The following is a 144,179-nucleotide window of genomic DNA, read 5'->3' on the forward strand; positions in this document are numbered from 1 at the left end:
AACTGTGTGTTCTCTTGCACTAACATTGTACTCCTTCCCTGAAAAATCAGGTTAACAGAACTGAGCAACATTGTGAGCAGAGGATTGTTATATATGTGTAGACGACAGGGTATATATACTGATGAATACTGATGACAAGGACTTCATCATCAGTCTATGTGATGCAAATGGGTTGTACAAAAGGCTCAATCGTTAGGATGCCTGCATAAAATCCTTTAAACTACCAGTTACTCTCTGGAATAAATTTGTCCCAAGGTATGCTTATTCCTCATATGGTCAGGTGTGAAACAGGGAGAATGGCTTTTCTGCGTCTGTGAGCATAAACACATTTTCAGGGCAGGGCAACAGGAAAAAATAGGTAGAGCTGTGCTAACAGCTAAAACAAACTTCTGATCCAATCCTTTTCACAGTAGAGAAATAACTGCAGATAAATTCTGCACCAATGTGGACATGAGAAAAGATCCCCTCAAAACTATCTTTTTTAGCCCACATTAGATTTAATTTTTCATCTTTGAACTCATTGCAATAACAAAGCACTTCAGAAAAGCAAACAAACAAAGTTTAAGTCAACCCCTCTGCACCTCAACCCAAGAAAAGCACTGCTGTTGTTTTCTTTGGATTTTGCTGTTGTTTTGCTGTTGTTTTCTTTTGAAACTGAAAAATGTGAGGGAGTACGCTACCAGTTGAGTAATAAGCAAGCGATCCACAATGCTTTGCAAGACTCAAAGCAAGATAACAGGATAAGAAGCCCTCTACAAAGCGATAATGGATACATTGTTCATGATAATACCAGCGATAACAGCAAGTTGCATTTTACAATAATGTATCGTCTTGTACAGATGATAGCGTTTGAACTCCTCTGTGCTCTTCTTTCTTGCTTTGAAAAATGAACAGTAAACAATAATGAGTGCTTCTGCCTAACATCTTGATTCTCTGTTTGAAAGATGCCACTTTCAGGTAAAGAAAGCTTCAAAAGCCTGCCATTATCAAATGAAATAAAATCAGTATGCGTTGAGATGTTTGTACTTGTTGGATTTGTAGCAGCATTAGTGCACACACACACACACACGCACACAAAATAAATAAATAAACAAAACTAAAGCTATCTGATATAATTTGTTTCTTGCTTTGGATGCAATTCTATGTTGAAGCACACTTCAACGTCAAGCCTTCTTATTCTTTACATTTTACTGTGGCTGATATGATGTATAGAGGCAAAGGAAAATACAGACCAGATCTTACTGTCATTAATCACTCATCTAAAAGAGCAGCCCATAGCTGTAGACTGCAGTTGGAGCCATGATCTCATTACAGGCTCAATGCCTGGATGAGGGCAACTCCAAGGCAAACTGCAGATCATAGAATCATAGAATCATAGAATATCCTGAGTTGGAAGGGACCCTTAAGGATCATCAAGTCCAACTCTTGACACCGCACAGGTCTACCCAAAAGTTCAGACCATGTGACTAAGTGCACAGTCCGATCTCTTCTTAAATTCAGACAGGCTCGGTGCAGTGACCACTTCCCTGGGGAGCCTGTTCCAGTGTGCAACCACCCTCTCTGTGAAGAACCCCCTCCTGATGTCAAGCCTAAATTTCCCCTGCCTCAGCTTAACCCCGTTCCCGCGGGTCCTGTCACTAGTGTTAATGGAGAAATGATGTGTGAGGAGGTCGAGCGGATGCCATAGCTGCGACTCAGCTGGCACTCCTGCCTTGACATGAGAATGGAATGGCCTTGCCATTAGGACGGAAGGTATGGATTAAAATGCTGAAGATGGTAGTTTTTAGTAACTGAAGTAATTAACTGAAAAAAAATAAATGGAATATTCCAGAAGCCTGTGCAGGTATATTAAGTTGCTCACAGCTGGAAGAGGCTGGATAGTGCAATAGGCTAACAGGAAATTAAATGTAGTACTTCCAAGAATATGTAACACCTGTCTTCTGTTACCCTCTGTTCCACATGGAACTGATACCCCTGGTCTACGATGTTTAAATGAGTCAAAACAGAAAAGCAGAAGCACCAGCTAGCTAAATAGAAAATGTCAGTAAGTGCTATGGAGAGGAAAGTCTAAACTCTGCCCCTCAAAGGGCTGACCCCCACAACAGCTGGCAAGCAGTCAGCAAAGGCCCTTCGCATTCTTCCTATGCCTCAGAGAAGGCATGAATTTCAATATTTTCCTGCACTAGTAGTTCACTCCATTTCATAGTAGTTCACCAGAAGCAATCCTCATTAGCTGCTCAGATGGTGACAACTGCAGTTCTGAATCTTTTTTTTTTTTTTTTTTTTTTTTTTTTTTTTCCCTCCCTTAATGATACAGGGAGCTTCTCTCTTTAAAAGCAAACTGTTAGGGCATGCTGTGAGCAGTTGTTACAGGATTTGGCTCTTAGCTCAAGCTCTGATTTATTTCATGAGAGAATATAAAGTCTTACTTCCAATTTCTTTTTCATAGATTTTTTTTTTTTAAGTTAACAGAAAACATGCCAATTAATTTAGGGTAGGTTTAATTTTATCCAAGAAAGAAGGATTTAATGGTGAATTAATAGAGAAGGTTATAAAAATAAATTGCTTTTTATTTATAGCTCTTTTAATACCTGGATATGGTAGGGTAAGCTCCTTCATTCACCTATTTATTACATTATTATTTTTTATTATGATGATTTATTTTGTGTTTATTAAATGTTAATGATGGGAATTCTTCTCATACATCTGTCTCTAAATATTAGTCAGTGCTGGACCTGCAGACAGTCAAAATTAAAGAAAATAAGATGGTTGTTTTCAGATGTTTAAAACTGTGAAGGTGATTTTTTTTTCCCACTTTGGTGCTAACTGAAAAAGATTACCTTCATTTTTTCCAGGAATTTAACCTAAATTTTGCTATGGAATGAAACACCAATGAAATTAATGTCTGTGAAATTTCAGAGGCTTTTGAGGGTAGAAGAAAAAGTGTACAATGAAATGTTAATATGTAGTGATATTCTAATTATTCCCATGGGCTTAAAATTGTGAGGGAGACGACAAAGATATAATAAGTAGATAGAGCAGGTTTTGTGTATTGTTCTTTTGAACGTATTTTTCAGGACAGCTCTCTTGGTATTAGCACTAGCTCCTTCCTGGTAAGATTTAAAAAAAAAGCAACTAACTTCAGTACACTGAAATTATTACATGAACAGGACTTGGCATTCTTTAACTTTGGAAACAACTACTTTGATGTTCTAGATGTTCTCTGAATGCAAAGTCTCCATGAAAGTGTGTTAGCCCTTGAATCTGTGACTAGTAATGAGTTTTAGCTTTACTCTACCTCAATTCATGAACACTCCTGTATTACAATTTTGTATCAAAATGAATAAAGAAACCTCTTTTTCTTTTAGATTTTTTTTCATGCTATCTTTTCATCTGTGAGTACTGAACAACCGTGGACACATATATATAATTGGTTAATACAATTGCACTATTATCTGTATTTTTCTGTTCAAATTCAGTGAACTTTCTACAAAGGTTAGCTGATTCATATATGCAATTTATTATTTCATGGTAAAGAAGCATTTTAAATACAAAGAAAAAATAAAATACATTATGCAAACATGCACTTAAAAATTATCAGCAGCTAAAGATAAATCTGAATTTTGCATTCATAACTTTTTCAGGAACAGTTCAGAAAGCCATGAATATAGTAGTCAAAGGCTATATCTCTATGGACGTTCATAGAGATATGTTGTTTTCATGCATGTTGGTCTACATGCATGAGAACTCCACACCGAAAGTTACCTATCTCACTCTATGGCACATTTTTTTTCAACTAATCGCAATAACAATAGCAATAACAATAATAACAACTAGATTCTTGGAAGAGAAAAATATTTTACAAATATGTAATCCTCATCGTTATTTTCTTCATTTGTATCCAATGCTCACACAATCACAAATAAATATAAATTGACCAAAATAATTGATTTCCGTTATTGGGTAAAACAAGTTATAGCTAAGGAAACTTTCTAATGAACTTCCCAATAAAGTTTTATTTTAAAACGCACAGTTCCATCATAAGCATATAAATATTGTCAATGTCCCTTATACAGAGTAAGGTTTCTTCTCTCATTTTAAAAACCATCAGAAGTGTTGTCCCACAGATAGGAGCAGATTGAAAAAGTTTCTTGATACAAAGTATGTAGAATACATTGCCTTGCATTAAAAATCTCAAATGTTTCCCATTATGTCAAATGTAATTTCCTTCTCCAACTCCTAGGAGGTTTTGAAGGAGATTGATTCCTATAAATTTTACAGGCATATCAAGCTACCTTTTCTCAACAAAATAACTTTTTTTATTTGACTTCTGAGCTGCAACTCACAGCAACTTTTATCTTTCATGTAGTCTGTTTCTCTTAAAGTTTCAGTACAAGACATTAGGACACATTTAATCACATTTAATCAAGAGACTTGCTTTTTAATGAAGTAAGTCAAAAAAAACAAACAAACAACAACGACAAAAAAAAATATAGCATTTTACTACTATAACTTAGAATGTCAGTGGATTTAGTACTCACAGAAATAAAACTGAATTTCAGCAAATCTGTCAGTGCACACTACCACACAGTGCAATCATTGTTGAAGGTATCCATGTCACTGTATGTGATTCATCGCTGAGACACACAGTAGGAGGCTAACAGTCATAAATGTCTTCTCAGGGTCTTTTGATGCAGTTGTGAAGAATGACTGAGTTGGAAACATTGACTTCTCTCATTTTCATTTAGTAAACCGAGACAACATGTGAACAGAGGCTACACAGATTAAATAAAATGTATTGACTGACAGTGTCATTAGCCACCAGCATTGCACGTATGGAGTTGGAGAATCTATTTCTGCTTGGAAAAATGCAAAGTTTTATAGAAAAAATATGTAAATCAATGGAGTTAGAGTACTGTTGCACTGACAAATTGACTCAAGAAAGTTTGACTTTCATAGCTCTGTGTAACAACAGGAAAGTATTTTTGACCACTGTGGGATTTCTACCTTCACATATTTGTAGCAATATTGTCTGATCATTATACAGATCTGATGAAAACATGCAAGACAGGAAGTGAAAATAATATCTTAGTTTTGGTTTAGTTTTTGTTGTTGTTGCTGTTGCTGTTATAGTTTATTTTCCATTCTGAATCTTTTTATATCATTATTGCTTTTTTTTTTTTTTTTCCTTGAGAATGTATTCTTCTAAATAAATATTCTGTTTCTTTTCATTCAGTAACAGCCAATTGCTTACTGTTTTCTGGAGGTTAGAATTAGATATTTTCCTCTTCACCAAAATAATTATTAAAAAAAGCTTTGTTCTAGGGGGGGGGGAAAAATAAAAAAAAGTTTTCCTTTCCTTTGCTGTTTAGAGCACTGACGAACAAAAGCAACCAGCAGATTTGGAATTACATTGGTAAATATTTGTCAGCTAACACAAAAAGTAGGAAGCACCAGTAGCACTCTTTCTTATTTCATGTGTGTTTACAGTATGTGGTGTCCCAGCTTGCTTCCACAGGAGGGACTTGAGAAGAATCGTGTGTATCTAATGCTGACCATCATCATCAAGAAGTGCTGTCTGTCAGATTACATGACAAACACTGCCAAAAGTGAAGTGGTTCTGAGTTCTGGAGTGGAACAAGGTGGGTGTCTCACGTGCTTGTGGTGCTAGCACATGGCACAATGAGGGTGTGCTCTCAGTGTGTGATGCTGGCCTGCACCGAGCTGGACCAGCTAGAGAGTAGATCAGGTGCCTGGGGCCCAGAGGAGGGTGTCCCTAGAACTGGGACATGTGGAGGCCTGGGGTGCTCAAGAGGCCCAGACTGCTGAAGGCAGAGCAGGAGGCCCCTCAGCCCCATTACAGGGGTATGTGACTGTGTGACTTGCTGGACAAGAAACAGCTCTCCAAATGTCACCGGCACTGTGCCTGTGACTCAGACTTTTGGAATCAATCTTTGACTCATCTATGGTACTTTGACTCATCTGTAGTACTATTACTGAAATGGAACTTTATTTTCCAATGAAATGGAAATTACTGAAATAGGGAACTTTACATTTCAGATTTGAATCAACATGACAACATTTTAAATGGTGGGTAATGTCATCTTTCAGTATTCCATTTTATAAAGTGATTTCCATCTGTTTATGAAGATTTATGTAGTAATGGGGAAACTCTTGAATTAGATCAAGCCTCTCTAGGAAGAATTGGATTCAGGTAAATCAAAATGGAATATTTTAAAAGATTATGGGGAATTGAAAAATAAAGGGTGGTGGAAACGTGACAGATCACACTGATCTGTGCGGTCTCTGGCCTTGAAGACATTCATGACCCAACTGGATAAAGCCCTGAGCAACCTGCGCCCCAGAGCTGATGCTCAGGGTGCCGTGAGGCTGGTGGCTCCCATGGGCAGGCAGTGGTGGTGTCTCCCCATGGGGTCTCTCATGGCAGGGCTTCCCAACCAAGGCCTGTCCCACCACCCCAGCAAGGAGCAGGACAGCCAGGGTCACTGGTATAACCTCTGCCCCAAACCTGGCAATGGCTGAGCCTAGGCCAGACTGGGCCCACAGTTGGGCCTAGCTCAGGAGGGCCTAAGTCCGGGCAGGACAGATCTGTGGGGAGCTGCAGCCCAGCCCTGCTATGGCCTCACTGGGGTGGGGGCTGGCAGCCCAGGGGACAGACATGAGGCAGGGAAGGGCAGGGGAGGGGAGGCCCTAGAAGATCAGGTCAGGGACAGTCAGGACTGTGATGAGATTCAGGACCCAAACAATGACCCTGCCTTGAGCAGGAGATTGGACTATAGATATTTTAATTTGAACTATTTTAGGATTCTGTGACCTTGGGAATCTCAGTTGCATTAACAGTAACAATTAGTATAGCCAGTGTTTTTTTTGTTCTTGTTTTGTTTTGTTTTCCACAAAAAAAGCTGAAAGAATTATTTGTCCAAATACTCACAATCGTTTTTTAGTTAGTGGTGTGTACTCCGTTCATTAAGTTGGCTTTGGTATGAGAGAATGGAAGTCAATAAAAAGTGACGATTATTATAAAAATGTTTATGGGCTTCTCAGAAATTACTGTTCAATAAATCTGACTCTTTCTAAATCTAAAGCTAACTGAAAATATATATTTGACAATGGTCAGAAATAGAATACTTGGAAATATGAGCAGCTGCTCTTGTGAATGGATATTTGAGAATATCTGTAATACTATTTCATTTCACAGAGAAACAAAAGAAAAGCAGCAATACAAGAGATGCTAATACATTCTGAATCATTAAAGAAAATCCACAACCTATTATACCTGATTCATTTTCACTGGTTAAAACACAAAGTAACTTCAGTTGTTTAAAGTGCTTTCGATTTACACTGTCAGATATAGTAACTGGATTGGGAAAGCTATTGGATTTTGCATATAAATTTTTATTACATTATCTGCCTGATGCTCTAATGAGATGAAAGAAAGTTAGAATAATAACCTTCTGTAAAAAGAAAATAAAGTCATTTTCTTCATTTTTTTTTTTTTTTTTTTTTTTTTATCAATTATAGGCTTTAGATATTTGGTTTAGTCAATGTAATGTCTTCACGTGTTACTGGAAAAGAGGAAATTAAGTCTATTATTTGCTAATACTTGAGGTTTTATTTTCTCTCTTTCTCTCTCTCTCTTTTTTTTTTTGGGGGGGGGGGGAGGGGGAGGAGGAGTATAATCTCTGCCTTAAGGCACTTGACTAAAGTTTGGATATGTTCACAAAAAATGTTTAGTAAGGTTAAATACAAAATATAACCTTGCTGTTTTAGCGGATTTTAGGTGCTATAATGATTTCAGTCAGTAGCATGGGCACACTTTGAATGCACAATATTATTTAATTGTCCAGGGAAGAAGCCGGTGGTGATAGGTGTGAAAATGGAAGCTTTCTCTGGAAGAAGTGGGAAAACAGTGGTGACTGTGGAGTAAATTTCTAGAGGCTCAATGGTAAGTAACTGCATTATCAAGTTGATTTACATGTTGTACACTTACAATTACTTTTATAAGGAAGTCTGTGAGGTGAACTGACAGGAGAAAACATTTATTTGCTTCTCAAATATTTTTGCTTCCTAAAAGCATTTCTGATTCTCTTTGAGTTGCTTATCCACTAGGAATGTTTGTGACTAATAATGGCTTTTTGACACTCTGTACAAGAAGTGCACATGACCTCTTTTATGTTTTTAGGTTTCCATTAAACATGCATCCAGTCCCAGCTCTTTATCAAGCAAACAAACAAAAGATGATCTTTTTAAAATGTGTGGCCAGCAGGGCTAGGGAAGTGATTGTCCCCGTGAACTCGGCTCTGGTGAGGCCACACCTCAAGTACTGTGTTCAGTTTTGGGCCCCTCACTACAAGAAGGACATCAAGGTGCTCGAGTGAGTCCAGAGAAGGGCAACAAAGCTGGTGAGGGGTCTGGAGAACAAGTCTTACAAGGAGCAGCTGAGGGAGCTGGGATTGTTCAGCCTGGAAAAGAGAAGGCTCAGGGGCGACCTTATCGCACTCTACAGGTACCTTCTTAAAGGAGGCTGTAGTGAGGTGGGATCTATTCTCCCATGTGCCTGGTGACGAGGTAATGGGCTAAAGTTGTGTCAGGGGTGTTTTAGGTTGGATATTAGGAAGAACTTCTTTACTGAGAGGGTCGTTAGGCATTGGAATAGGCTGTCCAGGGAAGTGGTGGAGTCACCATCCCTGGAGGTCTTTAAAAGATGTTTAGATATAGAGCTTAGTGATATGGCTTAGTGGAGGACTTGTTAGTGTTAGGTCAGAGTTTGGACTCGATGATCTTGAGGTCTCTTCCAACCTAGACAATTCTGTGATTCTGTGATTCCCAAGTCCCTCTTATGCTGGAAGTTAAGTTTTCCTAGGAAGCATAGATATGAATTCCAGTTTCTCCCAGAACACTGAACCAGGGTATTGCTCTTAGTGATCCTTCAGATAAAAGGATAAAAAAGGCAAGCTTCTTGTACCACTGCCATCATACACAGACACAGAATAATTTGTATTCAGCTAAATTCTGATTAATAATCTTATGAATTAATTTCAGGCTCCAGTTCCTAAGTAGTAGTTGTTATACTTGTAATACAAGTTGTTATACTTGTAATACCAAGTAGTACTCAGTAGCCTGATTCTGATGATAAACTCTGAAGATGAATTGTTTAAAGGCACCAAAAATATCTGCCTTATTTAAGTTGAAGGCACCTAAGCATGTAACAGGGTTTAATCTAAGAAGATATTTGCAGGACTACCCTCTAATGCATAACAGGCTGTTTAAATGTAAGACAAACAATGGGGAGCAAAAACTTGGTGTTACCTTAATTAGTAGGCTGCTCAAATTCTCAAAAAAGCTGTTTTGTATTTTTGTGTGTTTGTTTGTTTGTTTTTCATTTAATCCAGCATCAAGTGGAGATTATCTACGTGTTTTGTTCAAAGGAAAAATGATATTAAATAACCACCAGTACTAATTCCTGTATCATGCAGTTTCCTTAAGGGTCTCCAATCCAAACTGAATGTCTCCACTTCCTTCCACACACCCTCAATTAATTTATTATGTCTGACAGGACAACAGTTGGGAGTAATATGGCTGTGAGGCATAAATTAATATTTAATATCTACTAAAGAGAAGATATTACCTTTGTAATATCACTGAATTTTACAAATGTAAGTCAAAAGAGGGTAAAGATTCTTCACAGCACTAAATGAGGTTCCATTCACATGATAGAACTTACTAATATACTTTCCAAATGGAAAACTAAGCAAACATGCACTTTAGAAGTTGACTGAGTCACACTGTTCCAAGCACTAACTCTTACTACTGGCAGGACAGACTGCACTTGTATTCCGGAATCCCTCAGAGAGTCTCAGTGCTGTGTGAACAGGACAATTTATTCTTTTTTTTTTTTTAATATATTTGTCCAAAATACAGAATATGGAGAGATGCTGCATTCATGTACAACACAATACTACAAATAACAAGTGTGTCTACATAGCTTATTATTTCTTTATTAACCTACCTTACCCCTCCCCCCTTCTGCCTGCCTCTGGTTTCCCGTGTTTTTTCCTCTACAAACCACCTCAATCCCTCCCTTTCTGCACCTTCACTACATCTTCTAACAATTCCACAGCTAGTCCTGTGCAGTCCCAGTATCTCTTCCTTTCTCCCCAGTGGGAGCCCTGTATACCAGACAATGTCCTTGGGCTGTGGGGCAACCTTCTTGGGCTGTGGGGAGAACCTCCTTGCTGATGTTGGGGCACCTGGCCTGTGGGCCTGTGGCTCCTCTGTGGTGGTGGCTCCTGTCTCTAGACTAGGATAATGGGTTTCCCCCCACAATCACAGCTTTGTCGTCCTTCAGGGCTGTGGCAACAAGCCTTTCTGCTCCCCATGAGACAAGACTCTGGTAACAGAGTTTAAGTGACTCAGCTTCAGAGTGCAGAGGTCTGCAGCAGCACCTGGAAATGGTGGCATGAAACCTCCTTTTTTTTTCACTCTTCCAAATTTAGAAAATTCCAAGTATATGTGAACCTGTGCAGGTCTCATATAGGACTCTGTCTTATAACAGATTTGATATTTTTTTATCTTTTATAAATGAAGTTAGATAACAAGTATGTAAGTATATGCCTTATCCTTTATATGCAGTTTTCTTAAATAAGTTAAAAAATGAATTACAGCTTTGCAAATGTAATATTCTTGTTCTGTCTTGACAATGATTTTCTGAGCTCCATCAAATGCAACAGGTGAGACTGCATTTCCCAAAGTAAATCAGGATCTTATATTTGAGAAACCCCTCTGGGACATAAGAGAATGCTCCTTGAAATATTAACATTATTTTTTTTCTCTATTTACATTTGGTCATTTCTATTCAAATTGATGTTTTAATCTTGGCCTAGATACGTCACTCTTCTCAGATGCAGTAATGGACAAATTTAAGCACCTGTTATTGAATGCAAGTTCAACAAATCATCAGACACTTCAGTCTTCCTGCTGCCAGACTTAGGTCATCACGTATCTATTCAGCTCTACTGCCCACAAACAAGGCTTCCATAGTCTGCTATCACTGATAGTCTGTGTCACTGAGACACAATTATGCAACTTTGCCTCATGATGGGATACTTTGTTTCCACTAAAATTATGACGCAGTTATCCTGCATTCATTTTATTTTCCTTGCACAAGAAAAAGAAAAACAAAATCCAGAGTCTCCAAACCCTACAGGAGTTTGACTGAATGCTGAGAACTCTGTGGTAGAAGTTCCATAGGAATAAACTGAGAAGAAAATGATTTACTAGGAAAACAAAAACAATTAATCAAACAGACAAACAAACAAACAAACAAACCCTGAAAAAAAAAAAAAAAGTTCTTAAGTTTGAGACTGATTCAAAGACATAGTATTTGACTCCTGTATTATTTTAGTGTTTTTTGTTTGTTTGTTTGTTTTAATATTCCTGGTTCAGTTAATATTTTTTATTGATAATCAGGAGGAAAAAATAATTACCATTATCCTCCTTCCACCTCTGAGACATTATAGTAAAGAGCAGCACATCCTTGCAGGGGTGGGAAGATGAAGTCCAAAAATAAAGACAGAAAAAAGAGATAGGCAATCATAGCAATGACTGGGAGAGAAGGCAATATATAATATCTACAAACTGGAAAAGATTGAAATAGTCACACGGATTTCAGTCATTTCTTTAGTGACAAAGAGAGTACATATGGCGCCAACCAGTTTTGTTTTCCTTTGTCTTTCCTACCAAGGCTGACCCAGCCTCACACTTAGTAATTACACATCTTTTATCACACACACACACACACAAAAAAAAAAAAAAAAAAGTACATCTTTAACGTGTGATTTGATGAGACAGTTAGGCAGACTAGTTTCAAAACACACAGGGTGTAGCAGTTCTCATTTGGTGACCCTTGGATACCTGTGCTAATGGCTTTGTCTCGATTATCAATGTCAATTGTCAATTGCAAGTACTTTCATTACATATATATGTGTGTGTGTGTTAGGAACTTGATAAACTTTCCTAGCCTACCTGGAATACATGGACTGACATACCATTTTTATCTTCTGTTGCTGAGCTTAAAAATCAAAGCTGAGTCAGTGAACTGGTGTGTCAGTCCAGGCCTAAATGCTCCTAAATGTGATCATTCTATCTGACACTGTGAACAGCAATTTTCTTTGTAAACAGCATGTTTAATTTAGACTGGACCAACATAATTGACAGAAAATGTTTGTATTTTTCTCTTATTACATAAAGGTGATGAATGAATCCTAGCTTGATTTTTTTTTTTTGGAATGTTTTTAATTTATATGTATAGAATCAAATGGAGTAGTCATTGTTCTTCAGTACTGTTATTCCTGTCTTGTCTTGGATTTTAGAATTATTTGTAATAAGGTAATAAGGTAACTTCACCAGTAAAGTTGTGGGGAATAGTAAACTTTCAAAGAAAATGTAAGGCTTGCACTTTAATATTTCGAGAAGAATAAGTCAGCATAGCATATCATAACATACTCTCAGGCATCTGAATTTTCATATTGAAATAGTACAAGCCAAGAAAATAACTAAGAGATAAAACATGATAATTTTCAAAATATACAGAACCTATGTGAAGGCTCTTGCATCATTTCCTCTGTTTTCCACTACTGTTGTAGGGGAAAAGGCACCCAGACCAGACTCTTCTGGTCCTGGTGATCACTGTACTGAGAAATCCTTGATGACAGTGAGAGTGAAAATAGCTTTGAAACAGACTGGTCTAATTAAAAAAAAAAAAAAAAAAAAAAAAAAAGTTTTACTTTTTAATTTGAAAATAGCTCTTTTTATCTGAAAATAGCTCTTTTTATTTGAAAATAGTTATTTTCTTCCAGGATTTTTTCACTTTGGTGAGGTGTTTGTTTATTGTTGTTGTTGATGATGTTGAGTTTCTGGTATATTTTTTTCAGTGGAATCTGAACAGTGAAGAAAAATGAAACTTTACAAAGATAGAATGAGTGTGGAAGAAGGAGAGGAAGAGGGAGAGGAAGAGGAAGAATGGACACTCAGTTTGCAGATGAGACAGATGTCTCTACACGTAATTAATCTCACCTCACTTAGAGATATGAGGACAGCAAAAATCCCCTTTATTAATAGGATTAATGACCAGAAGGAGAAAAGTGGCTTATGTGTGAAACGAATTAAGTATCAAATACTAGCAGTTCAGAGAGAGAACTCTCTGAACAGAGCAGTTCAGAGAATAATAGTGGTTATTTTCCAATAGTACAAAACTAGTTCAATAGCACAAGACATACATTAAAAATATTAGGTTTATTGTGAGTACACAGTCAGATTTATCATGTAGCTAGTGTATTTCTACTGAAAACGCTGTATTTGCTCTCATGGAGAGCAAGAGCTCCTGGGTTTTGTTGTTGTTGTTTATTTTTTTTTTTGTATTTTCATGTTTTTCTTGTGGTTTTTTTTTTTGTTGTTTGTTTGTTTGTTTGTTTGCTTGGATTGCCTTGTACCATGACTAAAAATATACCTTCATCAAACCCCATTGATTCTAGATAGAACTGCTCTTCTCTTTGTTTCCTTATTGAGTGCAATTATTGTGTAGGAAACAGACAAACAAAACTTATTTTTAAAAAAGAAATATACTGTCTTTGTGCTCTTTAAAACTAATGTAATTGTTCTAATTCACATCAGACAACAGTCTTAAAGACAGCATTATTTAATCAAGTGTTAAGGATATGATTTTATCTAAATCTATTTTTTCTGTAACACATGCTTTTCAGTCTGTTTTCAATCAGTTTTACAATTTAAACTTGTGACACATCAAATCCTCTTGTTTTTCCCTGAAATATTATTTATGACAAATTCACATCTCTTAGCACCAGGCTTGAAATGCTTTAGATGATATATGACTTACATAGTGAGATTTTCAAATGAACAAATATCAGATGACATATCTCTTTTCTATACTAGTCAAATCTCATTTAATTCTAAGAGTGTACTTTTATTTTTAAAGCTATTTCCTTTATTCTGCCAAAAAATTATTTTTCCCTTGCATACAACTATGTAGAAGGAATAATCCAAACATTTTTGTGGAAAAGTGTATGCTACTGAGGCTCAAGGAAACTTGTTACAAGATAGCTATGATGGAAATATTCTCCATAACGCTACTGGAATAAAAGAATCAGAGATGGAGGATCACTGACTTAGCACAGGTTTTCACTGCAATGCGCTGTGCAGCACGCTGGGAGATCAGGTGAACAGAAACATGCTGAAAGGTCAGAAATTTGTAGATGGGCATAAACTTTAAAATTCTCAGATGACTGCATAAAGTGTTGTTCCAGCACATTAACATAGTCTTTGATGAGATTTAAATATGATTGTTTTGGAGTGGGTACATCTTGTACTTGGGTGTGCCTTGTCAAATTATTTTAAAAGATGTAGAGTCTAGATATCTTACAGGAAGACTTGAAACACTCTTTTTAGGCTTAAACCTAACTTTTTATTCACTTCATTTCAATTCAAAGCTTAAGAGTCTTGAAGTCTGAGAAGTCCAAGGATGCCTTTCATTTCTTTTGTTAAAGTACGGATTTCATGAACAGAGCAGCAAGTATGCTTTTTGACTTTACACAACTACGATTACCAGGATGTTTTAGGGACATTCTTTTAATCTTCTGAGAAGATTCACCTGATAACTCAGATTATAAGGATAGATCTCATTTAATGATCAGTGCAAGCAGACTAAATTTGTTATACTTTCAAATATACCCCCCTGGCTTTTTTTTTTTTTTTTTAATATAATCTTCCTAACAGAAGAGCATAAGGAGCTGAAATATAAAATAGACAGTTAATTATGTATATAGAAAAACTGCCTGAATGAAATGAGGATTGTTCCCTGTGAGCAGGAAAGCTTTAAAAGTTGAAATATGAAACGTTTTATTTTTAATAATTAATATTTTAAAATTGAAATGAATCAAATGGAAATTCAGCTGAAAGTTACCTAGAGAGTTCTGCAGGAAGCATATACTCAGTACAGTGGATTCCTATGGACCTTTACACATACTTGCTAGAGAAAATGAAAGTGAAGTGATATAAAAGCTGTATTAAACAATGGAATTTTTAATTTAATTGATTGGGATTTTTAACACTGACAGAAAACTTGCCTGATCTTTTCTATATACCAATTTTCATTAAATGTAAAATGCAAATTAAGCAAATGAGTTGTCTTTTTTTTTTTTTTTTTTTTTGGAGGGGGGTGCAAGGGAGAGGAAGGGGAGAATATTTACAAGATATTGAATACCAAGTAAAATGTGTAAATAAATGTGATAAAACACCTTTTATAAATGTATATGTGTTTCTTTCTGTTTACAGACATATGTAATTGAAATATGTGTGTATATATACATGTATTACCTCTCTCTCTCTTTCCCCCCTGGGTCTTCATAGGTATTTAGAAATTCAGTTGTAAATCCAGTGTTAAGTTAGAATGTGTATCAGAATGGACATGTCCTATCCTAAAACACAACTGTAAAAGTGCTTCAACTAGCTTCCTAGAGGTTTGTTTCAGCTGTTTTGTAATGTAAAAGAAATAATATTTAAATAAAGAGTAGCATTCAAAATTACATCAAAATTAGTAGCATACAAAATTACAAATCAGCAGATAGAAACTCGACATTGCAGCTGAGGGTTGGGCTTTCATGTAATGCAACTGAAGGCAGTGAATGTGATTTTCATCAGTTTACAGTGGGTTTCATAAACCCACTTGTTAACTGAAGACACCACTACACTTTGAACTTCATATATCAGACCATAACTAACAACCAAACATATCTTACCTTTGTGGTTTGCATCTGTTGTTTCCTTGCCTTTGCACTGTTGAAATTAAGGCTTTGGAGAACAGCTTATTTCCTTTTCCTGAGAAGATGCTGTATTGTTATTGTAGAGTCCCAACAGGCAATTCATCTATGACAGTCTCATAGACATATGTAAGTTGGTAAAACTGAAGCAGTAGCAGAATGTGACAACAGAAGACCTCCTCATTCTCTCTTCCTCTCTTATAGCCTTATGAATGAAGAGTCAGACTCTGTTTTGAAGGGCTGTTCATCAATCCATTGCTGCCTGAAAGGACTCCCCACACACACCTTCTTCAAAGTTTCTCACCTTTGTACAGGAAATTTTTGCTTTCAGATGGGTAGAAACAGCTTTAGAGATAAATTTATTTGGTGATGTAGCCAGGCATAAGGACATACAGAGATGAAGTGAAAGATCTCTTAGTATAGTAAGTGATCCGTTTCTTCACCTTTAACATTGCGTAAGTGAAAGGGCTTCTGTTTTTTGTTTGTTTGTTTGTTTGTGTTGTGGTGTTTGTTTTTTTTTTAATTTTTTCTGTTTTAACATAAGTCTCTAAAAGTCTGCCATGAAAATCCCAATTGCTACAATATGCACACGTCACAACCCGTCATGCAGCACCAAAACTGTATTGCTGTGAAATTATTCCTATTCAGCAACTCTTATGTATATTTTCAGGTGGATTGCACTTTGAGACACAGAGGTGGATTGGGAAAGCCTCTGTGAAAGGAAACAGTGAGAGAAGAGCTAACCCAGCTACTATGTTTCATGGTAGATGCTATTGACATGTCACTGGGAAGGGTGAGTCTTACCCCTTCTGACCCTGACTGGGAATTCTGAGATACAATACTTTAATTTGTGAAATGGGGGGAAAGATGTAGTGGGAAAAGAAAACTTTATACCAGCCTTGCAACATTTGATCTTATCTTCAACTGTTGGTAACAAAAAGAAGCTGTGTCTCATCACAGCAGCTTTGAATGTTCAAGGGAATAGGCAGCTGTATGAACATTCCCTTGCTCCACATCCTCTAAGCTATGCAAGGCTGTATAGTGTTATCCAGTCAATACAATTTACGGGCAACCAGCAGATGCGTGTTTTCATAGTAAAAAAAAAAAAAAAAAAAAAAAAAAGGAAAAAGGGGTGACTGTAAGCAAGGTAAGTTATGTTTTCATGCAGACTAGATACTGTTTCTCAGGTACTTGGCTTACATTTTCAGTTTTGTCTCCTATGATAATAAGCTTGACAGAAATAACAAACTGAGCAGAGAAACAGTTGTCTTTAATTTAATATGTGACTGTGAGTGTTCTGAACTATGAAGTTATTCCTAGCTTAGAGGTGTTAGAAAGTGAGTAGCTGTTCTGGTATTCTTTCTTCAAGGATGTTAGCAGCCTCATGCTGAGAACATATTGTCTGCAATTCTGTAGCACGGAAAGTGGTTCTTCAGCTGCTACAAAGGTGACAAAGAAAACAGTATGTGTTTTGAGAACATAAAAATATCAGTAATCACTGATATTACACCTTGAATTCATAGGTCTCTCTCTCTCTCTCGGGCCCCCCTCTCCCCCCCCCCCCCCCCGAGGTCTTTAGACATCATTTCTTGTATGCTTAGAAATGTAGGATAATAGTCCAGAAAATCACTAGTACACTAGGAAACTTCCTAAAATAATCCACTGGACAGATACAAATCAACTTCCAGTTATCTTATATTTTAATCTTCATTTTATTTATTCTGTGGTTCTATTTTAAAGATAAACTTTCTAAATATACAAGTTTTTCCAGAAAGCGTGTATGGACTTTCGAGAGAAATGATATAGGAGTGGAGGAAAGACTCCTGGGTGTGCAAATTCTGATTCTTCTTAAATTCGGTCATTTTTTTCATATTCCTTTCACCCACCCATCATGGGATAGCTAATGATTTTCACAGCCACATGTGATTGGTCAAAAGAATTATTCCCAAATGTATTCTTCCATACAGTGACTGAAAATTTCTTGGCAGAGATGAAATTATCTTAAGGACAGGTTGCGTGAAGTGAAAAAATCTATTCAGAAAGCTTTTTGATTCCTTCCAAGTGAAGAACTTAAGGTCTTTGGCAAAAAAGAGAATTCCCCATATTTAAAAACCTGGTGTTTCTTCTGGTGGAATATATTCATGCACACTGAATTTCATGACTAACAGAGAGAGAACCCTCTCACCACCACCACCACGCCTCAAACTGTTTAACCTATAAACTTTGTGTTTGTCCTTTGAGATGGTTTGGGGCAAATAGAGGAAGAATTTGGACTGTGTTTAAAACACATAACTTTCACTAACATAACTTTCAATGAGCTGAGCCACTGAACTGAGCAACTTGCAGACCTGATGTAAGGCATTGGTTAGTTATTTTGTATTTTTTGTATTGTGGATGCTTAGCTATAAGCTGGAGAAAGTGGGGGGAAAAAAAAGAAAAAAGAAAAAAAAAAAAAAAAGAGAGAGACAAGCGGCAAGCTATTTTCACCTCAGGCTCTCCAGGTAGCTGTCTGATCTGCACTTGGAGGAAAGTGAGAGAAACATTATCATGGAGGCCTCTCAGTGACTTCCTTTGGTAAACAGAAAACTCATTGCTAAGACTGATGACACAGATGTGGGAATAAGTTATTAACTGATATACAAAATGGAGTTGTAAATAGTTCCAAGGTGTTTCATGCTTGTTGATGATGCCCTTCAACACATGCAGAACTTCAAGCAGTCTGCTGGCTGCAAACTTGTGTTAATTTCAAATTCTTGAAGGCTATTAAGCATGTCACACTTTTGAAAGCCTGTGACTATAAACTTCTGTCAAAAGCCCACTTGCAACCCTCTACCAGCTGCACTGAATCTCCAGGTTGCTGCTGCTGCTTTTGTTAAAGCAGAGTTTAGGAATGAGTTTTTAGTATCTTTTCACTTGATCCCTGAATTGAGATCATTTAGTGAGATCATTTAGGCATTTGAGATCATTTAGGCAGTATTTCACATTTTCTTTTTGCATACTTTTTATATACAGATCTAGATCTGAGGATGGGAAGAGAAATATCTAGTTGTGTGAGGTAGTCATTTTCAATCAACTCAAGTTCTGAGTTTGATACAAAAAATCTAGTGTCCATGTAAATACAAAATGTCTGACTGTGAATTTTATTAATATCCAAAAATTAAAACTTTTGTTTGCAGTGTACATCAACCAGGTAAAAGAAAGAGATCATCAATACAATCTATTTTTTTTCATCTTTCAGAAGTGATGCATAGTGTATCTTTCTAAAACAATGCATTTCCTACAATATTACCCAAACACAATTCCATAGGATTTTTCTGGGTCTAGAGTAACAGAAAGTTCTTTCACTGGTGCTGTTTCACTTTGCATAAAATATTCACTGTTGAAAGACTTATAATCCAGGTGCTAGAGTCCATCCATGTGAAATGGAAGAAAAGATTACCAGTCACAGTGGCAGTAAAAATTACGTAGAGCAGAGAACAGCAATTCACTCACTAATCCTCAATTTTTTTTGGAAGAGGGAATCATGAGTACCTTCACAGAATGTACAGGCAGAAGAACTGAATCTGTCTGTATGAATGAATAATATGATCATGAATGAAACCTGTTGTTTCATAAATAGTATCCAAATCTTCCTTTATTTCCATTCAAAAGGTCCAAAAAGTCATTGAGAACATGTGTTTTGTAATTAAGGCAAAGAAACACTTTTTCCGGGAAAAATAAAAAAAAAAGTTCAACCTAAATCATTTTTTTCTCAATTATTCAGTTCAGTGATTGAACTGAATAATTGCACTGCCTAAATGCTACTCATTTATCATTCAGACCAAAATGGAATTGCAGTTATTAATCAAAGTATATTATGATGGTTGGCAAAATGAATCACTGTTCCTCCAAAATAAACTTTTTGTCAGTAAAAAAAGATATATGTATGACACTAAAAATTTTGCCATTTCTTTTGATGCCTAGCTATGGCTTTAGGGTTTAAAAGGACCGTTTCTGAAAATGTTTGTTTTGTGCAAAGTATGAGCACATAAAAGTTAATTATTTCTTTTACTGTTTGGTTTAAACTTATTTTAATAGCCATAAGACCTGACTGGGAGTATGTATTGTTGGTATAGAAGGCACCAAACTTTTCTAGTATCACAGTAAATTGGCAACAGTTTTATACAGAAAATGGACTCCCAGCTATTGCTTGATTTTCTATAATTGAACAATTTACAGGGAGGAAATTATATACATACATATATATATAATTACATTCAGATTAAAAAAGAAAACAAAAAGAAAAAAAGAAATAATAATAAAAAAAAAAAACAGACATTGAAAGAAAGAAACTTCATATATTTTGTAAGAAAACAAAGCCTTGCAAAATACTGATAGATTCTGTTGAATATAAGTCAACAATATGCTGTGGTGGCTGAAAAAAACAACTATATCCTGAAGTGCATCAAGCACGACGCTGCTAGCCAGTCAAGAGAAGGGATTGTCCCACTCAGCTCTAAACTGGTGTGACCTCACCTTGAGTACTGTGTGCAGTTTTGGGAGCCAAAGGACATAAAAAGTGTCCAAATGACACTGTGCAGAACCAGAAGTTGAACTTGATGATCCTCATGGCTCCTCTCGAAGGGAGCCATACCGTACCAAGATGGGGATGCTAATACCACTTGAAAGTATTCAAATTAAAATTGAAAAAATCAAAGCAATAGCATCTTTATTATAATATAAATATATTGCAGTGTATTAGAATGGCTTTTATGAAAGCTGAACAATATGTCCTCCAGTCATGCTTTTTTTTTTTTTTTTTTTTTTTTTTTCCCTTTATGGAGACATTGCCATTCCCAAGAATTTTCTGAGAGATTTTTATCACATATGGTATGACACTTCTTAATTTTCCAAGATGTTGGAAAAACAACAACATTTTTTCTTACAGTTTTTATTTAGGTGTTTGTGCTTTTGTTTCTGTTGCTGCTTCATTTTGTTTAGCTTTGATTTTCTTTTTAAATAAAATCAATGTCTAGCAGCTAAAATGTATCACTTTACTTGATGGGTATTTGTTTCAGCATGGCTAGTGTGGAAAAGTCAGGAGGAGAAGAGTACATGAAAGAGGAAAAACTACTTGGTTACCCTCCAGGTCAATTTACATATTAAAGCTCTAAACAGATGATAAAGAAAAAAAAATACAGACTGAGGTCTCCATCTATCTTGCCACTGAACTATCAAAATACAAAGGCTCAGAAACAAGTACATTTGGTTAAGTGTCTATTGGTCATTGTCTACTAATCAGAAATATATTTTAGTCAAGCACCTGGATTCCTTGAGGCAACATAGGTTCAGCCATAGAAGTGATAGCAACAATGTCTTTGATCAAGCTTAAATATTATATTGACATGGAAAACAAATGGGAAAGAGCAGTATTGGACTACATTCATTCTGCCATTTCTTTTACCACTCTGTATCTTCAATTTTACTTTTAGTCTTTGTTTGGTCTATGTCTCAAAATTGATTATTTATGAATATTACACATATTGAAATATGTAAATATTATAAGAGGCTAGAATCTAAACAAGATCTAAATATAGTTTAGCTGAATCAACATTTCCATATCAAGAGAATTATTGATAACATTATTTTAAAATTTGTTTTGCAGTTATTAGAAATCTAAAAATAAAGGCCATTTGCTTTCATATTATTTATTTATTTATTTATTTTGTATTCAGTAATTCAACTTTCTTTAAAAATTTGGCACATTTGTTTGCTACTAGCTTATTTTTCTTCCGTGTAGAAGGTTCATAAACTGTATGTAAAGGATATTAATCAATATCTCTAATTTTAAATACCCAATCACATTCTATAAATAGACACTAATTTAACTGGGGCAAGCAACCATAACATTAAGCCAATAGACAAATACATAAGACCTTAAACACTTAGAGAGATGAGAAGGAATAGAGTTTTCTATATCCAGCATTTCAAGCCAAATTCCTCTGAATTCAAGGACAAATTCCTCTTCTATATGAAAATGACTGTCAGTGATACATTAATGATATTGCATGTACATGGAATATAGAAAAACATCCCAACCAGACTAGTGGGTGTCCAGACATTTTTTGAGTAATGTACAAGATTCAGTTGTAATTACAGAGGAGGTAGGGACAGCAAAGGGCTGGTAGCATCCTTCCTATACAGGAAAATTTTTAGTTCTGTTTCTGTATGCAAGTGTAAGTGATTTTGAGATCTTAGCTAAATCTGAATAGTGACTCTATGAATATCTGCACATTTTAAAACAGCAACAAAATTACTACTAAAGAATTAAATAATTAAAAAAAAAAAAAAAAAAAAGGTCTTACATCTTCTCAGAAACTTTACATGGAAATTTTATTTTAATTTCTCTCTCTCTTTTTTTTTTTTTTTTTTTTTTTTTTTTTTTAATTCTTATCATACACATTTTTTCCTTGTACTTTTCCATAAATATATATGGACAAACTGGACATTAGACACTAGTACAGGCCTGGAATAAAGGTTTATGAGCAAGAATGCATTTAAGTACAATTTAATGCAGTGCATAAGCATTTTACAGGGTTAATATACATTATGAACAATGAATTTTGTCAGATCAAAAATGCATTTGGCATGTAGAAAGAGAATGTTATGATCCACCCAGATGTCTTTGGAACATAAATAGCACCTCTAGCTAATAAATGATTGTCAAAACAAAACAAAAATAAAAGCCTAGCCAATATATTCAAGTAAAAACCATACAGTATTGCAAAATACAAAAAAGGAAGAAAAAAAATTGTTAGTCAACAACAATGGCTACTGCATGTTGAATTATTGCATAGCAATACCAAGTTCTATTGGTAGACTGTAGACACGGTGAACTTTCCAGGTAAGTGGTAAGCGGAAAATACACCTATGTCACACTTAAGGAAGGGTATTCATTTAAGTGCTTTATGTACCACTCTGAAAATTTTCTCAAAAAAAGCCTTAAGGTAGAATGTTTTAAGAGTCAGAGACAAATGTAGACATTTCACTGACTTGCCTATTTGCAGACAAAATAAAAACAAAATGTGGAAAAGATACAAAAAATTGTCATTTTTTTATAGCCTCGTGTTCTGGAGAGTTTCCCATAATAATTTTATGGGAGTATTGTTTGCAGGGCCTTCAGTATCCTCATTTTCCATAGTTTTTACAAGAGTATCATGTCCATCAATTTTTCATATGATCTTGTCCTACATACTATAGTAGAAGAAAAATCAGTCTATATTTTACAGTCTATTCAGAGATCAAGTAGATAATACTTCCACAGCAAAACCAACCAACCAACCTCTCTACAATGGAGGATTTCTGCTGTCTAACAACAATGATAATTCTCGATTATTTTAAGCCAGGTGAATCATTATTGAAATATCAGTGTTATGGAATATTTCAGTTTTCTGAATGAATTTCTAATATAAATGAAACCACCAGAAACTGAGAAATAATAAAATATACTCTTGTAGAAAACATTTAAAATTTTCTGTCATTTGCTGCAGTCTTTTATCTGTTTACAAATACATTTATCAGGCACAGTATGCAACGTACTCTAAAACATTATATATATTTTATATATACACAAATATATATAATATATATAAATTAGAGTTGTATATATAGGGGAATACATATATACACACATACACATGTGTGTGTCTATATTCCCATATATATTTATTAATATGTACATTCCAAAAGACACAAACTACTTGCTCTGGAAAGAAGAATGGGGGGCAAAAAAAGGGAAGAAAAAAAAAAAACAAAAACAACAACTGTTGAAGGAAGGCTTGATTGGAAGGAAATAGATAATTTCCTTAGGGGCTGAACAGATTAGATCCGATATATATTCAAATATATCCCCTATATTTATAATCTACATTCAGAATGTTTTTTGTTTTGTTTTTGTTTATTTACAGACTATTAAAACAATACATATTGTGCGTTAACTTAGGGACTGAGTCATTAGGAATATTATGCAGGGATAGCTAAATTTGCCAGTTGCAACAAATCTTGCATTTGCTGTTTTATATCTGACATTCCTGAGATTTGATATGGAGAAAATAAGGCTGAAGCCTCCACTGAAGCCAGATCATTTCCCATGTTTCATAAAGTTCTTTCACTTTGATAGTTTGTTTATATTGGCTTCAGTGGACTCTGTACTAGGTCCTAGAAGGCAAGAATGGTTTGCAGACTAAAAAGAGTATCTTTGAAGAAACAATCATCTCTGGTTTTGTAAAGATGATATGAACAACAATCATTTTTCCTTGGCCCCAGTGCAATATTTTGTGATCATCTTCCCCAACTACCCCACAAAGGGAAAGAAAGTTAAAATTCTGTATGAATTCCAAATCAAATAATTTTATTTATTTATTTTTAGGGGTGACGAAGAATGTGAAATATTCTGTAATACTTTTTAGAAATGTGTGCAGGTATTAATCATGTAATGTTTCCATTTAGTTGATTCCATTAATTCAGAAACTGGGGAAAAAGAAAAAAAAAAGGCAACATCATCTCACAGAAAGGGCTTTGGATACTTAAATGATACTTTTTACACTTCATTTTTTTTTCTTTTAATGACACTTTTTACACCAGTTCCGTACTGTAAAAACTATACCAGTATGGCTTAAGTCTTCATACTTACTAAAACCTATTCCAATTGATTTAAAGAATTTGGTCATTTGGTTAACGCACTGCCTTAGAATATAATAGAATATAACTGTAAGCCAAAAATATTGGGGAGACTTTATAATATTCTGTATGTTTTACCACTATGCTTTTGTTAGCTGTATTCTTCCAGGGTCATGCAAGTCGCCAAACTGTAATTGAGAGGTAGATGACAGAGAAAAAAATGATTGCAAAATAATAACATGCAATTTATGTTGAAATTATATAGCAATACTTCTGCAAATTGTGATTTAAAAGGTGTCTATACATGCAAATGCTTTTAAAGTATATATGCACAAATATCAGAAAAGTACCCACTCCCCCAAAAAATCCAGAGAGCCTTGTTAAAATTGATGTCATCTCTGATAACAATAAGTATTTTTAAAAATTCCCTTTATATTCCTCAGTGTGAATAGAAAAATAGTAATCTATAGAGAAACTAACAAAAATTGCCATTTTTTAGGCAAAATTGTCAGTATCAATTACAGGAAGTTCATCTAAAAAAAAAAAAAAAAAAGTAATTTGCTTTGTTTAATGAAATCCTGATGGCAGCACCCAATTTAGCTATGTTGTATCTGTAGCTTCCAAATATCTGAATAATACCACCCCACAACCACACAGACTTGAAAGCAGCAAGTGAAAAACATTACTTAGGCAATTGAGGAAAGACAATGAAAAGAAAGCATTTAACAGAAGTCACTACATGCCAGGTACAAGATCTTTGTGTCACATCAGAATGGAAAATTGGGGGTGGGCAGAACCTTCAAGAGCAATGAGAGTGGAAATGAAATTATAAAAATTGCAATTAGGTATGCATTTCTAATGGGAAATAAAATCAGTATGATTTCTACATGGGTAAAACTAAGTAAGATTAATCCTACTTCTTAAGTGAGTATAAGATGCATTGTTGCTTCATGGAATCTTTATGAGCAGTTGTACAAAAGTTGTACATTTGAAACTCCTCATTTGCCAGCACAGGTTGTGACTCTACAGAGTTCTCTGGGAGAAGTTTCAAACAATTATATACACACTGTCAAGTTTTTGTTTTGTTTTGTTTTTTGTTGCTTTTTTTTTTTTTTAAGTACATTGGATGCTGGCATGAAAAAAAATAAAATTAAATTAATGTGAATTTTAATTCATGAAGTTAGTGAAATTGCTGTCATCAACTTCAGCACCAAGTAACATTGAATTTATTCTCATAAGAAGAAAGTAAATAAAAACAAACAAACAAAAAAATCTATTTGAAGATAACTTTTTCCAAAGCAGTTCACAAATCACACTCCTGAAATAAAAGCATTGCAGTCTAACTACTTATGCTACAACATTTCTTATAAAAAAAATACTTTTGTGAACTTGAGGGAGATACAGAACTGGCAACAATTGCAAGCACAGTTGAATGGTGAGAAGTGGCAAGGGTGAACGTTTGTTCTTGAACAAGTACTGAGAATTATTGGTGAAAAGTCTTTCTCTGGAGTTGGAAAGGGCAATGCAGAAGAACCCTCCAGCTACTAGAGAAGTATGCTCCCCCCAAAAAATAAAGAGATAAAAGTACCTGGATATGTACTCTGAAGTATTTGAAATTTAACCTTGATGTTAAAAAGGAAAAATATGATTGATGTAGGTTCAACCTCCTTTCCTACAAATTTTAAGATTTTGGCATTACTTGATTGATCAGATAAAATTAAGATGATAATTTAACTCAGTGACACTATGGCAGAGGTTTGAAGAGGCTGAAGTATAAAGGAGGTTAAGACCAACTCAGGATTTGCTTGCATTGACTGACAGACTACTGACTCTGTACTGCCTAACATGCATGTGGTACATCTTCAAATTTGAGAGCACATTTCTTGATTGTAGGGCAGAGGCATCTCTTAATCTAGACCCTGCAGTGGTGCACACTGGAGGCTGAGGTAACTAGGAGGGTTTAGAGAGACAGCGTATACCCAGGTCTCATTCTGAAAGCAGAATTATAAAGAAATGATATGCAGTAAAAATTAGTGCTAGTACGAATGATATTCAGCGGGTTGTAAGCAAGTTATACTCATTTTGAGACTGCTGCTTAATATAGAATTGATGCAAGGCTATTTGTTATTACTTTTAGAAATAAGACCTACATATTCAAAGCAATTGCCTCTTTATAAGCTGTTACTTGGAAGACATAGTTTTTTAATTCCAGGCAGTTTTTGCATAGATATGGTTCCAATCTTCTTCATCCCACTACGGATTCAGAATTCCATAATACTCATAGAATCATAGAATGGCTCGGGTTGGAAGAGACTTCAAATATCATGTAATTCCAACCCCCTGCCATAGGCAGGGATGCCCCCACTAGATCAGGTTGCTCAGGGCCTCTGTATCAAGTGTATTCTGATTTTTTGTTTTGTTGCCAGTTTTAAGAGGAAACATAATGAAAGAGGTGTAAAGAAATGTTTCGCTTGAGTCAGTTCACGTTTTATATTGTTTCAGTTACTTGCTACATCATTTTACCTTATTGTATGATTAAAAATTGTACATTGGTGAGTGGTGGTGAAGCAGCTCTTTCATTCCTAACATAATTTACTGGTAATAAAAGAGCAAGAGCTCTGCAGAGGGTTGTGTTTATATAAATTTTGATTTCCTTTGAGACAGGAACATCATTTTTGTTACTCATGGTCAGGTGTGTCTATGGCTCAAAGAAGCTTGTTTTTCCCTTATTTCCTATGCCATGTGTATTCTGCAATCCTGCACAGAACAGATTAGATGCCTGCATGTTTCCTAAGAGCCTTTTTGCCCTTTTTTATCATCTTTCTTCTGAGTCTCTTATTTACCCAACAGCATCTTTTAACAGGCTTAAATCAAAAGATGATGCTGTCTTCTACCCTGTATTTTTTTATTTTTATTTTTTGTATTTTTTTTTTCCCAAAGAGATAATGAGCACCTCAGTTATTTTGGCTCATTCAAGTACTCAAGAAAGGCTTCAAATCCTTTCAAATAATCTCTGCCTTTCTACCACTTGCTGTCAAGAATAGAAAGAACAGAGTAATGTTCCTGATGACTACTCTTTAGCTGAAGTTTCGGTTCATCTTTTGCAATCCAACCTTTATAGCTGATATTCCTAACTCTATGAAAGCTTAGTGCTTATGAAACTCTTCCTCTCTTTCTGATTCTGGGCATGTAGGGCCTTCACAGACTGGATCCTAGAATTCACCCATTATGCCCATATAGCCAAAACGAGAGAAATGCTTTTACCTCATGGGGTGTTGGCAGGACTACATCCTGGAAAGAGGTGTTTATTTGTTCTCTGGAACTGAGGGTTGGCAAAGGAACTGGAATTTTACTGAGATTAAATCATTTTCCTTTACACAGTTCATTGCTCAAATCCGAACATGTAACCCTTATTTTCTCCCAAAACTCTGAAATGCAACTATTTTCTTGTTAGTGTACCTACAGAACACATAGGAGGTGTTTAATTTTCCTGCACATAATTAGGTAAAAAGAAGACATTTATTTCTGTACCATGTTGCCAGTAGATTCATGATGTCTCTTCCCCAAAACTGCTGAGATAATGAAAAAGATCAGCACTACTGTGGAAAATCATAGTGGAATATCATGATGATAACCCTGCAAAACAGAGGCAAGCACTATCAATATTTTTTGGAAAAAAAAAAAAAAAAAAAAAAAAAAAAAGAAAGGAATTAAAGGAATTAAGATAATTGTATTGAACACTATTCTTAAGAAACTGCTTTCTCAAAAGCAGTAACATCTGCTAGTTTTTACTATTGTTCTTCTTTTGTTATTGGCACTTCAAAGTGTGTTTAAAACATCTGTTAGTCCAACATATTTGCAACTTTTTGATATTTAAAAGAGGGCTAAAATGAATGATACTATTTTTTCCTAAACTGAATGTACGTGTATCCTGCATAAACAGTGCATGTTTTAGGAATCAGACCCTTAATTTTCACAACATCCAAAGTATTTATATACAACACTCCAAAACAAATATCACCCTTCCTCACCTATAAATAGAATAAAAGTACTTTAATTTAATACCTGCAGAAGATTGCAATGCTAAATCATTTTTGTAAAGTAAAATTTTAGGCTTTGTTTTCCTTTACATAAAGGATGAGGAAAAATTGTGTACGTTTTAATTGGTGTAAGTGAATGTGTGAAACCATAGACACAAGATCAAATACCCTGCACAAAAAAATGGTATGTCGATACAAAGCTCCCAGAGTGGCACTGTCAATGTGCCTTGCAGCATTTTTGTTTAAATCAGCAATATGAAAAAGAAGTAGCTTTTTACTAAATGCATAGGAAAAGGAGATAACTAGCATGAAGTTACCTGTCTGCAAGGATCAGGATCAGTTAGACCTTTTATCTCCTCTTAGGAGACCATCAACTGATGACTTGCCAATAAAGCCAAGCAGTTACACTGATGCCACTGCCATGAAACTGGTTCAGGCCACAAAAGACAAGGGTGGCCTGGATCCTTTTAACATCAGCAGGTTAAATCTAGTCAGCAGGGTTAATCTAGTCCCTGTAGAAAGAAGGCTTCACAGTCTGGTCCAGTTCCTTCAACCATACAGGAATACGCAACTGAACAAACTAATTGATGCTCCTGTTAGCAATGTAAATCCTGGTTCAAAATTGTTTCATTTAGGTTAGTTCAAATTAGTGAGCTGTGTTCAAATATATTTGTTGAAGTACAACATAGCCACCTATCACAGGAGGAAATAACCTCCAGAATATATTCTAATTCAGCTGTTTATTGCATTTTAGAGATGGTGCCCAACAGTTGTTTGTCTTCCAACCTTAACTTTTACATCCATATTATAATTCTTTATACAGGTGTAATGTATATTTTGATCATACATTTGTATATTTTGAGCATACAAATGAGAAAAAAACGTTTCCATTGTGCTTCACTCAGGTACTCTTGTTTCCTTTCAAACAGACCTTTGAGCTTACATTGTTTTTTGACGTAAGTGGTAAGTACAGTTTGGCCAGATTTTTTTTGCAGACATTAACAATAAGGGTGAACAAAAAGCATCCTCCCATATAAGAGTAAGAGATACTTTTGTATTAGATGTACTTTTGAAACAAAACTGTCACTGGAAGTCTTACGTGTGGTTTACCTGACTCTTGATTGTCCAGAGTCATAGTTTGGATGGGCTCATTGCATGGAGTCACTACCTCTGTAACCTCAATTTTGTATCTCTGAAATAAATAATCTGTAGATAGTAATTTAACTTGGAGTCTTGCCATGGGGCAAAAATCTGTTCCCATCCAATATAGTGACTGATCATTATTACCAGAAAACCTGTCCTGTGTGTTGAAGGCATATTTCTAATGGAAGTCATAAATGTTGCCTTCTGAGATACATTGCAGATTAAATATTGGTTTCTCTTTCTGAAGGATCTTCAAGAGCTTTGTCTGCTCTGCTGGCAGCATCTTCGTTCTCATTGTTTGTTAATGGTTCTGCCTCCTTCGAGTCAGCGTTCTTCTCGGCTTTCTGCTTTTCATCTTCTAACTTCTTCTCTTTTGCCAAAAGCCTATAGTTAATGGCATTACCAATGAACAACCAGATGCTGGCCACAATCACAATCACTCCACAGACAAAATACATGTATCGATATTCACCAGTAACATCCACTAACCAGCCTAGAATAGAAAAACAAGAGGAGAGATGCATTTTTAGAATAGAATACTCAATACAATACAAATATTTCCTCAGGAAAATATTTATATATGGCCTGGTTTTGAAGTTGGAGCAGAAAAGCTTTTTCAATTCTATATTCAAATTCTATAAAATACAGAGTGGACCTCTAACAAAACCTGTATTAACCAAACTACCAATTGTCACTGGAATCAAACACAACAATAAAATATTGAAGAATGAAATGAGTAAAGCTTAATGAATAATGATAGACATTTCCATTTTTTTTCATTTTCATTTTTTCATTGTCTTATTATTTTATTCACCTCCTAATTTTGTTTCCTATTGTTTTGGAGTGACTGTCTGACACTCATAGAAGCTGCATAAAGACAATAGGATGAGGAGGAATGTGCCTTCTTAGGCTGCTGTCACTGTGCATCAAGTGCTTGCTTTTCATTTTTATTTTCCAGTGAGTGGTGAAAGAGATAGAAAGGCTTGTCCCTTCAGCCATCACCTTCAGCTGCTGAGTTTAGATGAAGCCTGTACCTTAAAATTATATTCACAACTCTCAGATTAGTTTGGTCACAACAACGAAAATAAAATCTAAGTGTGGTTCCACTTTATTAGCCATTCTTTCTGATTTTTTCAACTCCCTAATCAACATCTGTACATACCCAAGTAGTTAGCTCTGAACTCAGCTACACTAGCACTGAAATTCAAAAGATAACCTGCCCATTACAATGTATCTATTTAGATGCTTTTACTGGGTTGCAGCCATAATGCCGTAATTCACCTGAGACACACTTACAAGCCGTCAAACTATTTTAGTCTTTTCTCTATTTCACAAACCTAGTATTAGGAAACACTCAAGTAGCACTGCAAGTGTATAATTCACCTATTAGTGTAAATAGTACTATTTACCAGTTTTTATCTCTAAGTAGTCTTGCATAACATTAAAAATGAGATTCTGCATTAACATTACTTCAGCATAATATTTGAAAGGATATGAACTAGTCAAAACTGGAATTTAGCTTTTCCCCATTGTCTCTATTTAACAAAAGGAATCAATTACTCATACAGTTATAGCACAAATGCATGCCTTTCAAATTGTCTGCAAACCTAATATATTGAAAAATACTCATATATGCTATTGCAGCATTAATATTAGATTTATATCCTTAGAGTTAATTTTAATATCAATTTCACAGCTGGAATGAAAAGGCTGGACTCTGTAACTCACGGGCTCACTCCCCCCACTAGGTGGCATAGGCAGAGTCTGTGTGAGAAGAATGCATTTCTTCTGCCATTACCAAAATGAACTCATATGTTAAAAGACGAGGAAAATATGGAATATCTTGTGGACTATTTAACATTTACTTTTACACATATAATTGTATTGAAGTAAGTGGAATAGTTTTGGCTTATTTAAAATTTCACTCAAGAATGCTCTTTTCTTACAGATACTGACAATAATCCTTAAAATATGTGGACGTGTGTAATGGCCTTTAGGCACATATGGTCTTGCTGACTTTTCTGGCACTGCTTTGTGTGTAGTGCATATTCACAGGACTGGGAATCTCAGTATCTTTGTATTTTTTATTGTTAGGCTTACACTGCAACACATGCACACACATATTTAACCTATACTTTTTAGCAAGATTTGAGCATCTATGTCTTTAGTCTCTTACATGCTAAGAAACATAATGATTATAAAACTCACTAACAGCATTATTAAATACTTACCAAAAAAAAACAAAATGGAAAAGATAAAATAATCTAAGAGAAGATGCTTTTCATCATTTTTGGTGCCAGAAGCCCCAAAATTAAAAATAGCTATACACCAAGCTATACACCTAAGTTCCTTTTGAGATCTCCTTACTTGCAGTGAAAAGAGAAGTCAGTAATATTAAGAACTTCCAATCCAGGCAGGATGATTGAATTATCTTAAACATATCTACTGGCTATAGAAACAAGCTGGACTACAGGCTGATCGTTGGAGGTATGGTGTGAAGTCCATGCCAGAGCACAACGCTCCACAGCACAGCACTTGGAACCCTGCCTGGGCTGCCCTGTCCTTTCCAGCACCTCTCTACTGGTCTCTTCTGTTTAGATACACAAATCCTCTTCATTCAGACAAATTAAAGTTGCTACTTTAAATGTAAGCATGTGCTTCTCTAGCTGTAATGAGGTTGGAGGTTTACTGAGATCTTCATAAAAACTGAGCAGTGGATTTGATCAGTTCAGGAGAGTAAGAATTGTGCTGCTGAAAAACAAAGTGGAATTGACTACATGTAAATTAAGACCACAAAGATAGCACTAAGTGCTATCAGGAAAGCATACATATATCACCTGGACTTATAGGTCAGTCGAGATATGCTCTTAATCTATCTATTGCATATACATGCAATACACCTTTAGATTTTCATGTGGGTCTGAAATTGTAAAGTGCAAAGTTAATAGATATAGTGCAGTGTTCCTATAGTTCATTCCTATTCACAGAGAAAGTGTTACATAATATTAGGTATAAGTTTTATATTAATTCAATACTATACTGCAAATTTCATGCTGTCATGTCTGGAAAACAAATAATAAAAGAAATTCTTACCTCCTAGAGGAGGGCCTATGAGCACAGGGCAGCATTCCACAATGGTAACCAGTCCAACCGCACTGGAAAATCTGGCAGCCCCAACGAGGTCCATCAGTGTCTCAAAGAGAACACTGCTAACCATTCCAAATGCAAACCCAAAAAATACAGCATATATCACCAAGCCAGTGTAGTTTGTTGCCAGAGGACACAAGATATGACAAACGCCATTGTAGAAGACAGCAAAACTAAAAAAGTACTGGATCTTTGGCCGGATAAATTTGGAGTTTGCTACAAGTCCCATTGAAGGCCTAGCAAACATGTCTACAAAGGCTAAAATAGATAGTAAAAAAGCAGCAGAATATTCATCAATTCCCTTGTGCTTGGCATAAGGAGCCAAGAATACTATTGGAGCAAAGAAACCAATAAACATAATGACATTTCCTGACAAATAGATCAGAAACCCTCTGTGTTTGAATAGGGATAAATCTAGGTATTTATTGATAGTTTGCCAAAAAGACTTCTTGTTGTTTTTGTGCAGGGTAGAATCTCCTGTGCCTTTTTCAACATCTTTTTTCACAGGAGGAATTGGTTTTGGTCCAACAGGTCTCATAAGTGACCCAGCCACACAGCAGTTCAAAAGAAGTCCTCCCAGAATGAGAAAGCTTCCTTTCCAGCCAAATGCATTAAAGAGGAATTGATTGAGAGGTGCCAATGTGCTCAAAAACACTGGACTTCCAGCCATGGCCAGTCCATTAGCAATGGGACGCTTTTTATAGAAATACTTGCCGATCATGGTCAAGGCAGGTTGTAAGTTGAATGCCAAACCCAGACCTAAACAACACATAAAACAAAGTATTATTGCATTTCATGCACTAAACAAAACATATCATACATTTACCAAGCTATTTTTAAAATGACCAGTATCTAATCTAGTGATTTTCAGTGAAGATTAAAACCAACTAGCATAAAAGAATGAAAAATACAACTTCTTCATGGCTTTCCGTGTGTGTAAATGCCAAGACTATGTCACAGTGATATTCTGTCATTTCTCCCTGTAGCATTGCAATAAAAGCCCAAATTTCTTGCTGTGTTTCAGCAATGATAGAGACAGTGGAATGACAGAGGAATGATGGTGTCAGTGCCATGACTCTCTGTTTTTTATTTACTAAGCTATAATACAATTCTCTCTTGGCTCATTTCACAAAAGTTATTAGATGTCATCTCAGCTACAATGAAAGCAGGGTGAATTTAAGTGCATTAATCTCCTCACTTTATATTTCCCAGCCTATTTAAGATTGAACTTGTGTATAAAAGTGGAATTTAAAATGGCTAATTCTTTTGAAACACGTTCAGCTCTACTTCCTCAGGTACTGAAGTCCCCACTAAAGGAGGAAGAGTTGTGGAAGAGGGCGACAAGTATGGGAGCTGACCACACATCCACATCAGCCAAGTGCATGAGCTGCACCTCCAGGCCTTCTCTCCACATTAAGACATCTAGGCAATAAAGGCTAAGTAGCTATGAATCTTCGTGATGGCACAGGAAATAAGTTTTCTTCTCTGACAGACACATTACTGGCCCCAGACTTTACTGTTTAACTGGGAACAAGTTTAAAATGTAGTAAATTAGAACTTAAAAAAAAAAATTACGGAGGAATCCTTTAGACCCAGTGTAGAGAAAGGTAAGCTGCAACACAATAATAAGTATTATTCATTCATTACATGCCAATATTTCACCTCTAATCTCATTTGCCTTCCTTATTCTGAGGAGATAGTTCTTTTAAGGTACTTCTGGTAAAGAGGTTATTTAATTTACTGGCTTTATGACTACTTTAGTTCATTGCCTTTGGCAATATCCATATCTTTAATGACATTTGAATAATTTTATTTGGGGTTTGACATGGATTTTAAACAGAAAGCCATTGAGCTGAAAGTTGTCATGTTTTCTATGGGAGTTTATGTATGTATAAACCTACAGAAAGCTGGGAGTGGGTTTTGCATTTTCACTAGAATTCTGCTAGCCTCTGCCACCCCATTTGACATTTAATGTGATTGAAAGCTAAAACAATGAATGTGAAATTCCACACAAATTACTGTAATAAGTGCTGTCACAAGCCAATCAATTTTTATACTATAATTACAGTGAAGCATGAAACAGTACATACATACAGCATTTATTGAATAAAATCATCAGTTATTCCTGGAATATCCTATGAAATAATTTAACATTACACCAGCTAATTTAAAAAATTAGGCAGTTCAGCTAGCTAAAATGAATTGATCTTGCTACCTTCTTGTATTGCATTTGTAGAATGCCTTGCACAGTGGGTTCTTGCTCAGTAAGGTAAAACAGCATTAGAAAAAATAAAATATTTTAAGGAACACTCTTACCTCCAACAACCCCAATACATAGATAAAGCTCCAAGACGCTATTGCAGAAAGAGGAAGCAATCATGCCAAATGAACACAGGATACCCCCTGCTATCATAACTGGCCGGCTACCATACTTATTGACCAAAATGCTGCTTATGGGACCTGTTGGTAGAAAGAAAAAACATTAGCAGGTAACAAGTAACTCCATCATACATGCCATTTTCTTCAGGATATGTTGGAATGTCTTACTATTCCATCCTAGAAAATGTTTAGCTGTTTCTGTACCAATTTGTTGAACAAAAACTGTTTGTGGCCACGTGAGCCTGGATGTGGATACATATACTGCCTCCATGACAATATAACTATTGATTAGTCATGGAGATGGATCAAAAGATTAAAGACATCAGACAAGTGAGAGGGATCGTTACAGTTCACAGGGAATCAATGCTGAGATCAGTCAATGGAAGTTTTGAAAGTGCAAGGACTGAAGAATTTCACATACGAGACAGATATCGAAACTCCAGTTAACAGAGCAGAGGGAAGCTCCAGGCAAGCAAAGTAACAGATCTTCTTGATCCTGTAGCATGTCTTGGATACCTACTTAAAACTACACAGAGACATAGAAACACCATCAAATGAGAATGTAAATCTCTGGCCCCTGAGTCTCATTTCCCTTACCTGACCCAGAGAGGAGCATTAAGGGGCAGTAAAATGACTATAGGCTGTCTAAGAAAATCTAAGATGTGGTTTAGCAAAAAGACCTATAAACTTTAAAAATATTGCTACAAGCCTGTTTTTCAGTTTCAACTGCAGTTCAGTTTATAGTGTAATTATGTCCACACTAAACAAACAGCTAGTGTCCAATTTAGCATGACATGCATTATATGTTTTTTAAATGACCGTGACTAGAATAGATGGCATGCTACATATCAAGATTAAGAGGTTGTCAAAGCTCTTTAGGAAAACCTGCACACCATCTGATTGCACTATATTTGGCCCAAACCATTATGAATAGTCTTGTTTTTGCAATAACTAAACTTATTTGATTCAAAAATAAAAATACCCATAATAAAAAGTAATACATTTCAAACTGTAGCTGGCATAAAGTGGAGAGCCAAGCACTGAACCTGATTTCACTGCAAAACAGTTTTAAATCTCTCTGTATAGATATATTACTATTTAGGAATAAATGCCAGTGTTTCCATGATGCAAAGAAGCCAAATTCCAACAAATTTAAGAATGTGCGCTTCATAGGTACACTGTCATTTTAGACTCCATTGCTTGAATTGCTTTAAATATATTAAATTACTATTGTGAACATACCAAAAATGTTAATTACTGTATCTACAGCAGAAGTCTTAGGCATACTCCAGATGATCAAAATTTAGCTTTCTTCCTTAAGGAAACAAGCTTCTACCATAGTGTTGCCCTTTGCCTGTCCCCCTTTTGTGAATCCTGAAGTCAGTTTGAAATTACATGTATCTTGACTGACAAACTTTTCAGCTTGACTGACTGAACATTTAAAGTTCTAATTTACTACAAAATTTCAGTGATATTTAGATCTTACAGTCTGTGTATTCATTCAATAGTATAGGTCTCAAGGAGCCCGGGATCCCAGGGAAGCCTCTGTTAATAAAAGGGCAGCACAGACACTGGGAAATGTGCTCAGCTCTGCCCGAGTAAAAGCACGGTACATAAAAGCACTTTATCTTCTTGCCCTGGCAGCTGGGCAAGGCTGATAGGTGGGAGCATGGATGATAAACGGGATGGCTATTGTACTGGGAAGGTAAAAGATACTCAAAGTGAGGGTGTTAGGGCTCATCTTGAAGACATATAAAACAAGAGAGCAGGCTCTGTTAGCTCTGCTGCTCACTGAATTCTAGGTTAAGCATAACCATGTATTGAAACCAACAAACAGAATCCCACAGCACAGAATGACCCACCAAATATATAATAGCCTAGAGATTTAATAAAAGACTTTAAATCACATAAGAAGCACTAAAACATTTAGCTGACATGACACCTTATAGAGATACCCAACACTTTTTTTTTCTACTTGAAGAACTACTACTTTCATTTCTACTAAGAACTGTAGTGAAGTGGGGTTTCTCCCTGGAAGGCGTATGCAGAAGGCAGTGAATGATGAAGGACTGACAACGTATGTTCAGAGTACTTCCTAAAAGCACCATTCTTACCTCTCTTGTCTTAATAAGCTTGTGCACTTACAACTACACATAAGGATAATTTTGATCATTAGTTTTTCAGTAAACATTTGTATGGACAATTGGTAGTTTGGCCCATGTTTGAATTAGATAGAAAGCCCTTTTAAAATACATGAGTGGTATAAATATTTTCTCTGGGTCAATAAAAAATAATAAAAAAACATTTTTAATTCAACTCTGTTTAACTAAAAGCAAAATGTTTCATCCCAATATCAATGATATTCAATATTACTTCAATATTATAGAAAAAAAAAGAATTTTAATGTAATTTCCTGACAGAAAAAGTTGAATTGTTCTCATTGCTAAACACAGTAACAGTATTTCACTTCAAACATTCCAAATTAATTAATTTTTATTATTTTCAAGATCCTTTTTTTATGATGAGATGGAAGTACTTCTAAAATTGAACTGAGTACATGAACAATTTTTAGTATTTGTTAATATTTTGACCTCCCCTCAAATCACTGCAGTATTAAATGTTGCCTTTCTGTACTCATAATTAAAATATTCCTTACCTCATCCTTAGGGGAAAAAAAAAATCTACAAAAGAGGCATGACACTAGGAATATTTGGCTATACTATTTACAAATTTATTCACCATAGGCAGCACATTGAATTGTACCTTTATGTACCTTTAATTGTACCTTTATTGTAAATTTATACTTAAGAAATTATCCAGATATCAAAAGACCTGTTTCTTTTCTCGTTAAACAAAGACAGTATGAATAACCAGGATAGGTATGAGACCATATGAAAAAAAGATTAGGCAAATCCACACATAGTAGACAATCAACTGTTGGAAAGAGAAGAATGGTAATAAAAAAGATTGTTGTATAACATTGCTAAATTGCAAACTTATTTTCAGTAAAACTATTGATCAAAAAGAAAGCATTGCACAGCACTGATAAAGTTTTCCAAATATAACCAAGGACAAAAATAAACTCTGCTGTAGTATCTACCACAAAATAATACCAACTGTAGTATCCATTTCTTTATTACTGTTCCATCAATCCTTCCTTCCTTCTATAAGCCAGGAAAATGAGTCAGACTCTTGTTTGTTTAGGGGGTAGGGAGGATATTTGCTTTTGGATTTTTTTATTTAAGGGGTGGAGGGTATCCAGAAATGGTGATTTTCATAGCAGAGAATTCTTTCAGGGAGATAGTTTAGAAATGGTTTAGGAACAAGAAAACTGCATCTCTGTGGATCGCAACTGTGGCAGCTGGGCCAGGACTGTAAGTTACAGCTTTTAAGATGACATGCATGCAACATCAGCCTCACTTACAAGATCTGTTAGCTACAGGTCAAATATAGATGTATTAATTCAGGTTGGTGGATGAATTCAGGATGAAGACACCAGAGGAAAGACAAAGCTGCCTCATGTGTCTGAGCTCTGCACTTCCAAATGACCTAAATCTGGACTGTATTATAAATTGAAAATTATTTTAAACATTAGACTCTCTTTGAGATATTCTCTTCAAGTTAATGATGTGTATTTACTATAACAGCTCAATCTATATTTCTATTTTTTGCATATTCTGGTCATTGGCTTAAAATTTTTGTATTTGGGAAATATTGTTTTATAAGCCATTATATTAGTTTAAGCTAACTCCATAAGTTATCTAGAAACCCTTGCAACCTGATGAGTAGGTTAAATATTTTCTTGTGACAACTGTGTACATACTTGGTTTTGAGTCTCATAAAATCATGCATATTCATTATCAAATGTATATCAATCTACATAAATTCCAGATGTTCACCTGTCATCATGTGTTTTATAGCTATACACAAATTTCACTTCACATTTAACAGCTTGTGCAATTACTTAAGCAATGCTCACATGCAGCAGTTGCCTTGGTTGTTGTTTTGTTTGTTTGTTTGTTTTGAGAAGCATCATTAAGCTATTTAAATAATGTATTACTGGCAAAATCATGCTATACATTAACACATGTTAATGCACTAAAGGACTACTGGATCTGTGACTCTACTTTCCTGAAGCCTGAAGTAACTACCTAACAGATGTTAAACTCACAAGAATATTTACTCTGATCTCTCCCTTAGCACCTACAAAACACTGGCCACATAAGACTGTGTACTCCCTAAACTAAACTTAAGGCCATTATCATAATATGCTAACGGTCCCCTGGTTGTATTTTTGTTTTACATCTATCTGTTTGAAGTAATGACCAGACCCTAAGAAGGAGTTAGATAGCAACCATAACTGTGCCACTGAAGAAGAGACTCAGGAACAAACACCTTAGAAGAGGATGAAAAAACAAAACAAAACAAAACAAAAACAAACAAACAAACAAACAAAAAAAATGGAAGCTTTTCATGTTCATCATATGTCAAGGGAAAGATGGCAAAAGCTATTTCAGCTATGTGGGCAGAAATTGACTTATGCATTTGGGAACTGTTTATTATGAGTTGCTTATACATCGAAAGTTTGTTTGTTGTTTTGTTTGTTTACCTGTTTGTTTCTCCCTAAGGAACAGCTAAGGAACATTATGACTACAGCAAGACAACATTTACTACTACCATAATTTGAGGGGAGGTCAAAATGTTAACAAATACTAAACATATGCTCATACATACATAACAAAAAGCTTATAATAACATGCCATCTATTTTGATGGCTAAGTAAAACATTTACTTGTCTATCTGTACCATGGAAAATGTGTAGACAAAGCTGCTTTGACTTCAGTGAATACCAAAATAGAAATATATTGCTTAAAAATAAAATCTATTATTATTTGTAATAGCAGTGTTAGCAATAATCTCTTTTCCTCTCACTTCCAAGTTAAACTTTTCACTCTCCATTTAAATCTTCCTTCTTCTGTTAAGCAATACTGTTGTAAATGAAAAGCACCAAAAAAGACTATGTAACTGAGTAGATTTTAAAAGCAGATGCCTGAAGAAATAATCACTTTTTTTTTTTTTTCTTTTAAAAGATGTCTATTTTGCTAATATGTATTAAACAGAACTTGAACAATAGAGTTTTCTTCTTACAGGTATGATCGCTTTGTATTGCTTGCTTTTTTTTTTTTTTTTTTTTTGAAATAAATATAGAGCTCAAACTATGCACTATACATTTAATAGTCTCTCTCTCATGTTACATTCTGACACATTCACATGCACACTTATGTACACATGTATTTATTTGCTTTTTCCAGTCCTAGGTAAATACACATATAAAAAAATGATCTGAATCTGGTTGTGTATCTAATATCTCTAAAAGTGTAAAGGATGCAAAACAGGTGATAACAATATTTCCACTTAATAGCTACAGGTAATACCATCAGATCAGTTTGAAGGCCACGAAATAGAATAAAGGAAGATTTACTTGGCATAAAATCTATATCTTGCTCAGCTCTCTGGTAGAGTAACATTTATCTGTCCACATGTATGCTCCATTAATTTACAAGAGGAAGGGAATCTAGGGAACTAGAATTCTTGCTGTCTTCTCTCTTTTCCACCTTTTTTTTTTTTCTTGCTAAAAGGAAAAATAAAATATATTTACCTTAGTTCTCCCCTAAATAGACAGCACTTTCTGTGAGGGATGAAAAGAATGATCTGCGGCTTAAAAATGTAATAACTAGTCAGAACAATTCCAACAGGGTTTGTAGCAGTGTACTACAGGATCCAACAAGATATTTGTAGCAGTATCAAGCTCCCATAATTATCTTTTATTTCAATAATGAAGTCATCCTTGGGTCTTTTCTACATTTATATTCACTGGAGTGGCACTTTTCTAAAAGTATATAAAAAGCTAGGTTTTAGTATTTAATTTATTTGTTCTTGGTTGATTACTTGATGATATAATGTAAGATGCAATTGAAGATAATTCACATCTGTAATTTTTTTCATACACAACCCGTGCCTTTATGTTTTTTACTTTCCTACATGCATTATATTTGGTAGGCAACTAGAAAAGAACCCTTTTTGATATAAATGTAATTTTTTAACATAAATTGACAATGTCATACAGTGTTCATAGTGTCATTGACCCAGAGCAATCTGAAATGACTCAGTCTGAACAATCTGACATTTATTCAAATAAAGTGAAATCATGAAAGAAGCTGAGAATAAATGGAATAATATTTGAAGTTGCACAAATGCAGTATCGTAGATTGCATCCTGTCAAGGCAAATGATTTAAACACACATACATTTTTGGCACCTGCAGAGCATTGCACCAGCTATCCTTCTAGTCTGGCTGTATTTTGTTTCTGTTTCCTACAAGGCTGGAAAACCCAGAGGAGTTCCAAGAATTAAAATGAGGACAAGCTACTTGCTAATATCAGTCAGACTTGTATTTTTTTATTTTTTACTACATAGAAAATCCACTTTCTGGAGCTGATTTGCTTTGTTTGGCAAAGAGTTTCCAGTATTTTACTAAAGTAGAGTCTTACCTTTCATTTTAAAACTATTCCTTCAACCACAAATGCTTTATGCTAGTACTTAGTACTACTCTTAGAATTTCATCTCTGTCATTCAGAGGAAAAGCAAGTCAAAATTGATTCTGACACTGTTGAAAATCTGTTAATGAAAGTGAAAAGTGTTTTAAAAATTACTTTGTTTTTCTCAAGGTGGACTAACTCAGAATACTAAGCAACCTATGATATTTTTATTTCTAATTCAAAAACTTTTGGCTAAATACTATAATTTTTCTCATTACTCTTGGGTTTGTAAAAAAAAAAAAAAAAGTATGCATGTTAAAAAGTCGGGAAACCTTTGTTGTATTAGATTCTTTATCACATTTGTGGGAATGGTAACCCCTTTCAAACACAGTCTGTTTGTGTAACAGCAACAGAGGTAACATAGTTCAACAATGGCTGTAAAGCTTTCTCTGTAGCTCCTTTATGCATTTTGCAGTATTTTCTTTCTTGTTTCATACAACATGGCTGCACTGATTCCATAAAACCAGATAATATAGTAACTTTGACAGAAAGCAAAGAGGAAAAAAAATGTTCTTGCAATAAATAGCATCCCAAAAAAATGGCTAACACCAATTTCAGGTAGTTGAAGTATGAGTTAAATAGCTCAGCAGCCCAAAGCACTGACAGGAAGCAAGCAGTCAATGGCTCAACCATCCACTGCCGCGGTGAGATTTGCTCATCACTTCCCCATCTCAGACTATGTTTCCTCAGTGTCATCACCTTACATCCTGAAAGAACAATGAATTACTTTTATAAGAAATACAATAATCATGTGATCATGTGTGTGGTATCCCATAAAAGCCTGGGTGATAGCAGAGTGCCTACAACTTTTCTCATGTTTATTCCCCCTCAGAAAAAAAAAAAAAAAAAAGTAACAGATTGTAATTTTGAACTGATGTACTTATTCAATAATATATACATCCAGCTGTAAATATCAGAATTTCCTGAAATATTCAGAAGAAACGTAAATAAGTGATGAATAGTGCTGGTGCATACTCCAAATGAACTACTTTTATATAGAAATTACAGATCCTTGTACTTGTTTTTAATTTGTTTTATTTATTATTTTTGCAGATATATCAGAGTCATTACATACTTTGATGAAAGGTGTTGACTGGCTTGTACTTTTTTTTTCTTGTTTGCTAGGGTACTGAGGTATGTGGAGCTATGGACCACATAATTTATAAAAGTTATCTCCAAGTTAATGAACTGCTCTACGCATATGAATTTTAAAAAGTTGGAAAAGTACCGATTTTTAATCAAGGGGTAGACATGCTGATTATTATTTAAATGGATACATATCAATGCTTGATATTAATTATCTTTTGTATGCTCTGCTATGTTTGTTTTTTTTTTCATGAAAGGTTCAAAGAGTCAGTCACAAAGCTGAAGTCTTGAAGATGATTTATGATTTTTTTTTGGAAACTAGCAATATGAAACTTCGTCACATTTAATCAGAAATGAATGTAAATCTGTGTGTTGCTGAACACTCAGCAGTTTTCAGAAACATTTATGGTCACCGACTACCCAAAAGGAAAAAAATAAAATAAAATTAGTTGTCCAAATTTTGCATTAACATATTTATTTTCAGAGAGGTCAGAAGCAGCAGAACATTTCAGCATTTTTTAAAACTTCACTTATATTTGTATTCCTGTTAACTTCAGTATCCCTGAGTAAACTGAAGCACATGGTATATTAAATATGAAGCGTAAATAACATAAATACGAAGCATAAATATATAAATATGAAGCATATTTGCAAATAAATTATTTTTTCAACTTGGAAAAAGGAAAGAAAAGAGAAAGAAAGGATGGAACAAGCCAATGATAAGATGGAACAAAAGCACCTATAAGGGAAATGTATTTAAATAGAGACATTGTAACACCAGGCACATTCTTCTCACATAGTAGCCTGCATGCTTCTGTAATGCTGATAGCTGGAAATAGAACCAGCACATGGTAAGTGAATCCTAAACAGTCTTCTCAGAAACCTGTTGTTTTCTTCTCAGAAAACCATTGCAACCAGCTTGTAACTTAGTAAGCTGTAAATGTAATGTAGTGCATCAACATGAACATTAGAAAACTCAATTACAAATGTGAGTTTCCTGGAAGACTTAATGAAAGTTTCCTGTAGAAGAAAAGATGATGAGTTTTTCCAGGGTGGTATTTAACAGCAATCAACTTAGCTCCTTAGTAGCTCATGTACTTTTGTGAATCTAAAGTTAACACATCTTTTTCAATCTTAAAAATGTGCTGGAAATTACACCTAAATAATGCTAGTGGTGACAATCACAATGAACCCATGCCATGAAAGGTTATTTCTCCTTCAAATGAAAAAAAAAAAAAAAAAGAAAGAAAAGAGAGACAATCATCTTGCCTCTCAAAAATACATACAAAATAATACTAATACATAAATATTAATAAAAATAATTATCTATAGCAAATAGTTAACATGAATGTGTTAATAATAAACTTCATTAAATTTCTGTCTTTTTTAGGGTTTCAGCAAGAATTTCAGTAGGTACAGAACTACAGAATGCTCCAATGGACATAGTTAATGGTCAACATGCAGAATTTTGCATGTCAATGCAGATCACAATTCTTAGCAATACAAGTTGTCTTTACATCTTGCTACCTGTATGAATCAGATTACCAGACAAATTCTGTATATTCTGATGCTACAAAAGGGGGATGATTTTCTGTATTCTTGCAGATCACAACACTGAAATGAAAGACAGCAATTACAGTATACCATTGTTGTAGCTACAATTTTAGCAACTAGAAAGTAAGAACAATGTTGTTAATTTCAGAGTTAATCACTGGAAAAAAAAAGAAAGAAAGAAAATAAATAGTCCTTGCTAATATTTAAATTATTCACAGGTATTTTTGCAAACAATGTTATTATATTACAAATATATAGTTACAAATATTTCCCTAGTTTTTTTCTTTATTTCCTCTTTGAGTAACAACTGTCTTTTCTCTCTCTGCATATGTGCATGCACACATGAGCACAATATTCATAAATGTTTATTATTCAACACTTTCTATTTATTATTCCCTATTATGATTCATAAATTTTTTTATATACTTTCTTAAAAATCACAGGCTACTTTTCCTGGAAACAGAACAAAACTGTCATTTGGAAGCCAAGCAGACATCACAGAGACCAAAAGTCAACGCAAACTCTTTCAGAAGACTTTGAACAGGCTATTTAATAGTTCTTATGAATGTAAGATACATTCTCTGCAACCCAATTCAGTATGTTTTTCAGATAATGCATTCACTGTGAAAAATTCAACCGACTTCAGTTAAGATTAATATTGCCATTTGGATTTCTCTGTCTTCTTCAAACTTCCCATTGTATTTATGTTCATACAATATCCCATTTTCTCCCTACACATCATCCTATGGTTTGTTTTCTTCCAGAATGATATTACATCTAACTCAACTTTGAAATCACAGAATCACAGAATCACAGAATTTTCTAGGTTGGAAAAGACCTCAAGATCATCGAGTCCAACCTCTGACCTAACGCTAACAGTCCCCACTAAACCATTTCCCTAAGCTCTACATCTAAATGTCTTTTGAAGACTTCCAGGGATGGTGACTCCACCACTTCCCTGGGCAGCCTGTTCCAATGCCTCACAACCCTTTCAGTGAAGAAGTTCTTCCTAACATCTAACCTAAAACTCCCCTGGCTCAACTTAAGCCCATTCCCCCTCGTCCTGTCACCAGGCACATAGGAGAACAGGCCAACCCCCACCTCGCTACAGCCTCCCTTGAGGTACCCATAGAGAGCGATAAGGTCGCCCCTGAGCCTCCTCTTCTCCAGGCTGAACAAGCCCAGCTCCCTCAGCCGCTCCTCGTAGGACTTGTTCTCCAGGCCCCTCACCAGCTTCGTCGCCCTTCTCTGAACCCGCTCAAGCATCTCCATGTCCTTCTTGTAGCGAGGGGCCCAAAACTGAACACAGTACTCGAGGTGCGGCCTCACCAGAGCTGAGTACAGGGGGACGATCACCTCCCTAGCCCTGCTGGTCACACTGTTCCTGATACAAGCCAGGACGCCGTTGGCCTTCTTGGCCACCTGAGCACACTGCTGGCTCATATTCAGCCGACTATCCACCATCACTCCCAGGTCCTTCTCTGCCAGGCAGCTCTCCAACCATTCCTCTCCCAGTCTGTAGCTCTGCTTGGGGTTATTGCGCCCCAGGTGCAGGACCCGGCACTTGGCCTTGTTGAACTTCATGCAGTTGACCTCAGCCCATCGGTGCAGCCTATCCAGATCCTCCTGCAGAGCTTTCCTACCCTCAAGCAGATCGACACACGCACCTAACTTGGTGTCATCTGCGAACTTACTGAGGGTGCACTCGATGCCCTCGTCCAGATCATTGATGAAGATATTAAAGAGGACTGGCCCCAGCACCGAGCCCTGGGGTTCTCTACACATTGTAACAGACATAACATACATAATTTCAAAGAAAGCACAACATACACGCTTCCTTTGCCTAGTTCCTTTGTCATCATATTCCTGTCTTGTCTCAGTCTTGCACTGTATAATTATATATGAAAGTGAAAATACTCAATCTACTGGCTACAATGTTTCTGTGGACCACTTACTGTGAATTATGGATCATGAGTGGATCATTAAATGTCATCTACATATTCCGAATATATGCAATGAGAAGTATAAATCTGGATTTATTTAGAATAGGGCGTCCTGAGAAGTCATCATATATATGTCATTGTCGATAATACTGTTAGATTAGTTTCAAATGCATTTGTTATTTAACACATATGTAACCCGATATTTAAAATATACTTTATATAAAATATTTCTAAAATATTATTTTACCATTATTTTCCATTATAATTGTATTCTTAATAATATCTGATAAAACTATCTGGTAATATCTGGTAACTTTCAGTGGTAACAATTTTAAAAGCTTAAAAGTGGGAATTTCCCAAGTTCCTTGATAGCCTCTAAACTAGCTGGTGTCTGAAAATTTGTATAAGGTAAATAAACATATCTCAATAATATTTAGGTCACAAAGTACTAAAGAAAGGGGGGAAAGGGAAGGGAATTTATTTTTTGTTCAGAGACTTTGTACAAAATGAGAACTGGGTGTTCTCATTAGATTTTGGCATCCAAGATATTTAGAGTGTAAATACAGGAGATAGCAGTACATTAATGGGATCACAACACATGCAGAATTTGCATTTTTCCCAGTATTTTGCAAAAAAGGAGATTGATCAGTCAGGGTAGTGGAATGGCAAGGGATGGGGTAGAGGCACAACTACATGCAGTTGTCAACTTAAAGTAAGAATACATATATATATATATATATTATTTTTTTCCCCTGTTTTCAAACGAGTGAAAAATAAGATGGAGAAAACTTAGTGAACAATTCCAGAATTTTGGAAGTGTTCCATGGGTTCAGAACACTTTCCAATTCACTTAAAATGTAGACACCCAAAATTATTATTATTTTTTTATAAGAATACTTAGGAAAATATTTTACAGTCAATAAGTAATTTAAGAATGAGCTCTTTTCTCTCTTAGTTCTTTTTCTCTCATTTCTCCTTTTCCTTTTACAGCAAAATATACGCACATGACAATAACATTATACTCAATAGAGCTGAAAGTGAAATCATATCCAAAATGTTAAAAGTCAAGCAGGAAGGGCAGAAGGCCGGTTTGGTTGAGCAAAGATCTTCTTCAAGAGCTTTGGCAGAAAAAGAAAGCATATGGCATCTGAAAGCAAAGTCAGGCAACATGGGAGGACTACAGAGATGCTGCTCACCATTGTAGAGAGAGAATCTGGACAGCCAAATCTCAATCAGAGTTGAAGCTGGCCAGTAGTGTTGGGGACAAATAAAAAGTATTTTTTAAGTATTCTTACAGGAAAAGGAGGACCAGAACAAACACTGGTCTGATACTTGATGAGGATGGTCACTTATCAAACAGGGACATAAACAAAGCAGAGATGTTTTATAAATTTGACTGTCTTTAACACCAGTGATGGGCTTTGGGACCCCAGCTGTCCTAAATTGGAGGATCATGACTGTGGCAACAGTAAACTCCCAGTTAACCCTGAACTTGTGCAGGATTTGCTGCTCCACCTGGATGTATACAAGTCCATGGGACCTGGTGGGATTCATCCCAGGGTACTCAGAGGGCTGCCTGATGTCATTGTGGGACCTCTCTCAAATATTCTTCAAAGGTCTTAGAAATCTGGAGAAATCTGGAGAGGTTCCAGTTGACTGGAAGCCAGCAAATATAGTCCCAGTTTTCAATAAGGGCAAGAAAGAAGATCCTGACAATTACAGGCCTGTCAGTTACACTTCAGTGCCTGATAAAATTATGGAGATTATTCTGAGAGTTATTGGAAAACACCTAAAGGACAACACAGTCACTGGTCACAGCCAACACGGGCTCACAAGGGGAAGGTCATGTCTAACAAATTTAATTTCCTTCTATGACAAGATCACCCAGCTAGTTGACCAAAGGAAGCCAGTCAATGTAATCTTTCTGGATTTCAGTAAAGCTTTTGAATTGTCTCTCACAGTATCCCTCTAGACAAAATGACCAGAATACACTTAGATAAAAGCATAATAAGATGGGTGAACAATTATCTGACAGGTCAGGCCCAGAGGGTTCTTGTAAATGGGGTTACATCAGTCAGGCAACCTGTCACCAGTGGGGTTCCCCAGGGCTCCATTTTAGGACCTGTCCTCCTCGATGTTTTCATAAATTTTTTGGATGAAGGACTTGCAGGTTTTTGTGAGCAAGTTAGTGGACAATACCAAACTGGGTGGAGCCGTTGAGTCCGTCAAGGGTGGTGAGGCCTTGCAAAGAGATCTGGACAAATTAGAAAGCCGGGCAATCACTACCAATATTCAGTTTAACAACAACTGCCAGATTCTGCACCTGGGAAGGGGCAACCCTGGTTATATATACAGACCAGGAGACAAGATGCTGGAGAGCAGCCCCACAGAAAGAAATCTAGTGTTTTGATCTACAGCAAGCTGAACATGAGCAAGCAGTGTGCCCTAGCAGCCAGGAGGGCCAACTGTATCCTGGGATGCATCAAGAATGGCATTGCTAGCTGCCTGACAGAAGTGATTGTCGTGCTCTGCTCTGTGCTGGTGTGGCCTCTGGTATGGTGTGCAGTTTGGGGTGCCACAGTATAAGAAAGATATAAAACTATTAGAGAGTGTCCAAAGGAGAGCTACAGAAGAGTCTGGAGGGGAATATGTATGAGGAGCCGCTGAAGTCACTTGGGTTGTTCAGCCTGAAGCTATCACAGAGTGAACATCACAGTCTACGCCTTCCTCACATGGGGGAGTGGAGGGGCAGGTGCTGATCTCTTTTCTCTGGTGACCAGCAGTAGAACTGAAGGGAATGGCTTGAAGCTGCTACAGGGGAGGTTCAGGCAGGATATCAGGAAAAGGTTTTTCACCAAGAGGGTGGTTGAGCACTGGAACAGGTTCCCCAGGGCAGTGGTCAAGGCCCTGAGTCTGCCACAGTTCAAGACGTGCTTGGACAACACTCTCAGACATATGACCTGATTTATTTATTTTTTAATTCTATGGTTCTATGATTCTATACTATACATGTATATTTTATCTATACATTCATTATATGAGCAGGTGTCAGTTTATCTTTGCATATTCCCATACCTACTTCACATACATTTTGTCATCTGATTTGTCATCAGACTGACACTTTTTGATTTCCATCTAGCTACAGAGCTTTGTATAATGTGTCTTTCAAATTTTTAGAAGTTTCCTATGGATATTAGCCATATGCCATTTCTTTTGTGTTGTTCAACACATACTCTTTCCACAGACCGCAATCAGCCAAAACATGATGACTTCCTTTAATGTGCAGGAAAGTACACTTTCCCCTATAAAAAGAATATTTTATAAAATATTACCAAGTAAGGAGTGTAAGAGTCATGAAAAAATGAGTGGAAAAAGAAGATATTAGCAGGGAGCTGGGCAAAGTTATTTATGGCATTTGTGTTTTGCCTGGACTACAACGGAAACAACATGCATAATGTTGTCTACAAAGTCCTTTCCCTTATAGCAACAGAGAATATATCCCCGTAGACAAGGTGTTTTTTTAAATGGGAGGGGTTAGGGAGGTCTAACTCAAGTTTGCACATATGAATAAGGAATACTTGAGCTCTGCTGCAAGCAGCAACATAAAGTGTCTTGGTGACCCATAGCCATCTGATTGCACTTGAAGATAATATTTGTTTGGCTTTTGAAACAGTCATATTTCCTTACCTGTTGTGAACAAATAAAACAACCTAGTACTGGCAGAAACCTTATTCTCTACCAAGTAATATAAAGCAGCTTAGTTCTAATGATTGTAATGCATCATAAATTCAAAATAAATTAGTGGCCATTAAAATATAGGCTTCCTATGATTTGTATTACAGATGCTGCCTAGATATCATGCATTCCTGGAGCCACCTTTCATCTAAGGAGTTATGCTGATATTTTTCAGCCAGAACATATTAAAACGATCCAGTGAAATACACCATCCTCTGCAATGATTTAACATATGTGCTTGTGAGGAGAATATTGCTTAGGTTTCCTAATAAAATAATTATTTTCTTCCTTCAGGAGGAACTATGCTTCTCTAGTAAATTTTAATACATCTTACTGAAAAGCTATTTCTTAGAAAATTGAGAAAATTGACTTATTTAGGCAGTATGTATATCTGAACACCCTGTTGTTTTTGTTTGGTTGTTTGTTTGGTTGTTTTTTTCTTTGGTTAGCTGGTTGGTTTGTATTTATTCTTTAATAATATCTGGAGAAATGATCAAGAAGAAATTACATGATCCAGATTTGTTCCTGTCTTAATCCCACCTGCCACTTCAACTGGTTCTGAGTATAGGGTCAAGTGCTGTGCATTTAAGTTACTGTTTATATTTGAGTAAGTAAATATGAAAAGCTTCTGAACCAGAATAGCAATGGATTATATATCTTTGCGCATTCTTTCAACAGGTGTAGATTCACTGTGTGAAGCACAAAAAAATCACTCCCAGATGCATTACCTTTGTGAAATACTATTTGATTTTTAAGGAACAATACATAAATTAGAACTAGCATTGTATGAAACATTCTTTAACATCCATTTTATTCCTAAAATGAAATAAAAAATTCAAATCTCAGAATTCTCAGCTGAGTTAAATCTGTTAAAAATCTTCAAATAACTCGCTCTGAATTATCTCAAACTTCTTCTGTGGAACTAACTTAAGAAATCAGAAATAAAACTATGCAGCATTCCCATGTTCCAGGTCACTCAATAGTATTTTGCATTTCTAAACATTACCAAATCATCTAAAAAAAAAATGTTGCAGCTCTACAGTTTTTAACTGCAGCTTAGTGTAAGACCAGCTACAGGACTGTATTGCTCATTATTACACATAAAGTCACAAAATGTACAGTGGACATACCACTGGGATGAACCCCCATCACATTCTCAGAAGTGCAGTCTTTGTGTAAGTCCAGCCAATTGGAAGGAGGGATTTCATTTATTTATTTGTTTATTTATTTTGAGATTTTCTGTAAGTTTCTATTACAATATGTGTTAATTAGAAATGATTGTTCAGGTTATCAACAGCTTAAAACCATCTCTCATGTCAACTGTATTCTCACTTGAGAATCATACAGTTTCAGGTCATTACCGGTGGATACTTTGTTACACTGTGTGTTACATCAGTAAATATCAGAACAATTCTTACAGTCAGGGTGCCTGCTTGCCTACTGCTCAGCCCACTTTGCAATACTGGAACTACACAGAATCGAAATAATTAACATTTATATTAGGAGAAAGACTCATACTTCAGGTCAAATTGTACTGCGTCCTTGAATTTTTATTTTTATTTTTAATTTATTTATGAAGTAGAGACAAGATTACTGACAAACAAGTCATACCAAAAAGGTTGGTCAAATGATTAATAAAGTGAATACTCCCAGTTTTTCTTAAATGCTATACACCCTCAAAACTACTCTTGCATATTTTATATTTTATTTGGGGGAAAATAATAATTTATGCATAATGTATTTTTAAGGTTGATATTAATAAAAATGAGATTTTAATGACTGCCTGTGGGAGCACTTAAGTCATTGAAAGTACACTGCCAAAAGACCTTTATGTCACAAACACCTATGCATAAACATATTTACATATGTTTATATGTTAACTTGAAGCAAGTGAGAAATAAGTCTTATCTTTGAACCTGATGAGATCACTTAGGCATTTGAAATTAAGCACATATTACAGGATTAGCATCATGGAGACCATACTTGGAACAGAGTCCCAGGCAGTTATTTTGCGTATCTCTGATAACAGCATAACATTGTTACTGAAACATGTAATTCATCACTATATATTTTATGTTTTAAGTTTTCCTACTGACTCCTTCTCTCTCCCCACTCCCCCCGCCCCCAAACAATGATTCTAGAGTATCTAGCTATAGATTCAAAAAAGACCTGCAGATTCATCATATGTTGAGCATGAACATATCTTCTTTATCAATAATGTATCTATTTACCTGGTTTAGTTATTTTATTTTACTGCATTTTGCTCGGGAGATGTCCAGGGAAACTAAAATAAGTAAATACATGAATAAATAAATCTTATTCACCATTCGTAATGCCATGTTGCTTCTCACCAGCTTCAATACTTCATGTGTCTTAATTAAATCTTTCATGGCAACAGTTTTTAAATAGAAGATCCAAAAATAAAGCCTCCTGCACTTTGCTTATTTACTTGCTGCTTTGAAAATTACAACTATTCCGATTAGGCAAATAACACGAGCTTAATTAGAGACATTCAAGGCTTAGTAACATCACAATAAGGAGGGATTAATACTGCCATTTACATATATGATAACAGTTCAAGCAATTTAGAACAGAATTGGTCTTGAAGCATTTTTGAGTGAAATTTGACTTCCAAGGACACAAGATTACTCCGCTTCTAAGGAAGGCCAAATAGGAAACCTCTCTTCTTGAATTGTGCCTACTCTAAGAGCCACTGCAAAGAGTCCTTAGTCCTGACACTAAACTGTTCCTCTGAGTAAGTTATGTTTTACTATGTAGAAAATAACAAGAAGATGAAATCTAGGCTACATCTTCAAATCTGGAAGCAGCATGTATGGGACAGCAAAGCTTATTCTTGTAAAAGAGGAAAAAAATAATCACTCACATAATTACTGTTCCTGGAAAATCAAAGACATTCCTCCATAGGAGAGCGGTATGAGCAAGATTTGTAGCAAAACACATTTGGTACTGCCAGCTGATACTGATAGGGAAGTGTTTTGGAGCTTTCTACAAAAAGACTGAAATGTTTTCAACTTTCAGATCATTCACAGAGAATAGGAAAATACAACATAGATTATAGATTTCTGTCCATAGATTTTTATCAGCTTATAATCAGCTACAGAAGGATGTGGACTTAGTCAATTATCAAGCAAAAAACCTTTTCTCCCAGCTGGGTTTTTTAATTAGCTAATGATGGGAGCTGAAGAATTATGGGTATGAGGAAAGATTAGATATTTACAAGCTAATAAATAATTTTAAGATTACCAGAGAGTTTTAATAGCATCAAAACTAGTACAACCTAAACAGTGTCATTGAAACATGGAAAAATTACAACCTATGCAATATTCAAGAGATCTAGAAAGACTACAAATATTAATAAAACCAGCAGGACAAGTTCAAAATCACTATCAATTGGGTGCATACCTCTGCAGGAACATACTTAGATTTTAACGTCTCTAGAGAGTGAAATATATCATATTGGTATAGGGCAACAATTGTGTAGAGTAGCATCACTTAAGGTAAGTGCAAAATAGAGATCTGAAAACTTCCTCTAGGTTCCTTTAGCACTGAAAAGACAGCCAGTCTTTCTAAAACATAATTTATCTGTCGTGTTTTGGACAGTTAACATAGGAAAGGACAAATCAGAAATTTCCATTTTTATTGACTGACAACAGAAGTTGTCTAGACAACTGGTTCAGATGTAAGTACCTATGCTGAGGAAGACTAAACAACACATGAATACCATCCATATGATCTCTAGTTACTATTGTTAAAAAACTGTAAGGGTACAACTATTTCCTTCACAATTTTCCAAGAGTCAAAGCAGTTAATGAAAAGTGTTTCAAAGCAGTATATACGGAATACCTAAGAAGGCACAATTAATGTGAAACATGTCCATGGAAAAGTACTACAAGAATTGTTTGAACTAGATGATGAAATGAACAACTTATTTCACAATACATTCTCCTATTTTAATCACAATCTTCACATTTAAATCCATGCCATTTGGTTGTCTCTTTATAGTACATATTAATCTGAACAAAAGTCATGTAAAATTACAGCCATTGCACTTACTGATTTCTTGATAATTAAATAAAAATGCCAACATTTGTGAAAAATGAAGATAAACTTGTTTTCTGCTTAAATGCTCCAATGAAACATATATTATTAATGAAGCTGTAGTTGTATGTACTCTTTGACATGGGTAATCTTAACAGCAATCTTAATAATCTTCACGGTAATAGCAATCTTAATAAACTTCAGTTACATGAAAAGTTTCTGACTGATTAGAAAACTCTCTGCGTGGCATGTATGTTTACATGCAATCTCTGCAAAAATCTTCAAAATCAGTTAATCAATTAAGATTGTTTGAAGTAATCTTAAAAGACAATTTAAAACCATCTCATTCTTTGATTTCTGTAGTTTCCCTGGCATCAGAATAAACCTGTCACTAAGTCCAGTTACCTCTGTTAGCAACTATGTATCTACATACCATTACAAATGTCAGTAAAAATTCAGTTGTTGCCAATTTATACTGGTTTGTAGTATCTTATAAATATCTCAGTTCAGCTCTGTTTCCCTTGGCTATACCTTTCAAAATAAACAAAGGAATAGTTCTTAGACATTCCAAAACAATGGACCAGTAAAATTCTATAATAAGTTCTTTGTAGAGTGTTAGGTTTATTATTTCATTTGAAGTGCTGGTGTGACTACAATGGTATACACAGCATGAGTAGATAGACTTTTCCTTCCCCACAGAACTTCTCTGGTATCTGCTTAAATATCTCATGATTCCCAGTTGTGCTACACCATTGTTTCATTACCTTTGAATTACGCGACACAGATCACAAATGCAGCCATTGTATAATCCAGTGATATGAAAAACTATATGGGAACTGATCCAACATTATTAGTATACAGAAAGAAGAAGAAGAAAAAAGCATTCCTTCGTCTAAGTTTTACAAGCTCAATGAATATATCAAAGGCCTAAGTTAGTCCCTTGATATCTTTTTAAAACAAACCCGAAGTTTTAGTCCCTTAGAAAATGTATTTTATGATGAATGCTATTTATTATTGTTTGTCTTTGACCCGTTACTTGAAATGAAGTGGGAGAGAAAAAAGAATCTTCTTTATGGATAAAAAAGCTGTAAATATTGATTACTTTTACCTATAGAAATGAAGATCAAGAAAAATACAAAGCCTTAAATGGGAAAAAAAAAGAACCTAACTAATGTTCATTATGTAGTCTATTATGTTGCCTGCTTGTATATAAACAAGAATTTTTTTCCTTATAGGATGGAATTAATTTAATTAAAGTCACCACAACTATCTCTATGATAATCATTACTATTATCCTATGTCATGGACATGGAAAATGTTAGTAAAAGTACAGTGGGAATTTTCTTATAAATGGTTTTCTGTCAATTACTGAAAAGACAAAAATATTTCTCTCAATGGCAGCATGTCCTTAACTTTAAGACTGGCTTTTTGAGTGTGGCTAAACAGATCCCTGTAAAAACTGTTTCATGAAAACTTGACAAAATTGGATAACCAAAAGGCACTGAATAACAATTGCATCTTGTCTGTTCAGCCAAACATAACAAGCTGAAGAGTAAAAAAGCAACTAGCTCCTGTAGACAGAATGGCACTCCTGTTCAAAAAAATATTACGTATATATATATATAAAACAATCTACAACAGGTGTTTTTTCTCATCCTTCTTCCCACACCCAACTTTAAGGGTGCTTACTAACTTATTAGGGTGTTAGAAACCTCTTTGTGTTTAAAACACTCATTACTACCACAGAACATTGCCCTACAAGGTACAGTTTTATTAAAACTCAAAGGCTTCCAAGAAATGTAAGAAGTGGCTGTGTTACCCTTCAGAGGCTTTATCAGAACTCCTTAGCATTCAGGTCTTCTTTTAAAAACTGAACTACTGTAAGTTCATAATATTTGTGTTACTCCTGATACTTCTTTTTTGTACTTATCTCCATTTGTTAGTAAGATTCAAAATGCTCTGTTCCTGTGTCACCTCATTACGACTTCTTTTCCTTTATCTGTGAGTCTCAAATTAACTTGACATAGATGTTTTACATATATTTTAGGCTAAATGTGAAGTATTCCCTCATGCCCATGAGGCATTTGGAAAGTTGATAAGTTCTGCTTTCAAGGACACTCTAAATGAGGTTATTAAAATTCAACACTTTGCATATTCTGATGGAGAAAAACATTTGTCCCTGACTACAAAGGACATAGGTCAATTCAAGAAAGCTTCTCAATCTTCTTATCCATGGGTACTGAAGGCCTTGTACCAGTATTTGTAAAATCTAAATAAGAAAATGTTACCAGGGAGGGAGAAAAGTGTAGGAGCATAGATTCTGTCCAAAAGTAAAAATCCATAACCATCTGTTGTTTGTGTTGCATGCATTTCGCAACTGTCATCTCCACTGTGCACGCCATTTCATCTTCACAGCAATATCTCTAAAACACCCACTGAGATAAAATCACAAATATTTTGAACATACCATATGATACGTTATTTTCCAAATTAATATTCGACAAAGTCATAATGAGAACTTTTTTAGTTTACTTTTGTGTTGTCACCTGAAAACTCTTTTAATAGTTTGTTACTACCTGATAGTTAAGCTCAAACTTGAACAATTAAACAAACAAACAAACAAACAAACAGAGATAGAAAACTATTAAATGCTGCATTTTTTTAATTGTTGGTATGTTTTCAAAAACAGTAACAACCACTATTTACAATTCTATAGCACTTTTCTCTTCAAAAAAGGTTTCCAAATGCTTTTTTAATCATTTACTTGGAAAAATCATCTAGAATTTTGTCACTATCCCTTGGGTGGTTTAAGAAAAGGTTGCATGTGGTACTTAGTGACATGATTTAGTGAGTAGTATTGGTAGTAGGGAGATGCTTGGACCATATGATCTTGAGGTCTTCTCCAACCTTAATGATTGTATGATTCTAAGACAATCCTACATTTCACAGCTGAGTCTGGCTTGGAGAAATTAACAGCTCTTAAGATAATTTCTACAGTGCAACGTCAAACCCACTAAGTAATTTTTGAAAACAAACAAACCAAAACACCAACAACAACCAAAACCAAAACCAAGCAAACAAATAAAAAACACCAAATAGAAATCTGTCCTTGGAAAAATGACAGAAAAAGAGTTAAATAAGTAAACCAACTGCTTTTTCCCTAAGGAAATCTAAAACCCAAGGTCAACTGTGTCTGAAATCAACAGACCTGTCACGCAGCTTTCATGGCTGCCACTAAGGCTCCCATCAAAACTACAATGAAATTATTAAAAACATTTTGTGTTGTGTTTTTGTTTTGCTTATTTTTAAGTTTTTTCTTTTTTTGCTGGAAACAGATTGAGCTTTGAAAAGAAGCTCTCTAATCATCTTTGGCTGGTTAATGATGCACAAAGCAAAAGGTGAAGTTTAGAAAAAGAGAATGAACTGAGAGAACTTGATATCAAATATATTTGGTCTTTTTCTTCAGTTCCTTAATGCTTGCATGTATCAGAGCACACATACAGCTCTGTAAGTATACATACATAGTTGATATATGTAAGAATACATATATGCACACATATCATATATACCTATGTGTTCATATACACACAGAAACACAGGGTACCCTGTCAAGATAGCTCAACTAATTTCATCTTATCCCAGATTCTGTCCTCCAGCACAAGAAGTTTGGTGGTCTCAGTCACAGTCCCTTGTGTGTAGGAGTCCATCACAAAACCATCACCCCTAATCTAATACAATTGACAGTCTCTGCTCAAGAGAGGCAAAAGAAGGAGTTGCCATGGAGACTGAACTATTGCTCTTCTCCAGAGGATGCTTCTTTCAAGCACAGGCTGAACAACAGAGGCTGTCCAATATCTGTAACCTTGATCACATTACAGGATCTTGCAGTTCGGGAAGGCTTTTTAGTAAACTCTAACAAATATCCAGGAGACAAGAACAGGGGAGAAAACAGAGAGCTTGAGGGGAAAAAAATAATAAAAACAATAAGAACAAACAAACAAACAACAACAACCACAACAAAAAACACCACCACAACAAGAACTATATGAAAGTACATATTATGGTAGATTGAGAGAGGGAAAAGAGTTTCATATTGACTTGATTTATCAGATTTGTCACCTCTGTTTAGTGCTTTCCTAACAGGGTGAATGCTGTGCTTGACCTATTTGCTGGAATTAACCAGGACTGCAGGAGACCATATGGATTGCCAGATGGTCTGCTATAATTTAATGCCATTTATTCTAAGTATGAAGTAAGTGATAAACATAATTAACATTCTTTTAGCTCCTTACTGGATGCCTTTTATTAGTGTTTTTTTTTTTTTTTTTTTCCTCAGGAATTGAAAGGTAAGTTAATACCTTGTTATTGAAACGCAGATGCCAGCTAATTAACTGCAAGAGGCTGCAGCCTCTAAAGCAAAGAGTGTCGGCACAGACTCTTACTTATTCACTGACCCCACTGTGATGATTAATAGGTTGAATGCTAAGCTCTAATGAGGATGACAGATCTTAGATGTTTTCAAGTTACCTTAATTAATATCATGATGAACAGAGTGTTCATGCAGACATATCACACTTCATAGTAAACACTACACCCTGTACCATGGTCTTAACGTGTCTTTCACATTACAGCACATCAAATACTAAGGAATCAAACCACCTTCAGACAGTAGAAACAATGCAGTGATTTCCTCCAGAAATGTTTTTCCTGATTCCTATTTCATACTCTGCCAGTGATTGTCTAAATGGCCTATTTTTTAGGAAGTGGTTCTAGAGAAGCTGTGGCTTCAAAGAGTGTTTTATCAGGCAGGATCGTCATTCTCAGCATTTCAAAACCATGAGTCCATAACAAGATATGCAAACAACTTTGCCTACTGTTCCTGTGCTAACAGTCTTCATAGGGACTGGGCTAGGTCTTAGCAGAATGAATAGTCAACTATTTTGTAATGTTTAACATCAATGTACAGGTGAAGATATCATGCTGGTACTCATAACATTGAAGGAAGTACTAGAGAAAAGGCAGCAGTACTGAATGCTTTGCATTTTACATTAAGTATTGTGTACATTGAACCTGGTATATAAACATAACCACAGCCGAATGCCCTTTGATTTGCATCTGTACTGTTATTAAAACTTAGGTGAACTTTGAGATGACAGAAATGGCATAAATTAAATGTTATTCAGAGATTAAAACAAACAAACAGCACCTGTGCTATAAAGCAAATCTGTCCTTAGAAAATTTAGCTATGTATTTAGCTAAAAAATACAATGAAATAGGGTCCAGACCAAAAGTCATAGCATAAGGTAAGTAGAAGCAAAACACAGCTCTTTATCATCTGTGTTCTTCCCTTCTTCCAGATGGGTCCACATTTGTTCAGGGGCTTCAGAAGCTAATTTAGAGGGGACCTGAACATGACATGCTGTCCATGCCCAGAGCAGCCATGCATACTGCCATGCCTTTGAATTGCTTGTAGACAGTCTGTCCAGATGTGCCTGGCAGAGTCCTAGTCAAGCAAGCCTGGGCACATGAAATGCCACTTCACAGGGTAACTCATTTCTAGGCTTGCAGTACCCATAAAAGCCAGTCTGGTTTAAGAATGACTTGGTCACACATAGCAAGAACATACATGATCTTGCTCTTTACCCTGCTCTTGAAGGAATTAATTCAAGTTACTTCTTCATTTGGTGAATTTTCTCATGATTGTTGCTGTTCCTATAAATTCCTTCAGGATTCTCCATATGAACAGATATAGGTTAAAAATATCTTAACAGCAGATGTTTATTGCTATTGACACCACTTGTCATGTCATCTTTATTGGGTCTCTGCCTCTGTCACCATTTGAAAAAAAACATTCATTTTTCATTCCATTAACCAAAAAATATTTACCTGCAGTACTTAAGACAACACTGTGCTGGCTGCAGGATCTTTTTTATAGTCAGAGGTGAAAAACAGATACTTAGAGAAACTCCCATAGCCTGAAATCTCTTCTATGCATACCTACCTCTCTTCCTTGACTGCTAAAGCAACTATGACAAGTGCTAAGATTTAGGAAGGCTGAAATCAGTGATAAAATAATAACCATGAAAAAGTAAGACCATGGTTGTTTCAACAGGTTGTTTACTGGACCTGACAATACCATACTTTATTATAGATACCACTTCTGAAAAATATTGGAGTGATGCTTTTCAGTGAGTAAAGACACAGTTCTATTGGCACAATGTTTTCAGTTTCTCTTTATACACTTTTATACATATGTACATATGCATACATAATATATGCATTTAATAGCTCCATTACTGCAAATGGTCAAATGTTCCAGGTGCTTACCTTACAACATTTTTATTTTAAAAAGGGCATTAGGTAAATTCTTACCTGATCTTAAAATTATTACCTAATAAATTTAGGTAATAATGATAAAATCAGAAAATAATTAACTTCAACTGCTTTAAGATCATAGGGAAAAAAATAGACAAACACAATATTTGCAAATTTCACAAACATCTTACCTCCTGCATACATGACAGCCAACATTATTGATGATATCCAAGCTATTTCACTATATGATGTGTGGAAGATTTCCTGTATTTCTTTGAAGAATACTGTGATGGCTTTGGGGAATGCATAGGAAAATCCAATGGAGATAAAAGCCCCAAAGACCACAACCCATCCCCAGCCTCCATCTGGAGGAGGGTATTGTGGTGCTCCTGTTGCTGGTGGCATTTCTATTCTTTGTCTCTTCTCCACCTAGGCTGAAAAAGAAGAGAAGAGACAAAGTTTCAAACAGTTTTCCTTTTTTATCAAACAGCAGTATTCTGTCATCATCTGCAGAATCCTCAAAGCTGAGACCTTCCAGTTTACATGGGACCACATGGGACCTGTTTTTAGAAGCAAAACCTGTTCTGAAAAACAAAGAAACAAAAAATATGTCAAGAATATTTGAAATATCCGATTCAGTATGTTCCACTATTACAAAGGACTGACCTCAGTTACTGAAGTTGTGCTTGCAATTAGTCACTTAGAACATTAGTCACTTAGAAAGCAAACGTGTCTCTATGGGTAAATTTATGTAGCTTTATGCTCTACATTATGCTCTACAGTATGGATTTATGATAGGTATGAAACAGAAAAAAAAAATGAAATCAGATGTACAGGAAACAATGGAAAAAAGTTATAGTAAATTATTCCTAAATGCTATTTTTTTAGCAACATTTGCAGGTACTTCAGAAAAATTATCAGCAATGACAGCAAGTCATAACACAGTGCTTTGTCATATGCTGCCATTTTCCAATTGTTGACAATTGTTAATATTACTTGCTTAACTCATGAGAACATTTTAAAAGCATATTTAAAAAAAAAAAAAAAAAAAGAGAGAGACTTAAAATTTCTTGTGTTTCCATAAAATAAATGTAAAATATTACAATTCCAAATTGTATTGTTTTTAATGTTTTCATATGTGAATTGGTAGATGTTGCTATTACTTGCACGAACAAGGTGGTGGTACTCTTTTTGCTGTTTCCACATGTTTAAAGACATCAGGAAGTCTTTCACTAATAAATTTTCAAACTTTCCACAACTATTCTCTAATTTAGAGTTTACCATAATAGAGGACAGCAGAGTGATTTTTTGTAGAGGTTCTGAGAGGTGCAATCAAGAAATTCAAGGAGCTCAATACATCATAAGTAATTCACATAAAACTCCTAAGGCCTGAAATTAATTTTATACTTAATCACCTTGATATCTAAATACTTAAGATGACTATATTATCCATTACCTTTCTAGAAAACACGTAGTAGCAAGAATCCATTTTGTAGTTTAGAGATTTTTCCAACATAAAAACCCTTTATTACTAAACAGAGTTGGGAATCTACTATATTTTCTTCTGTGCAATCCAGCCTACACAGACAGCATGAACCGAAAATTCCTGCTTCCTCTGTGTTCCTTCCTTGGGCATTTAGGTAACTTAGTACTCTTGATTGGTCTCCAACCACACCAGTACAAAAAGCTGTGATTCATAACAGTATGTAGGTTTTTGTTATGCTTATGATTAACAGCGAATCTCTGTAAGACTTCTACGCCACTTACGCCATATCCCAGTTTCTCACAGCAAACTGCATTAGCAGTGGGATGATATAATTACCTTAACAAAAAATAAAAAATGAACTGTGCCAGCTTATATTAATCTCTCAGGATAGCGTCTAGAGTACTCTCAGGGTAAATGCCATGTAGTACTGCCTACAACACGACAAAAAAATTGCAAAGTGTTGCTTTTCAGATTATCACAAGGCCACTGCTGTGACAGAAACCTCTGTATTTCTGATTCTCCAATTTACTGCTTTTCGTTGTAGACATCACCTTCATATTGGCAGACCTCCAAAGGAGCTAAATCAACCACTAAAACATCTGGCTTCTACGCAAGGTTGGAGAAGCCCAGGTAATTTGGCTTCTGCATCGTATCATACAGATTTGCTGCTGGCAGCAATAGGTATTTGCCACTCTGTACCCAGACTGCATATATATTTTTATATGCACATCTAGAAAGAACCCTTGGCATATATTTTGTTTCCAGTTACCCTGGTCTCAACTTAGTCCACTGACATACATCAGTGAGGAAAACCTGGGTCTGCCCCTAGAAGATGGACAAGTAGAGACACTTCTGGTTGCTAAAACTTAACATTGGCAAAGCAGTTAAACACCCATTTGCTGTTGCTGAATCAGGACCCATTGGTAGGAAGAGTATCTCAAAAAAAAAACACTGGACTTGAAAAAACACATAGTAATTGATTGCCACCACAAATACCAAAACACAAATTGGTATGAAAAGCAGAGCCTATTTCTGTAACCTAAGTGGTAGTAAACAACAGAGTTTTCTATCTGTCCCAGAAAGCTGTTGTTCTGCTCATCAGAGAAAACTTTTGGTTATATCCTAAAAAAAAGGGTAACTATTATTTTCTTACACTTCAAAGTTTGAGCATATTTGTTTTCATATTTCATATTCATATGACAACACTTCTATCTTTATTATAAATTTTAGTAATGCAACACTACATCAAGGCATTGCTCCCCATACAAATGGCAAGTGCTTACCAATTTATTGAGGAAGTACTCCTTTTTCTAAAAACAACACACAACTGTTTTGCAAAGTCACTGCCACCATATTGGTCAGAATAACTCCAACGGTTCCTGAGTGTTGTAACAACCCAATGCCCTGATACAGGCTTGGGGAAGGGTGGCTAGAAAGCTGACCAGCAGAAGAGGACCTGGCGGTGCTGGTCGAAAGCCGGCTGAACATGAGCCAGCAGTGTGCCCAGGCGGCCAAGAAGGCCAAGGGCATCCTGACTTGCATTAGAAATAGCACAGCCAGCAGCGCTAGGGAAGTGGTTGTCCACCTGTAAGTGGCACTGGTGCGACAGCACCTTGAATAGTTTTGGGCACCTCACTTTATTAAGGATACTGAGTTGTTCAAACGTGTACAGAGAAGAGCAACAAAGAAGCCTTTTGTAAAGACCCCATTATATCTGCTTTTCCAGAGGAGCAGCACAGACTCTGACAATTCAATGCTTTCCCCCCTTCAAAAGCTGCACAGTAAACTAAGAAGGCACCAGGGAAAAGAGCAAAGGGGCAGTGGCTGTTCCTATGCTTCAGCCTAGAGGCAACCTGCTGCAAAGCCAACTGCACTGCCAGCTTCTAGCCCTGCTACAGTAAAAGACTGCCTGCTAATGTATGCCAGGCATTACCCTGCCAGAAAGAAGAGTCTGGATCATCATATCTCACACCTCCTATTTATCCCACAGAATACAGTTAATAATAGCTTCCCTGATATTTCTTTATGATTGTGATAGTCAACTTAGCAGCAGTTAAAAGGTAAAAAGGGAAAAAAAAAAAAAAGAAAAAAAAAAAGTTACAAACAAATACATTTACACCAAAAGGAAAAAAGTATTCATTTTGTCAGAAAGATTAAGCCCAACATTTCAAGTATTCTTCTTAGCAGCTAAAGCAGCTTTCTTCTGTAACATTTTCATTTAATGTCCCTGAAACTGAACTTCTAGAGCAGTCTAGCATGTTAACATCTTCATCTCTTATCTAAGCCTAACTGTAAAGATCCGGATAGTATAGGAAGTATACAGACAAATGCAAAATCCATTAGCAACCAAAACAAAGCAGTGTTTTAGATGAGTGCATGTAGATGCTGAGAAGGTGAGAGACAGAAGAGGGAGGACTGAAGCAGTGACAAGTGAAATGTCTTCCCAGAGCTCTCAGGGCTTATTATGGGCTATGAAGAATAAAAAGACATAGGGTAGAAAATGTAAAAGCAGGCATACATGAAGATGTTCAAGTGAAGGACATTGCGTCTGAATAACAACAACAAAAGCTGCATCTGAGTAAATAAAGGTCACCAGCAGAATCCATAGTCAGTCATGTGAATTCCACCATGTGCTCAGGGCTTACACGGGAGCATTGCTCATACCCCTCCTTTTACAGGCAGGTGGTGAGTGAGGGACACTGCCTGCAATCTGTACAGAGTGGAGCAGGGCAACAAGTTACTGAAGCATGTCCCTGGTGAAGCCATCAATGCCTCTTCTCTCTGTCAGGTACAGAAAGGCTACTCAGCCTTTCCATACCCTGAATGAGGCTGTGCACAAGGATCTTCTCCTCTGTATAAATCGCATTTATGAAAGCAGTGAACAAATACATAGCTTACAGTAATAAGAGCTCCATGTGTTTACTAATAAACAGTAGAAAGAGGACAAGAGGACACTTTAAAAACATGTGACGTGCTACACTATTATTATGTGGGTCTCTCATCACAACAACGTTTAATTGGGCAAAAGAGAATTGAATTAAAAAGAGAGAGGTGGAGAGAAAGCAAGGGAAGGAGGAAAGAAAGAGAAAGGAGGAAGAAAAAAAGAAAAAGGAAGAAGGAAAAATGGAAGAAAGGGAAAGGAAGAAGGAAAGGAGGAAGGAATGGAGAGAGAAGCAAGCAAGCAAGCAGCAAGGTCAAACTAAGAGCAAATGCTACAGACAATGCACCTTGATGCAGACTTCATTCAGTCATGATCAACCTGTTCAGACTGCTCTTGTACCAATGCTTTGTTAATATTCTGCAGCTGTCAGCTGCCAGAACCAGCTATCAATACAACTCTTCTCAAAAGGAGTTGTATTGTTCTCATGTTTACAGAGACACTGATTTTACTGGGAGTTTTAGTTTTGCATTTCTGCAACATTAGAGCAACCCTTTTCTTTTCCATTCCTGTTTTGTCTGCCTTGCCCTCAACACGCCCCATCACTTTAACTCAGCAGATATTTGTCCCAGAGGAAAAGAGCTGGTATGAGAAAATTCTGTCCCTAGTTGTAGAGTACAAATATTTGGCATGTGTGTAGGGCATTCCAGCTCCATGTGGTAAGCCAAGGACCGCAAAGATTTACAAATTTGAGCTAATTCAGTCTTGTAATATTCCTGCAGGGTGATTCAGAAGTATCATCCACTTTCAGACATGGGAAACAAATAACAGCAACAGGTTAAATAACTTGACTAAGTCTTGCACCAAATGAATGGCAGAGCTGGAATGTGGACTAATGTCTAAGTAAATTGTCAGTTAAGCCTGAGATGAGAACACGTGTTTTAAAAGCTCATTAGGTAATAAATGCTGATTGATCGTACAGCTTGATACCTGAGCTGAAAGCACAGGTGTGGTACAGTTTTTGCTTTATAGGTTTGGAGAGTCTGCTGCTCTAGCTAAAACCTAATGAATATTAATTGCATTCCTATATTTGAAATCAATGATTTTGTGGTAGCATTACCTAAAGAATGAGCTATATAGGAATTACACTTTTATTAAATACCCTTTTTTTAAAGATATAAATAATAATAATAATAATAATAATTGTGATTATTTTAAAAAACATCAAGCCCAAGCAGGGAAAGGGGTATCATCTCACCGAATGGTACTGCCTCAGCAACTTCTACAAGCTCTTCCCATTATTTTGAGAGCAACATTCAGTATTTGAAAAAAAAAATCTTATTAGTTTTGAGACATGATGTTGTTCTGACTTGGGATTTTGTTGTGGGGAAAGGGAGGATGTGGAAAGACTTGGACTGAAGGGACCAAGAGAGATTGTTCTCTGCTCTTATCTCTAACTACTCACTTCTAGAGGCAAAATAGCTCCTAATGAGCACTGGTACCCAGACTGCCGATCTTCCTGAAAGAGGAAAATAGGCTATATTTTGTGTGAATATTTGTATTCAGAGACTGAAGAGCATGTGATAAATAAAAACCAGGTATATTACATATATACTCAGAATCTGAGTTTACCGCACTTTTTCCACTGGGGTCTAACCTGCAGGACAAATACTCCCCGTGAGAGAACAAACCTGCTAAAATGTACCAAGGTTATCAAGCATTATCGAAAGCTGTTGGACTTTGTAGTTTCTCCAACATGCTTGAATTGAAAGGCAATGTCTGTGAATGCTTTCCAGACAGCAAAATGTGACAATAAAATACATTATACTATAGCTATAGTATACTATATTCATTTGCATTTATGGGGCTTATGTTAGGATTTGTTATTTCTGATAAAACTCTAGGCAAATCTTAAAAACAAAAAATCACTGGCCTTAATTGGTTTTAAACCCTTTTTCACATCAGTCCTCAACAGCACAATAACCAACAAAGTTAAAATATATTACCATCGTTATTCTACATACCCAGTTTTATCCTACTAAAAAAAAAAAAAAAAGACAAATTATTTTTTCCCTTGATGAGGGGATGAAGGAGTAGCTCTAAATTTTCATATTTATGAAAGAAACATGCTGTTAGTCAACCCATCCATAATTTATAGTTGAGAATCAATACTGTAGAATACTTTTCATCCCACTGAAGCAGAACCAAGACAAGTATGTGCCTGAAGACAGCGTGGGAAAGTAACAGCCCCTCACACATCCAAAGCAGGCATAGCAGTATCTTTCTTCCAAATGCGTGGAAGGTGAACATAGGCAGGCTCTGTGGAAGGAGGCAGAAGGAAGGGAAAGCTACGTGTTGTCAGATAAAATAAATGAACAATCCTAGTACCTTTCTTTCCTCTTAGGGTTTGGTGTTGTAATGGACTGAGTCTTAGTAACAGCATCAGCTGAGCAGATAATTGGATGGAAAAGCAAGAACTGTTTGTTGAGTAAAACAAGCATGATTACAGATGTGAATTCCTGATGCCTGGGGGAATAATGAAAGGTCTAATTCACTTTTACCAAGAATACTGGAATAAAGGCACGTCCTCTGTTTGTACCAGTTTGAGGACTCATAATAGGATTACTGAGACAGAAGTGAGTCTGGTGTGGTAAGATATTGTCCTATAAAAAGCAAAAGTGTATAAATTGCACTGGGAGAGAGTAACAAATCCCATTCACACTAAGGCACTGTTTAATCGATGTTTAAACAAAGTCTGAGGCCAAAGGCTGTTTCTAAGTCACAGAAGTCAGGTTTTTACAGAACTGGGACCTCCACCTGACAAAATTATATTGAAACTAGTGTTGCTACATGTATGAGATCAGATTGTGAGCACTATTAAGTCAGTAGTGAGATGAATAACATTTCTCAAAACTAATATTAATGCAGCATTTATAATTCCTTGGATTTAGTTTCCTGTTGATGTTGTTGTTGCTGCCTCTTTCTTCTAGGAAATCATATTCGAAACTTTAGAAACCTGTTCTGTATTCACAGTCATTCTGGGTAGGACTTCCATTCATCATGCCTTCTGTTATTACCTTTTTTCTTTGACTTTATGGGAAAACTAAATGACTGGCTTACTCTGGATGACTAAATGCCTAGATGAGTAAAGTTAAGTGAAATGAATTCCAACCAAAGTGATTGCAATTCTGTTTTAATTACTTCAAAAAAGAAGTCAATAGAATATCTAACCCAGAGAGGCTGGCATCTCACCCAAATTGGAGCACACTGAAATGAAATGTTGATGGCTACATTGAAAATGACAGTGATACAGTCCGAAGAATTAATTAGTTTTAACAGTAAGTTGACTGAGGACGATGAAAAATTCTGTGCATTTGAAAAAATCCCCAAACTAATCAACCTTTAAAAAACAAGAACAACAACAAAAAACAACCTCTGTTGTACCATTAAAGAACAAGCTTTAATAAGCTCAGCTAAACTTGTTTGTTATAGCTCAAAGTATCAGCTCTCTGCACTGTAAGAATATTGATCTGCTTATTAGTTTATTTCTAATCACCACTACCATCCTTTCAGTTCTGGGAGTACTCCATCATAAGCTTATTATTTTAACCCTTCAGAAACCAGTTTTGGACCACTGGCAATATACATGTAAGCCTTTTCAGTACATCGGCACGTGTATATTCTTTAAAATTTATGTTGAATGAATGTTATAAAAAAAGTATATCCAGAATAACAGAAATGACTTCATATAAATCTGGAGCTGTATGTTTGATAGATATTTTTAACAGTTCTGATATTTGGAGGGAGTAGAGTTATATATTCACTTACTTGTAATATTTTATACATGGAAGAACAAAGGTTTCAAGTCAGTGTTAATGGAGTTATCTGCACTGCTGCTGCACATTATTTGAAAAACATATAGCATAATCTTTCCAAAGCAGCAGATTTTCCATTATCAATAATAACATATATTCATTTTAATATCATTCTCCAGTACTAGGCTGGATATTGATGATGGGGAAAAAATAATCTGTTCTTAGTCTGTGCAACTAGTTAAAGTTTTTAAAATCGAGACTCATATCTTTTTACATAATTATATAATTCAGAAGTGGCAATATTTAATTCAATTCCTACTGAAGATAATATTCACATCCATCAGTTTAATATTTAATGTTATGAAGATGCAATAGATTCCAATTCAAATTCTGCTGACATAAATTTCTGTAAATGCTATCAAAGTTAATCTCTGCTCTTGAGGCTAGAATCCAAGCCCTGGCTGTTTTCTTTACTTCTACATTACAGACCAGGGTACTTTCTGCACATGTCCTAGCACTCACCTAAATCCTGTCCTGGAAACATCATCTCAGACATAATAAGAAAACATTTTCTTCAACGTTTGTGCAGCACATGACTCCCATGGGTGGAAATAGTTACTAATATTTAAGTCTCAGTGACAACTACTTAGATTATGTAACAGGAAGCAAACTGATCTGGATTCTGTTCCTAGGAACATATGACTGGGATCAAATAACAGTCCAAGCCTGGAAAGTATCTCCAGACTGCAAAAGCTTATGAAGGGTTCACACTTCAAGTATTCCTGCCAGTTTGGAAATTGTTACTGGTTTAAGAAATGTTTTCTATATTATTAATAAAATGGAAAAGGTTAGTAATGCTTCTGATGAGATAGAAACATTTAAAAGTGTGAACTGAGAGATCTAAAGAATTATACATTACCTTAGCTACAGTTAACTTGTGTACTGTACTGAAACTTACCACTTAGACAGGTAAGAAAGAAATGGACAGAACCATCAAAACTTACAATAAGCAAAATGCCTTTTAAAAGAAATTATTTGGGAACTATTGTATCTTGGAAAAGCCAGAATATTTTCTGCAGTTGTAGGTATATGGTCTAAAAACTTCCAAAGAATTTAGGTCATAAGTAAGAAGCTATTCAGGTAATGTAGAATTTTTAAAGCTTTGTGGGAGCTAAGAAAGTGAGCCATCTATTTGTACAAAATAAAATTAAAAACATATAGTTAATTCAAACTGAAAAATCAAATCAATATATCTCTGCCCATAAAGGCTTGATGCATGAGCTCTTTCTGACAGTGGAGGTTAAAATGTGAGCCACTGATTCCAAGCACAATAGAATCAAGAGAGAAATTAATCCAGAGGTCATTCAAGGATTACTGAAACCTATATAAGGCCAGTAGAAATGATGAAAATAACTATTTCATCCATCTGCCTTAACAGAATTTAGCAGAGATTAAAACTTTGTATACATTTATTTTAAAAAAAAAAAAAAAAAAAAAAAGATTTGAGAACTGAATCAGAGCGAGCTCATAAAATAAAGTGGAAGAATTCTGAAAATGTTAACACTTTTCTTACAGTCACAGTTTACCCAGAAGTCTTCTCAAGATGGAGACATTAATTACCATTGTATTTATCTTATGACCAGTGCTTCCTAGGGCTCTGGAAAAGCAAAACTTGTTAAAAAAAAAGTGAGCAAGGTATGCTTACTCCAACCACCTCTGGTTCCATGCAATAGATTAGCAAGCAGATATACTAATACATCTGTGTTGTGGCCATGCAGAACCCATCCTTGCAGATGCACTTGCCTTTCCTTTAGTATGGGTATCAGATTTTAATAGCACTTTGAAGACTGTGCAGGGGGAAGGTAACATCTCTAACCACCTAGCACTAAACAAGACAGCAAGTCCAGCACATCCAATTTTACAGTCTCTCTCATACTGATATTTATGTTAGTAAAAGATTGTAAAAGAAGATCTATTTTTATTTGTTAAACTCTAACTGAATAGACAACTAAGTAAATGGGGAGTTACATATTTACATGAAACACTGTAGTATTATGCAGAGATACTCACACTCTTTTGATGACTAAACATGGCTAGTAGGAGCAGAACAGCTATATTAGCTCATTACCCCTTCTAAGCAAATTAGTTCTCCTCTGGTATCATGGCACTGTGCTACATAAAGTAGGTACATGTATGACGATTATTTGTCCAGTCTGGAACATGATGATAAAAAATTCATTTGAAGTATGTACCAAAACTAATATAATTTAGGCAATGACAATGTTTTAGTATAAACAAATACAGGGAAGGAAGAAGTTAGGATTGTATTTGATTTCCATGGGAAGGAAGAGGATGTTTAATTACAGACTTACTATGTACTTTGTCCAAGTGTTAATGAGGTGACCTGCTGATATATATACAACATAACTTTAAAGACCAGGATGATTTAATCAAATTCTGATTGTACTCTGCCACCCATTGTGAGAAATTGGACATGGGGAGTTCAAAAAACCTCTCATGCCTATTATGGGGGACACCTTCCTAGCACAGTACACATTGTCCAGAGAGTGTATCATACAGCTGTACCTCTCATAGAGCTGTTCTACAATGGTGGAGCTACAACATTCTCTGAATACTTTACAGAAAGTTTTAGAATTGATCAAGAGTTAAACATATTGTTTATACCTGTATCATTTGCAACTTTTACATTCTGCCCTCATTGAATGTCCAGAATACATGTATGAAGTCTGTGCCTCTACTCTGGCATAGTGTCAGTGAAAAGTCATTGTTTGGCATTGCTTGATGCACTTAACAAGATGAAGAGATGACCAGCCACTAAAGGGATCAAGAGAAGCACTATACAATTCTGAAACCCCTTCCCTCTCATGCTGACATGAGAAATGACAAAGACTCTTGAAATCAAGTATTTACTTTTCCCATTTTTTCATATTTTTCTGTATTTGTCCAGATTTGATTCTTTGATAATATTTTTCTCATTGAGCCCAGAACAGTGTTTACCTTATACACCACCTGTTTCCCGTGCTTATGGTGGCTCTGCAGCTTTTTCCAGAACTTAAGCCTTTTGATCAGAACTTATGAAGCATCTTAGCCTGTTACAAAAGGGCTCCTTTCAAACATTAAGAGTAACTCCTTTCCTTAATACAAATGGACAGTCTAAAGAGACCATCGTCTGGGTTGCAGGCCCCAAAAGATATGCAAAAAGGAGTTTTGAAGTCTGGCAGCCTATATGTGGTATGAAATTGCTATTGTGATAGTTCTGTTTTAGCTGATAAATTACTCATTTTGGACACAGCACATGAACAAGGGCCAGCATTGTTTCATTATTCAAAAGCAACCTGATAAATCCACAACTAGAAGAACTTTTGTGCTGAGCTCTAGTAGTAATATATTAGGTGCTGTAATTTGTGAATTGCTCTTAGATATAAAATAAACATACTGAAGCTCCACACTCAGAATCAGTTTGGTTGTAATGAACTTGTATGGCTATAGTGGCCAAACATTGCTGTGGGTTGCTCCTAAATAGCCTTGAATCATCCACACTTTAAAGCTTTTACATCACTCAGTGAAATTCACTGTATCCTGGTTTCTGCAAATGGAACATCTCCCAAGGTTCATTAAGGTAGGTTTAAAAAAAGAAAAAAAAAAAAAAAAAAAAAGTACAAAAAGGCATAATTCTTCACAGCTTAACACAGTCTGAAAGAACTGAAAGAAAAGTTTTACAAGTTACCTTTCTCCAAAAACCTAAGAAAGTGAAGACTTAACATCCTCTGTGAATAATTATATAATGCCAAAAAAAATCATTCCAATTATGAAAATAGACTTAGAAATAGCAATGATGTTGACATGAGCTAGATAACAAGGTTTTACTTGTTCCTCCTCCAGAACTGCATAAGGAAAAGATAACTTGCAGTTATGTACCTCACATACACAAGCTGCAAGTCTTTACAATGAAGATATATGCACAGGTGCACCTCACTTTGAGAAAATTATTTCTTTTGTCTCTTAACACTGCAAAACAGTTTTATTTCTCTAATATGTCATACATACCTGTTCTGATGTGCAAAAATGTGATACTGCTCCACCATATGCTGTCATGTAGCTACAAAATCATTGTTAATTGCCAATAAAGCACTTGAAATAAAGTGCTTTTTTAAGCAAAGGAAAGCAAAGATGGCTCTAGGGCATATTTGACACAAAATGGCTACTATAGAATCCCAGATGGAATCTTTATCCTCAATTATATATATATATGTATATATATATACAGACCATCATATGTATCAGACATACATGTATATGTATGTATGTATATATATATATAAAGAGAAAAAAAAAAAAAAAAAAAACACTCTATCCAAAATAGAATTATTATGTGCATCCTAGGGTACTCCACTTACTTCACAGAAAATGATACACACAGATGAATGTAGATATAATAACTGGTTGTAGGTTTTTGTTTTAGTTTTTGTTTTTCTGAATAACAATGCTGTCTTAGCAGCTGAATGTGCAAAATATGCAATATGATGCTTATTTTGCAAATAGGTTGATGTAACCAGGACAGGGAACATGTAGCAGAAAGACATATGAAAGTCTTCAAAGGCATACATTAGTTCTCTCACCACAGCACATGCTTTTAATCCAGTATGAGTTGACTGGTATATGTCAAGTTGATTGACACATTTAATTCCTTCTTTTAAGTGTCTTGGTTTTAGTTGGTTCCATTATATTTATTCTTTCATCTTAATGATTTTTTCATAATCTATAATATGAGCGTACCAATAATAATAAGTATACACCTGACTTATTTTTAACTCCCTGCATTACACAAAAGCATATTCTTCCAGTCAAGGAAGTGACTTACATTTCAGATGACCTGGAGCCATTCTCTCACTCTGCATCAAACCTTCTAGTAATTTTAGGGAAGCCTTTCATATTTCATTTCAACAAAATGCTTAAGAATTAGGATAAACTTATTTATATTTTAAATAAAACATTTAGTCTTAAGACCTTTGCAAACTGGTTGTGAGTTACATGTGCCTAACATGTCTGTATCAGAAAGAAACCACTACAGGAAAATCTCTAGAGCTTCAACTCACCTCTAAAGCAGCAACTTCTCTAGCTCAAGCTAGATTTTGTTTGTAGTTATATTTTCAGCAGCCATGGAAAATGAGATTATTCCCTCCAAAACTGAACAATTTGATTACATGGAGCGGCAATGTTCTCCTGAACAGTCTCACAACTGAAGTACTCTCTTGAAATAGAAAACATGCTGGCTAGAATTCTGTTTGATAGAAAACAAACCTGAATGTTAGGTAATGCTCTGATCACTGCAAAAGCAGCTAAAAATGAAGTGACAGGGTCACCTGACATGGCCAACAATGTGACACCAACTAGGTGTACTCTACTAATGTCAAACAGCCCAGAACTATCAAATAACCTTATGTTGTTTACTTAACAGATCCCAAAGGCAGAAAAACATCTAGCACGATCAAGACTGGGCATTTTTGACCATGCTAAGCAGCAGAATTTTAGAAGCCTGAATCAACTAGAAAAAGAAATTTAAGGGCATTCAGTGATACAGTGGCTGTTTGAAGTTTTGATTATTGACATTTATATACTTGCTAATAAATATAAGCTTATATGTATGAAGCTTGTATATCAAGCTTACATGTGAAGCTTGTACTCCATTTTGTATCAATTGTATTGAATTAAGGGATGATGAGAACTGGCCAAATACATTTCTACAAGGCAAATACTAATGATGACCATTTATTCAGGTCATGAACAGCAATCAGTGTAACTGTTTATATATTAGCAGTTCTGTTAGTTTTGTTTTGTCCATTAGAGGAATTCAGTGATTCTATTGTAGTGTATATTGTTTATTGGCTTCTTTTCTCTTTCAGCCTTCAGTAAAAGAATATGTATTCTTGATGGCAAGGTCTTTAACACTGTATTATCATTGCCCTTGAAAACTGCCTTTTGTGCAAGCCAATGTCAAATCCTGTTTAATCTATCTGCATTTTTAAGTGTTTATCGCCATGTCAAAGTCCCGGGAGTTATGCACAAAGATTAAAATGCAACAGGCAAGCTACCTGCAGGTAGGTAGTGGCATCTGTGGTTTTTGAGAGCTGTGATACCATGAAGTTTCTCCAGAACAAGTATGGCTGACAGAAAAAGACCAGCCATGGCAGACATTAAAAAAAAACAGAAAAAGAGACCAGTGCACAAAACTTTCCAAAACGAGAGTGGTAGTAGGGCTGAACTCCAAATTTCAGAATGTCTTTTTTTTTTTTTTTTTTTTTTTTCTCACGGATTTTTGTGACAACATTAAAGGTTTGTTTATGCAAATAACCTTACATGTAAACTGATAAAAATAAAGTGATAACTTCCAGCAATTTAGGTAATAGTTATCAAAAACATTCCATACAATAAAGCCTGAAAAGATAATTCAGTGAGAGAAAGGTTATTTCAGAAACATTCTTTCTCACCCTCTCTTTTCTATAAAAGAAAAATAAACCACAGATTTTTAAATGCAACTTTCTTATTTGGTCTAGCATACACATTCAAAATTTACAAATTAATTTATTTTGCAAGGAATACAATAATGAGTTTGTGTTTTTTTTTAGCTGAAAAAGAGGCAAAACAAACATTGAAGTCAACATTTCAGATGAGGATAATTCTTTGTAATATGAGATACTGTAAAATATTAAGGCCAATGTATACTTTGCAAAAATATTTCCCTATGTCTTCAGTATAAACTTGGCAATTTCAATGACAATCTCTATTTTAATTGGGAGTGAAGGAAGCCTAATAGCAATGCTAATTTATTGATTATATGTTAGCAACTTTCTCTCTACAGTTCATCCCAATTACTTCTCTCTCCTAGGCAAAGAAATGTATCTCTTTTAGTATTATTACTTCAACAGATTCCATCTTTAGCAGGCCAAGTTAGAATCTACGTCCAAGCTCTTCTATTGGAAAAGTATGACATCTTGATTTTGAAAATCTGAAATCATTATGTAGCCATAACCTCCCCTTTTTACTTGTTGCAAATGAAAGAGGGTAATCTGTAAAAGACCCAGTATTCATCCCCATCTCCAAATGTATGGATTTACTGGAAAAATTGAAGTCAGTGCTGGCTTTGTGTCATATGCCACTTAGCAGAAATTGTATATCCAAATTCCACACATTCTGCACTAACAAAGTTACTGAAAATTTGTGTTTTGCAGCATGAGCAAACATTTGTTAAAAGGCATGGGAAGAGGAGCATATCAGCCTATTTTTTTTGTGCCAAAATACAATTTACTTTTAAAAAATAAAAGTTGCTATAAACAAAACAGTATCTCATTTGAAGGGAATAGCATACTATGCATAGTATTATTATTATTATTTTTTTGAAGCCTCGATTCTCATCCATTCTGGTTTCTATATTGCCACACTCATCTTATTTAAACTTATTTATTTTTCCAATACTTCACTACCTGTGCTAACACTCAAGGATATAGCAAGAGGACTCAGTTCAGGTTTCAGATAAAATATTTGGCAACACAGCACAAGGTCACCTTTTAGCCTTATGACTAGAGGTTTTGGTTCTCCATCACTGACCCTGCCTGTACTATATTCTGTGTTAAGTCATGCAGGGAGGTGGAGAATTGTGTAAGAAAATGCAGACAGACTCAGCAGTGTGTATAGCCACATACACTTGCTACAAAAGAAGTACTCAACTCTCTCCTCTCAATAGGGTTTGCTTCTCTTTATGGCCTTACAGATTTTTCTTCCTTTCTCCTCTTTTCTAGTCAATCCAGAGGAAAAATCTGTACTTTCACACAAATAGTTAGGGCATGTTTCTTTTGTATAGTATCAACAGAGACAGGTATTTTTAAAAAAAACTATTCATGGCTTGCTATCACACTGCAGCACTTTTTCTAAGAGACACTCCCACCTCAGATGACCAGCTCTGAATGCCACAGCATTTCTGGAGAACTGATATGCCAAAAAGCTTTCAACAGTGACATCATTCAATGGATTTTGGAAAGGATGTAGATCTGGGCCAAGCTGCTGAGTGTTAAATAGAACTTATCAGCAAAGAATTTCATGCAGGTTTGTAAGAAAATTTAAGTTTTTAGTTTCTTCATCAGATGGTCTAATTAAACAGTATTTCAAGGAGCAAATACAACATAATTTCTGTGGTGTGGCAAATTACTGAGAACAATCAGCTGACAATGTAGAAAATGAAACACACAATATTTCCATATCCTTAAAAGGATACGGAAATATCCTTTTTTGATCCCTGTCAAACCTTACAGCTCTGAGGACCAAACAATATGTACTACAGCCAAAGGAAAAATTTCTAGTGAGTTAAACTAAGAAAATGAGGACTCTAAATTATTCCACTAAAAACATTATTCCTTTTAAAAACTGAAATTTTAGTTCTGTGGAAACATATAAAACTTCACACCAATACTGAAAATGAAGAATGGGATCAAACGATCTCATATCCATGGTGTTGATTTATGTGATATAATTAGCAAAGCCTATTTAACCATGTCATATATGGTACGTAATAGTTTATGAAACACAAGCAATAAAGCAACAAATGCACAATGGCAAACATTGGAAATGATGTCAAATGAGTCAAACCAAACCACACCAAAGCCTAATTTTAGTTTTACTCCACACACTGTCTCTCAGAAATTTCCGGATTCAAGACTACAAATCCCTTTTTTCTGGACTCAGACTACAAATCCCTTTGCTACTACTTGACAGGGGTAATTAATGGTCTATCAAAAATGACAAGGAAGTAAATTTTATACTAACAGAGTAACTTGCTGAACCACCCCCAGCTAGCTGAAGCCAGATAAATGAACCAAGTCATTCTGCACTGTGTCAAAGCTTAAGTACAATTTTCCTACTTGCATGGTATGCCTGCAACAAATACAACTTGAGGTTTCCAACAACAGACATGCTGTTATTATGGCAACTACACAGGATAATAAAAGAAACCTTGTGAAAGTCACATGTAACAAAAGTTGAAAGGAAAGTCGCAGTAAATGACTGAGTCCCAAAAGCTTGGCCTATTGCTGTTATTTCAAGTATTTCCATGATTACTTGGTAGTTTGCAGGTTACATAAATTTCATAAAAAAATATTTTTTAATCAGTATTGCAGGCAAGCAGATGACACAACATTTTGTAAAGCAGGTTTTAGACTAGAGGGATGTCTTAATTTTTGATTACTATATCATGACAGCATCAACTATTATCTTTAATTGACTTCATCCTCCCTTACAGGGCATGGGAAAGAAACAAAGTTGGTTCTCTAGTCACAGAGATGATAAGATCTTAAAAAAACAGCAGGAGTCTCTTGCATCTCAAAGACGTGTCTTTGAATCTTCTGTGAAACAAAATAGCATTTTATCCTTATACTTATTTAAATAAATAAGGCATTTGTGGTTATTGATATAAAGATGTATGAACTTGACTGGAGGAGAAGTAAAAATGTGCATAGGAATTTAATGGATGACTTTCAGCATTTAAATAAAATGCAAAGAAACTTTTACAATTTGTAGCGATATAAGATATTTCCATGACATCTCCACTCAGTGTCTATGGTGACATAAGGATCTTCTGGAAATCTAGCATTTCTAAAGTTGGATGAACCTTTTCAGTTCTGAGTAGGCAGAATCACGTTTGTGCTGTTCATACAGTGGAACGAAGGAAAAGATTGAGAAGTAGCTAGAAGTCTGTAGCTAGGCATTTCTGGTATAAGTTCAGAAAAATCCTCCTTCCAGTTCAGTACAGTTGTGGTGCTCATAATGAACAGATAAGCTAACTGTGTTCTGAAAGCAAGTTCAGATACTATTGTCATATGAAATGAGGGAACAGTGAAAGCAAGCCTTCTTGTGAGAGTATACCCCTCTGACCTGCCATTTTAGACACTGAAACTATTTTTCAGAGGCCATGGTCTTGCTCGCCAGTTTTAAATTACCCACAGATTGAACAGACAATGTTTTTTTTGTCCAATGCCATGTACAGGTGGCCATCAGGTATGTGGCCATCAGGACAGTCTATGCTTTCTGCTGATATCTCCACCACCATACATCTCTTCATGGCACTGGTCCTGTTAGCAGGTACCCACACACTAGGCTATCTTGCATCTGGAAAAGCAGCTATTTTCTGCTACCTTGGAGAACATCTGAGATAAATACTATGCTGTTGCTGGATTCACCTACCACCTGAGTGATGCAGAGACACCTACACACCCCTAACCACTCTGGGGAACTGCAGATACCTCCAACTAAAAAATGTGCTCTAGGCTTCCAAAACACACAAGATATCCCTTGATTTCTCTAATACCAATGCTTAGAAAGCATTAATGCTTTCTAATTTCTCTAATACCAATGCTTAGAAAGCATAATGCAAGCCTTAGATGTCATACAGATAACTAGACAAACAGAGAGTTCTTACACTAGCTGCAGAACCAAACCACAACAAATTTGGGGTTAAAGAATTAAAGACTGCACCAACGTCAAAATAATTCGGGGAGATGAGAGTTTGGGGAGATGCCATGGTCAGTGCTGCTTAGGATCTCAAAGTCAGAGCTTGCCACCTTAAGCTTCTTTTTGAAAGTAAGGGATGTTACAAACCTTCAGTAGAATCTTGGTTGGATAAGGAAAAAATGAATTGTGTGTCAGATGAAGGGGAAAAAAGAAAAAAGGGGAGGAAGAGAGAGAGAGAGATGGATGGATGGATGCATGGGTGGATGCATGGATGGATGCATGGATAAATTAATACCTGGGAGACAAAAAAAATGATAATTGCTTTTATTGAATATTGGCAGACAAAAAAAAAAAAAGTTTCAACTTCTGCACTCTTATGGTTAGCACAGAAGGAGAGATGAAGAATTTATATTTAGCTAAAGGACAATGTTTTCCTAGTGGGATAAGGAAATTCAGTCATACCTACTTCTCCATCAACTTAAGGTTAACTTGCCCTTCAGACACCTCTGTGTTTGAAATGAAATGTTCCTCAAGAACAGGTATCAATTGTTACCCTAGTCTTTAGATGCAATTTTGTGACTCAGCCAATAGGACAACTGCAATAACTAACAAAGACACATTTTTGTTGTTGATACATTTAATTGTGATAACATATCTACCGGTGAAAGATTTGTTTCTGTCATTTCTTCTTGAAACTTCTGTTTCAACTGTACGATACCCAGCAAATCACCAGCCTTACAGCATGATTTGAATACATACATGCCTAGCACAATTTTTCCTGTTTATATCTGCTGCTTAAATTACAGTAACTTTTATTTTGGAACTAATTACATTTTCCCATATTAACACATCTCAAACTGTCTCTGCTTTGTTGGTCTGTTTAACCAGCACTGCACAAGAATACTGGGCCATTGAGCCTAAAATTATGTATATTTGCTTGCCATTTTCTTCTCTTACTGCTATCGCATGAGTAATTCAGCTGCACTATGCAGCCAGATGTTAGTACATACAGTTGATCTAAATCATTCTTGCCAAGTCAGAAATGAATACCATGGGATCATTTTGAACAAATAAAGTACTTACTGTGGGATGGAAAACAATGTGTCTTATGTGAAGGATACAATGCATCTCACAAGGCTTTTCAATAGACTGTAATTAACTCTTTATATTTTCATACATTATAGTAAGTCTTCCTTGTGAGTCAGAGATGAATTACTAAGCAAAAAATATTAATGTTTGTTCCAATGGTGCATTTCATAGTTATGGATACAAATGAGTTTCCTAATAACATGTGAAAGAGAGTTCATTACTAATGGAAAAATTCCTAATCTATGGAGTTACCTTCCTGCTTATGTCTTTTCTTATTTCCAAGTTAAAAATGAGTCATTTTGAATTTCAGATTGAGGACATACCAGTAACTGTATACATCGTAGTGCTATTAAAATTCAATTCATCATCTCTGAAAAGCCCATCTTACTAAATCAATAGATAGGCAGACACAGATAATCCAAGCCGCTTAAGATACAGCAATGTACACGCTGAGGCCTTTAAATGATTGTTTCATTATACCAGTCATTTTAATACAGTGATGGTCTATATATAAGGAAGTAAAAGTGTCTGTAGCACCAGATTTGGAAAAAATACATTTTATAGATTCTTGATTTGTCATTAAGCAAGATTTCTTCTTTTCCCATCTTTCTTTATTTCACTATTCAATATATTTTTGAACTACCTGTTTTGTGGGAATGAAGGTGCATAAAATGAAAAATTGCTTCCTCCTGAAACTATCCTTTGTCTTCTGATTTGCAGAGGGTGTAATTTTGCCCTCATTCAAACAGATCTTTTCAAATGTTAATGATGTCTACTTTTAAGATGAGTGGTTGTTATAAAACTATTTGAGGTAAAGGCTTTCTGTTTCACAGCTTAAAGATTTCTGCATTTGAGTAGATAATCTTAGGTCACCATGCTCAAAAAGAGCCAGTTCATGTTCCTGTAGCCACATCTCAATTGTCCTAATCCAAAAAAACAGCAAAATGAAGTGTTTTCTGGCTGCTGCTCATGAAAACTTCTCAATTTAGTACAGTCAGTTGTCCCCCACGTCATATTCTCTTCATCACAGACACCTCCTTAGTCCTGCCTTTCCACTGCATGTCTCAAGGTCTCACATCACTTAGGATTGCCACAATTCCCATCGCACACAACGACAAAACCAAAGTGTGTCAGAGACTTTCTTCCCCACAGAGCAACTGTTCTATTTTTGCTTTTCTAACACCTCTCCACCTAGCACACTAGCCGTAATGATTGCTTGAGCTGGGCACCACCATAACATTACAATGATCTCAGGCTGATGGTGTATCCACCTGCCATTTCAAATTTAGATTAAGTTTTTCGCCTGGAGCCATAACTCAGACAACTTCAGCAAGGGCCAGCCAGCAGCATAGGTATGAATTACCTCCCTAACTGTTCTGAGAGCACTGGCTGCTGTGTGAAGCCTGCCAGGGGCTTCCCTTCAAACAGTGGCCTGAGTACCAGGCTGCACCAGCATTTCTCTGTGTCTGCATTCCCAAGAAAGTGAAGGCTGTGAAACAAACACAAAGACCAAGCCAAAAACGTTCATACTGTATTATCAAATGAGTATCCTTTTTCTTTTTTTTTTTTCTCAAAATCCATTTGTATCATACTCTTCTTTCACAAATATCTGAAGTTTACTGTCAGCCAAGGCAAGAGCTTCAATGAATCTGACAGGAATGGGGGAGAAGAGAAAAATGACATAACACTTCACACGGTCACCAGAGATAACTGTGAATGAAGTAAAACACATGAGGTGGCTCTTCCCAGGCAGTCTGAAGGTGATGTAATGATATTAATCACATATTCTTGCTGCTGTGTCTGTGACACTATAAAATCTGAATGATGTAATAAAGGAAAGTAAGAACCACTTGCTGTTTCTCACAATACAAAGGGGGGGCACACAAAGAAAGGATTAGGTAGATTTAAAAATAGTATTTTTTTACAAACACTTCTCAGATTGACAGGGGGAAACTTGTCACAAGACATGATGGACATCAAACCACCAAATGTTTATTACAAGATCATACTAGACATTTCCAGTTTCTTATAGTCTACGCATATCCAGTGAAACACTTTTGTAAACAGGATACTGGGCTGACTGGAACATTAATTTCACATCATCTGTTAGCTTTCATGTTCTTGCAAGGGACATAGACTATAAAAAGTGGTGTAAAATGGAACCTAGTTTCCATTAGGAAAGTATTCTATAGAATGAAGGATTCTCAACTGTACAACCAATATAATTATTAGATTTTTTGTGAAGATTTCTCTTAATGCATACACACATATATATACTTTTGCATATATATTTAAATATAATAACAAACTACTTACTCATTACTATTCCTGGTCCTTTGAAAAGGTTTCAAAGGAAGAACTAAGGACATAAAAATCAACAATATGTTTCAGAAGATGATTTATAAGAATTTCCTACAAATTTCCTACAATATTTTAATTCTCCTTTTCCTGTGCATCTACATTGTAAAGTTTGTTTTCTTTAATGATGCATGTTTTTAAGGCAAATCCAGAAGGAGTGAATTGCATCCCATTCTACTTTCCTAAACTGCACTTTGAACCTTGTCTAAAATATTTCCAAAATGTGGAAGAGTCCTATTCCTCAAATAGATATATAGCAATGCCACTATTCCTTTCTCTTAGAACAAGCATTAAAAAGGTAGTTTGATATTATTTCATCTTTCTCCCGCAGATCTAGGTATAAGAAGACACTGTGTGGACTAGAACATTTTGCAGTTACTGTCAGTAGTGTATTTCCTGAACATATTGCAAAATTAACCATTCTGAAGAAGGAAGAGCAATTATTATTCCCAAATGCAGGAGTTAGTCTTTGGAGGCTAAGTGATAAGAGCTTTCCTGACACAAGGCAATGCTAAATTTAATGAAATGTAAAATAGTTCATTATTAAGCATTGTAAAATGGTAGTTACCAGGAAAATACTAATTTCTTCAGACAATATTCCCTAAAAATAAATAAATAAATAAACAATGTTATTATCTCTCCCAACAAGGACTGTAGCATGCCTCTAGGAAAAGACTCTTTGGCGGTTCAGTGGCACAAGCAGAGGCTAATTATCTTTTTCTGGTTCAGAGCTAGAAAGCCCAACACACACAGGGACTGATTTCTAGACAGGCCAAATGACCACTAAGAAGTTCATCTTCCCCTTTTTGCTTCCTGTTTGCAGCTCAGCTGCATCCTGGATTGAGAGCATAACTACTGCTGTCAGGCTGATCTCATGAAAAGGAGGGGGATATACAGGACAGCTGGCCAGCAACAGATGGGGATATGCTGTTCCATCTCGCAGCTCCTTTTGCATCACATGCTGTCTAGAAGGAATCCTAACTAATGTAGCACTGGTCTTCTAAAGGGGACCTGGCTTTAAACAACAGTTGAGTCCTAGAACTCAAAGCACTTCCTAAATTGCCTATCCACTACTTTAATAATCCAGTTCATTTAAGTTCAGATCAGTTGTTTGTGCTGGAATTTAATTATTCAGTTCTTTAAATTTCTTTTTGTTTAAGACAAGGTGAAAGCATGCCATAAAATTTTCCAGTTTTGTGAATAGAACTTGATCCACCTGTTGACACTTTAAAGTATCTTGCCCTTGAAGGAGAAAGTTCTTTGCACTTCTAATCACATGATAAATGCAAAAAGGTCATCATCTGTCCCATTTAACACAAGGATGACTGCTTCCACTCACTGCTTTACAGCAATACTGGCTTTGACAGTCAAACGACTTCTGAAATAGTTAAGCTGCATTAAAATTAGACTGTTGTTATTGAAATTTACAATGAACAGAAACTATCTTTTATTCATTCTCATCTTTGTATAGACACCTAGAATTTAATTTTGTTCTTTTGATATTTCAAATTAAATATTACTTGAAAACAAAAAAGTAAAACTAATTTGAAAGCTTATAGAAGCAGAAATGAAGATACCAGTTCATTTTGACTTTCCAAGTGAAAAGAAATGAATAAATTAAACATTGATGCTGGTTCTCATTATCTAAGGGTAACTGTAGGGTTCTTATTCTATACAAACCCACACTGACCCAACCAGTGATTGTGTGTCGATTCAAAAAAATCACCACCTTGATTAATTGCCTTAAAACATATATACTGTTTATTATGGATAAAGTTATCTATATATACCATAGACACCACATCACAGCACAGTAATCCTCTGTGATAGGTTTACGCCAGGGTTTAAATTGCCAGGTACTATTATATACTAATGTAAAAACTGAACCCAAATATATAAAATGTAACAAGCAAATTAAAGGGGATTGAAAAATAGGATTTGGCTGAGAAATATTGCTTCATTGCATTACTGTCCGTGGCACTGCATCTTTATACAAAAAGTGTTATAACATCTCAGCATATGACTGGACACATTTAGCTCATATTTGGCAGCTTGTTAGAAATGTTATGCAAAAGACACTTGTCAATCCCATAGAGATCCACAAGTGTCATTTTCTTCATGTGTTTTTCTTCTTTTAAAGTGGATTTTAAATTAAAAAAAAAAAAATCTATATTAACAGCAGTGTATAAACAGAGCTCTGTATTAAATCATTTTTAAACATACAAATTATGAATTAGAAAAATTGATTTTGCATAATATTAATTAAATTTTATTTTCATACTATTTATCTATATTTAACCAAAGGGTCGGTTTTACATACATGTACAATTTGACCCTTTTAATTCATTGTTTACTGATTTCAAAGAGAATTTCAAAGAGAAAGAACAGAAATGCATTTTTACAGCTTCCACCTTATTATCAACAAATATTTCAGTTTTTGAACTAAAGGAGCAATTCTTGTGAATGCTTACACACAGCACTTTAGTACTTCTGCATATTCTTAATAGGCTGCATGGTATAAAGTTTCACTCTGATTAGCCTCTTAAAGGAAGTACTGATGGGAAAAAAAAGAAAAAAAAAAAAAAAGAAAACACACAACTTCACATAATGTGCTCTATGAAAAACAACTAAATATTCTTTTATATGAATAAAATTAATATTCAGATTAAATGTTTTCAGATGTGAGCCTTTATACAAATGCAGTGAACTACAATTGAGTTTACCTTACTCTTAGCTACTAGTCACCCTCACCAACAAACAGAGCACGCATCAGATCGAATATCACCCAGAAAAAGGAGTTACCTCACTGAATAAAATTTTGCCATTTTTACATCTTTTCTTTCTTGGCAAAGTCACAGCCCATTCTTTCCTTTTTTTGACCTTTCTGTGCTTAAACTTGAGTCCTGCAGTTAAAACTTACTATTACTACTACTAAAATAATTAGAATTGTTATTACAACCTACTACTCCTTCTCCAGTTTCTTCATACACCAGATATTTATTGCTAGTTTTATATGTGCATTATTATCCATGTAAATCACAATCCCCATATCAGAGTTCAAAATGCAGTGCAAAACCACAAGTATAGATAAAATTACAGTTTATAATTTTCATACCTTATTTAATTTGCATATGTACAGTTCATAGCTTGTGCATCAGTGTACACCACATACAGTGACGATTTTATGATCAAAGAAATGCATCAATTATGATACACTGTTTCTAAACCTATAATACTAATTTGTTTTAGCATAATCAAAGTACAGAATTTTAAATGTGACAATGCAGATAGTTGAGTGTTTTGCCAGAATTTTTGGGACCTTCATGCATCACATATGGTAATTTTATTTGAGGTTGATGGCTATATCCATTTGTCATCTACAAGAACTTGATTCCATCAGTTTTGTATTGTTTTGAATCACCAGATGCCACTTTTCCCTTCTCTAAAGACTTGCCATCTGAGTGTGTAGGAGTTAGGTCTGGTAGAAACACTGTCAGCTGAACTGAGATGCTTTACAGATCTTGAGCACCTTACCAGTAAAATAATAATAATAATAATAATAATAATAATAATAATAATAATAATAATAATAATAATAATAAACAACTCTTGTCTCAATCTCCCTCTTTAGCTGGGAATATTATTTCTCAAATTAGTTGCTGTATATAAGCTATGTCTACAGAAATGGAAAAAAATAAGAAAACAAAAACAACACTTGTCAACACATATGCACTACCCAGGGACATTTTTAAAGGCATTCTTTCACATTCCCTACAAGATTATATTTAAAGTTGCACTTCTAACTTGAATAAAATAATATTCACAAGTTCAAATAAAATTGTGTTGAAAAGTTTGTCTCTGTATAAGTGCCATTATAATTTTGCCACTTCTATTTTAGTTACTTTCTTCAAGTAATTTCTCTGCCTTGTTTCCATGTGCAATCCACAAAAACATAACAAAACAAAACAAAAAAATTAGAGAAGAATGCAGTCATGGCAAGAGCTCTTAGCGAAGTTCAACCATGATTCATTGTCATCACATCGTAATGGAATATCTCAGTGGAAACACCATAAAGCAATGTTTAAACATCATGCAGTGATTATTTTATAATGTCTGTAACTACACTGCACACGTCTTTCACTCTCCTGCATTCTTCTGTTATGTGGGTCAAGCACAGTGCTTCCTTTCTCTGTGACTTTTGGGAAGAAAGGCAAGCTGATTTTATTATTTTTTTTCTACTCCATTTCTTTCCATTTTCCAACTCTTTAAGGGGACAGAGAGGTGTATTAGCAAGTCGACTTTGTGTGACAATCTGAAAAACAGAGTTTTAGGAGGTAAGCTAAAACAAAAGGAATTGTCATCATTTTGAAGCTTCACTAAGATTGCATGTTGCATCACACTTGTTCAAACATGAGTCCTTTATATAAAGATTCAAAGGCCTCTCTATCTTTATCCTTTTGGAACAGCATTCTGTTATCTCCTTTTATCTTTACTAATACCAAATGACTGTTTTTACTGTTGGAGAGTTACAATACATCAGTTGTACATCAGGATGGGACCACATGAAAAAACACTGGGGTTCCAGCACCTGGTGAAAAACAGTATTTTTTTTTCTAATCTTCCCAATATTTTTTTTTTTCAGAAACAGTTTATGTATAATGCTTCACGTAGATTTAATGAGAAACATACCGTGAACAAATAAGAACCAAAAATATATACAGAGAGGTATAAAAATACTCAATGTAAGTTAAGTGTGAAAACTGTCACCACTGACCTGTTGAGTAATTTTTGATTTTGTAGTCTTAGTTATTAAGCTTTGCTAAATGGGAAGCCATTAGAGTGCTTTAGAAGAGCTGTGAAGATGACAATGAAATTCTGGTCACTGAGCCATCTCTAGTGAAATCTAAGACAGTTTTGCGCTCTGATTTGAGCTCAGTAAGCATAGAATTAGACCTTGAAGCTGCAAACATTGATAACAGAGGTAAAATAAAAACAGAATTTAAAAATGACATCCTATCTCCATGAAATGAGCCCAGTAAACACTTGTCCACAATGTTGTATAAACAGCCACTGTAAAACTGCTAATGCATCAACCACTAGAAAAACTGTTTAGGTTGGTTGGAGGTTTTGGAGGGGGGAGTTTGTTATATATGAAAAACAGAATTGGAAATTACTATTTCATTTGCTTCAAAGGAATCTAATAATTTTAAAGTGCCTACAGCTAAACTCAGTCATAGGACATTGAGTTCTGAGGTTGCAAAAGACTGAAACAAAGTTACTTGTGTCAGTGAAATAGACACCCACAGTGCTTGCTTTAAAAGCAGTCCATCATTCTTTATTATAAAAATCCCTGGCACTGCCAATGAACCAACCGCGTAAGTGCTCAGCAAGGCAGAATAGCTTTGATTCCATTACTTGGTTCCATGCAAGGGGCTTATGTTACTGCTGCCCTCCCAAATGCTTATGAAAATAAGATGTATATGATAATGACTTTTCTTGTAAGTAAAATTGATATTGCATTTATAAATTGTATGTTACTTCAGAACACAAGATTAATTTTCCCTGTCAGCCTAGGCTGTAGTCTTTATTACCACACGTGTTGCCACAGAGATCATCCACCTTCCCTGTTGTCTCAGCCGTGTCCAACTTGTCTTCAAATCTTCTTCCTGCCCTCATTCATCTTTTTGTATATTAGTTGTGAGGTTCTTGAGTTTCCTAGAAGCTGTGCTTCTGCCAAACACTTTGCTTGTGCTCTTCATCACCATCTTATCATTCTGCTAATTCAATCCAAGTCACATAGCCACATAGCAACCTCCATCACATCCTTCATTCTAACTCCAATTTACATTTCACATCCATCAGTTCTGAAATCTGACCTGAGCTACACTGATCTGAGCTACTTCTTCAAGTTCCTCCTTAGAAGTCTCATCTTTGAACTCTATTTTCTCAGAAATGTTGGCAAAATACATGAAGAACAAATGCCAATCAAACCTATAAAGCCTGACAAGACCAGGGAATTTCACCATTCAGTCGTATCAATCCTTGTTATAAATCATTAGAGGTAGGAAGAGTGTTAGAATATTTCTTTTGTAAAGCACTTCACTCTTTTTTCTTTTTTTTTTTTTTTTTTTGTCAATATATGCTATATAATCATTAAAAAAACGATAGCAAATATTGTGCAATGTGTACTGGTGCACTGACTTGTCTTGAATTTAATTAGTCAATTAGTTTTGCATGGATTACCACAGTAATCTGAAACTATCTATTACACAAAGTAAAGCTAAAAGGAAATAGAAAAACAGCACATTACCTGGCAGGGAGCTGCTGTCCAAGACAATAATCTGAACTTGATAGATACAGAGCCTTTGTTCAGTTTGAACATTTAAAGGCTCTTTGGAGACCTGATTGGCTGATGATCACACATGATGTTTGGATAGTTTATTTTGTGCGACCAACTGCCAAACCAACGAGCATCTCAAATTACTGAGGCACAAGAGGTTATGGTGAAGCTCAAGACTCAGAACATGATCCCACAAAAGTGTATCCTTTGTTTATGAACTCTGCATAGGGTTTCTTTCACAGTTTCTTTGTCTGACATACAGGACTTTTCTTTATCATCCCCTGTAGAAATGTGTGCATTCAAAAGTGCATTCAAATGCTATAGCCTCCAAAATGACTGCTACTGTCTGGGGACATCTGCACATCGCTTATGCCTAATGCTGCAGGAGTTCAGCATTTACAGAGATGGTGGGCGTGAACTTGCCATTTAAAATGTAGAGCATTAATATGATTTTGTTCAACCAATTAAAAATTTAATACAAAATGCTCTAAAGATCATAAGCAGAAACTTAAAAGCAAAATGCAGGCACTCAATCCAGCTAATAAGTTCCAAAAGTCTAATATTTTTTCTCATTTGAAGAAAATTGTCCAGCAATTGACTATAAATATGCAATTAACTTAGACTTTTTTAGACTGTTCCATTTACAGGCATAGTAAAATTCCACATTAGGCTTTGTAGAGTAATTAGAAACTTCTTTGTATTAATAAGCAATACTAGCCACTACATTAATCAAAAAGCTGTACTTTGCTGACAATAATGCAGAATTTGCTTCAGAGCTCCAGAATTTATTTGTACAAGAACTCACCATTTTTGTATAGAAAAAAAAAAAAAAAACATCTAATTATTTGCCATACTGATGACAAAATAAATGCATATATAAAAGGCAAGTTGTACCTTGGAACAAATCACAACTTCACTCATGAATTCTAAGCAAAATGCATACACAAGTTCACTTCAAAACATCTTCCTTTTTAATTCAATAATGACCTTAACTATTTTGCTGGAGAAGCAAACAAAAAGCGTACGTGTTGTTACAGTTGTTATTTTTCACCAGTTCCATTCACTATTCCTTGACCCGATAAATGCTGGAAGGGATGAAACTGCACACTGAAGTGAAATGGAAAAAACATTCTGATGACTCAGGTTAAAAAAAAAATGAAACTTCTTGTCCCAAATATCCACTGTGCAACAAATATTAAAGTCTCAAAGGTCTTAGAAGAGCATTGTTTATGAATTTTAGGCTGTCTCTCGGACAGATTATATGAGAAAACTGCTGTAACTTTTACAGCCCAGCACTTGGAATATTCAGAGGGAAAGAAGCAATTCTTACACCTTTTTTTTTTATTATTATTTATCTGAAAATAATGATGCTAATGATGAGAACTGTTCATAAGAGCTGTGGTTATCTGTCATGGAAATTGAGACAATTTTAGAACTCCTATAAAGGTACCCAATGCAAGGGTTACTCAAAGAAAAAGACCGGCCTAAACATTAGAAAATATTATCATTTAATTAATCTCTGTACTGTGTGAAACTTTAATTTGAAGCTGAAATGTCTCCTCCAGGAAGGATGAAATATAGTGGAGATAATATGTAGCAGGCATAGGTAAGTGTCTAATGTAGAACTGCAGGGAGGGCTCTTCGCAAGCGGCATTTATCTCAGCACTGAGGACAACGGCAGGAAGGGAACATGTTTGCTGACAGAAGCACATAAGAGAAAAAAAGGGAAGTAAACACGGGTTGTTGAACTCTGACAGAGAGAATGTGGTAACAACAATACTGTGTTTCCTATTATTGGGAAGAAATAGGAAGCAAGCCATTGTTTCTGCTGGACACCCTCTGTTAAGATTTTGACAACTTGCATGTAGTTCTGGGTGCAACTTCTCACTTGTGTCAGCAAAGCTGTTCCCCCCACCGTGGCCTTCAGGAGGGGCCCTTCCTTTCACAGGCTCCCTGTCCCACCCAAGGAAAAATGGGACTGGGGAAGACAAATCAGTTGCAACCTCCAGATCTCTGCAACCATCAACAGCAGATGCAGAAAAGAGCATCAACACTGGGTACCACTTCAATGTCCCTAGAAGGTGAATCCCCAGCTGACCTCTGGAGACACTGACTGCACAGTCAACATCAGCAAGCACAGCACAGAACAGCATTAACTTGGCACCACAGTGGCGGATCAGAACCAGCTTTTGTCCACCCACTTCAGATACCAAACAGAATGTCTTAAATCCACTCCTACAGCAATCCTAATCTTCTAAATTCAGGGAACTGAGCATGAGGTAGAAGGTCAGAGCTCACGTTAAAGTGTGCTTCTGAGTGACAGAGCTAATTGGCACAGGGCACAAAGGTGGCAGACAACTGGCTTCCAGTTCACTGTCAGCTTGAACTTGACTAAAATAAAGTTAATGCTGTCTTGGATTGTTGTCTATAAAAATGTATAGATACCAGTAGGGCTACTGCTCAACTCAATGTACAGGACGAATCTAGCAGGGTATTTTGTGAATAATAACTGCAGGAGATTTTTAAATATGGATCTAACTACTTGAGAGCACCTCTGATATGGATGCCTTGATGTAACTGCCTTACTGCACCTTGCAGCCCACTCACACATACGCACATACTCATTAAATTTAACCACTCACTCCTGGAAGAGATCCAGACCTCAGAAAGAGGCTGAGATTTTATTCTCAGATCATGAGCTTAAACTATAAAAATCTAAGTAGGTTCACAACAATCATTTACTTCAGATGCTTACCTTCCACTCAAGTTTGCAACTCACTAATGTCTGTTCTAGTACAATGCCTGCTTATTTACAGACATCTAAAAACTAGTCCCATTTGCATACAGCCAAGTAGTATCTTTAATACTCCAGCACAATTTGTCCTTCAAACACAATTTAATGATGTTGGCTTTCTTGAATGCTTTATGTTAGCAGTAGTAATAGTGCTTAAAACTAAATAATGCTTTGTTCTAATAATAGGGATTTGGTCACAGTGTTTTCTGTTGGTGTGATTTATTTATTTATTTTGGTCTGATTCCCTACAACACCTCAGATATTGGTGGAGAGTCTCGATTTCTCCTGCTTCTTCTACTGCCACATAATTTTAGCTTTTCGTATATTAGGAAAGATTAAGGTTTGTAATAAAGCACTTCAGGGTATTCTTTGCCTTACACACCATGTGTCACTCCTTATGATTTAAGGGAGAGATTCATCACAGACATTGACATTGACAGTGCTGATATTTACATGGGATCTCAGTATCTGCGTTCTCAATGGGCAAAAGTCAATGGGCAGAAATGGGCTTTTGGGATGTATCTCACTGACCTTTTTAGGTGTCTAAGCTACAATAAAAGTATTTGTTGCCTAAAAGTGCCTATATGTTGCTATTATATAAAGTGAGTTTAGGTAACTAGCTCAATTATAGATATCTATGCTGATGAACTCAGCATTTGATCAGATGAAACCAGGCCTACATGCTCATAATACATTTTCTTGGTATTGCAGGAGACTGAAATAATAACTCATTTGCTTATTTGAGTCAAATACTTTTAAATGTTAAGTTTTGGGGAGTAGGAGGTGATTTTTCTTGTTTATTCAACTCATAATAAAATAAGAAATTGAAAAGTATGTGTTCTGGATTCTAAAAATAGTTCTTATAATCTTCCTTCAAATAGATCCACAGATAGACAGCATGGTGTTGAAAACTGAAATTTTGCTATCTTTTCTTCATTGCTCAGAAAAAAAGAAAAAAAAAGTTCATTTTGGCTGAGTAATGAGTCTCTGAACATCATGTTCTGCAATACTCATATTTTGTGCACAATTTTATTTTGCTGCGTTTATAAAATGTGCAACTCAGAAATGCTGCATTACTAATGTTTTTGTGGCTATCATGGCTACATAGAAGAAAATATATGGAAAGGGAATATGAAAATACACTACCTCATGCTTTATGTACATACCATAGTCAACTAATACTATCCTTTTTGAAAGTAAATCTTCAGGACAAGTCTTATATAGCAAAAGCAAATATCTAGCTGTCTTTAGTCCAAAAAAAAAAAAAAAAGTGACAAATTTCATATGTGCCATATTAATTCACAATTTACTCAACTAAGTCATCACATAAACCATCCAAAGAAACACCAATTAAAACTTGAAAAAAAATGTACGATGTTTTACAGAACAACATAGAGGACAGCTTACCTTATGTAAAGACTGGACAATTTCCCAGAGCTGCAAAATTGGAGAGGCAGCATTTTCAGAGCCAATTTTGACTGCACTGATTAAATTGCTAATAAGGCATTAATTTGCATAAGGTACAAATACTTTGTCTCATATTTTTTGTGGGATTTTGTGAGACTGCACTTTGTAAAAGCTGAATATGTATCATTCTGAAAGTCTACAAAATGTGTAGTACTAAATACAATTTCTTGTGAATGTTGGAGTAGAAGCAACAGAATATATTTTATTCAAGGCAACAAAACAGCAAAGGATGTTCCTGTTGATATAGATATTGGATATTCATGAGAGAGAGTTCACTACTGAACAGAAAAACAGTAACTGTTTGCTAGATAAAGTGGCAAACTTTTTGAATGAGGCCAAGAATTTCCTAGTAAATCAACTTGCAGGGGAAAAAATAAAATAAAATAAAATAAATATTCAGTTAAAGTCATTCTCTGTGAATTACTTTAAAAGTGTTATCATTCAGGCCTGAAGTTTTGTTGACTTAGGTAACTGCAGATACACAAGAGCTTGAGTAATAAGGCATGCCTTAAGGCATGATAGTACTTAATAAAAACAAGTTTGAGTGTGTTAGGTATGAAGAAAATGCAAATCTGAAAGTTACGTTGCATGTTATGTTGCCTAACACTGTGTGAACTCATAGCCTTTTGGTCTGGTTCTTGTTCGATTCTCCTGCAGGCACTTGTTTTCAGTGGTTAGCATTAAGAGATAGCAAGAAGTGAATGGAGAAGACCGTAAGGAACCATGAAGAGACAACAGCAGGACAAGGCAGAGCTGCTGTACCTGGGCAGTGAAAAGAAAAAAAGGGTTTTCATCTGCCTCCAAGGTGAGGAATGGGGAAGAGGTAGTGGTAATAATTCTCCCTCTTGCACACCACCCTTCAGAATTAGCCAAACACACCGGTGGATTGGTTACAAGCTGCAGCACACCGTGTACACAAGTGTACTTTTGTGCACAAGTTGCAAAAGCTCAGGCTGAAGAGAAATATCAGTAGCTTCCTTCTCACTACCTCTAATCTGGCATTCACTGCAATGGCACTGCTGCGAAAACACATGCTCCCTACCAGTCTGCCAGCCCTCCACAGCAGCCACCGCTGCGTCTGCCTGCCCCACAGGAGCACATGCTGCCAGCCTGCTGTCCACTCTGCCTCCCTAATCCACCAGCCTCCAAGCCTGGTGGGTTCACCCCTCTTACTGTTACAGCTCTAGTAATTCAAGCACACATTCAAGCCAGCATACAAAGTCCAAATGAAGAAAAACTCCACAACTGACTTCAGGCTTGTTCACCACAAGAGTGTTGTTTAATGTTTCCCCTAATCTTCTGACCACCTTATATTACCTATATGAATGTATACACAATCAGACACAAGATAAAAGAATGCACTACCTCCAAAATTATTTTTAAGGCTACAGATGGCTGTAATGCTATAAGGGCAGAGCTAACAGCTGTTCTTATCTCAGTAACCCCTTAATGCATTAAATAAAGCAGTATAATCATAGCCACTAACTTTCTTACATTTTGTGGTTGTTGTTTCTTTGTTTTGTTTTAAATAGCTCATGAAGGACATGGGTGAACAAATCATTAATATTTTTGCCATTCTTCTGTTTTACTCAGGTCACTTCAAATTCTGGTATTGAATCCCTCCATTTATCTTTCATGGATTATGGTGTTTGCAGGCAGTGTATTTTTTTTAGAGTAGAAAAATATCTTTTTGTAGTCAGATCAGATAATGTATTAAGCCTAATTCTGTAGAACCGAGTGTGTGTACATGAGGATTAGTGAGTTATAGAAAAGGTGTTCTTCAGAGGAGACTGTATGCTGTGAAGGCATTACAAAATATAAGGTAAAAGGCAAATGAGCTTGAATAGAATTATATCACTGTCTTTTCTGGCAACTTAATTTTTAATGGTATTAGTCTTGTGAAAGGCTCCTGTAACTCTTAGTTTTAACTTGGCAAATATTTATAGTTGCATAATTATGTTAAGGAAAAACATTTGTATCCAGCCTGTAAAAAAATACACATGGTCTACAGCTTTTAGGTTTATAATTTACATACATAAATCTTTAAATATGTGTTATATTTGTTGGAGGTTCACTCAGTTTTCATCCAAATGATGAAAAACAAGTAAGCAGTAAGTGTAGGTGTACATTATAGTGGGAATGTGATAGTTGTATGCATTACTTCACATAAGCATAGTGACAAAAGTATTCGGCAATTGATGAAATAATTTTATTTAAAGAAGGAGATATACCGCTTACTGATTAAAGTATAATTTATTTCTGCTTTGCCTAGAGGGGCAGCTGTGCTGGCAGAAGCCCTCAGCCTTGAGGGAGAGACTCTTGGCTGTAGTATCTACCAGGGTAAAGCAGGTTTATTTTTATGGGCAGAAATCCACACAAGTCCTGCCAACAGAGTCTCCTCAAGAGAGATACAAATTTTACGCAACTCCCAGCTGGCCTGAATACTGCCACAGCAGCACCTTTCCCTCACAGCTCACTTTTCTTTTTTCTTTCTCTCTGAACTAATCAGCTTCTTTCAAGCCACCCTGAGTATTTGAGAGAAATATAACAGCTTTAACAGCCACAGACAAAAGATTCAGATTGTACAATTTTGTTATAGCTGTACAGCAGCTATTTTGTGCATGTACGTGTTTTTTAAAGATTGTAAACTTAGCAAAAACAGCCTCTCAAAAGTCAACCTATGGTCCACAAAAGAACTGCTCAATCTGATCTAATACTTATTCTGCTGTATTTTAGGGTTTAAATTAAAGCCAGTTCTCTGACAGTACAGGATGTCCTTTCCCTTTGAGGCACAGAGGTTTTTTAGGTATCTTGGGCTACAATGCCTTCCCTTAAGAGCAGGGCAGCAAACGAGTTGATGCATTGCTGGACTGCCTGAGAATAAAATCCCAGCAGCCTGATGTAATATATCACATAGCTTTCCTTCCTTTCTCTACTTTCAAAACCTTGCATCTTTTCACTGCTGTCACCAGTATTCTTATTCCTGCGCAAAGAATCACTGCAACAATATCCAGACAAGAAATTGCCATTTCTCTGAAAAAAAAAATAAAAAATAAAAAAAAAATCTTACATAAGCTCTTCTCTTTTTTGGACAAACAATAGTTTCTCTTGGTTCCCTTTTGCAGCAGAAAGTAGGCAGCCCATATCTCCCCCGCAGGCCCCAGGTAAACTTGTCTACCAAGTGAAGAAATAAACAGGGATTCCCTCAGGCAAGGTCAGTGGGACAGATGAAATTGACCGTGGGAGCATGAGTTCAACCAAATACAAAAGATTCCACACTGTGTGCGGTTTGGATAAATAACTCAGGTCTAAGTCTTTTAGGAACACAAACGCAAACTGTTCCCTTCTTGATTGGGGTAACAAAAAAAGAACACACAAAATTAATGAACTTAGCAGGGACTGACCAAACAGTTCAACCTCAGAGCAGTGAGAATAGCCATGAAGTAAGTCTTAGCCACTTGGCACTGGAAAACAGAACCTGCTCTGCTTTTCTGGATCAATAAAAATTTCCGTTACTTCCGTTTCCTTCATTCTTTAGGGGTCTAAATTTACTATTAAGTAATTTCTAAAGGGTCAGTTCTGACAGTTCACGGGGTAAGACAAAGCAATGGCAGTAAAACATCTTCTCCAAGTATTCAATTCTTTCATGTTCTTACTAGGTGTAGAATCTACATCTCCTTACTCTCCAGTACTGACAACATGCAGAGCAAGTTCCCCTCCTTCACCCCTATGCCTTCTTTCACACTGTTCTCCTTGAAAGAAATAGTCTTCCTTTTCTATCTATCAATATCTATTAGTCCTTCTATGAACCTGGTCATAGAAATGTTCCAAACATCCTCTGCTTATAGAACTGTATTTGCTTCTCAACGTACTTTCAAACTAGGCTGTTCAGACTACAGTTGTAACTTCTGATTTCATTCTGTAAGTGTTAGGTAGATGAGAGGATTGGCTTGAAAGTAGGATTTAAGCTCCAGTTATTAAGAGATAACAACCTCCTTATCCAGGACCCAATACCACTGAAATTAAAGAACCCAATTTAGGTGCCTAATTTAGGTTTGATTTGATGAGACTATTTTTCTGCATATATATATAAAAAAAAGTATTTATACAACTGGGATAAAGCTGGTAAATGGTGAAAAAAAAAAAAAGTGTAACTACCTTATTTGGGTCAAAAACATATTCTCTGTCCTCAATAAAAAGTATAATTCAATATTCTGAAAGAACCCTATTCTATTAGACTGGCAATTTGAGTATAATAATTTTAAAATAAGCTTGTACGTGTTAACTACAATATTTCTGCTAATTTTTCAGGAAATAGGTACAAGGAAAAGAAAAAGAAAAAAAATGGCCTTGTATATTCATGAGTGAGTGAGAACAGGATTTAAATTTTAGATATACAGCTTTTAAGCAATACTTAAATACATCCAGAAGTGCAAGCTGATTACCTAGTTAAGCAAGAATGTCTAGTTTCATTAACAGCTGTTAATGTTGTCAGAAGAACTTATTTTAATTATGGAAATGACAGGTTTTTATATCCGATTACATTATAAATACAATATAACTAGGTTTTTCAGATTGCATAAAACAATCAACTTTATTATTAAACAGAATATTGGAAGTAATTTCTTCATTTTTTAATCACAAAAATAATTCTGAGTTGGAAACCCTCAACTGGATCAACACTCCCTTATGCATTTGGGCAGTATAGGACATGGCAATGTACCCATGATATATCTTCATTTCACATGTTGGAGCACTTTTTTCATGGCACTGAGGGAGAACCACCTGTGCATGTGAACATGAACCTTGAAAACAAGCACTGCAGAATGAGTTCACAGGCTGCATGCTGGTACCTGGCTTCACAGTGCTGTACAAGCAATAAGTAGAGAATAATGCCTGTTTCACCCACCCACCACTAAAGCACCTGAAACAAATCCATACTGCAGAGTCCACATCTCCCACTCATGAGGTCACCAGCTATTATTACTCAAGGAAATCTTAAAGATCCAACCTTTAATCATTTTTACAGTGTTAAGTGTAATGTTTTTGAATGTATATTTTTGTAAAGTAGTTCTGGAATCCAAGATATTCTCAACAACACGGCTTAACAATGACCATAAAACTCAACACTTTTTATTTTCAATATTTTAGTATTACTGTTTGTGAATTGTATTGTTTGATTGTTAACTCTTCTCATATTGTATTTGGTATTCAATCTTTTATTAGCATCCTGTTTGACAGATATACTGGTATACAAAACAACACAGCCAAGACTGTGTGCCCATTGTGAACAGATAACACAACAGTTCATCAAAAACAAAGACCTTGCTGGCTATGGCCTACAATTACCATACAAATGTAATAAAAGCAAAGGCCAACATTCTTTCCAAATAAATAAATACATAAATAAATATCTGAAGACAAATAAATACAACTCAGAAAATATGACCCGTTATTCTACTTCTTCTAGCTTGAAGAATATTTGCCTCTGTGAAACTCCTCAAAGTAATATTTTCTCAGGTTAACATCTCTTGTCCTTCTACTCTATTTTCATCTCTTATGCTTGTCATCCTTCTCAGGCTACATGTTTTCCTTTATCCTCACCATAAGGAGGCAGAATATGAAAGGCAGAATTAAAAAAAAAATGGTAAAAATGTAAACACTTGTAAGTCTAAAGATAGCGTGAAAAATACATAAATACTTGTTACTATGGAAGAGCATCAACTATGCCATATAAAAGCTGTCTTACAAGTGAGCATGTTTGTGACAGTTTCCAGTTTTGAACACAGAATGCTTGTAAGATGAGCAGAGTAGAATAGTAACTTCACTTTTTACCTTGGAGTAATATTATCATATATAATATATAATATATATTATTATAAAGGAGGAGAAGGAAAATGCTCTTACAGAAAGAAAGAGGACAAAGAAAGACACAGGACACATCAAAGGACAAAGAGGATGGATACATTAAATTATTTGTCTGGAAACAGAGAAATCATTTTTCCTTCTCCAAGTGATACAGGAGCCAACAAGGAGATACAAGAGGTATTATGCTGAATCTCATTGGGAGATTCGACTTTGGGAGAGCAGACTTTGCCCTCCTAAGGGATCCGCTTAGTAGAGTATCATGGGACAAAGCCCTGGATTGAAGAGATGCCCAAGAAAGATGGTTGATATTCAAGGATCACCTCCACCAAGCTCAGGAGTGATGCATTCTAACCAAGAGGAAGTCAGGCAAAAATGCCATGAGGCCTGCAAGAATGAACAAGGAGCTTGTGACCAAATTCAAACAGAAAAAGGAGGCCTACAGAAGCAAGGTGGACAGATAGCCTGGGAGGGATACAGAGACATTGTCCAAGCAGCCAAGGAACATCACAGAAAAGCCAAACCTCTATTAGAATTAAATTTGGCCAGGGATATCAAGGGCTACAAGAAAGGCTTCTGTAGATACATCAGTGATGTATGATATATGATGTATGCAGTCTTCACTGTCAAGAGCTCAAGCCATGCAGCCTGGTCCCGAGAAGGCAAAGGCAAGGACTGAAAAAATGATAAGAGGGACACTACAGGCCCACTGAAGAAGATTGGGTTCAAGACCAGCTAAGGAACCTAAAGATGCACAAGTCAATGGGTTACATCCAGGGGTGGATGTATCCACAATGGGATACGTCCAAGAGATACATCCAAGGATCATGAGGGAACTGGGGGATGACATTACTAAGCCACTGTCAATCATATTTGAGAAGTTACAGCAGTCCAGTGAAGTTCCTACTGGCTGAAGAGGGAAAACATAACTCTCATTTTTAAAAAAGGAAAAACTTAAGACCCAGGGAACTACAGGCCAGTCAGTCTCACCTCTGTACCTGGCAAGATCAGGGAGCAGATCCTCCTGAAAACTATGCTAAGGCACACAGAAAACAAGGAGGTGACTGGTGGCTGCCAACATGGCTTCACCAAAGGCAGTCAATACCCTCAGTCATGCCTGACAAATCTGTTGGCCTTCTACGACAGGTTTACAGCATTGGTGGATAGGGGAAGAGCAACTGACATCATCTATCTGGACTTCTGCAAAGCATTTAACACTGTCCCCCATGATATCCATGTCTCTAAACTGGAGACATTGATTTGACAGATGGACCACTCAATGGGGAAGGAATTAGCTGGATGGTTGCACTCAAAGAGCTGCAGTCAACCGCTCAATATGCAGGTGAAGATCGGTAATGGGCAGTGTTCCTAAGGGTCAGCACTGGGACCAGCGTTGTTTAACTTCTTTGTCGGTGACAGGGACAGCGGGGTTGGGTTTGCTGATGACACCAAACTGTGTGGTGTGGTCAACACACTGGATGGAAGGGATGCCATCTAGAGGGACCTGGACAGGCTTCAGCAGTGGGCCTGTGCGAACCTCAGGAAGTTGAACAAGTGCAAGGTCCTGCACATGGGCTGGGGCAATCCCAAGCACAAATACAGGCTGGGTAGAGAATGGATTGAGAGCAGCCCTGAGAAGGACCTGGGGGTGTCGGTTGATGAGAAACATAACACAAGCCAGCAACTGCAACCCAGAAAGCCAACTGTATCCTTGGCTGCCTCAAAAGAAATGTGGCCAGCTTGTCGAGGGAGGCAATTCTCCCCCTCTGCTCTGCTCTTGTGAGACCTCACCTGGGGTGCTGTGTTCAGCTCTGGGACCCGCAGCACAAGAAAGACATGGAAGTATTAGAACAAATTCAGAGGAGGGCCATGAAGCTGATCAAGGGGCTGGAGCACCTCTCCTATGAAGACAGGCTGAGGGAGTTCGGGTTGTTCAGCAGGGAGAAGAGAAGGCCCCAGGGAAACCTTACAGGAGCCTTTCAATACCTAAAGGGAGCCTACAAGAAAACTGGGGAGTGACTCTTTGCCAGGGAGTATAATGCTAGGATAAGGAGTAATGGCTTTAAACTAAATGAGGGTAGATTTAGATTAGATTTTAGGAAGAAATTTTTCACTCAAGAGGGTGTTGAGGCACTGGAACAGGTTGCTCAGCCAAGTTGTGGATGCCCCATTCCTGGAACTGTTGAAGGTCAGATTTTATGGGGCTTTCAGCAACCTGGTCTGGTGGGAGGTGTCTCTGTCCATGGAAGGAAGGCTAGAACTAGGTGTTTTTTTAAGGTCCCTTCCAATTCTATGATTCTATGATTTTGTCAATAATTAAAATAAATATTTTTAATTTAAAAATATAAGGCAAGTCAAAGCAAGTGATCCAAAAGGCTAAGTCTTCAGAAGAAATCAGAAGAGTATCTTAACCCTTACTGTGTGCAAACCAAGAGTAACACAGTGCAATAGTACCAAGGAATGCAGATCAAGATTTAGAACTAGTCACAGAAACAGAGGAATTGCCAATTTAGCAGTACTGTTGAATTGTTTGAGTGCATCTCCAAACATAAGTTACAGAAAATACCACAGTGTGTTTAAGTGTCAGTTTTAAGTGCCCTTCCTTGATTTTTCAGCCTCATGTCATTTTGGCCCTTACATTCATCAGCTTTGCTTATAAACCTCTTCTACTACTCTAATATAGCTAAAACTGAAACAGGCCATGTATGGCACTCATAATAATATAGTATTGTGTATGAATGAGAAAATAAGCTAAATTGAAATAATACTCTCCTATCCAGCATAACCATATCAAAACATCTCTTTTTGGATAACTGTATCAGAAAAACATGAGAACAAAAGCCCATACGCCTCTAGCCAACATAATTATATCTGCACAAGAATAAGAGAAAAGGTTCTCTTTTCCCATTATTCTTCAGCAATACAATGCATGCTTCATGCTTTATACATACAGGCTATTATGGCATATTCTTTTCTATGTATTTTCCTGAAATATACAACCTAGAGGTCACAAAATATACAAGCTTTTGTCACTCCTTCCTAAAACCTGGTGTTGTGACTTCTAATCATGGGCTACCGAGTCCCCTTTTATAGTGCTGATGAGAGGAAGAGAAAGAGGATGCCTAATGGAAGACAGCCAGTTAGAACCTCTGTGTGATACAGTGAACAATCCCAAAAAATTCCTCAGTGCAGAAAGGAAGGCCTTAGTTTAATAGTATGTACAAATTACTACAAAGATGTATATCTTAAAAAAGTGTTTGGTAATGGGTTGATATGCTCATTGCCTTCTTCAGACTCCAGCACCAATTTCCTCCTACAGTCCATTCTGTTCTCTCCACCTGCTCTCAGACGCAATCTCTTTGCTCAGCCAGGTTGAGTCTCTGTCTCAGGCATATTTTTTTTCTGAACTTTAAATCAGTCATCGGTTCCAGGCTACAGTTTATGTCTCCTTGGTCTCCATTTCTAACATCAGCAGGAGGCATTGTTAGATGCTGAAAACATGGGGTCTAGTATCAAGCTTCAGACCCAAATCCAGCCCAGGCATAGCACTCAAAAGCAGCTGACTTCTAGAAGAGACTCTAGTAAGTAAATTCTAGTGGAGAACTTACCCACCAATAGGAGAATCATCAAATAATTTAGCAGATACAATTCCAATTGTTAAGAAATCAGACAACTACATTCCCATGGGGAGCTTATCTGCATCAAGTTGTTTTTTTTTCCCTTCTGTTTGAAACTTGTCCTGAGGGCCACATTAAGAATGCAAACTATAGGAGCCCAATTTAGTAACTGCAACTCCTATGGCATTTTAATTCAACAGTGTTGCAAAACATTAAATGTCCTTCATGTTAAGGCTTTCAATTTCTGTCTCCCAATGTGGTCAGCAGAGAAAAGCAGCAGTATCTAAGAACCCAAGCTGTTAGAACCGGTAGTTCTAACATAGTCCTATGTCACTTCAAAAATTCTAACCCTCACTGCCAAATATTTATACAATTATCCGAGAAAATAGAAAAAAAAGGTCACAAAATACTTCATTTCTAGTGTTAAAAAGTTCTAACATATTTTTTTTTTTATCTCCAATACCAATCAAATAAGCTATAAGAGAATCCAGTTTTGTTTAAAGAAATAAAATATGCATGTTGCATGTGTGTTTTTTTCACTGTAACGTACACATTTGTTTTCAATATTTTTTTTAATTTGGAAAACAAGCACTGAGAAGTATAAGCCTGAAAGTTCACAGTATGATGTTGAAACAATTTGAGATTTCATCCTTTATTTTCTCCTTTTTGCTTGTTCCATAGACTTCAAGAATATCTAAATGATTGGTAGCTTCTTATACTGGGAAGCATGTTGTTAAGCATAAATGTGAAAATGTAAATTAAAAATATATTTCTTTGAAAATAAAATCACTTCTATGCTTAGGGATTACGTAGTGCTGTTTTGTGACTCTTTTTACCAATTTCTGTTGCGTGGACCACACGCATGAGGCAACATACATCATCATACTATCATTATCACCATCATAGTGACAGCAAATGGAAAAAGTTCTTTGATGCCAAATACACTTTGAACACAATTACAACTCTGTCTAATACTTGTTATCCCTGTGTGTCAAAACCAGGAATGCTGCCAACAGTCTGCTACCACTGAGGCCATATGATGGGAGGGACATGCACATGCCTGAAGGAACAGCAGGAGTCTGCAAGCAGGTGTGGAAAGCTACTCTAAAGGATCAGAACACTTTAAAAATATAGAGAAAGATAAGAGAAACCATGAGTACAGGAGATGTTCTGAGCTGTCTTCTGCATAGCATGTGCTTTCTGAATGTTCTCAGATTGATCATCACCTTGATCATCACCTACAGCTGAGTCCTCCGTAAGAAAACCTGAAAGAGAGCTAAAAGTGAAATAAATACTGTCAAAACAACTGGAAAGTGCTCTTTTGAGGGGTATTGAGAATGGAGGAAAGTAAGCACCATTTAAATAACCCTGCATGTGTTTGGGCAACTCAAGTCTGCAGAGGTTTATACTTCAACTGTTAAAATCACACACTGTCATTATCTCTCATGGTAACCATATGAACGGAATGTCACATCCACCCACTCTGAAATATTCCTGTTCGTGTAATGTTTGGGCTTTCTACAGTTTGTCAATAGTTGGCTTGCAGTACAAGTTTCCTGCTGTATAAAGTTATTTGAGAATTCTGTAAGTTTTCCACCATTATTCAGAACACCACTTTCTTGCTGGGTAGAACTGAAATACATTCAGTACTTCACATTGAATAACTATGACACCAAGTTAAAACAAAACACATCAGCAGCTAAACCTAAATATATATATAAATAATAATTTCAGGATTAAGTTTATTCTCTAGTGCTTAAGTGCTTAATTAATTAATTAAGATTAATTCAATTTTCTTAAGATCTTATGTCTTACAGCCACCAATGGGAAGAATATACCATGAAGTGTCAAGATAAGGCCCCATTCTTTTCCAACAGTTTTCCTCTTTCTTTTGGGGGAACTTTTTTAATTGCCCTAGTTATGTCAATATCCTTTGGGAAATGGTTATTCACTTTTTTTTTTCTCCCCCAGCAAACACTCTTCATGCACATCCCTGATTACATATTACTGCAAGTGTCACAAGACAGGAAAGCATCAAAAAAAAAAAAAAAAAAAATAAATAAATAAAAAAAATAAAAATAAAAAAAAATAAAAAATTATTAGGAAGTAACTGGTGACTTGACCTTGATGATAACAAATAAAGTAACTATTTAGCACTACTGTATAAACTAAAATCAAAAATATAATCAACAAAACGAGATCATGAATCACCGCCCCCCAGACATAAAAGTTATAAACTAAAATTCTTGAGACTGCAAGGGGAGAAAAAAAAAAGAAAGTGTTTGTCAGCCACCATGATTTGGTGAGCTAAAATTTTGTTCTTCAATAAAAGCTTAAGGTTGTTTTGATCACTTAACTTTATAACTTTAAGAACAACAGCTATAAAAAATATTGGAAGCACACAAGCACACAATAGATTGTAAAGCTAAGCAGTGTTCCCCAGTCAGTAAGTCCAACAGCCTGTACTCCTGAAGTCATGGATATTATCCCCTTACTCCTATAACCCCATTACTTTTGTTTAAATGTTCCAAGGTTCACAATAAAATTATGAAAGTTGGCACAATGGCTCACAAATACATACAAGCCAAGGAATGCAGGTTTGGACTAAGATGCACATGTGGAATGCAGCCTGCTTCTCACATTCACTTGATACATAAAACAGTTGGTCAGTGAGGTCCTGTTTTCCTATGTAACCTTTTCCTTGGTGTTGTGCAAACTTTAGGCCACATATGTATTACATGTACAGGAACAGAAACTAGTAACATTCCCTATCAGCGATTAATTGCAATGACCTAACCCTTTTTTTTTTTTTAATAAATATCAAAAGAAAATTACTTCTTCATAGACATACTGACCTTGAAACATTAAATTCATTTAATATCACAGGTAATTAGTATAACCAAATACTATTCTTCTTTTTCTTGATCTTCAAATAATAACATGGACAGCATTAACTCTAGCGAGTTTAAGGGATAGAGTTAATTCAGAATTGTATACAGATACTGTATTTGCTAAAGCGGGAATCTACTCAAGAAAAATTCAACTCTTCACAAGTATCTCCTGATGTTGCAATAGGAAAAAAATCAGGTGAGCTGTAGCCTCTTCCCTTAAACTGGAAAGGGCCCAATAATAACCAGAGTTACTGGAAGCAAAACCACCTGCATGTCATAAAAAGAAGACACGATAATTTACTTAAGAAACAACGAATACTGAAGAGGATATTTAAAAAAAAAAAAGTCTGCCCCAAAAGTCTCTATCTACTGTTCCTTCACCACTTTACATGTAAAACACCTCTTCAGATCAGTTGTATCAGCATGTAATCGAAAGTCTTCCTATCCATAAAATGTAGGAATTTAGTTTTCTGCAATCCACTAAGACCCACATCTCTATCATTTTGAAAAAATAGTGCTGAATTCATCAACCAAAATCACTCAGTGCAACCACAAGAAAAAAAAAGAAGAAAAAAAAAAAAAAAACACACAACCTCCAGCCCTCCAGCTACCACTCTCTGCCCTATCCAAAACAATTAGCTGCTTTGCTCTGAAGCCACTTACATTAAAGGACTGTGTTCCAAACTAAGTTAGCTCAGTGATTACAGATATGCGTAGTTCTATAATAACTTGCACAAATAATGAAAATATTGGAATATACTTTCTTCCTCTTTGTGGAAGGAGTATATATTCAGCACTCATTCTCACGTACAGTATTCAAAGTAGGCATGGAAGAAGAGAGGAGAGCACTGTCTTTTAAAATAAGAAGGGAATTGTTTATACTTTATTCGCAGATTTAAAATGTATACATAAAAGCATTCGCCAGTTTTATTGAACTACTTGTCGGTTTTCTGTTTCCTTTTGATATCAGTCTACCTCACTCTGTCTTGAAGACTAACTTTCTTATCATGATTCATCTCGACAGAGCTGAGGCAATATATTTTTGGCTTGATTGGTGTGCAGTTAAGTTTATGGCCCCATTCGTGCAATGGAAGCTGCAAGCACCTCTTTCATTACCATTTGATAAGTAACGTGAGACCCACAGGTGGATGTCACTATGGAAACAGGAGTGATTATTATAGAGACCAATGAAACAGGAATGGATGCTTCCGTGAGGCATCAGCATCCCTCAGAAGGCTGTTTTGGGGAAAAACAAGAATAATTTCAATAACATTTCTTCTTTACTGAAAGCTCAGACTGGTGCCTGAAAAAACTGCTCTCTCTAAATGTTATTTTACTTTGGTTTATTTTCTTGTGCACCTCTGACTTAAGAAGCAGCGGGGAATCCACATGAATGCTGCGGGCCTGCAGAACTGTGTGGCAGCCTGCCCTCCCAGGAGCACCGGGAGACACTCTGGTCTTCAAAGTGCAAACAGCACGGCTTCTTGGGCTGTTTTATGATTGTTTCTAGTGTCTTGTTGGGGCTACTTCAGCAACCACAAAGCCAGGGCACAGAAAACACTGTGAGCATGGAGAAATGCTCTTCTCTCGGGACAAGCCTACAACTGCCCCTGGCCACAGTCCCCTCTGTGCTACAGAGGCCAAGGAGAAATAAAGATGGAGAAGGGGCACCCTCCCTGCTCCGGCACGAGCCTCGCAGGCAGCTCGCCGCACGGCCCCCAGCCAAACCCAGCAGCCTTTGGGGATGTCACCACCAGCGCTACGCGGCTCGGAGCAGCCCGACCCGGGGCCATTGGGGGCCACCATCGGGGTCCGCCCGGAGCCCCCTGCCCAAGGTCACCCCGACCGCTGCGCTGTGACGTCACGGCCCCTCACTCACGGCGCTGATGACGCCACACGGGGCAGCCCCGCCGCCGGCACTTCGCTCCCCCCGCCCGCCCGCGCTGCCCCCGCGCCCGGCAGTGCCGGGGAGGGACGGGGCTGCGCTCCCCCACCCCGCAGCCGCGGCCTCGGCACCGCTGTCAGAGCCCGGAGCCCGCAGGGGCGTCTCTCTGGCAGCGGATGCTTCGGTACCGCGGGGTGGAAGGGGGGTGGGCAGCGCATCTGTCCGTCCTTCTGTCTGCCTGTCCATCCACCCGTCCCTGCGTGGGCGGCGGCTCGTGGGCGTGTGTGTGACTGACACTGCGGCGGGGCAGCCGCCCTCCCGCGAGGAACCAGGGGGCTGGGAGGGGGGACGACGACAACGCCGGCGCCCCCCGGCTGCGGCAGCCCCGTCTCCGTCCCCCGCAGCCCTCCCCGGCGGGGGCGACCTCAGCGGCCTCGCTGCTCCTCCTCCCTCCTGGCGGGTAGGTTACGTTACCTGCTCTCTAGCTCGGGCTGGATCTAATCCCGCGGCCGCCGGCTCCCTTTCGCGCTGCCGCGGGGGGGTGAGGGGTGAGCGGGGCTATTAATTTATTTATTCCCCCATGAGGCGTCCTCGGCAGCACAGCCGCGAGGAGGGAGGCCCGGGTGCTGCTGCTGCTGCTGCGGGGCCGACGGGGCGCCGCTATCCCGGGGGTGCCGCGGGGGAGCGGCCGAGGCGCTTCGGCACCGGCGCGGTGGGGCGGGGGCTGCCGAGGAGACGCCTCCCGGGCTGCCCAACCCGGCTCCGCGGGGCCGGCGGGGGCGCGGCGCCCAGCCCGGCGACACCGAGCCAGCGCCCGGCCCCCGCCCGATAGCATCACCCCCCCGCCACCTGCCCACGCCGGGTCGCGGAGCCTTGCCCCGCGACCTCGCCGGGGGTGGCGGCTGCGGCCGCGTGCCGCGCTGTGCACCTCGCTCCTGGCACGGCGAGTCGGGTCCGGCCCCCCCGCGGCCGGCACCACCCCGTCCTCCGCCCCTCCGGGGCGCGGAGGGCCGAGGAATTGGCGTTATGGGGCTGTTTGAGATCGCTAGCTGTTCCACGCGGAGGTTGCAGAAAGAAACACTCAGTTTGTACGTTAAAAAAAAAAAATAAATACATAAATACATCACAGCGAGCTTGTTGTCCAAAATATGGGAACTTCATCTCATCAAACAGGCCAGTCAACAATGAGTTCTTGATGAAAATCGTCATCTCTCCCTTCAATCCCCTTTTCTCGCCTTCCAAAAGTCAATCCCCTCTTCTTCCCCCCCCCAAAAAAAAAAAAAAAAAAGTTACACAACTTTTTTGTGTATGTCACGAACATATTAATGAGAATGGCCACTAAATTCTCCTAAAATCCTATCCTTGAGGCTAAAAGGCTCATGGGGAAAACTGCAGAACATAACCACATAATTGCATAATTAAAGCCCTTACCGTAATGCCTACTCACACAGGTAGGGTTGCACTTTATGCAGAACATTTAAAGTAGTCTAAGAAGCATAGAGAGTAATTACAGTTGTTGAAGTGGTGTTGCAAAAGTAAATATGGTTATCAGGATTATTTATTTATATATATATAACTTTATTGCATGTACATTGTTTGGCATGAGCTTTATGAATAGGATCTTTATAGGCTTATCAGGAACTGAGGCTACATCTAGGAAGAAAGAAAGAGAACTGGGGTTGGGTATATTCCAGTTTGCTGAACAGCTGTTGAACAGGACAAGGACTTGATAGGCTTGTCTATTTTCCGGTAATAACATTTGAATCCCTTTGATATCATCAGCCAAAATGAACAAAGAAGTTTGGAAAATAATCTGCAAAGGAGCATGGCACCCCAGAAAAGGCTGCAGCATGAATGGCAATACCTATTACCCATCAGAGTCCAAGCACAGAGGACTGCCATCTTGAAGAACACAAGTTCATAAAAATCTGGTTTCTTTGGGTCCATTGCTTATTTACTTTATTTGCTTTTATGTGAGAAATGTGAGGAATTTTTCTATTTTAAACTAAAGTTAAACCAGAAGACAGACTCAGAAAGCTCAGTAATGTAATATTTTATCTTTCCTTCTTTCTCTAAGATATTGTTCTTGTAATGCATCATCAGCTTCCACTGCCAGTTCTTTAGATTCAGAAGGAGAGAGTAATTTGTCATGTACTTGTAAAGCAGCCAATATACTCCAGTCTCTGGGCAGATCCTGGCACAGTAGTCGTGTAAGGAGCAGTAAGTAGTTCACTGGGTGACACAGCAAACACTTTTGTTGCTGAAACTGACTGAAAAATTAAGAGTCGTTTTTGCGGCATCACATAAGCTGAGCAGTACCTGAGTTACTTTCCTGAGTCCACACATATTTTTAGGGACAAACATCCATGGTGACTGCCAGGGCAGCTCAAAGTCATAGTTGCTTTGATGTAGGTAGCAGTGTCAGTCATCCCTTGTGCAACTGTGTGAAGGGAGCCTGTGCCCAGAATCCCCAGTCACATTGTCCGCCCCGGCATCGGGTTGCACTGCAGGCTTTGGAAGACCAAAAAGCAATTGAGAGAGGCCCACTACAACAAGCAAAGAGGAGAGCGGTCACCAGTGACTCTTGGGTCTATGAGCAAAGGGGACTTTGGTACAAATGCCTGTGGCATTGTACCTGCCTTCCAGGGAGGCCCACAATTACAGGACTACAATTAGGGTTTTTCAAGCTGCTGTTGCTGAAATCAAAGCTTTATGCTGGGCATTATAGGAGTGGTAAGCTGTCTTCAATATTGAAACACTTTGTGTGCCCTGAAGAAAATCATAGGCCATAGGGGATCTTAGACGGTTCATGTAAAATGCAGAAGAACATGGGTGAATTGTCTTTTACAGTGAAATATTCACAGTTTACATACTGTTATACAGAATGTCAAAAGTTCAAAAGGGGAGCTGAGACAATAGGTGCATGAAGGTGGAAATGATACTGTTTTTTCATTGCATAGTTCTATTTCCATCACTGATGTGCCTTAACTTGAATGAATATATAGTTATAGAATTTCTTCATTTATAAATGTATGCAATATATATTATAGATAATAAATTTTGCAGTGATATACGTGATAAATCATGTATAGTATTTGTTGTGCATAGTACATACAACTCACTATACAGTACAATGCCACATGCACTACGAATAGCTATACGTTGTGCGTATGTATAATAAATATTTATACATTACCATAGTTATACAGAAATAGTAGATGATATTAATCTGTTAACCATTATATAGATATATACATATTCTGTATATACGTATATATATGCAGCTTTTTTCTACATCTCTTTTCAGAACAGCCTCTCTAGGAAACGTGCATGCATCTTAATTGACTTACTGCTTCTGTGTGCTTCATCACATTTTGAATTTTCTAGTCTGAGGCAGAAATTGAACACAGGCTATCTGCAGTTATAATGGTGTGATTCTGGCCTACAGTCTGCACAAGTTTTGATACAGTTTAGTGGCCTGCTTAAAGTAACAAAAAGCTATGATTTACCCTTAGATTAAAAGTTGGCATATGATTTTATTTTTTATGCAGACCCTGGTTTCAGTGGCACTATTTTTTAAAGCAAATGAACTCCTCTGTGAGTGCTGCAGAACAAGGGCTCAGGAGTGAGTCAGGTCCTTGATGCAGATACAACTGTCATCATTCTACATCCTTCCAGCCTCTGAGCATCTTCAGTGTAGGAAGCCCAGTATTCAAAGTAAAAATGTTCACAGCCACCCTCTAAGGGTAAGAATTAAAAATGTATTAGTGATAGTGATTAATAATTTACATGTGAAGCTAGCAAAGGTTCAGAGCTGTGTGTGTACGTGTGTATGCGTCAAGGGGGAGGAAGAATTGTGTATTTTCAGTGATCTAATTGAAGGAATTAAACAAACTTACCCATCTAATGTATGTGTGAAAAGAAGTCACACATTTGGTTATTCATTCCACATCCATTTGATAGTGAGATAGATTTTAGGGCATATCATACACTTTCCCCTTTGGGTTCATAACAGTTTGAAGTCTTTTTTAGTGATTTTAATGGAAAATGTTTTTAAATATTTTTTCATCACCAGAGAAAAAAAGAAAATGCTTTAAATGTTGAATAACTAAAGATATTTCTGTGAGTCTGTCCACTGACAGTTTGGGTAAGTCTCCTACTGAATTAGGCCATATTCCCCACCACCACTTGTTATGCTGTTTCATTTGAATGCAAAATTTTTCACTTTCCTCTGCTGCATTACATATTATGTCTTCTAATCACAGACTCTGTATCTAAAGGATCTATGCATCATTCTGGCCTACAGCATACATAAGGTTACATTTTTTCTGGACTGATTCCTGTTCCACACACACACTACTCATATTTCTCTCATGTACATATGTAAGCTGCTGTGGTGCTTGCTCTCCATTTCCAGAAAATATTCAGTGTTATCATTAAAAACATATTGGTAATTCACCTCAGCCACTTTCTGCAAGTTTTGTATCAACAACTGCCAGCCTGTGTCCCACTGCACCTTCACTTGTGCACACACTCACTAACAAAAAACTTTAATCCTAGTTTGGCTAGTGAAACAGATGTGTACTCTTTTTTATGTGTGATAAAATTCATATGATTATGATTAGACTCTAAAATTTCTAATGATAAAATACAGCCAATAGGTGTTTTTCTATTGAGGTCAGTTTTCTCTACAAGCATCAACCACACTTGTTGCAGGCCCAATGAAATTCTTGTCTTTTACAGCACCTGGATGCAGAAAACACAGCACGTCATAACAGCAGCAATAGACTCAGCTGTGAAACATCTTTATCACACATCACAGAGAATTTGAGACAGCTGGCAGTTATCAGCTGAAGCAGGTAGTCAGTAGAAGTGTAGTAGAAGTGTAGAAGATAGATAGATAATAGAAAAGCAATCTGGAAACTTAGGAGATATAATAAACCTCTGTTCTAGAGGAGAGGTAACAACTCTGGTAGGTCAGCTCAACTCCCAGATCAGTACTGCATCTAATACTGCTGAAAATACAGCAGCAGTTTGCTGTTTGTGCCTGTCAGGTCTAAAGTAGTATTTAGGATGTTGTTGGAAACACAGTTTGATATATTCAGTTATAGAAATTGCTATCACAGTTAAGTGAAGATGGATCATGCTGCTGAAAAGCAGCTGACCACAATCCCAGGGACACCATGACCCTGTATTAAATTATGCTTGCCAGAACAGAAAGCTACTTACACCCACTTCTTATTCTACATGCTGTTGTGTCTATGCTGCAAGTGTAACCATTACATAACATTCCTGTCATATTGATCATGGTTCTTTATGAAGAACATGATTTTATTAATTTTTTTGTGTGAGTAATTTCTGGTTGCCTAAAAATAGTTGAACCATTATATTTTCAATAATATGAGCACAGAGAAGAGAGAGAAAGGTCCATCTCTATGAGTAGGAGAAGAATGAGCTGTAATTAAAATAGTCTACAAAAGATCTTTTGCTTCAAATCACTCATAGTTCCCAAATTCATATCTATAGAAAGCGTGAAATCCTGCATTAACACACAAAGAAAATGATACCATACGATCTTCTCTTGCTGTTTTCTGAGGTGTCATTGAACAAATGGTGGTAGGGAGACAGCATCAGATGTTGATCTGTCAAGGTGGCCACAGAATAGAAATCTGCTAGTGGCATCGTTCTACCAAAAAAAGTGTTAGAGTGACATCCTTCTCGATTCATTAACACACTTAGGTGGGTCACATAAAGCAGCTGATGTCAATGAAACGTGAATTTTTATGGAGCTGAACACACATGGGGTGGGGCTGGGGGGAGGCTTTTGTCCCATTTGCTTAGCAATATGCTTTAAAAAAAAAAAAACAACTGTATAACAGGAATTATAATTCATTCTATGCTTTTACACTGAAAGACCAAAAAACAAGACATGCATTAAACGCGTGTTGTTTTTTTTTTTTTTAGACATTAGCTACCACTATTAAGTAAAATTCTAACTTTCTTTATGAATGCAGCATATTATATTCACAAAACCCCTTAACAAAATTCGGATGTGTCCATGTTGCTGGTTATTTAAATAATGAGTCCTTTTAACAGTCTTCTCTGTAATTCTTTAAAAGTAACTGCAGTACGTGTTTTTATTTTTAATGTGTTGTTTTAATGTATTTTACTATGCCACTGAACGTGAAATAATTGTGTGCCTCTGTAAGTTCCAACTCTGAGTGGTGATTGCTTAGGATATTTTCCTTTCATATCTTGTCAGATGACTGCTAAAATAAGAAAATAATAACAGGCCAAACTTTCAAAGCTTACATACCTTACAAGTCTAAAATGACCATGAGATCTTAGTTTGAAACTTGATTGGTCTTGTAATTACAGGAATATAATCCTAGAGATAGACTTTGGGCCAGTCTGAATCCATTTTTTATATCACTTACTTAGTTCAGCTGTTGTGGAAATGTAAATTACTATCATTGTGTTACAAGCTATACCTAACTTCATTAGATTACAAAACTTTTTAAGTAGCAGGAGACTTTTCTTTCTGACTTGTTTCATTTTAAGCAGATGACAGAGAAATAGTCAAAAATAACTTACTCGATAAAATTCTAGAACATACCTAATTTTTTTCATATAAAATTATCGGGAGTAATTATCGGCTAACAAGATGTTGACATGTTGTCCTAAACAGTGCAAATAATACACCAGGAATATACAAAGCTAGAACTAAGAAAGTATCACTCCCAGGGTATGATCCTTATTGTTGGAATATAAACAGGTCTTTTTAACTTTTTTTCTCCTTCTCATTAATTCTTTGAATATTTCAGTCTTTTTTGATGCTGTGATTCAGATTTAACAAGAAAAATGAAGAATAACTTATTCAGCTCAGTATCCAGTCACATAACTCTCTGTTACAGTGGCATTCATGTGGGAGGTATAAACAAAGGTGGGTTCTAGAATCTTTTTCTGGTGACATTCCCTAAATGGGAATAAAGAGAAGCATCCTTCATTATCTGGTTGTTCTCAAAAAGTGAATTCAGTGCTCTGAATCTCAAGGGATAAAGGTACCTGTTCTGCATAGATACATGAGTTATCTAACTGTTCAAACAAACATCTCGGTTTAGTGTACCCAAAGACACTTTCTGTACTGCCAATTGAAAGGTAAAGGTAAAGACAACCTACTTGAGTTTTCTGAATTTCCTCTTGGAATCATTTAACCCACTGACTGCATAAGAGCTGGGTTACCCAAGGGAAGATATCTGAATCATCCTACTATGTAGATGTTAGCATACTGGCAGCTACGATAGTCTGAATTGGATACCCTTTACTGTAGATTGGTTTGCAGAAACATTAAGCCTCAATAAGTGTACCCTGATGGGATCACATTCTTCACTCAAGGTGAAATAAAAAGCCAACTCCTGAGTTGATTGTAATTTGGTCTACAGAATACCATGAACATCTTGAATACCGTGGACCTATTTAATGTGCAGTTAATCTTCAGTACTTTCCTTTATTGTTGAAAGCACTGGACTATATGTTCAGAATCATACATGAAGAGCTTTTGCTTCTTGTCTTTATGTCTTCTTGGTAAAATTAGGGTTTTCTTTGCAACTATCCTCTTCAATAGTGGCAAACCTAACAACAAAAAAAGAAGTGTGTTTTGGTTAGTTCTGCATGCTTCAAAAATAAAACTCCCCAGGATATGAAGTATTTTCTTTCTTTACTGATTAGATCAAAAAATGTAGTTTTGCAATTTGAAGGAATGATGGGAGGTTTCAGGTGTTGGGTACGTAGCCCTCAAAACTTAAACATATTACTACAAGTCCTTCTCTCAACACACAAGTCAACACCAGGAGACTTTGGAAGAAGGAGTCACATGATACTTTGTGTATGGCTCTGTAGGGAATTATGAGGAAGCAAAATTCATCCCTCCTTTTGGGAAGGCTTCAGATTGCTAATTAAACCCTCTTGTCCATAAAGAATGGATGGTATGACAGCTGTATGTTTGCAGGTGTTCTCGTATTCTTTTTGGTGACTCTTATCTTGTAACAGCCTGTGCTGGAGCTTCTGCTGTCACCCTGTTCTGTTTTCATTTTTCCACTCTGTATTTTTACCCTTTACTTTGCAGTCCTAGGAAAGGTCTAAGTCCTTGGCCTTCATTTTGTTTAAAGAAACTGCTTTCTCTCTGTTGTGCTGTCTTTACTCTCTCCAGGTACTTCCAGTCATTCCTGTGCATCAGCCTGTATGGGAGTAAAATATTTATTTTTTTCCTGTGGGTAGTGAATCACTGTAACAATGAACTGGGGGACTATACGGCTATGTCAAAAAATCAGTAATAAAAATTGCTCTCTTCATGTTATGACTTTTTTTTAATCAGTCATTGTCTCATTGTCACTCTCACTGCCAGAATACAAAACTGTGATATCTTGTATTGAAATCTTTACTTCCCATCAAATAATGAATTCTGCAGCAGTTTATAGTGGTCTAGGGTAAGATTCCAGTGGAGGTTAAGACACCTCTGGGTCTCTGTGTGGAAGAGCTCAAGTGTAAACTATGCATGTAAACTCCTGTTCTAGACAACAGAGTTAATCCAATCCACAGAGCCTAGTCAGTGCGTTGTCAGCTGGTGAACTGCCTTGCATATGTTTCAAAATGAGCTGGGTTGTGCTCTAGGCTCTATCTCAATACAGAGGAAGAAATGACATCTTGTGAAAATATACTGACAGTTTTGCATCTTTTGCATCTGGATGCACCCAGACACTGAAAAATATTCCACTGTAATTATTAAATTTCTTAGAAAAGTAATAAAATCTCTCTAGATTTTTTTTCCAAGTTAAATTGGGATGCCATGAAATTATCAAATCTTTTGTCATTTTCTGTGGTTTGTGCACATCATACACTACACTACAATACTGTAAACTGAATACACCAAATAAATGCAGTCTTTGGTAATCTTCAGCATGCCTCTATCCTGAAAATATCTATCAATTTAATAAAATCAGTTCTTGAATTTCTTGGACTGTTTCAATGCATTAAGATATTAACAGGATTATGTGAGTTCATGGTCTATGATAAGAGGAGGCTACATTTGCTGATGCAGAAGGTTGCTTTGAATTCTGTGTTAAAGTGTCTTTCTTACCTGTTCCATGTGAATAAAATACTTATTTTTTTTACAAATATATATTTATATTCATAATGAATGATTGTATATATCGGTGGAAGCCATTTGTCCCTTTGTCTAAAGATTTCTGTTTCACATATCCTCCAACCTCCAACCTGTTTTGTTTTAGAGCATTGGGTTGATCTGAAGGGTCAGCAGCCAATATACCATAAAGCAGATTTGAATCCAATCATCAAGTAAAAAAGGAAAGCAATTGCACAGGACACAATCCACAAGTTATGGTAGGACTAAGGTTACAGAGGGTGGCTACAGACCCAGGAGAGCTATAGAGACAGAGCCTAGACAGCCGCAGAGCAGTGGCAGCCAGCCAGTGTTCCTGCACAGATGAAGATGAGGCCAAAAGGAGGAGAACTTAAATCTCAGACATTAGCTACACTAATATAGAACAAACAAGCTATGTAGGAACCTTACATACTGTGACAAGAATTACGACAGCTAGTGGACTGGGGACAACTCTCCCTGCCATGCATAACTATCCTGCCTCACAACAGATCTCTGGATCTCTTAAGGACTTGTTTAACCTTAGACAAAACCTTGAGTGCATTCTGGAGACATACCAAGAACTAGCTTGTCTGAATATTCCAAGCATAGTCGAAGCTTTGGAAAGCTACCATAACTCGCCTAGAGGAGAAGAAAGGAAGAATGAACCAGTGGGAAGACACATCTTCCCCTAACCCTACCTCAGAAACTGTTAACAATGACACCTTTCACACTTTTTCCTCAGGGTGCCCATCTCAGGAGGGGTCGGGGGGGGAATGGCCAACAATAATTTCTTTCTTTCTAGTTATCTCTCTGAAACTGTACCTTCTAGCAGATTAAAGGCTTTTGACTTGCTTGTTGTGAAAACAGCATTTCTTTTATGAACAGCACATTCTCACAATTGACACTTTGCAAAAGTAGCAATAACACCACCAGTGTCTACCCAAACCTGTTTCTGCTTACCACAAAGCAAGGTAAGAATTCACAGTAAGGCACCTTTTTCATACAGCCTGTTGTTCAGTCTTCACAAATACTTAGAAACATTCTTCAGGGTCAGCCTTACCTGCATGTGCTTGAGCTTCTGAGGTTGGCTTTCTTAATTAATTTATTTTTTTTTAATATAATTATTAAGTTTTATGGCTGGGAAGGAAGCTTAGAATCCATGTAAGTAGCTTCACTGAAAACAGACAAGGTGAAGGAAGTACTCAAACTCCCCAATACGAAACAACTGTAGAACCCAGGGAACACTTACCTGCCAGCCTCTGAACTTGAGTCACTGCCAATCTACTTCCCAGTGAAGTAGTACCACCAGGGTTTTACTGTACTGAGAAGGCACCGCCAAGGTAACTAGCACCTAGAGTCTCTAAAACTATTTCACAGAGACAGTAGAAAACATGAAGAAAAAGCAGCCTACTGGGGAACACTGAGTCCATTTCACCACAACAGTAGAATAGCACCCTAGGTAACCTAAGCCTCAAACTCCCCGGGGAGGCAATTCTTCCCATCAGTCCTCATGCTTCCTATATAGCAAAGGTCAAATGATCCCCACCTGACAGATTTCACTTCACAAGGGTGGAGCCAAGAGACTTTGTGGAATAGGCTCATCTACCTGTGTTTTAATGTTTTAAGGTCCTTATCACTAAGAGAAATAACCTGACAAGGGGCTTACAGTTGACCTAATGAATTAACTACAAAAGGTGCATAAGGGTCATATTTCTGTCAGGAAATACTGTGAGGAAAATTAGTGCAGAGCCTGTTAAAATAAGATAAATAAACATAAATAAAAGAAAAAAAGAAAATGACCTTAAAGGCAAAATTTCTGTCATAGATTTTCATCTGTCTAGTCACGACAGATAAAGAATATAGCAATCAGAATGACTTTTCTTGACATTACTGTTATTTAAATTAGCTTTCCTGAGATCTCTTCTTTATGCAGGACTTTTCAAAATCTAGCACCATGACCTCTGACTACAGTACTCTACAGGTACATTCTTAAAGGAGGCTGTAGCGAGGTGGGGGTTGGTCTATTCTCCCACGTGCCTGGTGACAGGATGAGGGAAAATGGGCTAAAGTTGTGCCAGGGGAGGTTTAGGTTGGATATTAGGAAAAACTTCTTTAATGAAAGGGATGATAGGCATTGGAATAGGCTGCCCAGGGAAGTGGTTGAGTCACAATCCCAGGAAGTCTTTAAAAGACGTTTAGATATTGAACTTAGTGATATGGTTTAGTGGAGGACTTGTTAGCATTAGGTCAGAGGTTGGATCAGGTGATCTTGGAGGTCTCTTCCCACCTAGATGATTCTTTTGCAGTCTCCAAGCTCAGAGCTAACCACCTAGTAGTCTGGCACAATGGACTTTTGTGTTCCTTGCACTAGCTGTTCCTTCACCTCCTCTTCAAGGACACAAGGACACGCGTCTCTTTCACGCTCCTTCATGAGTAATCAAGCCAGGATAGATTAAAGCCTCTTCAGGTCAGGAATATACCTGCGTTTGGTTTCAGTGAGAATTCAGGCCCTAACAACTCAAGTGTCTTCTGGACGGTGTTTCTTCTGGGTAGGATGATTTCATTTCCCTTTTGAAGATTTACAGGTATAGAGTAACAAAAGCAAAGGCATAAAACGGTACCTGAGGCATAGGCTACTCTTCACCCTGCAGCAGACTATAGGTATGATATCATTTCAGACAACTATGATCTACATAATGTGAAGTGTTCCGGCTTGCTTACGATCTGCCAAAGGCCAGAAAATGGGACCTTCATTTTAAGACTGTATGGAAAAGGAAACAAAGACAACAACAACAGAGAAGGAACTTTTCCCTCACCTAATTTTATTATGTTGCAACTCCTTCAGGTGTCCACAAAGAATTTTGCTCCTCCCCCCTCACCCCCCCAGCACCACCAAAAAAACAAAAACAAAAAAAACAAAACAAAACAAAACAAAACAAAACAAACAAACAAAAAAAAACATTGTGTCATAGAGGTATAATTTCAGGTCACACTAGAAGACATTCTTCTCGCTACAGTACAGTTAAGCCCCACAAAGTGCCAAAAAAATGCCAAAGAGTAATGTATTTACAAATTAGTTTTACATGTTGGCGTTACTTACTTGACTGATCTTGCATTCGGGACTTGATCTATCTGGAGGGGAACATGTAATGCCGTGCAAGGTTGGTTGGTTGTATGACTGACAACGGGACTTTAAAAGTTTGAACTGTTTGTGTAGAAGCAAAATACAGAAGAGTACACTATCCCCAAGGGAAACATAGAAAACTGCCTGTTGCTTCTCAGGTTTAAAGTTTTCCCTTCAACGGTGTAAGCATCTGTTAAGGTATAAGAAAAGGTGTAATCAGCTGTTTGAGTACAATTCTTACGTATACATGAACATTTTCTTCTAAAGTTTCCAACTTGGAGTGCAACATTTTTCATCATGCTCTTAGATCAAGATTCTGATTCTAAAAATGGTTCCTAGTGCAGAGAACTTTTCCAGAGAAGAGAGAAGCAAACCAGTCCTGACTGCTTTGAATGAGATGGAGAGAGCAAACAAATGTAAATGAAGAAAATAAACCTGTGTTTTCCCAGAATTGTCATAGTCCAAAAGCTTTCAATTGGTTCAATCCCTGAAAGTTAATTAGCGTAAACTCAGGTTGCATCACTGAATTTGAAGTAGTAGGATAGACTTGCACCATTGCAGAGCCTCAGTCATGGATTGAATTGACATTGCCTCTAACTCTATACAAGAATGAAAGAGAAAAGCACACCTTTCTACTTTGTCAGCTACTGGCAGACCTACAGAGAGAAAAAAAAAAAAAAAGGAAAAAAAAAGTTGTTAATTAACAAGTAATGTTGTTTTAAGGCATTTCACCAAATATATAATACTTGGTAGTAACCAGACAACAAATGAAAGGGAAGAGGAAAGAGTAGAAAGTACATGCATGGCCTTAATTTACATGGCAATTGACAACAAGGACAACCTGCAATGATTTCTAAGTGCCTTACACCATTCACCCTTGAGACAGAAAAATGGGATTCCCATATGATGCAAGGGGAATGTAATACCTCTCAAAATACAAGCGTCTGGGGTACGCTACTGAGTACTGAAAGTGCTAAGACTAGGCAGCACTGAACTCAACAGAGAAGGGAGGCCGAGTCCCTCTGCCTGTTCATGTAATAGAAAAGAAACTCAGATTTTAGTCCTAAGCAACGATTCATAGTGACAGGCAAGGAACTAGTTCTTTTTAAGCCAGGGACGATTTCAGCATCTACAAAGCTAAAGAACTGGTTGATGGCTCTGTGGCTTCACGTTCCTGGAGCAAAAATCTGGGAACCAGGACTGGGGACCTGGACTGGAGATCAGATATCCTCCCACTGTCCCTGCCACGCATAACCTAATAAAAAGCCCTACTAAAAATAGAAAATAAAAAGGCAAATAAACAGCTCAAAAAGTAGTGCAGTGTAAAAAGTTCTCTTCATAAAGCCTATAGCTGTCTGTGACACTGTGTGACAACTAGTGTTGTCTGTGGGGTATACTCTGGTATGGTTGTTTGTATTAGCCACAGATACTCAGAATAGTCTGTCTTTTAAACCTTTTCAATTTTCCATTATGAAACTGTGGCATCAGATATGACACAGCCTCTTACACTTTTTTTTCTTTTAGTGCATGTCAATGTCAATAGAATTACTTTTTATTAAGTTGTGTGTTATGTGCTATGGATATTCTTTTTCCCTATCAAATTGAAAAAAAAAAAATCCTGATAAGGGCATCTTTTCTCTAAGTACTTCTTAAAATAGAATAGCTTGATTCTGTGGATAGTACTTTGACATTGATGAAAACCAGGGAGATACAAACAAATTCTAACAAGTCTGGAAGTGGCGCCTGTATACTTCAGAAAAGGTTTGACTCATTAGTAGATTAATAGGAAGTACAGCGATCTGAATCTCTGAAAGAAGTCAGTGAATTAAGGGCAGACCATTACTCTGTAGCTCCCATTAGCCTGCACATTAGTCAGATAGATCTACAGATATTTCTGTCCCACACAAATCACTGGAACAATGGACATGGGCTTTATATAAAATCAGCATGTCCATAAAGTGGAATGTAAGAACATTTTACAATTACTGCATTTAGCATAGTCAAAGGTTTTGGGTAGTTTTGTCACAATTTTTATTCTCAAGGGCCTATCTATTCACAGACCTGAGGTAGCAGAACAATACAGATGTGGGTCATATAATATGGACATTTTTTCTCAGTAATAATTCATGAAACCATCTAATAGCTTTCATGTAACATGCATTTTGATATACCTCACAGAAAATATGCTTGGTCTTACCTGAGGGCAAGATGACCCGTCTTCTGTGACTGAAAGACACTTGCAGTCCTTTTAAATATGGGTCACTTGCAATGACAGATGCAGTGACAGATTCAGCAAGATACAGCAGTTCCTTCCAAAGGGCTTGTAGTGTTCTGCATGTGCAGGAAGATCCCAAACACTACACATAAAAACGCTTGGTTGGGAAGGGCTTCCCCTGCAACACACATTTTGGATTTCAGTTGTTTTTTGTGAGATTTGTATGACCAAATGGAACTTTTGCAATTTAACAGCTACATCTGAGGAAAGCTTCTAGACTACCCTTATTTTCAGTAGTAAAAACAGGCACCTCAAGGACACAAATACTTGAATTGGACAGGTCTAAAATGGGTGAATTGAACACAATAGATGAATTGTCTACAAAGACAGTCCAGGGTGTTTGTACAGAGATAAATGTCTGCAGTTTAAATATCTAAAGTAAAGTGAAATGGCTTCCATTCTAACTTTTGCCTTGTTTGCCATCCTTTTTCAGGGAAAATTTGAGCAGTGGACTCATAACAGATTTATCGCACCACCGTTAGCTGTTTTTTGATTGCTTAATAGTTCATTATATTCACTCTATCTGTGTCCTGTCATATAATGACTTACCACAGGCTTCCAGTTTTAGCTGATAGTTCTGCACTAGATAAGCACATTATTAGCTAAACTGAAAAATAATAATAATAAAAAAAAGACATTGTTATTGATGAGAACTTATGATTTTCCAGACAGGTCTTTCTGCTGTAGTCTTTGACACAGAGCAGTAAGAACTGAGAAGGCACAGGTTATATTGTCTTCCTTGGTTTTACTTTAGATATATTAACAGAAATTTCATCCTTATTGCTACTTGCCCATCAACATATACCCCTAAATATAGTCTTAAAACTTCTTTTCGTCACTTAAGTATACTTTAACTCCAGGTTACTACTTTTATCTATCTATATTGACTACTACTTGAAGAGTGGGCTTTGAACAGAATAGTTCAGCAGTAATAGCCAATAGAAAGGGAAAAAAAGCACAATTTTACTGCACTCTTATTTTGTATAAGGTATAATAAAACTACTTGCAGATGGCTTCAACAACATAATGGTCTCCAGAAGCAGGATTATGGACTGACAAGTCCAAAGATATGGCTGATGAACCCAGGCCAACAATGCAGCTACCATAGACCTGCACATAGTTGGCAGCTGTTCTATGATATTTGTGGAGCAGATATTTTTCTCCTGCGTGCAACATTCCTTTGCCAAGTGTATTCAGACTTGGCACAGGTAGAAATATTTGACGCTCAGCTATTTTCTACTTTGAAAGGAAATGTTGGTGTTTGGTCATGTGTGGTTTTTTTTGTTTTTTTTTTTTCCTTCCCATGTATGAAAACTGTATTCTGTGTTTCTCACAGCCTTCATCAAATACTTGGCTAGCCATGGTTAGCTCTGATTGCTCTTCAGGATATGCTAGCTTTAGCTACTTCTTACACACATGTGAAAGTCCATCTTACTGGTTTCTAATTATAAAGTCTAAAGGTTCTTAGAAAGCGAAAAGGAAAATTTTTGGAGTTTTCAGGTGTTAATGAATTTATGCTTTGCAAAGATTTGCTCATATTACAAAAAAAAAAAAAAAATAAAGTAAAATAAAATAATATCCATTAAAAAAATTCTACCAGTCTTCTTCTAGTGATACTGATCATTTTCAATTATCAAATGCAATAAGGCATGATTTTCAAAGGAGACCAAATTGGATATGTATATAATGGATTCAATTTCCATTTATTTCTCAATGAGAATTTTTAAAGGAGAGAAAGATGTAAAAATTATACTCATCAGTATGCAGCACGCACAATGAGACTGATTTATTTATTATAAATGAACACTCATGCTCTATTATATATATATGACTATATGATTAGTTTTGCATCTTCAGATGCAAACTGTGTTTGATTAGTTCTTTGGCATGCATTTTGTCAGTCTCCTGAATGAAAGGGATGAAGTTAGAGTGGCTAAAATAAGCAATTATATTGATATTATAATTATATTATAATTATTAATAATAATTATTATTTCTGATGGAGAAAATTCTCTTTATATTTATATCATATTTGGGATAATTTATTTGTGTTTGTCTGAGGACCTAATTTTGGTGGTATCACAATATTTTCATTGTGAATGTAATCAGAAGCATCCAGATTTACAAATGAGTGCTTTTCTAAATCTTAATAATGAAAGATCAATAAGTGATTCCAAAATTACTTGTGACAGATCTCAGCAATAATAGAGGAATATAGTTTCAATTCTCTTGTGTACTTCAGCACATTTAGGTCAATGGGACTGATTATGTTTTAAAGCTGTGCAAAGAATTGATTTTTCAATTTAGCTTCTGAATTAAGCATCAGAAATAATTTTTATTCTGAAAAGGCCATGTTTTTTGTTTTGTTGTGTAATTTAGGTTCTGGGCCAATAGAAAAAAAATCAATTTGTTGGAGATCGAAGTATTGTGTGGCCTTGCACAAACAATTTTCTTAGAACACGGATAAGAAAAAGCAAAGGAGATGGGCCAGATCAAGACAAGCCTGCTGAGAAAGTCAAGTATTTCTTTCTGCTGGAGTGTTAGAATATCCAGCTGTGCTGTGTAACTTCAGTTTACTTTTCAGTTAACCTCAGAGGAATTAAATCTTAAATTCCTCTTAACTGCCATTATACATGATTTTATAACGAGAAGAACAATTCTGGCAGAAGTAACTTAAGTGTCATCTTCCCTCTTGTCTGCATTGCCCTCAGAATATCTATAACCTTGAGAGGATAAATTCATTTAAAATATGAAAGAAACTGATTCAGATTCCTGCCCTCAATCAGAAAGGGAACAGATCTGAGTTCAGAAAGTACCGTAATAGGTGTGGAGCGTGCTAAGGATGGAAAATCTATGGCTAAGATATGTGTATGTTGGAGACACTGTTTTGTGTAAGATGTCATTACTGAGAGAGAGCAATTGCTTGTTTTGGGTTCAGGGAACCTTTCAAGAGCCACTGGATTTATAAGCACTAACATAAAACAGCTCAGTGAAAGCTAAATATGACCTCCCATTTCTGCTTTATATTTATACTTCTGCTTCCTCTTGAAGTTGGACTACTAACCTAGGATCTAGGAGAAAATTGGGAATGTAAGCAGGGACTGCCGAATCTTGTATAAATATCAGGAACATTAGTTTGAACACCTATAATGATAACTCTACATTTATGTGTAATGAAATTTTCAAAATTCTGGTAATGTACACATTTGTCTAGCACTTACATCATTTTGAAGTGACTGGAAATGCATTTATTGAGGAATTTACACTTGTATCATCATCAACATTGCCATCAACTCTCCTCACCTTTGCTCATATGACAACAGCTTTAGCTTCAGTCTTTCAATGGATAAGAATGGAACAGAATTAAGGGATACTATTGGGAAAACTTGGCACAATGGATATGTTCAGTATAGGACAGGTTTAATTTTGCATTGTGTTACTAAATTACTGCAGTTACAGGAGGGGGGAGAGGAACTATTTATTGTTTCTCAAATTTACCAAATGCTGGAAATACAGTTTGTTTTCTTAAAGAATTAACATGCTTATATGAAGATTAAAAATAATAATAATAATAATAATAAAAGTTAAGATGCTGTTGCATTGCAAATTTGAAACATGACTGTATGAACAAGGACAATTTGACAACATGGCCATCATTCATTCTTCTGTTCATGAGGCTTAGTGACTTCCCTGACTGTTATTTCCATGTCATGTCTCTGTGTATTTCATAGACTGAGTTAAGAGATCTCATTCAGAATTCTAGCAGGTTCAATTCCCTACCACATTAATATTTGCTCAATACAAAACTCTCCCTTCTCTCTGTCCCACCTACACAGAGAGCAAGAGAGAGAGAAAATTAAGGATAGGCATTTTTACACAACCTGATGGTTTAGAACTTTGTAGATGGAATTAGAGCCTGGTTTAGATCAAAATGAGTAAGAGGTATTAAGAGTTCATCTTTATAGAACATATATAAATATATAGAAATATTTGTTTAAACTAAAAGAACAGTTGATTATGCAGTTTCAAGGTTTTTAGGGAAGTCATAAAAGTGCCTTAGTGAGAACTTAAAATTTTGTTTAGAGGAAGTGTGCATTTACAGCACCACTAGAGGTTTGTTCTTTATAGATCTCAGAAACAGGATATGAAAGGGTATCTTAGGCAAACAAGTTCAATCAAGTCCAATCTCCTGCTATTGCTGTCTATATTGTTATAAAATAATTTTTTCTTCCCAGAATTCCTCAATATTTACTTCCCACAATTCCTTACTTCATATGGATACATTTCAGAACTTCTCTCTGATAAGTCTGTGATTTCTTTTTATTTAAATTGGGTAAAATATCAACCACCTCTAAGGTTCGCAGCCAGTTTGTTCTATTCCTATTCACATATTTACCTTATTTTGACATTGATCTTTTTAAATTAAACTTACTTTTGGAGGTAAGAATGTCTTTTTTTTTTTTTTTTTTTTTTTTTTTTTAAATTCCCAACCTACAAGCTCTTTCCTGTAATTAATGACCTAATAGCTACTTAATGGCTCAAGAAAGGATAAATCTTTTTTATTCAAAGAACTCAAACATACCTTTAAGAGTAAAGTATTTTTCTTTGCTACACTACATAGTTAGATCAAGCTGCCTATTAATTAATACAAACAACTTTGTTAATGTATAGTGTTTATGCTGGTTCTTGACTGAGGCTGTTTACAATGGCAGTCAACCACTGATGTAATAGTTTTGTGCGTGAATCACCCTAAGACTATTTCTGAAGCATATCATAAAAATTATGCCAAAAAACAGAATTACCTTCAAAATTGTTAAACTTCTATGGCATTTGCAGATGCCAGGCAGATTCCATCCCAGCACTACATTTTTTCCTTCAGCTTCCTGTACAAACCAAGAATAGATTTCTGATCTCCTTCAGGACTGAATTCCCCATTGTCTGCAGCTATTTGAATACAAATAATAGCCTTTACTATTGTGATGGAAGGATGTCTTTTCCTGTGATTTATAGAAATTATTTTTTTTTTTTATCATACTCATATTGAATTTCAGGTTCCCTGCTTTAGGCACCTGAAACAGATTAAAATATCCATGTCTCAGAATGTACATATACTTGAGTGACTTCTAACTCTGGAAATGTCTTATTCAATTAGCCCCTCCCTTTCAGTCTAAAGATTTATACTTTTACTACAAAATTACATTGTTCAGAGCAGCATTACCTTTTCTGCGTCTGAATTCCATTATGATTTAGAAATCTAAAGTGTGCTGCCAAAATGACCTAACTGTACATTGGACAGTCTCATGAATTGGCAGCAGAGTTCAACCTAAGCCAAACCAGAACCTGTTCCTTCAGAATCAGTGCCTGAGAAGAGATGTTATGGTGGTGTGTACACTTTACAAAATAGCTGGAACATTCTGATGGGAAGAAATTATACATGAAGTTTAATCATTGCTCCCTAGATGATTAGTGGAGATTACATTACTTTTAGAGTTAAAACAAAAAATATTAACAAAAGCACAAATTATCCACCTAGTACAGAGTAGATGCAAAACTAATCTTTCTAGCTGCATGCTTTGGGTAATACTGTGAGCCCCAGGCTAAGCTATAGTCTTATGGTTAGGGCACTTTATTAAGATGTGGAAGTTATGGAATTAAGTTTGTTGGATTTGAAGGAAATTCAGTAATTCCCCAGAATATACATGTATTTACAAAATAGGCTACATTCATAGGATAGATAGCATGTGGCGTGTTTTAAAGAAGGAAAGAAGGTGAGCCCTACTTGAATGCTTATGTGTTTACTTATGTGTTTAGTCTAGGGAAAGGACTTAGCACCTGAATCCAATGGTTAGAGAAGCCCCTTTAGATTCCAAATCTGGGAGAAAAATAATAATAATAATAAATAGGTCTTACATACCTTCCTTCAGCATTTCCTGTTAACCTGTTTCTAGACTTCATATTCAGAATGTGCAGCCCATCAACAGCTAAACCCTGCCAAGTTCAGTGACTTTCTGCATAAACAATACCGCTGACCTACATCCCCAGCCTGGCAACAACTGGTGGCATCTGCACTTGAAAACAGGTAAACCCGAAAACACCAACAGAACAGTCATCAGCTTTAAGGCCAACTGACACAGACTAGCCACACCCACACAACATTCTTGACCTTGGTTCTGTGCCTGGGATGGTGTTTTTGGATACACAGATACAATAATGTCTTTTCTTTCTTTTTCTTTCTTTTTTTTTTTTTTTTAAATGAAGAAAAAATGAAAAAAATATTGCAACCCATCAGCAATCAGCTTTTTTTTTTTTTTTGACTATGTTACTGAGGGCACCTGCTACAGGTTCTAGAGTGTCAGGGCATGTGGGTTTGAGGTACAAGACTTGCTGGAATAGTGCAGGAAGTGAGAGGGATGGGAATTAGGTTAGTAAGGGATAGCAGAGTAGAGAAAGCTCTGGGGCTGAGAATGGCTCTCAGCACATGCAATTCCCAAGCATTGTCTAGGAGTGCTGGTTAGAACAAGGTGAAAACCATGCCAGAGATTATGTTAATAATTAAGTATTATGAGCGGCTGGGTTCAGAGTTTGAGCTTGCTCTGTAGTCCAATATTTTTAGCGCTATAGACATAGTCAATTGAGATAAGATTTTACTGCTGGGCTCATTTTCTCCTAATCCAAAAAAAATGTTCAAACATGACTAGATAAGAAGACAGAGGAAGATAACATCAGTTTGGTTTCAATAACAGGGAATGAACAAAGGTACCAGAAAATATTTGCTTTTTCCCTTTACAGCTGAAGGAAACTATGATTTTACCCTCTGCTACACATAGTTGTTTAGTGGGTTTTATTGGAACAAGAGCTCTGTAGGGACATCAGATCAGAAACAGAAAGTAGAACAGAAAAACAGATCAGAGTTGTGAAGAAAGGATGGAAGCTTAGAACTACAGAAATGGGCAAAAGCTCAAATAGAACTTCACAAGTACAACAAAGGTTGCAATGACACCTTCATTCTAGTACTGCAATAAGCCTTTAAGAAGGACTATTGACACTAATGCTGCAATACTACCTTTTATCCAGATATTTATTTTAAATAAAAGATGAAAAAGATAAATGAGCCCAGAACTACATCATTAAAACAGAATCTTATGTTGTCTGATTTTTAAAAATGAACACATATATGTATGGTCAACTCTGGTGTTCAAATCTATTTGTCTTAAAAAAAAAATATGAAAATAAATGTCATACTGTTGCTCTGAAATGTCTTCAGATAAATTCTCCATAAAGTACAACAAAATAATATCTATACCCATTCAAGGAAACGTGACAGTTTAATTACTTGTTGCCTGTGGATTTTTACATTATCAATTTATTCTAATGATGGCTTTGCAAAATAACTACTAAAATACCAATATTGCTGTTATTTGTATATCTTTGATTGCAAATAACTGTAGACAATTCACTAACAGAAAAAGAAATGACAAGTCTTTTCAGTTGGCAAGTTTACAAAACAAAGTAACAGTATGTATTGCATAATGTATTGTTAATGTATTAAAGAAAAGTAAAATAATTGCAAATACATTAAAAATCAGTTGTAATAATGTGTTAAAAATACAGAACAGCATTGTCACTCCTTGAAAAAAGTCCCTTTTCATGGCATTTTCCTTACAACACTTTCTGCTGCTGGTTTTGCAGTTTTTAACCTAAACTAATGTTAAATTGTTAACATTATGGATGTTAACATTTTTTTAAAAAATTGTTAAGCAGTATAAATGATTACCAGTTACATGGTACTGATGTTTATTTAAATAAGAAAATTAACACTGAGACTACACCTTGAATGAGGTGCATTGACAACAGTAAAAATGTGTATCTGTAGAAATCTGATGTGGCAGATCTTTCTCCATGCAATGCATTAATCTCTCAATTCAGTTCTGATTTTTAAAAGTTAATGTGAAAGGTTCTTCACAGAATAATCGCCTGAAGTGAAGAAGTGCTGATCAAGCATTTTGTCATTGCAAAGTAAATTATCATCCTGCTGTCGTTAGAATCCCATGAACATGGTTTTGGAGCGTGATTCGGAGAAATATTCTTCCTAATTTTTCAAGGAGATGAGCAAATCTATGAAAAATATTTGCTGAGAAATCAAGAAGCCAAGTTAGGAGGGAGGGATAAATAGTCATAACACACTTAAATCCTTTGACTATCCTTGCACTGTAACTCTGTCTAGCTGTAGTTTGTGGTGGAGTCACAAGACTTCTGTTTTGTTGTTTTTTTTTTGTTTTTTTTTTTTTTTTTTTTTAATGTATTGACAGCCATATAAATCTGTAAAGGTGCTGAATCAAGTATATTATTTACTAGTAAAGATGGCAACAGGAAAAGCTTGAATGGCAGCTTTAAGTTTTGCATTAACATATAAAGATGCAGATCTATCATAAATCTTTCACGAGGCTTTCATAACATGTTTGCCTCTCAAAACATAGCTGGAAAGACTGCAGCCCTGTACTGATGAACCTGAGAAATGCAGGTCTCTGCTGTGAATAGGAGAAATAGTGCTGTGCTGATTCTTCTGAGGGCAGGCTGCTAGCACAAAACTCAATAAGCTTGGCTTATGTTCAGTGTGTGTATGCTGTATAAAAAGGCTCTTGCATTGTCTTGCTTAAAAAGATCTCTGATCTGCTCAGACAAGATGATGAAGATCAGCCTCAACCACCCAGCCAAGTAATTTATTAAGATCTTGGCTTGCGTGCAGATTCTGCTTGCTACCGTTTCATGAGTTGCAGCTGCCTTGGAGACCCTAAATTGTGAGGAAACAAAATTTAAACAAATTTCCTCACCTATGTGCAGTTCCACACCTCTATCAACAGAGACAAATATTGGTTCTGTATGACCATAAAAGCATCTTTTTCATTCTTACATGAAAGTAAATTCATCTTGGAACTACACAAATTACTGCCAAAGCTATTTTTCACTGGGCTGATGTATTATTTTCAGATAGCAGAGGGGATTGGTTTATATTTATCTAGCTCAAATCTGTCATCAGGCACTCTCTACAGGTGTCATTATTTGACAGTAAAACTGGGAAAACCCTTCTTGATCCTTGTGTCTTTAAAGGCAGGGAACATGCTCAGATAAAGTATGCAAAGCAAATATAACTGTGGGTGAAGTGAGAAAGGCAAAATGAGCTGACTGGAAGTGGATGGGGTTGCTCTGAGACTTAGTGATGACAATTCCACTGTATTAATCCTTTTCGTCAGGGAGAGGATGCACTTCACACAACAGATGTCTTGACTCAAGGTGTTTGGGAGACTCTGTGAATCCCTTGTCAGATCAAGTATGAATCATTTCTGGAAGGAGGAAAAGAGCAGATTAAAGAGATGAGACAGACAGTACTCAACAGCAGTGAGATGTTTATCTGAAAGGGAGAGAGCCACATTCAACCTCCTGCTCCATGTGATTCAGAGCAGAAATTAAACCGTTGGTCTCATTCAGACTTTAAGAGAAGAAATCCTATTTTGAGACACTCCAAAGAGACTATTGCCATGTGCAATTGTGTAAATAAGAATAGTTATGCTGTAGCTGAATTTGGCCCAGAATTTGATTTGAGTAACTGCCATATTTCCAAGTAACTGGGAATGAATATTTGACTGCAGATATTTTCCTTGATCATGTAAGTGTCTTATACCTTATTTGCAAGTAGTTGCATTGAGCATCCTGGCATTTTTTCTGCCTATGTGGCTGTATATCAATAGAATTCTGATGTTAGCTAATAAAATAGTTGAAATGTCACCCAGTGCAGTTTTTTGTGTGTTCTGGTCATAACTCAGGAAATCATTTCAATGGATGTCTCTCAGTAAATAAAGGACTAGCTTTCTCAGCTTCAGAAATGTAAAGTGAAGCTTTTGTTTGCTTCATCTGTAAGATAACAACACTTTACAAATAGCTTTGACCTTTCTTCTCATGGATAAATAAATCTACCGTTATTTTCTAGAACCTTTTTATTTTTGAATTTGAATGTTGTCCTTAAGAAAAAAATAAAGGATCAACAGCAATTGAACCCACACTTATTAAATAAGTTGTGAAAAATACTGCAATAGTACTTAACACCAAAAAGAAATTGATTGACAATTCATATTGATAAGGTTTGAATTTCTATCACTATAAGCTATATTAGCATCATATTGCTATGTTTCATAATGTTGGGAATACACAGCTTCATATTAAATATCAGCATTTTCTATGACCACAGCTTTTCATCCAGGACTTTAATATGATATTAGAACCTGCTAATAGTAAACTATAATTGTGCCAGATGAGTAATAAAAGCAATAAAAAGATGAAGGGACAGGCACTTGAATAGAAATATCTATGAAATAATCACTTACATAGAAATGAATTTGAACAAAAAATTCTATAGTCATTTTTTCTGTTTGTGAATGATTTCCACACAAAGAACTCAAAAGAACATCATATAAAGAAAAGGACAAATATGTGGATGTACTTGCAAGCATTGTACCAAAATGTTTATGAATCTGATTCTGAGCAGCTGCAGAATGATCTAGGTAGCTGTTAAAATAGAGATGAAATTCAATACCAATTATTGCACAGAAAAGCACAAGGAAAGAAAAACAATCCTAACTATAGAGTTGCATCATTCTAACTCTTTCCACCTGGAAAAAGATCTTGGGTCTTTTTGGTTAGTTCTCTGACAATGCAAGCTTGATTCTCAGTAATAGTCAAAAGCCAATCACAATTATGTGAATGATTAGCAAAATAACGTAGAACAAAGCAGAATACATAATTATACCATTGTATGAAACTGTGATGTTTGCAAAATTAAAATATTTCATGAATTTCTGGGGAAAAAAAAATAAAAAACAGATAAAAACATCCAAATCTGAAAAACTATGGAGAAGGTTTCATGGAATGATATGTATAAATAGGTATAAAATTACTTAGGACAAGAGAAAAAGGAAATAAAGATCCTGGGTTTCCTAATTCTGATTGCTTTATTAGATACAGTTTATGAATGTATAGATGCAGATAGATAGAAAATATATAATATCCTAAGTACATGCTTAACATGTTTCTTTATTGAAAGGAAAATATTTTAGCATATCCCATGACGCTCTTTAGGATTATATGTATATATATTAAGTGAGGTGTCTTATTTTCAATGACCTAAGTCTTAGCTCATCACTTCAGCTATGCTAAAAGGGCCTAGAATGACTACATCAGCAACTGTAATGTGCTACAGGTGTTTCTCTTGTAGGATGAGTGTCTCTGGCTGTTCACATAGAAGAGGCGATCCAGGGACAGGATCTATGGAAGCTTAGAATCCATGTAAGTAGCTTCACTGAAAACAGACAAGGTGAAGGAAGTACTCAAACTCCCCAATACGAAACAACTGTAGAACCCAGGGAACACTTACCTGCCAGCCTCTGAACTTGAGTCACTGCCAATCTACTTCCCAGTGAAGTAGTACCACCAGGGTTTTACTGTACTGAGAAGGCACCGCCAAGGTAACTAGCACCTAGAGTCTCTAAAACTATTTCACAGAGACAGTAGAAAACATGAAGAAAAAGCAGCCTACTGGGGAACACTGAGTCCATTTCACCACAACAGTAGAATAGCACCCTAGGTAACCTAAGCCTCAAACTCCCCGGGGAGGCAATTCTTCCCATCAGTCCTCATGCTTCCTATATAGCAAAGGTCAAATGATCCCCACCTGACAGATTTCACTTCACAAGGGTGGAGCCAAGAGACTTTGTGGAATAGGCTCATCTACCTGTGTTTTAATGTTTTAAGGTCCTTATCACTAAGAGAAATAACCTGACAAGGGGCTTACAGTTGACCTAATGAATTAACTACAAAAGGTGCATAAGGGTCATATTTCTGTCAGGAAATACTGTGAGGAAAATTAGTGCAGAGCCTGTTAAAATAAGATAAATAAACATAAATAAAAGAAAAAAAGAAAATGACCTTAAAGGCAAAATTTCTGTCATAGATTTTCATCTGTCTAGTCACGACAGATAAAGAATATAGCAATCAGAATGACTTTTCTTGACATTACTGTTATTTAAATTAGCTTTCCTGAGATCTCTTCTTTATGCAGGACTTTTCAAAATCTAGCACCATGACCTCTGACTACAATATTTACTTTTGATGCATATAAACTATCATATAGAAATGCCAGGATCTGGATCATCACTCCCTATTCAAGTCAATAACTGGGTTGAAAGTTTTGGCTTTAATTTGGTTACGTGACTACATTGCTGTTGCTGTGGTTTCCCCCGGCTGGCAGCTAAGCACCACACAGCTGCTCACTCACCCTCCCCCCTCCTTCTCTGGGAAGGAAGAGAGAAATAGGAAAATGAAGCCTGTGGGTCGAGACAGAGACAGTTTATTAAGACAGGAAAACAAAGTAATAATAATAACAATAATAGTACTGCTACTACTAACGTGTACGGAATAAGTGATGCACAATGCAATTGCTCACCACTCGCTGACCGATGCCCAGCCTATCCCCGAGCAGACAGCCTCCCCATCCTGGCTAGCCACCCCTATGTATTGTTTAGCATGACGTCAGAGGGTATGGAATACCCCTTTGGTAGTTTGGGTCAGCTGTCCTGGTTCTGTCCCCTCCCAGCTCCTGCTGCACCCCTAGCCTGCCTGCTGGCAGGACAGAGCGAGAAGCTGAAACGTTCTTGGCATAGTGTAAGCACTGCTCTGCAACAATTGAAACATCAGCGTGGTATCAACACTCTTTTCATCCTAATCCACAACATAACACCCTACCATCTCCTAGGAGGAAAATTAACTCTATCCCAGCTGAAACCAGGACAGGTGTTTTCTGGCAGGTCATGAGAAGAAGATTGGCTGGCTTGAGGGAGCTTCTGTACACATGCCTTTTAGGCTGCAGCCGAAGTGTTCCTCTAGATCAGGAAGTTTGAAGATGGTTGAGTGGTTAGAAAGATGCCTCTCAGAGAAGGACCTGGGAGTACTGGTTGATAGTCAGCTGAAGATGAGCCAGCAGTGTGCTCAGGTGGCCAAGAAGGTCAACAGCATCCTGGCTTGCATAAGAAACAGCGTGGCCAGCAGGGCTAGGGAGGTGATTGTCCCCCTGTACTTGGCTTTGGTGAGGCCGCACCTCAAGTACTGTGTTTAGTTTTGGGCCCCTTGCTACAAGAAGGACATTGAGGTGCTCGAGCAAGTCCAGAAAAGGGCAACAAAGCTGGTGACGGGTCTGGAGAACATGTCTTACAAGGAGCAACTGAGGGAGCTGGGATTGTTCAGCCTGGAAAAGAGAAGGCTCAGGGCGACCTTATCAGACTCTACAGGTACATTCTTAAAGGAGGCTGTAGCGAGGTGGGGATTGGTCTATTCTCCCACGTGCCTGGTGACAGGATGAGGGGAAATGGGCTAAAGTTGTGCCAGGGGAGGTTTAGGTTGGCTATTAGGAAGAACTTCTTTACTGAAAGGGATGATAGGCATTGATATAGGCTGCCCAGGGAAGTGGTTGAGTCACTATCCCCAGAGGTCTTTAAAAGACGTTTAGATGTTGAACTTAGTGATATGATTTAGTGGAGGACTTGTTAGTGTTAGGTCAGAGGTCGGACCAGGTGATCTTGGAGGTCTCTTTCAACCTAGATGATTCTGTTGCATATTCCTAAAGAATAAAGAAAAACTGTGAGGCACTGTGATGTCAATTGTTTGTCAGCCATACGTATTGCTTTGTAACATTGGGATAGCAATGTATTTTTCCATATTCCCTTAATCACATGATTTTGCTTCTTGCCTTTCTTAGCTTCACATTAATTACCAGATATCTTAAACCGAATTTGTGATGCTGATGTGAAATGAAGTGTACAAATATGCCTTTTATTGTATATTTTTTGCACAACATGGCAAGATTTTGAACTCAACCCTTTTACATTCAGTAGGACTAAATTTAGGAGTCCAACTTAAAAATACAGGAGTTTGATCAGATCTAGTGAAAGCACAGTGCAATGTTACAGGAGGAAAATAAATGCATCGGGAGTGAGTTCGGACAGACAAAGGAAACTATTCAGTAGAATTAATTAACATTATCCTTTTTATTCCTAAGCAGTGAATATAAACACTATTTTATTCCAAGTCATTATTCTTCTCAATATCCAGTAAGAACTGGGTAAAATACACCGTGATTTTTAGAAGAGAAGTTATGTTTCTGCTAGAATTAGAAATGTGAAATATGTGGTAATTTCACTCTTGGAGTGTCCATTTTGTTATGGCAACTATTACATTTGTTTTTTTATTAAGTAAGAAAGATTATCTCTCATCTTAACAAATACCTCTTTTACTTGCTAATTAGAAAAAAATGTCTTCTACAACAAATTTAGCTGTAAATTTTGTCAATAGAAGCTTGCACTGTTTAGCATAGTTCTTTTCTATATTTCTCCATGTTCAGGTTATTACAGAATATCATTGGTAGTCTTGGGATTATTTGTGATGTTAGAGTATGGTGTTAGTACATACAAGGGACAGCAAACCAGTATTATCCAGGGGAAAGCCAAAATGCTTTTCTGTCTCCCCATTGTTCCAAGCAATGAGTTAATTCTCATGAATATGAACTAAATTTCTGGACAGGCAGAGGAACAGGAGAGGATCCTTCTGGGAACAGTTTATTGCAAAGTCCAAATCAATCAGAATAATTCAAAACAATATATATTCAATTTTTTCCTCATAAGAATGTTTTTCCTTTCCTAAGTGAGACCTGTCCATCCTCCATTAACTGATATTACTTGAACCTTACTGACTGTTCTCTCAAGTTAATACCCAAAGCATAAGAGAGTTGTGCAATCAAAAAAGTTCTTTCTCCATGTCTCCTGCTGGTTTTTGTTGTTGTTGTTGTTTGTTTGTTTGTTTTCCATATACAAATATATCTGAAGATGATATTTCAACCTATGGCTACAAAGGTCTTCACAGGAGTGAATTCTGATTTCAGAATAATTTCTGTCTTCCATCTCAACTAAGCATAATTATTTATATAAAGAGAAACAACTGTATTAAGAAATGAATATTTAAGACAATTACTTGGCATGTACAAAGGATATTTAGGAAACTGTCCAAATTTGACATTAATGGACTCATTCTTTAAGCTATACTATTGATTTCAGGCTGATTGTCTAGGATCTCCCTAAGTTTGATACTCAAGAAGTATTGGTTGGAAGTATTGTAAAGTACAGAATGTTATTAAGGGAAATCCACAGACATTGAAAAATGTGGGAAATGGTTGAAAAGGAGGAGGTAGTATGTTAGACATGTTAAGTCCAAATGAACTGAGAGATGGCACATAACTTATTAATTAACAAAGTTTTATAAGATTTCATGAGATTTGGTCAACCAAAATTAAACAAAAGAACCTTCTTGAACAAACATGAAGGGTCGTATATCCTTCCCAGCAGGACCGTGGAGGTGATCATCCCCTTGTACTCTGCTCTGGTGAGGCCACACCTCAAGTACTGTGTTCAGTTTTGGACCCCTCACTACAAGGACATCGAGGCCCTGGAGTGTGTCCTGAGAAGGGCTATGAAGCTGGTGAATCATAGAATCATAGAATATCCCGAGTTGGAAGGGACCCATAAGGATCATCAAGTCCAACTCCTGGCACCGCACAGGTCTACCCAGAAGTTTAGACCATGTGACTAAGTGCACAGTCCATTTTTTTAAATTCAGACAGGCTTTGTGCAGTGACTACTTCACTGGGGAACCTGTTCCAGTGTGCAACCACCCTCTCGATGAAGAACCTCTTCCTGATGTCAAGCCTAAACTTCCCCTGCCTCAGCTTAACACTGTTCCAGTGGGTCCTATCACTGGTGTTCACAGAGAACAGATCACCTGCCTCTCCACTCCCCCTTGCGAGGAAGGTGTAGAGTGTGTTGTGGTCCCCCCTCAGCCTCCTCTTCGCCAGGCTGAACAGGCCTAGTGATGTCAGCCTCTCCTCATATACCTTCCCCCCCTAGGCCCTTCACTATCTTCGTCGCCCTCCTCTGGACACCCTCCAACAATTTAATGTCCTGTGGTGCCCAGAACTGCACACAGTACTCAAGGTGAGGCCACACTAGCGCAGAGTAGAGCGGATCACCTCCCTCAACCGACTAGCAATGCCATACTTGATGAAGGATACAGTTGGCCCTCCTGGCTGCCAGGACACACTGCTGGCTCATATTCAACTTGCTGTCAACCACAACCCCCAGATCCCTCTCTGCGGGGCTGCTCTCCAGCATCTCATCGCCCAGTCTGTACATAAAGCCAGGGTTGCCCCATCCCAGGTGCAGGACCCGGCACTTGCTTTTGTTAAACTTCATGCCGTTGGTGAAGGGTCTGGTTGGTGAAGGCTACAAAGCTGGTGAAGGGCCTGGTATACAAATCCTGTGAGGAGTGGCTGAGGGAACTGTTTAGTCTGGAGAAGAGGAGGCTCAAGGGAGACATTATTGCTCTCTACAGCTACCTGAAAGGAAGGTGTGGGGAGCTGGGGGTCAGCTTCTTCTCACAGATAACTAGTGTTAGAACTAGAGGGAATGGTCTCGAGTTGCACCAGGGGAGGTTCAGGTTGGAAATTAGGAGACATTTCTTATCAGAAAGAGTAGTCAGACATTAGAATGGGTTGCCCAGGGAGGTGGTGGCATCACCATCCCTGGGAGTGTTTAAGGAAAGGCTGGATGTGGTACTTAGGGACATTGTTTAGTGGATGATATTGGTGGTAGGGAGATGGTTGAACTAGATGATCTTGGGGATCTTTTCCAACCTTAATTATTCTATGACTCTGTGATCTTATTCTGTGTTTTCTTATCCTGTATGTTCAGGATATGTAAACCCTGTCCAGAATCTTTACAGTTTAATTTTATAAATATTTTTTGTACATTTTTTTGTACATTCAGAGAAAATTCTGAATTTTCTCTGAACACCTGACATTTCCACTTTTTTTTTTTTTTCAAGCATTCCTGTGGTACCCGTTTTTCAATTTCCCACTATGCCAACTGGCCTAATATCCCTGTAAAAAGACTTATTCCAAGTCCTATTTTACGTATACAATTAACCTTATACATTGAGTTCTAATAATTTCCATCCATCCCTGACAGATTTCTCTATCTCTACAATGTAATTAAATAAATACATTTCCTTCATGAGCATGGCTGTGAATAAAACCTGGCTTATAAATATCCTCTTCCATTCCAAAGAAAAGAAAAAGGAAGAATAATTTGCAATTCCCCTCTTCAGAATAGAGTTTACAGCTCAAACCTCAAGGGAACCAGCTATTTATGCTGAGGAATGTGTAGTCCAGATATCTGCTTGTCATCGTTTTATGTTTCTATTCCAAAAGATGACTGCCTGCTTCAAAAACCTTTGCTTCTGTTAATATAGAGCTTAAATTGAACACCCAGATAGTCTCAAAAACAAATAACAACCTTAAGTTCTCTTATCTTTTGGTAATCTACAATATCAATTCAAGGTTTTTGTTTGTTTGTTGGTTTTTCATGAAGAACCATTATTAGCAACATTGAAAATGAAAAATAAGTCATTGGTAAATAAAGTCAGCCTTGCTTCTAAATATAATTTGCTCTTAGCATGATGGTATGACTGTTATGGCTATTACTACATTTCTATGAATAAATAGTTCATATTATTAAGAGACCTATTTCCATTCCAAGTAATGTGCCTTTTTTTTTTTTTTTTTACTAGAAACAGTCAACCAGAATGTGATTTGCAAATATTACCTAGTTTTTATGTTACAATGTTGCTGTTAGTTTTTTTTTTTTCTGTTAGATATTCCTATACACATTCATACATATATAGATATACACATGTTCTCATATATTTTTATACAGTTTTGAATCTGCCAATATGAATTATGAAATCATATAACTACTGCAAACAAAGGAAACAATTATTGTATTAAAAGAGACTCAATATACAAACTACAATGATTATTATAAAATTTCATGACAGTGAAAACATTAATATTTCAAATATGATGTTAGAGACAAGTGACAAAGTCCCCCTTTCAGTGTGTTTTTAAATACTTTTTTAATTTTTCAGATTCTCACTTGTCTGTGAAAATGCTGTGAAAGAAATGAATGCAGTATGTGAGCAGGTATCCTGAAATCACTGTTCAGAGGTTAAAAAGCAAATCAAATGAGAGCTACAGAAGTTAAAGAGAAAGGACATCCTTATGTTTTTACCATGTGTGAGTCTCTAAGGAGCACATGTTTGAATGAATAACAAAATAGAGCAGCAATGGTTAGATGATTCAATGTTATTTAAAGAATAGCTACTACAGATGAACAGAATTTCTCTAAAATTAGAAGACAGTCAACCAGTATAAACTCAGAGGATAAACTATGTCTCACAGAAGATTCATTCTACCATTATGCCAGCATTCTTCTGTTTTCTGATTCTAGATGATGAATGCAGTATTCTCATGTAATTGCAAAATTTCAAATAAACTTTCATACAAATATATGTTGTTATGGACAAATATGTATTTTAGGTACAAAATCTAGAAAGTTTTTGTTTGTTTGTTTGTTTTCCATAGAAAAACATAGTATCTGACAGAATAAACATTTATGTATTTACACAGTTAAATAAATATTTTACAGCAAAAACATCAATCAGTTTTCTATTCAAATATTTTGGGGTAGTTGGAGGACATATTTTTTGAAATTAATCTTATGCTTGCAGTTTTCTAATCTGTTCTCATACATAAAACGAAGTCACATTTCAATCCGAGAAAGCAGTTAATGGTTATCTATGACCAGGCCTAAAGAGTGTAATCTAGGAACACCTAGTCAGACACAGTGCGTTTGTCTCCAAAATCCCAGGAATGCATCAAACCCTTCCCACCTGTGACCTAACTAATATGGAAGGTAACCTAAAAATGTGACCAAGAAGGAGCCACATCATGTATACAACCTACAAAATCAAAGGAACAGGTCCATAGAGCATGACATTCGTTTTAGAAAAGTGAAACTATACTAAGTATGATCAAGTAGGGGAAAAAAAAAAAAAAGATTTTAACTAAACATATTCCAATATAGAGATTTTAGGAAAAAAAGAAAAAACAAAACAAACAAAAAAAATCACTCATAAAAGACATGCTATTTTGGCAATAGAAAGCATCTTTGAAGTTTGAATATCTGCAAATAAAAGTACATGCCAGATTGGAGATGGATTGGAAATCAGTCACTTTTTGTTCTGATTCCTAATTATTTCATGTTTCCTTGGAAAGAGATTAAATTCTACAGGAAATGAAAGCTAATTGTGGGTATTTTCCATCATTATTTGAAGAACAAATAACTTTTAATATTCTGGATTACTTGCTATTACTGTAATATCCCAGCACAGATGCAGTTAGCTGCTAACTTAACGTACAATAACTCTTCAGTATTATCTTGTCTGTTCCCAGGCAAAAATTTCAAGCCCCGTGCCTGATTAGAAATAGTTTGTATGAAACTTTGACAATCTAGAGAAAAAACAGTCCTTCTTACCAAGAAAAAGTAATATTCCACAAAGAATCACTCTAAATTTCTTGACACTTCATATGCAAATATGTCCCAAATAACAGATTAAAAATATATCTTGGGCCATTGCTTCTAGATGAGCCTGTGACTAGTGGAACTGCTACATGTACAGTATACAGAGTATTTATCATTGCTGTTCTCATAGTGAAATTGGAGCTTCAGTGATAAACAGGAAACGTCATCCCACCACTTTTTTATTAAAAAAACATTTTTATTAAAAAAAAAAAATTGTTATTATTTAGTGGATTTTCTGAAAAGAATACAAAATTTTTCTGTCTTGGTTCAGGTTGCTCTAAGTAGAAACTGCTCTATTTTCAAATTCATCTAATATTGAAGTAGACATTGCACTATAGAGCTGAACAAATTTGCCTGGTGAATGAAGAGTAATAGCAAATGCAAGTTATGGAGTAATATCAAAAGAGTTGGACTTCCAGGATTTCTTCAACAGTTATTTAGGATTACTTAAGTTATATGAATCAGTTGAACTTTTTCAAAGCCTTCTTTTCTGTAGTGAGGTCAATAACACAATAGCCTTAACCTCTATTTCATTTCTTGAACTATTTTACCAGTCTTGCTTTCCCACCCTACTTTTCTCCATGCCTTTCAGGAATTGATCCCTGTCTAAATGCTCCTAAAGGCAAGAAATTTCCCCTAGAGCCATATTTTAACTTTTTTTTTTTTTTTTTTTTTTTTTTTTTTTTTTTTGTCCAGTTCTGGTCCTCAGCACCCTTGAAAGAATTTATCATTGTCTGTTTCTAGTGAGATAGCCCGTCCTCCAAATCAAATATATTCTGAGGAGCCCTAGATGAAAGGCTTTCCAAAACGTGTCTGAAAAAAAAAGGGATCATTTGTATAATTATATCAGTAATTATAACAAGTTATATCAATAACATCTGTTATAGTTACCTATCTGACATTATTGTGCGTGACTGCAGATGGCTAAGGCTCTTCTCTTGTTCTTTTGGATCCATCAGTAATTTACAATAATGGAGGGTAGATTATGTAGAAGAAAATCACAAAGCTTAGGACTTGTTTTAGCATTTTAACTGTCTTAATAAACTTTACAGCTATTTATTTTATTGATTTATTTATTTTTATAGAGCGATCACACTATGACTATGTCACTGAAATTACTTCATTACATCAATGCTAAAAGCATGCAAGGGGCAATAATCCCTTTTAAGAAAATTTTCTTGAGTGATAAAAGAAAATCTGTATTTCCCCTTGTAGCCATAATAACTGCTAAGGTGACATGGGCAAAAAGAGTTTTGTCCATCAGTAAGGTTTCTGGCACTCCTGATAGAAGATCATTTTACCAGTTTGCTTGGAGCTTGGTTTTAGAAACTTCTTTGCACTGTTAAGTCAAGGACAGCAGTTGTTTGGCAATAAAGGTTGGGATTTTTATTCTTGGAATGTAATTTGAATTTCAGTGAGTAAAGGGAAAAGTTTGCTAAAGAGCAAAAGAAGTGATGGGACTCAGTAGGTCAAGCTGATGGTTGGACTTGATCTTGAAGGTCTTTTCCAACATAGATGATTCTATGAGATTCAGAGTGAAAACTAATGGAATACGAAAGGAAAGCAGGAGGTTGTGAGACTTTGCTTTGCTGTTTGTAGCCAATGGTCAGGACATCTTAGATATACATGGTCACTCTCCAGGAAATAATGCTGCAAGATGTCATTAATGTCAAACTCTTAATTGAAATGGAATTTCCTGACATTAAGTGGGAACACAGCAAAGCACTGTGAGAGCTGGGAAGTTTTAAGAAATATAAGTCCAAAGGCTGGATTTTCTCATATATTTGTAGCATCCTCTTTCCCTAGCAAATGGAAAAGGTTTGTAATAGTGCCAGTTAATTATCAGCTGTATTTCTTGACAGTATTCCATATACTGTGCAGAATAAATATAGAGAAAAAAGTGGCTCCAGAAAGGTATGTTTTAGAGTATGAAGTGAGAGCCTTCTTTTTTTGTTGTTGTTGTTGTTCTGTTTTATTTTGGTTTTCTCACAGAAAGAGCTTAGCAACAGAAAGGGAAACTCTAATGCTAATCAGGATTTCTACACAGGCAGCAGATGATAAAGAAAAATCAGTGTGTGTTTCCATTGTGAGTTTCCTAACGGACCAGTAGGAAATGAACCTAGACAGCAGTCACAGCCAGCATGTATCAGGCTCCCCCGAAATCCTCTTTGCAATAAAAGCAGACTCAGCTGTGGGTGATATCACTGGGGTACATAAAAGATGTGTAAGACAAACCCATCAGGAATTTTGTTGTTGAACTTATTTTCTGTTATTTATTTATTAATCTCTCTCAAAACTGAAGACCGGGACATCTTTCAAGTAGCAAAGCTTTGTATGCAATCTTTTATTCTATACAATTTTTATACAAATAATTTAAAATTAAGAATGAAATAAAGGGTTTGATATAGAATGAATCCTCGGGCAAAAGTGTATAATATATGTATCCAGCACTGAATTTCCCAGTTGGATTATTGCAGTATTCTGTTAAAGAATAAGAAAGATTTTAGAGCTCAGGAAGTCTCCACAGAACCTTTC

At 36.4% G+C, this 144,179-nt stretch overlaps 1 protein-coding gene across 1 annotated transcript; it reads right to left on the bottom strand.

The window, feature by feature from the left end:
* Window positions 1–22,280: 22,280 nt before the first annotated feature.
* SLC16A7 (solute carrier family 16 member 7) lies at window positions 22,281–108,912 on the bottom strand. The gene is made up of 6 exons (XM_082772448.1): window positions 107,989–108,912; window positions 60,703–60,945; window positions 35,159–35,302; window positions 32,789–33,601; window positions 28,870–30,188; window positions 22,281–24,700 (listed from the first exon to the last, which is right to left on the bottom strand). The coding sequence occupies exons 2-5, from the start codon at window positions 60,914–60,916 to the stop codon at window positions 29,917–29,919; spliced, it is 1,443 nt and encodes a 480-aa protein (XP_082628574.1). The 5' UTR covers window positions 60,917–60,945; window positions 107,989–108,912; the 3' UTR covers window positions 22,281–24,700; window positions 28,870–29,916.
* Window positions 108,913–144,179: the final 35,267 nt, after the last annotated feature.

Source organism: Aythya marila, assembly GCF_965140915.1.
Source record: "Aythya marila genome assembly, chromosome: 1".
Taxonomy (NCBI): domain Eukaryota; kingdom Metazoa; phylum Chordata; class Aves; order Anseriformes; family Anatidae; genus Aythya; species Aythya marila.

Bases quoted from the DNA above. Each gene is read 5' to 3' on its own strand.
- SLC16A7 (XM_082772448.1), bottom strand. From the start codon at position 60,916: ATGCCACCAGCAACAGGAGCACCACAATACCCTCCTCCAGATGGAGGC. The intron at 33,602-35,158 runs GTAAGAGTGTTC...TGTGTTGTTTAG, and splicing joins ATGTATTGGGGTTGTTGGAG to GTCTGGGTTTGGCATTCAAC. The intron at 30,189-32,788 runs GTAAGAATTTCT...TTTCTATTCTAG, and splicing joins CATAGGCCCTCCTCTAGGAG to GCTGGTTAGTGGATGTTACT.